The following is a 144,179-nucleotide window of genomic DNA, read 5'->3' on the forward strand; positions in this document are numbered from 1 at the left end:
TGGTTTTGTAGTGGATCTGCTTTTGGTAGGTAAAATTTGTTTTGGGTCAGTAATTTCGGGCGGTTTACTAACAGAATGGGCACCTATTGTTGGATGAGTAAGGGCAGCCACATTAGCCACTGCTAAGTTGCTATCAGTAGTAGGGTTGGTAGTTTTTAAAATTGCTCTTTCAGTAGAGGAAGAAATACCCATTGTGTGTGGATCTTTTTGGGACCGTATTACATTCTGGGATCTAGGTGGCCTTTCCAATTGCCCAATAGCTACCAGGTCCATTTCAACCCTCCCCAACCGTGACTCCACTCCCTTTAGTCTGTCAGCTAAAGCTAACATATAGGTTCGCACAATCATTTCAATATTGTCCAATAGATTCTTCGGACAGATTGCCTGCGGGCCTTCTTCCATTGGAGAACAAACAATGTCTGGCAATGTGGTTAGTGGGGAAGGAGGTGTTGTAGGATCTGGCAGAGTTATAACATTTGCCGTTGTGGGCTTGTTGGCTTGTTTTCCCGGGGACGTGGTAGAGGCAAGGCTGGTCTTCTTACCAAAGTCCAGGTAGCTACCCTTGGGCTTACTTGTGTTCATTTTTGTCCGTCTCTTTTTAGGAGGTGGAGGCCCATACACTTTATTAGCCAAAGTCTTCTGAGGTTTCCCACGTACTACCTTTCCCGGCCTGATTGTAGGTGAGATCAAATTTACAGCGGGTTTAGGTGTGCTAGAGGGATCTAAACCCTCATTCTGTGACTCAGCCGGAGATAGCGTTGGTGAACAAGCGGGTGCTAGGCATTCCTTAAGCAATAGGGGCACGCTAGCAGTTGGTGAAACATTATCAATAACAGTATTGTTTATGTCGTTATCCAATGTACCAGAAAAAATGGGCTCGGACAGTGTCCTATTTTTAATGCGTTCGATTGAGCGACGCCTATCCGCCCGCTTCTCAGCAAGTAATAGGTCTTTGTTACCCTCGGGTGCAGCCTTTGGGAAATAGTCCTCCAATGTTCTGTTTAAAGTATTCCCAGATTTCTCCGAGCCAGTAGTGGCAGCGCTAGCAACAGCCGTAGCCATCAAACTAATTAAGGGTATTAGCGAGTATAAGAGTAGTTGTACTTACTCAGGAATTTGGCCAGGACTTCGGGCCCAGCCCAGCCTATTCCGGCCTTTGAGGGCCTTTGAGGGCCCGCCCTTTGCCCGGGCTTCGCCCGGCGTCCCGCTTGCGTCCCGCAAGACGGTCTCTCCAATGAAGTTATAGGATGGACGTGTGGGGCGGGGCACGCAGGGGTGCGCTGACCGGATGTCTCGTGGTCAAGCAGGGACTCCTGGGATAGTGAGTCCCTGCTGCGCTACCCCTGCAGCCTCCTCTGCTCTTCCTTTCCCCTCGGCGGCGGCGGCCAAACAGGTAAATCAGCGTTGGTGGGTCAGGGATGTCCACCCACACGAAGCGGCTCCCGCGCAGCGGGAGCGGCGAGCCGTAGTTTTCTTTGGCAGAGTTTCTTCCGCAAAGCGGCAAGCAGGAAAGGGTGCTCTCAGCGTCTCCCGCGTCTCCTCCCAGATTAGGGTCACACAGAGCAATGCAACTGCTCGCAATTTGTTCGGTCTGCCGGTGGGGCGGGGCACGCAGGGGTGCGCTGACCAGATGTCTCGTGGTCAAGCAGGGACTCCTGGGATAGTGAGTCCCTGCTGCGCTACCCCTGCAGCCTCCTCTGCTCTTCCTTTCCCCTCGGCGGCGGCGGCCAAACAGGTAAATCAGCGTTGGTGGGTCAGGGATGTCCACCCACACGAAGCGGCTCCCGCGCAGCGGGAGCGGCGAGCCGTAGTTTTCTTTGGCAGAGTTTCTTCCGCAAAGCGGCAAGCAGGAAAGGGTGCTCTCAGCGTCTCCCGCGTCTCCTCCCAGATTAGGGTCACTATCATCTCTATGCAGACGACACTCAACTCTACCTCATGGTTGCCTCCACTCATGATCTCTCCTTCCTAAGCTCTACTCTGGACTCCATCCAAAACTGGATGTCAACTCATCAACAGATTCTGAATCCCTCCAAAACGGAATTCCTCCTCTTCTCCTCCTCACTCTCTCCTCCCGGTTCAATCGTGGATGGATCAGATGAATTTACTAAACAATAAACCCATCATTGTCGACAGCGCAAAATCCCTTGGAGTTATTCTAGACAAAAAACTCAGTCTAACTCCCCACATTAATTCTATTGCAAAGTCTGCTCGTTGCCAACTGCGCCTTCTTTGGGGAATCCGACGCTTCTTCCCGGAGCAGGACCTTATAACCCTGGTGCAATCGCTGGTCCTCTCCAGACTAGACTACTGCAATTCTCTTCTTACTGGCCTCCCCAAATCTCACCTGTCCCCACTTAAGTCTGTTTTCCATTCTGCAGCTCGTTTCATTTATGGGGCCAAAAGAAGCGATCACATCACACCGATGTTATCCACCCTCCGCTGGCTTCCCTTGGAGGCTAGAGCTATCTACAAGACCGCTTGTATCACCCACAAAGCCTTGCACTCCTCCTCTCCTCGCTACGAATAAACTGAAACTCTCCGGAGACTCTAGACCTTCACGCAATGCGGAGAATCTTCTACTTGAACCTCCCACATTCAAGAAGGAAAGATCGATGGCCCAATCCTTTTCAGGCAACGCAGTGAGAATCTGGAACTCCTTTCCACCTCAGCTCCGGACCACCACCTCCTCCCAGGCCTTCAAAAGGGACCTCAAAGTTCTCCTCCTCCAGAGACACCTCCAAAAGTAACTCACGTCCTCTTGCTATTTGTGAGGAAGACTTCCCACTACTGATAATTTCTACTTTCCATGACCATGGAAGTGCCTTCCCAGTGTATGCCTGTGATTGGAGGGTCTGCCTTTTTGCAGTATTTTCCATGTACTGGTGCTCGGTGCCCTTTTGTAACATGCACACACCACTCTGCCCTTGCAACACACGGCTGCTACCTCTCACATGTCTTTGCCTTTGATACTTGCACAAGTGCCACCTTGCCCACGTAACGCTTGTTCCTGAGCCTGAGTGTCTAGCACCTATTGCAGGACTATACCTCTAATTATACTCTGTTTTCTCTTATAACTGCACACTTGTCACTTTCATTTCCTCTTGTGCACTTTTGACTACCTCATGTATTTTGGTTGCTCACAAATTTTTACTCAAGTATTTTGTTTGCTCACGATTGTCACTATTACCTTTACTACCTCATGTATTTTTGGTTGCTCACAATTTTTACTCAAGTATTTTGTTTGCTCACGATTGTCACTATTACCTTTACTACCTCATGTATTTTTGGTTTCTCACAGTTTTTACTACCTCATGTATTTTGTTTGCTCACAATTGTCACTATTACCTTATGTAAGTAACGTATGTTTTTGCAATCTGTTCTTTTGTAATGTTTCTCATTATGTGTCATTTCTGTTCCTATTGTGAAGCGCTCTGACGCCTTCGGGTAAAGTCCGCGCTATATAAAAATGCATAAATAAAATAAATAATAAATAAATAATGACATGCTTATCTGCTTTCATACCTCCCCCCACCTCGCATGGCACCTCCCCCACCCCGAGCCCTCCATCTCCCTCCCCTCTGTATGAGGGGGCTCCCCTCTGTATGAGGGGGGCCCCCTCCTCCCCACCAGCCACGATCCTGTGCTTAACTCTATGGCTGGGCTGACCCCAGTGTCCTGCTGGCCGTCCCCCCCCGCCCTCACGCCCCCCGCCCCCGCCCTCACGCCCCCCCCCCCCGCCCGCTCCAGGCCGGGTCTGCTGGGGGGAGGGGGGCTCCAGTTAGGCGCTCGGTCCAGCCACACCCCCCTCCCTTGGGGGAGGGGCGCGAACCAAGGGGCATAACAGACAGTCATTAACATCAATTATCCGTCGGGTGGGGGGGACCAGAGGGTGTTTTGGGACTGCCCCCCTCTGACCACTCCCCCTGGATGACGCACTTCTGACGTCACTGTTAATGGCGGGGTGACCACATAAGTCCTGGATGCCAGACTCTGGCAGGCGAGTTACTTTCAGCCCCAGAGGCGCTGTGTGATCTGCGGCAGGTGACGCCGTGTGATCTCTACAAGTGAGCGCGCCGTGTGATCTGCTGCAGGTGTGTTGTGTGAACGAGCCCTGTGATCTGCTGCAGGTGTGTTGTGGGGGGTGGGGGGGCAGACACAGACACTCAGATTCTGTTCACCGGGGGGGCTGTGCTTGTACTTGGTGCAGTTTTCAGCCTCGTGTTCCAGCCGGAGTGTGATGTTTTTAGTAATAGACGCGGGTCCATGAAGCCTGTTCTAATTGTAGTTGAACAGACGGTCCGTCCTGGAGCGAGGCTTGCTTTTTATAACCCTCCTGTCCTGGCCTTGTGTCTGATCCGGTGCTTGTAGCGCCTCGAGCCCTGTGAGCTCAGTTCAAGAGTATTATTGAACAGTAACATTCCCAATCTCCCTCGGGTGTCTAGAAACAATTTGTTAAAAAATATCACCCCTCAGACTGCCACTCCTGTTGGGTACTAGGGTTGAAATGGAAAAGTGACCCCCAGAGCCCCCAAAGAGTGTGGCCCCTGGTACAGCGCGTGATGAAGTTGCGGTCAGTGACATTGGTGTGTTTACATAGACCTTAGCTTAGAAATGCGCAGCACCTATAGAAATACAGCGCAGTGAAAGTACAGTAAAAATAAAGGTACATTGGATTGTTCGATGTTAAATGTTTGACACCATGGCTGTAATGTTGGGGTTGGTTTTGTCATTAAGCATCAGAGCAGCGTTCATTTGATAATCAAGCGACTCGCGTGACTGTCAGAGCGCTTAACACTGTAGGTTGTGAGAGACCTGAGGGTGATGGACGACCCTACTCCCGCTCGGAGTACCTTACTCCCACTCGGAGCACATATCGGTGTACCCTACTCCCACTCGGAGCACATATTGGATGTACCCTACTCCCACTCGGAGCACATATTAGTGTACCCTACTCCCACTCGGAGCACATATCGGTGTACCCTACTCCCACTCGGAGCACATATTGGATGTACCCTACTCCCACTCGGAGCAGATATTGGGTGTACCCTACTCCCACTCGGAGTACATATTGGTGTACCCTACTCCCACTCGGAGCAGATATTGGATGTACCCTACTCCCACTCGGAGCACATATCGGTGTACCCTACTCCCACTCGGAGCACATATCGGTGTACCCTACTCCCACTCGGAGCACATATTAGTGTACCCTACTCCCACTCTGAGCACATATCGGTGTACCCTACTCCCACTCGGAGCACATATTGGATGTACCCTACTACCACTCGGAGCACATATTAGTGTACCCTACTCCCACTCAGAGCGTATATTGGATGGACCCTACTCCCACTCGGAGTACATATTGGGTGTACCCTACTACCACTCGGAGTACATATTGGATGTACCCTACTCCCACTCGGAGCACATATTGGGTGTACCCTACTCCCACTCGGAGCACATATTGGGTGTACCCTACTCCCACTCAGAGCGTATATTGGATGGACCCTACTCCCACTCGGAGTACATATTGGGTGTACCCTATTCCCACTCAGAGCGTATATTGGATGTACCCTACTCCCACTCAGAGCACATATTGGATGTACCCTACTCCCACTCGGAGCACATATTAGTGTACCCTACTCCCACTCGGAGCACATATCGGTGTACCCTACTCCCACTCGGAGCACATATTGGATGTACCCTACTCCCACTCGGAGCACATATTGGATGTACCCTACTCCCACTCGGAGCACATATTAGTGTACCCTACTCCCACTCGGAGCACATATCGGTGTACCCTACTCCCACTCGGAGCACATATTGGATGTACCCTACTCCCACTCGGAGCACATATTGGATGTATCCTACTCCCACTCGGAGCACATATCGGTGTACCCTACTCCCACTCGGAGCACATATTGGTGTACCCTACTCCCACTCGGAGCAGATATTGGATGTACCCTACTCCCACTCGGAGCACATATCGGTGTACCCTACTCCCACTCGGAGTACATATTGGTGTACCCTACTCCCACTCGGAGCAGATATTGGATGTACCCTACTCCCACTCGGAGCACATATCGGTGTACCCTACTCCCACTCGGAGCACATATTAGTGTACCCTACTCCCACTCTGAGCACATATCGGTGTACCCTACTCCCACACGGAGCACATATCGGTGTACCCTACTCCCACTCGGAGCACATATTAGTGTACCCTACTCCCACTCTGAGCACATATCGGTGTACCTTACTCCCACTCTGAGCACATATCAGTGTACCCTACTCCTACTCTGAGCACATATCAGTGTACCCTACTCCCACTCGGAGCACATATTAGTGTACCCTACTCCCACTCTGAGCACATATCGGTGTACCTTACTCCCACTCGGAGCACATATTGGATGTACCCTACTACCACTCGGAGTACATATTGGATGTACCCTACTCCCACTCGGAGCACATATTGGGTGTACCCTACTCCCACTCGGAGCACATATTGGGTGTACCCTACTCCCACTCAGAGCGTATATTGGATGGACCCTACTCCCACTCGGAGTACATATTGGGTGTACCCTATTCCCACTCAGAGCGTATATTGGATGTACCCTACTCCCACTCAGAGCACATATTGGATGTACCCTACTCCCACTCGGAGCACATATTAGTGTACCCTACTCCCACTCGGAGCACATATCGGTGTACCCTACTCCCACTCGGAGCACATATTGGATGTACCCTACTCCCACTCGGAGCACATATTGGATGTATCCTACTCCCACTCGGAGCACATATCGGTGTACCCTACTCCCACTCGGAGCACATATTGGTGTACCCTACTCCCACTCGGAGTACATATTGGTGTACCCTACTCCCACTCGGAGCAGATATTGGATGTACCCTACTCCCACTCGGAGCACATATCGGTGTACCCTACTCCCACTCTGAGCACATATTAGTGTACCCTACTCCCACTCTGAGCACATATCGGTGTACCCTACTCCCACTCGGAGCACATATCGGTGTACCCTACTCCCACTCGGAGCACATATTAGTGTACCCTACTCCCACTCTGAGCACATATCGGTGTACCTTACTCCCACTCTGAGCACATATCAGTGTACCCTACTCCTACTCTGAGCACATATCAGTGTACCCTACTCCCACTCTGAGCACATATCGGTGTACCCTACTCCCACTCTGAGCACATATCGGTGTACCTTACTCCCACTCTGAGCACATATTAGTGTACTCTACTCCCACTCGGAGTACATATTGGATGTTCCCTACTCCCACTCGGAGTACATATTGGATATACCCTGCTCCCGCTCATAGTACCTTTTTTTATTTTTTTTAGTTTTATATAGCGCGAACTAGACCAGAGACATCGGGTATCAGCGAACTTTACATGAGCACCAGTTTTGTCACAGAAAGACATATTCATTTTTTGGTAGGCATGGGGAGATTAAGTAATTTGCCCAGGATGTGGAGCGTCGTTGCCGAGACTCGAACTCGGTTCCCCAACTTCTAGGTCTACCGCACCAGCCGTAAGGCTACATGCTCTCCCCATATTGGGTGCACCCTACTCCCACTCGGAGCACATATTGGGTGCACCCTACTCCCACTCCGAGCCCATATTGGGTGCAACTTACTCCCACTCGGAGCGCACATTTTTTTAGAGTTTTATATAGCGCGAACTAGATCAGAGACATTGGGTATCAGAGAACTTTACATGAGCATCCGTTTTGTTACAGAAGGACACATTAAATTTTTTTTTTGTAGCCATGGGGATATTAAGTGATTTGCCCAGCATCACAGGATGTGGAACGTCGTTGTTGAGACTCGAACCTGGTTCCCCAACTTCGAGGTAGACCGCACTAGCCGTAAGGCTACATGCTCTCCCCATATTGGGTGCACCCTACTCCCACTCGAAGCACATATTGGATGTATCCTACTCCCACTCTGAGCACATATTGGGTGTACCCTAATCCCACTCAGAGCGTATATTGGATGTACCCTACTCCCACTCGGAGTACATATTGGATGTATCCTACTCCCACTCGGAGCACATATTGGGTGTACCCTACTCCCACTCAGAGCGTATATTGGATGTACCCTACTCCCACTCAGAGCACATATTGGATGTACCCTACTCCCACTCGGAGCACATATTGGATGTATCCTACTCCCACTCTGAGCAGATATTGGATGTACCCTACTCCCACTCGGAGCACATATCGGTGTACCCTACTCCCACTCGGAGCACATATTGGATGTACCCTACTCCCGCTCAGTGTACCTTACTCCCGCTCAGTGTACCTTACTCCCACTCGGAGCGCATATTGGATGAACCCTACTCCCACTCGGAGCACATATTGGATGTACCCTACTCCCAATCGGAGCACATATCGGTGTACCCTACTCCCACTCGGAGCACATATTAGTGTACTCTACTACCACTCGGAGCACATATCGGTGTACCCTACTCCCACTCGGAGCACATATCGGTGTACCCTGCTCCCACTCGGAGAACTCATTGGGTGAACCCTACTCCCACTTGGAGCACATATTGGGTGCACCCTACTCCCACTCGGAGCACATATCGGTGTACCCTGCTCCCACTCAGAGCACATATTGGATGTACCCTACTCCCACTCAGAGCACATATTGGATGTACCCTACTCCCACTCGGAGCACATATTGGATGTACCCTACTCCCACTCGGAGCACATATTGGATGTATCCTACTCCCACTCGGAGCACATATCGGTGTACCCTACTCCCACTCGGAGCACAGATCGGTGTACCCTACTCCCACTCGGAGCACATATTAGTGTACCCTACTCCCACTCTGAGCACATATCGGTGTACCTTACTCCCACTCTGAGCACATATTAGTGTACCCTACTCCTACTCTGAGCACATATCGGTGTACCTTACTCCCACTCTGAGCACATATTAGTGTACTCTACTCCCACTCGGAGTACATATTGGATGTTCCCTACTCCCACTCGGGGTACATATTAGATATACCCTGCTCCCGCTCATAGTACCTTTTTTTTTTTTTAGTTTTATATAGCGCGAACTAGACCAGAGACATCGGGTATCAGCGAACTTTACATGAGCACCAGTTTTGTCACAGAAAGACATATTCATTTTTTGGTAGGCATGGGGAGATTAAGTAATTTGCCCAGGATGTGGAGCGTCGTTGCCGAGACTCGAACCCGGTTCCCCAACTCCTAGGTCTACCGCACCAGCCGTAAGGCTACATGCTCTCCCCATATTGGGTGCACCCTACTCCCACTCGGAGCACATATTGGGTGCACCCTACTCCCACTCCAAGCCCATATTGGGCGCAACTTACTCCCTCTCGGAGCGTACATTTTTTTAGAGTTTTATATAGCGCGAACTAGATCAGAGACATTGGGTATCAGAGAACTTTACATGAGCATCCGTTTTGTTACAGAAGGACACATTAATTTTTTTTTTTTGTAGCCATCTGGATATTAAGTGATTTGCCCAGCATCACAGGATGTGGAACGTCGTTGTTGAGACTCGAACCTGGTTCCCCAACTTCGAGGTAGACCGCACTAGCCGTAAGGCTACATGCTCTTCCCATATTGGGTGCACCCTACTCCCACTCGAAGCACATATTGGATGTATCCTACTCCCACTCGGAGCACATATTGGGTGTACCCTACTCCCACTCAGAGCGTATATTGGATGTACCCTACTCCCACTCGGAGTACATATTGGATGTATCCTACTCCCACTCGGAGCACATATTGGGTGTACCCTACTCCCACTCAGAGCGTATATTGGATGTACCCTACTCCCACTCAGAGCACATATTGGATGTACCCTACTCCCACTCGGAGCACATATTAGTGTACCCTACTCCCACTCGGAGCACATATCGGTGTACCCTACTCCCACTCGGAGCACATATCCGTGTACCCTACTCCCACTCGGAGCACATATCGGTGTACCCTACTCCCACTCGGAGCACATATTGGATGTACCCTACTCCCACTCGGAGCACATATTGGATGAACCCTACTCCCACTCGGAGCACATATTGGATGTACCCTACTCCCAATCGGAGCACATATCGGTGTACCCTACTCCCACTCGGAGCACATATTAGTGTACTCTACTACCACTCGGAGCACATATCGGTGTACCCTACTCCCACTCGGAGAACTCATTGGGTGAACCCTACTCCCACTTGGAGCACATATTGGGTGCACCCTACTCCCACTCGGAGCACATATCGGTGTACCCTGCTCCCACTCAGAGCACATATTGGATGTACCCTACTCCCACTCGGAGCACATATTGGATGTACCCTACTCCCACTCGGAGCACATATTGGGTGTACCCTACTCCCACTCAGAGCGTATATTGGATGTACCCTACTCCCACTCGGAGCACATATTGGGTGTACCCTACTCCCACTCGGAGTACATATTGGTGTACCCTACTCCCACTCAGAGCGTATATTGGATGTACCCTACTCCCACTCGGAGCACATATTGGATGTACCCTACTCCCACTCGGAGCACATATTGGTGTACCCTACTCCCACTCGGAGCAGATATTGGATGTACCCTACTCCCACTCGGAGCACATATCGGTGTACCCTACTCCCACTCGGAGTACATATTGGTGTACCCTACTCCCACTCGGAGCAGATATTGGATGTACCCTACTCCCACTCGGAGCACATATCGGTGTACCCTACTCCCACTCGGAGCACATATTAGTGTACCCTACTCCCACTCTGAGCACATATCGGTGTACCCTACTCCCACACGGAGCACATATCGGTGTACCCTACTCCCACTCGGAGCACATATTAGTGTACCCTACTCCCACTCTGAGCACATATCGGTGTACCTTACTCCCACTCGGAGCACATATTGGATGTACCCTACTACCACTCGGAGTACATATTGGATGTACCCTACTCCCACTCGGAGCACATATTGGGTGTACCCTACTCCCACTCGGAGCACATATTGGGTGTACCCTACTCCCACTCAGAGCGTATATTGGATGGACCCTACTCTCACTCGGAGTACATATTGGGTGTACCCTATTCCCACTCAGAGCGTATATTGGATGTACCCTACTCCCACTCAGAGCACATATTGGATGTACCCTACTCCCACTCGGAGCACATATTAGTGTACCCTACTCCCACTCGGAGCACATATCGGTGTACCCTACTCCCACTCGGAGCACATATTGGATGTACCCTATTCCCACTCGGAGCACATATTGGATGTACCCTACTCCCACTCGGAGCACATATTAGTGTACCCTACTCCCACTCGGAGCACATATCGGTGTACCCTACTCCCACTCGGAGCACATATTGGATGTACCCTACTCCCACTCGGAGCACATATTGGATGTATCCTACTCCCACTCGGAGCACATATCGGTGTACCCTACTCCCACTCGGAGCACATATTGGTGTACCCTACTCCCACTCGGAGCAGATATTGGATGTACCCTACTCCCACTCGGAGCACATATCGGTGTACCCTACTCCCACTCGGAGTACATATTGGTGTACCCTACTCCCACTCGGAGCACATATCGGTGTACCTTACTCCCACTCTGAGCACATATCAGTGTACCCTACTCCTACTCTGAGCACATATCAGTGTACCCTACTCCCACTCGGAGCACATATTAGTGTACCCTACTCCCACTCTGAGCACATATCGGTGTACCTTACTCCCACTCGGAGCACATATTGGATGTACCCTACTACCACTCGGAGTACATATTGGATGTACCCTACTCCCACTCGGAGCACATATTGGGTGTACCCTACTCCCACTCAGAGCACATATTGGGTGTACCCTACTCCCACTCAGAGCGTATATTGGATGGACCCTACTCCCACTCGGAGTACATATTGGGTGTACCCTATTCCCACTCAGAGCGTATATTGGATGTACCCTACTCCCACTCAGAGCACATATTGGATGTACCCTACTCCCACTCGGAGCACATATTAGTGTACCCTACTCCCACTCGGAGCACATATCGGTGTACCCTACTCCCACTCGGAGCACATATTGGATGTACCCTACTCCCACTCGGAGCACATATTGGATGTATCCTACTCCCACTCGTAGCACATATCGGTGTACCCTACTCCCACTCGGAGCACATATTGGTGTACCCTACTCCCACTCGGAGTACATATTGGTGTACCCTACTCCCACTCGGAGCAGATATTGGATGTACCCTACTCCCACTCGGAGCACATATCGGTGTACCCTACTCCCACTCGGAGCACATATTAGTGTACCCTACTCCCACTCTGAGCACATATCGGTGTACCCTACTCCCACTCGGAGCACATATCGCTGTACCCTACTCCCACTCGGAGCACATATTAGTGTACCCTACTCCCACTCTGAGCACATATCGGTGTACCTTACTCCCACTCTGAGCACATATCAGTGTACCCTACTCCTACTCTGAGCACATATCAGTGTACCCTACTCCCACTCTGAGCACATATCAGTGTACCCTACTCCCACTCTGAGCACATATCGGTGTACCCTACTCCCACTCTGAGCACATATCGGTGTACCTTACTCCCACTCTGAGCACATATTAGTGTACTCTACTCCCACTCGGAGTACATATTGGATGTTCCCTACTCCCACTCGGAGTACATATTGGATATACCCTGCTCCCGCTCATAGTACCTTTTTTTTTTTTTTTTAGTTTTATATAGCGCGAACTAGACCAGAGACATCGGGTATCAGCGAACTTTACATGAGCACCAGTTTTGTCACAGAAAGACATATTCATTTTTTGGTAGGCATGGGGAGATTAAGTAATTTGCCCAGGATGTGGAGCGTCGTTGCCGAGACTCGAACTCGGTTCCCCAGCTTCTAGGTCTACCGCACCAGCCGTAAGGCTACATGCTCTCCCCATATTGGGTGCACCCTACTCCCACTCGGAGCACATATTGGGTGCACCCTACTCCCACTCCGAGCCCATATTGGGTGCAACTTACTCCCACTCGGAGCGCACATTTTTTTAGAGTTTTATATAGCGCGAACTAGATCAGAGACATTGGGTATCAGAGAACTTTACATGAGCATCCGTTTTGTTACAGAAGGACACATTAATTTTTTTTTTTGTAGCCATGGGGATATTAAGTGATTTGCCCAGCATCACAGGATGTGGAACGTCGTTGTTGAGACTCAAACCTGGTTCCCCAACTTCGAGGTAGACCGCACTAGCCGTAAGGCTACATGCTCTCCCCATATTGGGTGCACCCTACTCCCACTCGAAGCACATATTGGATGTATCCTACTCCCACTCGGAGCACATATTGGGTGTACCCTACTCCCACTCAGAGCGTATATTGGATGTACCCTACTCCCACTCGGAGTACATATTGGATGTATCCTACTCCCACTCGGAGCACATATTGGGTGTACCCTACTCCCACTCAGAGCGTATATTGGATGTACCCTACTCCCACTCAGAGCACATATTGGATGTACCCTACTCCCACTCGGAGCACATATTAGTGTACCCTACTCCCACTCGGAGCACATATCGGTGTACCCTACTCCCACTCGGAGCACATATCCGTGTACCCTACTCCCACTCGGAGCACGTATCGGTGTACCCTACTCCCACTCGGAGCGTATATTGGATGTACCCTACTCCCACTCAGAGCACATATTGGATGTACCCTACTCCCACTCGGAGCACATATTAGTGTACCCTACTCCCACTCGGAGCACATATCGGTGTACCCTACTCCCACTCGGAGCACATATCCGTGTACCCTACTCCCACTCGGAGCACATATCGGTGTACCCTACTCCCACTCGGAGCGCATATTGGATGTACCCTACTCCCACTCAGAGCACATATTGGATGTACCCTACTCCCACTCTGAGCACATATTAGTGTACCCTACTCCCACTCGGAGCACATATCGGTGTACCCTACTCCCACTCGGAGCACATATTGGATGTACCCTACTCCCACTCGGAGCACATATCGGTGTACCCTACTCCCACTCAGAGCACATATTGGATGTACCCTACTCCCACTCGGAGCACATATTGGATGTACCCTACTCCCACTCGGAGCACATATTGGATGTACCCTACTCCCACTCGGAGCACATATCGGTGTACCCTACTCCCACTCGGAGCACATATTGGATGTACCCTACTCCCGCTCAGTGTACCTTACTCCCGCTCAGTGTACCTTACTCCCACTCGGAGCGCATATTGGATGAACCCTACTCCCACTCGGAGCACATATTGGATGTACCCTACTCCCAATCGGAGCACATATCGGTGTACCCTACTCCCACTCGGAGCACATATTAGTGTACTCTACTACCACTCGGAGCACATATCGGTGTACCCTACTCCCACTCGGAGCACATATCGGTGTACCCTGCTCCCACTCGGAGAACTCATTGGGTGAACCCTACTCCCACTTGGAGCACATATTGGGTGCACCCTACTCCCACTCGGAGCACATATCGGTGTACCCTGCTCCCACTCAGAGCACATATTGGATGTACCCTACTCCCACTCAGAGCACATATTGGATGTACCCTACTCCCACTCGGAGCACATATTGGATGTACCCTACTCCCACTCGGAGCACATATTGGATGTACCCTACTCCCACTCGGAGCACATATTGGTGTACCCTACTCCCACTCGGAGCAGATATTGGATGTACCCTACTCCCACTCGGAGCACATATCGGTGTACCCTACTCCCACTCGGAGTACATATTGGTGTACCCTACTCCCACTCGGAGCAGATATTGGATGTACCCTACTCCCACTCGGAGCACATATCGGTGTACCCTACTCCCACTCGGAGCACATATTAGTGTACCCTACTCCCACTCTGAGCACATATCGGTGTACCCTACTCCCACACGGAGCACATATCGGTGTACCCTACTCCCACTCGGAGCACATATTAGTGTACCCTACTCCCACTCTGAGCACATATCGGTGTACCTTACTCCCACTCGGAGCACATATTGGATGTACCCTACTACCACTCGGAGTACATATTGGATGTACCCTACTCCCACTCGGAGCACATATTGGGTGTACCCTACTCCCACTCGGAGCACATATTGGGTGTACCCTACTCCCACTCAGAGCGTATATTGGATGGACCCTACTCCCACTCGGAGTACATATTGGGTGTACCCTATTCCCACTCAGAGCGTATATTGGATGTACCCTACTCCCACTCAGAGCACATATTGGATGTACCCTACTCCCACTCGGAGCACATATTAGTGTACCCTACTCCCACTCGGAGCACATATCGGTGTACCCTACTCCCACTCGGAGCACATATTGGATGTACCCTACTCCCACTCGGAGCACATATTGGATGTACCCTACTCCCACTCGGAGCACATATTAGTGTACCCTACTCCCACTCGGAGCACATATCGGTGTACCCTACTCCCACTCGGAGCACATATTGGATGTACCCTACTCCCACTCGGAGCACATATTGGATGTATCCTACTCCCACTCGGAGCACATATCGGTGTACCCTACTCCCACTCGGAGCACATATTGGTGTACCCTACTCCCACTCGGAGCAGATATTGGATGTACCCTACTCCCACTCGGAGCACATATCGGTGTACCCTACTCCCACTCGGAGTACATATTGGTGTACCCTACTCCCACTCGGAGCACATATCGGTGTACCTTACTCCCACTCTGAGCACATATCAGTGTACCCTACTCCTACTCTGAGCACATATCAGTGTACCCTACTCCCACTCGGAGCACATATTAGTGTACCCTACTCCCACTCTGAGCACATATCGGTGTACCTTACTCCCACTCGGAGCACATATTGGATGTACCCTACTACCACTCGGAGTACATATTGGATGTACCCTACTCCCACTCGGAGCACATATTGGGTGTACCCTACTCCCACTCGGAGCACATATTGGGTGTACCCTACTCCCACTCAGAGCGTATATTGGATGGACCCTACTCCCACTCGGAGTACATATTGGGTGTACCCTATTCCCACTCAGAGCGTATATTGGATGTACCCTACTCCCACTCAGAGCACATATTGGATGTACCCTACTCCGACTCGGAGCACATATTAGTGTACCCTACTCCCACTCGGAGCACATATCGGTGTACCCTACTCCCACTCGGAGCACATATTGGATGTACCCTACTCCCACTCGGAGCACATATTGGATGTATCCTACTCCCACTCGTAGCACATATCGGTGTACCCTACTCCCACTCGGAGCACATATTGGTGTACCCTACTCCCACTCGGAGTACATATTGGTGTACCCTACTCCCACTCGGAGCAGATATTGGATGTACCCTACTCCCACTCGGAGCACATATTGGTGTACCCTACTCCCACTCGGAGCACATATTAGTGTACCCTACTCCCACTCTGAGCACATATCGGTGTACCCTACTCCCACTCGGAGCACATATCGGTGTACCCTACTCCCACTCGGAGCACATATTAGTGTACCCTACTCCCACTCTGAGCACATATCGGTGTACCTTACTCCCACTCTGAGCACATATCAGTGTACCCTACTCCTACTCTGAGCACATATCAGTGTACCCTACTCCCACTCTGAGCACATATCAGTGTACCCTACTCCCACTCTGAGCACATATCGGTGTACCCTACTCCCACTCGGAGCACATATCGGTGTACCCTACTCCCACTCGGAGTACATATTGGTGTACCCTACTCCCACTCGGAGCAGATATTGGATGTACCCTACTCCCACTCGGAGCACATATCGGTGTACCCTACTCCCACTCGGAGCACATATTAGTGTACCCTACTCCCACTCTGAGCACATATCGGTGTACCCTACTCCCACACGGAGCACATATCGGTGTACCCTACTCCCACTCGGAGCACATATTAGTGTACCCTACTCCCACTCTGAGCACATATCGGTGTACCTTACTCCCACTCGGAGCACATATTGGATGTACCCTACTACCACTCGGAGTACATATTGGATGTACCCTACTCCCACTCGGAGCACATATTGGGTGTACCCTACTCCCACTCGGAGCACATATTGGGTGTACCCTACTCCCACTCAGAGCGTATATTGGATGGACCCTACTCCCACTCGGAGTACATATTGGGTGTACCCTATTCCCACTCAGAGCGTATATTGGATGTACCCTACTCCCACTCGGAGCACATATTAGTGTACCCTACTCCCTTCTCGGAGCACATATCGGTGTACCCTACTCCCACTCGGAGCACATATTGGATGTACCCTACTCCCACTCGGAGCACATATTGGATGTACCCTACTCCCACTCGGAGCACATATTAGTGTACCCTACTCCCACTCGGAGCACATATCGGTGTACCCTACTCCCACTCGGAGCACATATTGGATGTACCCTACTCCCACTCGGAGCACATATTGGATGTATCCTACTCCCACTCGGAGCACATATCGGTGTACCCTACTCCCACTCGGAGCACATATTGGTGTACCCTACTCCCACTCGGAGCAGATATTGGATGTACCCTACTCCCACTCGGAGCACATATCGGTGTACCCTACTCCCACTCGGAGTACATATTGGTGTACCCTACTCCCACTCGGAGCACATATCGGTGTACCTTACTCCCACTCTGAGCACATATCAGTGTACCCTACTCCTACTCTGAGCACATATCAATGTACCCTACTCCCACTCGGAGCACATATTAGTGTACCCTACTCCCACTCTGAGCACATATCGGTGTACCTTACTCCCACTCGGAGCACATATTGGATGTACCCTACTACCACTCGGAGTACATATTGGATGTACCCTACTCCCACTCGGAGCACATATTGGGTGTACCCTACTCCCACTCGGAGCACATATTGGGTGTACCCTACTCCCACTCAGAGCGTATATTGGATGGACCCTACTCCCACTCGGAGTACATATTGGGTGTACCCTATTCCCACTCAGAGCGTATATTGGATGTACCCTACTCCCACTCAGAGCACATATTGGATGTACCCTACTCCGACTCGGAGCACATATTAGTGTACCCTACTCCCACTCGGAGCACATATCGGTGTACCCTACTCCCACTCGGAGCACATATTGGATGTACCCTACTCCCACTCGGAGCACATATTGGATGTATCCTACTCCCACTCGTAGCACATATCGGTGTACCCTACTCCCACTCGGAGCACATATTGGTGTACCCTACTCCCACTCGGAGTACATATTGGTGTACCCTACTCCCACTCGGAGCAGATATTGGATGTACCCTACTCCCACTCGGAGCACATATCGGTGTACCCTACTCCCACTCGGAGCACATATTAGTGTACCCTACTCCCACTCTGAGCACATATCGGTGTACCCTACTCCCACTCGGAGCACATATCGGTGTACCCTACTCCCACTCGGAGCACATATTAGTGTACCCTACTCCCACTCTGAGCACATATCGGTGTACCTTACTCCCACTCTGAGCACATATCAGTGTACCCTACTCCTACTCTGAGCACATATCAGTGTACCCTACTCCCACTCTGAGCACATATCAGTGTACCCTACTCCCACTCTGAGCACATATCGGTGTACCCTACTCCCACTCTGAGCACATATCGGTGTACCTTACTCCCACTCTGAGCACATATTAGTGTACTCTACTCCCACTCGGAGTACATATTGGATGTTCCCTACTCCCACTCGGAGTACATATTGGATATACCCTGCTCCCGCTCATAGTACCTTTTTTTTTTTTTTTTAGTTTTATATAGCGCGAACTAGACCAGAGACATCGGGTATCAGCGAACTTTACATGAGCACCAGTTTTGTCACAGAAAGACATATTCATTTTTTGGTAGGCATGGGGAGATTAAGTAATTTGCCCAGGATGTGGAGCGTCGTTGCCGAGACTCGAACTCGGTTCCCCAGCTTCTAGGTCTACCGCACCAGCCGTAAGGCTACATGCTCTCCCCATATTGGGTGCACCCTACTCCCACTCGGAGCACATATTGGGTGCACCCTACTCCCACTCCGAGCCCATATTGGGTGCAACTTACTCCCACTCGGAGCGCACATTTTTTTAGAGTTTTATATAGCGCGAACTAGATCAGAGACATTGGGTATCAGAGAACTTTACATGAGCATCCGTTTTGTTACAGAAGGACACATTAATTTTTTTTTTTGTAGCCATGGGGATATTAAGTGATTTGCCCAGCATCACAGGATGTGGAACGTCGTTGTTGAGACTCGAACCTGGTTCCCCAACTTCGAGGTAGACCGCACTAGCCGTAAGGCTACATGCTCTCCCCATATTGGGTGCACCCTACTCCCACTCGAAGCACATATTGGATGTATCCTACTCCCACTCGGAGCACATATTGGGTGTACCCTACTCCCACTCGGAGCACATATTGGGTGTACCCTACTCCCACTCAGAGCGTATATTGGATGTACCCTACTCCCACTCAGAGCACATATTGGATGTACCCTACTCCCACTCGGAGCACATATTAGTGTACCCTACTCCCACTCGGAGCACATATCGGTGTACCCTACTCCCACTCGGAGCACATATCCGTGTACCCTACTCCCACTCGGAGCACGTATCGGTGTACCCTACTCCCACTCGGAGCGTATATTGGATGTACCCTACTCCCACTCAGAGCACATATTGGATGTACCCTACTCCCACTCGGAGCACATATTAGTGTACCCTAGTCCCACTCGGAGCACATATCGGTGTACCCTACTCCCACTCGGAGCACATATCCGTGTACCCTACTCCCACTCGGAGCACATATCGGTGTACCCTACTCCCACTCGGAGCACATATTGGATGTACCCTACTCCCACTCAGAGCACATATTGGATGTACCCTACTCCCACTCGGAGCACATATTAGTGTACCCTACTCCCACTCGGAGCACATATCGGTGTACCCTACTCCCACTCGGAGCACATATCGGTGTACCCTACTCCCACTCGGAGCACATATTGGATGTACCCTACTCCCACTCGGAGCACATATTGGTGTACCCTACTCCCACTCTGAGCAGATATTGGATGTACCCTACTCCCACTCGGAGCACATATCGGTGTACCCTACTCCCACTCGGAGCACATATTGGATGTACCCTACTCCCGCTCAGTGTACCTTACTCCCGCTCAGTGTACCTTACTCCCACTCGGAGCGCATATTGGATGAACCCTACTCCCACTCGGAGCACATATTGGATGTACCCTACTCCCAATCGGAGCACATATCGGTGTACCCTACTCCCACTCGGAGCACATATTAGTGTACTCTACTACCACTCGGAGCACATATCGGTGTACCCTACTCCCACTCGGAGCACATATCGGTGTACCCTGCTCCCACTCGGAGAACTCATTGGGTGAACCCTACTCCCACTTGGAGCACATATTGGGTGCACCCTACTCCCACTCGGAGCACATATCGGTGTACCCTGCTCCCACTCAGAGCACATATTGGATGTACCCTACTCCCACTCAGAGCACATATTGGATGTACCCTACTCCCACTCGGAGCACATATTGGATGTACCCTACTCCCACTCGGAGCACATATTGGATGTATCCTACTCCCACTCGGAGCACATATCGGTGTACCCTACTCCCACTCGGAGCACATATTGGATGTACCCTACTTCCACTCGGAGCACATATTAGTGTACCCTACTCCCACTCTGAGCACATATCTGTGTACCCTACTCCCACTCGGAGCACAGATCAGTGTACCCTACTCCCACTCGGAGCACATATTAGTGTACCCTACTCCCACTCTGAGCACATATCGGTGTACCTTACTCCCACTCTGAGCACATATTAGTGTACCCTACTCCTACTCTGAGCACATATCGGTGTACCTTACTCCCACTCTGAGCACATATTAGTGTACTCTACTCCCACTCGGAGTACATATTGGATGTTCCCTACTCCCACTCGGGGTACATATTGGATATACCCTGCTCCCGCTCATAGTACCTTTTTTTTTTTTTAGTTTTATATAGCGCGAACTAGACCAGAGACATCGGGTATCAGCGAACTTTACATGAGCACCAGTTTTGTCACAGAAAGACATATTCATTTTTTGGTAGGCATGGGGAGATTAAGTAATTTGCCCAGGATGTGGAGCGTCGTTGCCGAGACTCGAACCCGGTTCCCCAACTTCTAGGTCTACCGCACCAGCCGTAAGGCTACATGCTCTCCCCATATTGGGTGCACCCTACTCCCACTCGGAGCACATATTGGGTGCACCCTACTCCCACTCCAAGCCCATATTGGGCGCAACTTACTCCCTCTCGGAGCGTACATTTTTTTAGAGTTTTATATAGCGCGAACTAGATCAGAGACATTGGGTATCAGAGAACTTTACATGAGCATCCGTTTTGTTACAGAAGGACACATTAATTTTTTTTTTTTGTAGCCATGGGGATATTAAGTGATTTGCCCAGCATCACAGGATGTGGAACGTCGTTGTTGAGACTCGAACCTGGTTCCCCAACTTCGAGGTAGACCGCACTAGCCGTAAGGCTACATGCTCTTCCCATATTGGGTGCACCCTACTCCCACTCGAAGCACATATTGGATGTATCCTACTCCCACTCGGAGCACATATTGGGTGTACCCTACTCCCACTCAGAGCGTATATTGGATGTACCCTACTCCCACTCGGAGTACATATTGGATGTATCCTACTCCCACTCGGAGCACATATTGGGTGTACCCTACTCCCACTCAGAGCGTATATTGGATGTACCCTACTCCCACTCAGAGCACATATTGGATGTACCCTACTCCCACTCGGAGCACATATTAGTGTACCCTACTCCCACTCGGAGCACATATCGGTGTACCCTACTCCCACTCGGAGCACATATCCGTGTACCCTACTCCCACTCGGAGCACATATCGGTGTACCCTACTCCCACTCGGAGCACATATTGGATGTACCCTACTCCCACTCGGAGCACATATTGGATGAACCCTACTCCCACTCGGAGCACATATTGGATGTACCCTACTCCCAATCGGAGCACATATCGGTGTACCCTACTCCCACTCGGAGCACATATTAGTGTACTCTACTACCACTCGGAGCACATATCGGTGTACCCTACTCCCACTCGGAGCACATATCGGTGTACCCTGCTCCCACTCGGAGAACTCATTGGGTGAACCCTACTCCCACTTGGAGCACATATTGGGTGCACCCTACTCCCACTCGGAGCACATATCGGTGTACCCTGCTCCCACTCAGAGCACATATTGGATGTACCCTACTCCCACTCAGAGCACATATTGGATGTACCCTACTCCCACTCGGAGCACATATTGGATGTACCCTACTCCCACTCGGAGCACATATTGGTGTACCCTACTCCCACTCGGAGCACATATTGGGTGTACCCTACTCCCACTCGGAGCACATATTGGATGTACCTTACTCCCACTCGGAGCACATATTGGTGTACCCTACTCCCACTCGGAGCACATATTGGTGTACCCTACTCCCACTCGGAGCAGATATTGGATGTACCCTACTCCCACTCGGAGCACATATCGGTGTACCCTACTCCCACTCGGAGTACATATTGGTGTACCCTACTCCCACTCGGAGCAGATATTGGATGTACCCTACTCCCACTCGGAGCACATATCGGTGTACCCTACTCCCACTCGGAGCACATATTAGTGTACCCTACTCCCACTCTGAGCACATATCGGTGTACCCTACTCCCACACGGAGCACATATCGGTGTACCCTACTCCCACTCGGAGCACATATTAGTGTACCCTACTCCCACTCTGAGCACATATCGGTGTACCTTACTCCCACTCTGAGCACATATCAGTGTACCCTACTCCTACTCTGAGCACATATCAGTGTACCCTACTCCCACTCGGAGCACATATTAGTGTACCCTACTCCCACTCTGAGCACATATCGGTGTACCTTACTCCCACTCGGAGCACATATTGGATGTACCCTACTACCACTCGGAGTACATATTGGATGTACCCTACTCCCACACGGAGCACATATTGGGTGTACCCTACTCCCACTCGGAGCACATATTGGGTGTACCCTACTCCCACTCAGAGCGTATATTGGATGGACCCTACTCCCACTCGGAGTACATATTGGGTGTACCCTATTCCCACTCAGAGCGTATATTGGATGTACCCTACTCCCACTCAGAGCACATATTGGATGTACCCTACTCCCACTCGGAGCACATATTAGTGTACCCTACTCCCACTCGGAGCACATATCGGTGTACCCTACTCCCACTCGGAGCACATATTGGATGTACCCTACTCCCACTCGGAGCACATATTGGATGTATCCTACTCCCACTCGGAGCACATATCGGTGTACCCTACTCCCACTCGGAGCACATATTGGTGTACCCTACTCCCACTCGGAGTACATATTGGTGTACCCTACTCCCACTCGGAGCAGATATTGGATGTACCCTACTCCCACTCGGAGCACATATCAGTGTACCCTACTCCCACTCGGAGCACATATTAGTGTACCCTACTCCCACTCTGAGCACATATCGGTGTACCCTACTCCCACTCGGAGCACATATCGGTGTACCCTACTCCCACTCGGAGCACATATTAGTGTACCCTACTCCCACTCTGAGCACATATCGGTGTACCTTACTCCCACTCTGAGCACATATCAGTGTACCCTACTCCTACTCTGAGCACATATCAGTGTACCCTACTCCCACTCTGAGCACATATCAGTGTACCCTACTCCCACTCTGAGCACATATCGGTGTACCCTACTCCCACTCTGAGCACATATCGGTGTACCTTACTCCCACTCTGAGCACATATTAGTGTACTCTACTCCCACTCGGAGTACATATTGGATGTTCCCTACTCCCACTCGGAGTACATATTGGATATACCCTGCTCCCGCTCATAGTACCTTTTTTTTTTTTTTTTTAGTTTTATATAGCGCGAACTAGACCAGAGACATCGGGTATCAGCGAACTTTACATGAGCACCAGTTTTGTCACAGAAAGACATATTCATTTTTTGGTAGGCATGGGGAGATTAAGTAATTTGCCCAGGATGTGGAGCGTCGTTGCCGAGACTCGAACTCGGTTCCCCAACTTCTAGGTCTACCGCACCAGCCGTAAGGCTACATGCTCTCCCCATATTGGGTGCACCCTACTCCCACTCGGAGCACATATTGGGTGCACCCTACTCCCACTCCGAGCCCATATTGGGTGCAACTTACTCCCACTCGGAGCGCACATTTTTTTAGAGTTTTATATAGCGCGAACTAGATCAGAGACATTGGGTATCAGAGAACTTTACATGAGCATCCGTTTTGTTACAGAAGGACACATTAATTTTTTTTTTTGTAGCCATGGGGATATTAAGTGATTTGCCCAGCATCACAGGATGTGGAACGTCGTTCTTGAGACTCGAACCTGGTTCCCCAACTTCGAGGTAGACCGCACTAGCCGTAAGGCTACATGCTCTCCCCATATTGGGTGCACCCTACTCCCACTCGAAGCACATATTGGATGTATCCTACTCCCACTCGGAGCACATATTGGGTGTACCCTACTCCCACTCAGAGCGTATATTGGATGTACCCTACTCCCACTCGGAGTACATATTGGATGTATCCTACTCCCACTCGGAGCACATATTGGGCGTACCCTACTCCCACTCAGAGCGTATATTGGATGTACCCTACTCCCACTCAGAGCACATATTGGATGTACCCTACTCCCACTCGGAGCACATATTAGTGTACCCTACTCCCACTCGGAGCACATATCGGTGTACCCTACTCCCACTCGGAGCACATATCCGTGTACCCTACTCCCACTCGGAGCACATATCGGTGTACCCTACTCCCACTCGGAGCGTATATTGGATGTACCCTACTCCCACTCAGAGCACATATTGGATGTACCCTACTCCCACTCGGAGCACATATTAGTGTACCCTACTCCCACTCGGAGCACATATCGGTGTACCCTACTCCCACTCGGAGCACATATCCGTGTACCCTACTCCCACTCGGAGCACATATCGGTGTACCCTACTCCCACTCGGAGCACATATTGGATATACCCTACTCCCACTCAGAGCACATATTGGATGTACCCTACTCCCACTCGGAGCACATATTAGTGTACCCTACTCCCACTCGGAGCACATATCGGTGTACCCTACTCCCACTCGGAGCACATATTGGATGTACCCTACTCCCACTCGGAGCACATATCGGTGTACCCTACTCCCACTCGGAGCACATATTGGATGTACCCTACTCCCACTCGGAGCACATATTGGTGTACCCTACTCCCACTCTGAGCAGATATTGGATGTACCCTACTCCCACTCGGAGCACATATCGGTGTACCCTACTCCCACTCGGAGCACATATTGGATGTACCCTACTCCCGCTCAGTGTACCTTACTCCCGCTCAGTGTACCTTACTCCCACTCGGAGCGCATATTGGATGAACCCTACTCCCACTCGGAGCACATATTGGATGTACCCTACTCCCAATCGGAGCACATATCGGTGTACCCTACTCCCACTCGGAGCACATATTAGTGTACTCTACTACCACTCGGAGCACATATCGGTGTACCCTACTCCCACTCGGAGCACATATCGGTGTACCCTGCTCCCACTCGGAGAACTCATTGGGTGAACCCTACTCCCACTTGGAGCACATATTGGGTGCACCCTACTCCCACTCGGAGCACATATCGGTGTACCCTGCTCCCACTCAGAGCACATATTGGATGTACCCTACTCCCACTCAGAGCACATATTGGATGTACCCTACTCCCACTCGGAGCACATATTGGATGTACCCTACTCCCACTCGGAGCACATATTGGATGTATCCTACTCCCACTCGGAGCACATATCGGTGTACCCTACTCCCACTCGGAGCACATATTGGATGTACCCTACTTCCACTCGGAGCACATATTAGTGTACCCTACTCCCACTCTGAGCACATATCTGTGTACCCTACTCCCACTCTGAGCACATATCTGTGTACCCTACTCCCACTCGGAGCACAGATCGGTGTACCCTACTCCCACTCGGAGCACATATTAGTGTACCCTACTCCCACTCTGAGCACATATCGGTGTACCTTACTCCCACTCTGAGCACATATTAGTGTACCCTACTCCTACTCTGAGCACATATCGGTGTACCTTACTCCCACTCTGAGCACATATTAGTGTACTCTACTCCCACTAGGAGTACATATTGGATGTTCCCTACTCCCACTCGGGGTACATATTGGATATACCCTGCTCCCGCTCATAGTACCTTTTTTTTTTTTTAGTTTTATATAGCGCGAACTAGACCAGAGACATCGGGTATCAGCGAACTTTACATGAGCACCAGTTTTGTCACAGAAAGACATATTCATTTTTTGGTAGGCATGGGGAGATTAAGTAATTTGCCCAGGATGTGGAGCGTCGTTGCCGAGACTCGAACCCGGTTCCCCAACTTCCAGGTCTACCGCACCAGCCGTAAGGCTACATGCTCTCCCCATATTGGGTGCACCCTACTCCCACTCGGAGCACATATTGGGTGCACCCTACTCCCACTCCAAGCCCATATTGGGCGCAACTTACTCCCTCTCGCAGCGTACATTTTTTTAGAGTTTTATATAGCGCGAACTAGATCAGAGACATTGGGTATCAGAGAACTTTACATGAGCATCCGTTTTGTTACAGAAGGACACATTAATTTTTTTTTTTTGTAGCCATGGGGATATTATTATTATTTTTTTTTTTTCTATATTTTTATTTTTCCCCTTTTTCTTGTTAACTTGCACATTAGATTACAAAACAAAACAAAACTGAACATTTTTACATTTTACAGAGTATCACTGGTTTGACGCTTTTCAAATCATAAACCAAAATACATTTATAACACCAAATCATATAGCAGAAGAACCGAACCTTAAATCTCCATCACTTACTATACCATCCTCCCTTTCCATATGTTTATTGGTTCCCAAATTTTCAACCCCAATCTCCTTCCCCACTTCCCCTTCCGAGCATATATAGCTCTCTCAAGATTATAGCTAGCTAGCAGATTTGATAGCCATACCTGTAAGTCAGGGGGTACCTTGTCCAACCATACTCTTGCAATTATTAATCTCAGTACTGCCATTGCCACAAACATGAATTCCTTATGAACCAATCCAACTTGATTATCTACTCCAAACAGAATCATCCTAGGCGTTAATTTAATTCTTATATCAAGAGTGTTATTAATAAAATCTTCTATACATTGGATCAAGGTATATAACTGAGGGCAAGTAGCAAACATATGGATAATGTCGGCAGCTACTGCATTACACCGTGGACAAGTAACTCCAGTGGACCCTCCCCACTTAGCTAGCCTCGCTGGGGTATAGTACAGTGAGTATAGCGTCTTATAATGTTGCGATTGCAAGGGTCCAGAGCGCAGGATGGTACATCCCAAGTTTAAAGAATCTTGAAAGCTTCCTGCATCCTCTCCCAACTTTCCAACCCACTTAGTGCTAACTTTCTCCAGATCATCCAACTTCCCTTTGGTTAGTATTGCATAGAAAGATCTAATTGTGCAATCCCCTCCTGCTTTTATCTTTTCCAAGAGTTCATTTTTATTAAACCCCTCCCTGCCGCCTTGCTTGTGCAATAAAAAACTCCGTACCTGCAGGTATTTGAAGAAGTCCTTTCTCTCAATCCCATATTTAGCACAAAGATCTATGAACTGGATTACCCCATCCCCATCTATTATATCCCCAATCTGTTCTATCCCTTTCTGCATCCATCCCAACATTGTTGAGTCACCAAAAATTTCCATCGGAAAGGAACAGTTTTTGTAAAGCCTTACATACCTATTGTATCTGCCCATTCCCATTCTCTTAAGAAATGTATTCCATATTCTAGTTGCCGCCATCATGGTGTACCCTACTCCCACTCGGAGCACATATTAGTGTACCCTACTCCCACTCTGAGCACATATCGGTGTACCCTACTCCCACTCGGAGCACATATCGGTGTACCCTACTCCCACTCGGAGCACATATTAGTGTACCCTACTCCCACTCTGAGCACATATCGGTGTACCTTACTCCCACTCTGAGCACATATCAGTGTACCCTACTCCTACTCTGAGCACATATCAGTGTACCCTACTCCCACTCTGAGCACATATCAGTGTACCCTACTCCCACTCTGAGCACATATCGGTGTACCCTACTCCCACTCTGAGCACATATCGGTGTACCTTACTCCCACTCTGAGCACATATTAGTGTACTCTACTCCCACTCGGAGTACATATTGGATGTTCCCTACTCCCACTCGGAGTACATATTGGATATACCCTGCTCCCGCTCATAGTACCTTTTTTTTTTTTTTTTTAGTTTTATATAGCGCGAACTAGACCAGAGACATCGGGTATCAGCGAACTTTACATGAGCACCAGTTTTGTCACAGAAAGACATATTCATTTTTTGGTAGGCATGGGGAGATTAAGTAATTTGCCCAGGATGTGGAGCGTCGTTGCCGAGACTCGAACTCGGTTCCCCAACTTCTAGGTCTACCGCACCAGCCGTAAGGCTACATGCTCTCCCCATATTGGGTGCACCCTACTCCCACTCGGAGCACATATTGGGTGCACCCTACTCCCACTCCGAGCCCATATTGGGTGCAACTTACTCCCACTCGGAGCGCACATTTTTTTAGAGTTTTATATAGCGCGAACTAGATCAGAGACATTGGGTATCAGAGAACTTTACATGAGCATCCGTTTTGTTACAGAAGGACACATTAATTTTTTTTTTTGTAGCCATGGGGATATTAAGTGATTTGCCCAGCATCACAGGATGTGGAACGTCGTTGTTGAGACTCGAACCTGGTTCCCCAACTTCGAGGTAGACCGCACTAGCCGTAAGGCTACATGCTCTTCCCATATTGGGTGCACCCTACTCCCACTCGAAGCACATATTGGATGTATCCTACTCCCACTCGGAGCACATATTGGGTGTACCCTACTCCCACTCAGAGCGTATATTGGATGTACCCTACTCCCACTCGGAGCACATATCGGTGTACCCTACTCCCACTCGGAGCACATATTAGTGTACTCTACTACCACTCGGAGCACATATCGGTGTACCCTACTCCCACTCGGAGCACATATCGGTGTACCCTGCTCCCACTCGGAGAACTCATTGGGTGAACCCTACTCCCACTTGGAGCACATATTGGGTGCACCCTACTCCCACTCGGAGCACATATCGGTGTACCCTGCTCCCACTCAGAGCACATATTGGATGTACCCTACTCCCACTCAGAGCACATATTGGATGTACCCTACTCCCACTCGGAGCACATATTGGATGTACCCTACTCCCACTCGGAGCACATATTGGTGTACCCTACTCCCACTCGGAGCACATATTGGGTGTACCCTACTCCCACTCGGAGCACATATTGGATGTACCTTACTCCCACTCGGAGCACATATTGGTGTACCCTACTCCCACTCAGAGCACATATTGGATGTACCCTACTCCCACTCAGAGCACATATTGGATGTACCTTACTCCCACTCGGAGCACATATTGGGTGTACCCTACTCCCACTCAGAGCACATATTGGATGTACCCTACTGCCACTCGGAGTACATATTGGATGTATCCTACTCCCACTCGGAGCACATATTGGGTGTACCCTACTCCCACTCGGAGCACATATTGGGTGTACCCTATTCCCACTCAGAGCGTATATTGGATGTACCCTACTCCCACTCAGAGCACATATTGGATGTACCCTACTCCCACTCGGAGCACATATTAGTGTACCCTACTCCCACTCGGAGCACATATCGGTGTACCCTACTCCCACTCGGAGCACATATTGGATGTACCCTACTCCCACTCGGAGCACATATTGGATGTATCCTACTCCCACTCGGAGCACATATCGGTGTACCCTACTCCCACTCGGAGCACATATTGGATGTACCCTACTCCCACTCGGAGCACATATTGGTGTACCCTACTCCCACTCGGAGCAGATATTGGATGTACCCTACTCCCACTCGGAGCACATATCGATGTACCCTACTCCCACTCGGAGTACATATTGGTGTACCCTACTCCCACTCAGAGCAGATATTGGTTGTACCCTACTCCCACTCGGAGCACATATCGGTGTACCCTACTCCCACTCGGAGCACATGTTAGTGTACCCTACTCCCACTCTGAGCACATATCTGTGTACCCTACTCCCACTCGGAGCACAGATCGGTGTACCCTACTCCCACTCGGAGCACATATTAGTGTACCCTACTCCCACTCTGAGCACATATCGGTGTACCTTACTCCCACTCTGAGCACATATCAGTGTACCCTACTCCTACTCTGAGCACATATCAGTGTACCCTACTCCCACTCTGAGCACATATCAGTGTGCCCTACTCCCACTCTGAGCACATATCAGTGTACCTGTGAGAAGTTGGCCTGATAGGTGATGTTTCCAATTCTGGAACCACCGATTATCAGACCAAACAATCCCTTATGGTGTCTGGTTGTAAGTCAACCTTATTAGACAAGCTATCCTAGGGGTAGCATGGACTAAGCAGCCTAAAGGCTTAACTTAAGAGGTCGTGTTAAGCGAGCTGTTTTACCACATACAATCCTGTAATATCAAATGAAAGGACACCACACAAGTATATATTATAAAAATATGTGTTTATTACTAAAAACAATCCCCAGTATTCTTTATGAATAAAGGGGCACAAGCGTTAAATCAAAAGCACTGTTTAAACATACAAAGTTGCACGATTATGGATGAGGGCGGGGGCCACTCAAACCATATACTAAACAAGTGGTATAAGAGATACCAATCGAACAGTGGTTAGGCCTAGGGCCTAGGGAATCGCTGGGAGCAGTCAGGACAAGCAATGCTGAAGTCGGGAATGGCCCACGGGATTCGGGTGCAGTGCGGAAAGCGCACGCGTGCACCAATGTTAACCAATGGTGCGTAAAAGTTGTAGAGTTAAAGTTTAAGGACACTTCCGCTGAACCTAGAGGAACAAAACTTAAGACACAGACCCTAGAGGTGTGTACCAGTGTGGGAACACCGGCGGAGCAAAGTTACCTCACCCACAGGAAGCGGGTGCACAGGGTCGAAGTTGAGTCGGGTTTCGTCACGCAGGCTCTTGGTGCTTGAAGCTGAAAGGGCTGCAGACGGGGTGAAAGAGAAGTGTCCGGTGGAGTCCAAGGGTGGACTCAAGTCGAAAAGTACCTAAAAGCAGAGGGGACAGAGTCTGGGTCACTCAGCAGTGACCAGGGTGGAACCAGGACGGAACCAGGCAATGTCGGGCGCAATCAGGTGATCGTCGAGGAGCTTCTCTCCGCTGTCATGTGGGCTCTGGGGCATCTGCGACGTCCAGGAGCAGGTCACGATCTGTCCCACGCAGGCTCTTGCCGTCGGCGCTGTCGGCTTCAAGATTGGAGCAAACAACACTTGGCAAAAGCAATCCACGTGGAACCGGGAGATTGCTTCTCACTCGAACCAGGAGGGTCAGAGTGGGGGCTCCTTTTCAGGAAAGGTGGTGCAGATCTGGAGCAACCAGATTCACAAGTCGTATTCGTAGTTTCGTCGGCACAGGGACCACTAGCCGGCTGGCAAGTGACCGGGCCAACGCGTTGAGCCAAATGGAGCAGAAGGGCCCCACGCAGCACTCGTCGAGTGTGGAGGGCTGAACTTCGTTGCAAGAGTGGCTCAGGGTTGGGGCTTCTCAAACCCCGGTGTACAGCTTCGAGGGTCACTCGTGGGCTGCACGGTCAGCGTCTCGTGGTCAATTCAAGATGGCGTGCCCCACGCTTCCGGTCGCCTCCACGGGTCTCAGCTCTGCAGGGACTGTGGATCGGGCTGTTGGAAGGCAGGCAAGCTTGATCTCGTCGATCTCTGTCGCTCGAGTTCCGGCGGGAACTGCGACAAAGCAGACGTCGATGGCTGGATGGTGCCTGTTTGCACAGGGTGGTCACTCCTTGACCACAAGGGAGATTCTTCGGGCTTCCACGTTGAGTAGGAGGTCGAAGGGTCCAGAGTTTCGTTTCTTATGTTTCGTCAGGAAAATCTAAAGTGCATTGGCACTGCTCCCACTCTTATTCGAATCTGGGGGGCGTGATTACCTGCTAGGTCCCCCCCTATGGGTGGGACCCAGGAAGTGGGTGGATACACCCCCTTCCTTTGATCCAGGCCGCCCTGGCACGAGGGCTGGAGTGCCCCAGAACCGGTTTGGCCGGATTATGCAAGGGGCAGCCTTGTGCGCCCCGAGCAGTGTCTGGTTTCTTTCAGACCTCCCTGCTACAATCCACTATCTCCTGTCTGGAGGGTGGTAAAACCCCCCTGCGACAGGAAACCCTTTGTCCAGGCCCCATTTGGCTGAGTTTCGGTCTGCTGCAGGGCGCCAGACCCGTGTCTGTGGCAGAGGCATCCATTTTGTGGATCTAAGGCCGTTTTAGAAATTAACCGCATTTAAGTAAAGTAACATGTCTTACCCCTCTAGAGGGGTGGAATGCTATCCCCGTCACCAGAACTGGCGAGGGGATAGTATTCCAAATCGTATGACACCTTACACGACATGTTTTGATAAAGCCAAACCAAAGATGCTATATAACCGCGAGGATTATAAGGCACTTAAGAGTATATGGTATGGCGTTACCCTGAAACAGCTTAGGGAGTTGTTCCCGACAGCTGCAGACAGGCTCAGCTCATGCTAGAGCTCCATCTCACATTAAACCACGCACTCTGCCTCCAGGATTGATGAGGCCTTCCATAGGAGTGGCTCACAGGTTTATATGTGTCCAGATATAGGTTTAGACATAGGTATACTATATCTAAGTAAGGGGTGCTTACACCACCTTACCCCAGCTGAGTGATCAGCCAGTTGTGTCAATTTAAGAACCAGCCAGGGGTGGCAAAAGATATGCTGCAGCCCCTGGTAGGCCTTGGTGGCCCCTATGCCCTGGGCACCTATAGTGCATTATACAGGGGCTGACAAGGAGTCCATTTCCAATTGTGGTATGTACCTAGGGTACATGGAATCCATTTTACAGAGAGAGCAGATGGCCTGGGGCCCTGATTAGCAGGGAACCAGGTCAACTAAGTCAAAAAACCAGCTAAACACAGGCAAAAAATCTGGGGTAACCATAGTCAGGTAGCCACCTTCCTACAGTACCCTACTCCCACTCTGAGCACATATCGGTGTACCCTACTCCCACTCTGAGCACATATCGGTGTACCTTACTCCCACTCTGAGCACATATTAGTGTACTCTACTCCCACTCGGAGTACATATTGGATGTTCCCTACTCCCGCTCATAGTACCTTTTTTTTTTTTTTAGTTTTATATAGCGCGAACTAGACCAGAGACATCGGGTATCAGCGAACTTTACATGAGCACCAGTTTTGTCACAGAAAGACTTATTCATTTTTTGGTAGTGTTGGACTTTGGCCCTTAGGGCAGGTTCACCCCGAGACTTTTTGCTTGAAATGGTGACCTGGAGATGGTGATTTTTGGATTCTGCGCACTTTCACTGTGTCCCAGTGGAAAGTGCGTGCGCACACCTGAGTGCATGTGCTGAGCTAGGCCTGCCCGCCCATAGGAATGCATGGGGAATGTATGTGTCCCTGGTAGTTCCTGATGCGTGAGGTGTACAGGCTTGAGTCTGGTATGTGTGAACTCGTGTGAGTGAATGCTGCGCAACGGTGTATGCAGCATGTATGTGTCTAGTAGCGAAGCGCCATTTCTAGACATGGCTGTACGTGTGCTGTGAGGGTGCTGGCGTGTGATTGGCTGGAGCTGGCTGGCATGCCAGGCTCCAGGAAGTCTGGATGGGTCTGCCCGGTGGTGAGTGGGAGATTAGCATGAGTGATGTGTGGGAGGAGTGTACCTGTGTCCTGGATGGGCTGGGTTTTCCCCACACAATGCTGGCTCCGCCCCCCTGTGGTGTGTCTAATGACCCAAGCCCTGCCAGTGAATAGAGAGGGTGGTTGAGGTAAACAGAGTACTCAAGAACCAGCTGCGACTGGTTCCGCTCCCACTCTGCACCCTTGAACAAAGGAATGCACTGTATAAAAATGGGGCTGTGTCCCCACTGAAGTTGTTCTCTTCCAGGATCCTGAGGGGGCTGTTGCTGCTGCTGGGCCAGAGGACCGCCACTTGGGGTGTCTCCCTGCCTGGAGACCCAGTGAGCTGGCTCTGGGCCCAGCCTTGCCCCCCCCTGCCTGCCCAAGGACTGCTGGGACTCTGCCCTGCTTGCTGAGGGCACCTGGGAGCGCTTTATTTCACTTATAGCGCTTAAAAGCGCTTTCTTTGGCTTGTAGCGCTTGGGAGCGCTGTGCCTTCACCCTAGCGCTGAGAGCGCTTTACTTTTCCTTTTTGCGGCTGCCCACGCCGAGTTTGCAGTCCCCTGGCAGGTGCCCACCCTGCCAAGGATCTTGCGCTGTACACTGCCACTAGCGCTGTGGGAGCGCTTCATTTATCTCTAAGGCCGGTGCCCACCCGGCATTACCGCGGAGATTGTCCCCGTGGCCGCCCGGCCGCGACCAGGAAGTCAGGCAGGCCGGGGGCGGTACTCCGGGACACTCGTCATTCCCCGGGCCGCGCTCTGATTGGCTGCCGGCCCGGGACAGGAAGGAGGAAGCCAGAAGCTGCCGGGAGCCGATCCGGGGAACAGGAGAGAGAGAAGCCGGCGTCTTCCCTTGTCCCCCCCCCCCGGGCTCCCAAAGCGAGGGAGAGCCCAGGAGAGGGAGGACAGAAGTCTGCAGAGAGCCCCGAGAGGCGGGAGCTCTCTTGAAGCAGCCGCCTGCCAGACCGGTGAGTGGGGCTTTGAGTGAGGCGGTTGGGGGGTGTGTCGGGCACGCTTTCGGTGCCGCCCCCGTGACCTGGGCCCCCTTCTCCCTTCAATTTGTTTGTTGGAGCCTGCGAGGCTCCGGGGGCATAATTGAGTATTTGAGCCCTGAGAGGCTCCAAGTGCCCACCTTGTGTTGCGAGCCCAGAGAGGCTCGTGGGGGCATTTCGTCGTGCAGAGCCCTGAGGCTCAGTGGCAGCCCACAGTGTTCTGTTGAGAGCCCTGTGAGAGGCTCAGGGGCCATTTATTTACGAGAAGCTCCTGAGGGCCCGGTCAATCCTTTGAGAGCCCAGCGAGGCTCCTCCATCTACATTGGCCCCATCATTGTGCTATCCAGTTGCCCAGCACTTTGTGGGCGACTGCTCCGTTTAGGACACTGGACACAGGGCGTCCTAGCCCCAGAGAGGCCAGAGGGCCTAGGGACAGTCACAGGTGGTGACTTACGTGAGTTTCGCGCAATTGTACTTTCTATGCACCTCTGAATGTATTGTTTATGCGTCATGTGCCTTTTACACCTCTGAATGAATGTCATGCATTGCATCATGTGTTTTCCTCTTACACCCCTACAGGTATTGTAATACATAGGTGGTTGTTTTCTCCCTAGTACAGGTGGTGCTAGTGAGATCCTGGTTACCAGTAATTACTGGTTGTGCGCTCTATTGTTATATTGTGTGCTATTTTGTGCTAAAGTAATTTTACTTTCTGAAAGTGCTACTTCTGATTCCTGACAGTGGTCCAGGTGGCCCTGTCTTGTACATATCCCCTGTAAATTCTGCCCGTGCCTCTGGCACATTGTAAAGTGTGTGTTTTATCTAATGTGTTTTGGTGTAATACAAAGGCTATTTTTATATAACCTTGTGTGGAGTTTCCTTTGTGGTGGGCCTTTGGTTGTTGTTGCTGGGGTGCGTGCGCAAATACTTAGCCTACATCGCCTCCAAGTTTAGCCTTGCTGCTCGCGCCACGTTACCTAGAGGGTGAGCAGGGGTTATCTTGGCGTGTAACTCCCTTGCCCTGACTTGGGTGTGGTGGTCTCTGACTGACTTTGGCGAAAGCCTTGGCCAGCCGGAGATCCCATTTCCAACATTGGCGGCAAGCGGTGGGATAAGGATTTGTGTTTGCCTTGTACCTTAGTAGCGGCTGGCTGCACCACAAAGCTCTGCATTTTTAGATGACCACATTTTAAGGGGATTGTTTTTTTTGGAAGTTTCATATTTTCTTCTCCTGAAGGTATCATTGTGCAATTGTGTCCAGTGCATTTGTTCCCCTGCCCCGCGCCCAGAGTCTGGTACCTGTGTCACTTGTGGTCAGGTTGAGAAGTCAGGGGTGGTAGAAACTGCCTTACCGATCCGAGGGGAGGGTGTGTGTGGATGAATGGTGTGTTTTCCTGGACGCATGAGTATGAGTTCTCTTTGATAAGGAGATTGTTGAAGTTTTGGAATTGTGTCCTCTTACTTCAGATTGTTCAGTCCCCTGTGTTGCACGTGTCTGTGATCATCTTGCCAAGATGGAGTCTGCTTTTAATGTCTGGGGTCTGTTTTTGCATGAACTGAGAGAGTTTTGCGAGGAGAGAGACATTGCAGTGAATGAGTCAGACACCCAGTCCCAACTTAGGGGTAACCTAATCCAATGGCAGAAGGAGGACTGGGAGCGTGAGCACAGTGAGGAGAGGGCCCGGGTCTCACACCATGAGGGTGGTGGGTCAGAGGGGAGCCCTGAAGAGTCTGAGGAGGAGGAAGAAGATGATAGCACAGGGACGCCAGCAGATAGTGAGGACCCCATAGGTAGGGAGTCCCTTGCTGGGTCCAGCGTAGGAGGCAGCGCCTCATCCCTTTCCCTGTCCCCAGAGGAGCTGGAAGATAGGAGGAGAGAAAGGGAGCACCAGCTGGCTTTAGAGAGGCTCAGGTTGGAGCATGCCCAGGCTATGGCACAGCTGGGCATTAGAAAGCAACAGCTGGAGGTTAAGAAGCAACAGCTAGAGACCGAGAGGGTCTTAGCGCAGGAAAGGATAGAGGAGGCTGAGAGGGTCTCCACCAGAGGCGAAGTAGCTCTGGAGGGTAGACTATCCCCTGCGCGCAGTGTTGAGTTTCTGGATCCCCCAGGGAGGGTTGGGTCCAGTGGTGGCAGCTATTTAAATCTCAGTCTAGAAAGTCCCAGTTCCCAGAGTATGGTTCCTGTTTCCCCAGAGGAGGAGAATAGGTTAAGGTTTAGGAACCTTAGGAAACTGTCTCACCAGTCTTGGGTAGATTTTGAGGATGAATGTTGTAATACACTGTGGGCTTGGGTAGAGGTTCACACTGACTCTGATTTTGAAGTCTTGTTTGATCTTATAGTCAAAGAGCAGGTGCTCAGTGGTTGTTCGCCAGAGTTGCGCCAACACCTGTTGCAAGTTGGATTTACTGATACAGAGTTACTGGCAAGGGAAGCCGACCGCTGGGAAAGGGCCAGAGGTTCTCTAGAGTCATTAGGGAGTGAGTCCAAAAGAAGTGGTTCAGGTATCTTCCAGCCCAGCGTGGTGGAAGAGGCTCAGTGTAGCCCAGCTAGGTCCCAGGATAGCGAGGAGGGTGTAGGGGCTCACTGCCTGGCTCAGTGGAGCAGGAGTGAGGGGGAGACCGAGGTTCCCCAGACGCCCGAAGCCCTGCCTCAGGACTTGGATGGTTTCTTGAGGGAACACCAGGTTGGGGACCTAGGCTGTCCTGTTAGTCCACTTGAGGAAGATCTCCTAGTGAGTAGAGGACCTGGAGCGTCTGTAACCAGAGCTCCTGTGGTTCTAGAGTCTGGCAGTACCGCTCCGGTAGGGAGGGTACAGGAGTCCAGAGTGAGGAGTGATTGGGGGAGTTCCCCAGTGGAAGGACCAGTGGGTCAGGGACTACCCAGTTGGGCTAGGTTCCCGTGTAGTGACCATGGTAACAACACTTCTGGTCTGGGGGATCGTCACGCACTGTCAGGTGGACAGAGGGCGGGAGATCTGCGCCAGACAGACAGTCACACAACAGATGTGACATTTGTTAGCCTCAGGGGGATGGAGTGTAAGTCCCCAGAAGTCCTGGAGTGCCAGGCAATTGTTCCACCGAAGGTTTTAGACCAGAGGTTGGAAGGCCAGGTTCAGGGTCAGCCTGACCTGAAGGGTAGGACGACTGTAACCAGTGTCCTGACCGGTTATTCTTCCAGAGGAACTTCTCCAGGTGGGAGAGGGCAGACCTCTGGAAGGGGGTGCAGAGGGTGGGAGAGCCCACCTCTGACCCCGGTGCAACCTGAGTGGATAAGCCCTGGGTTGGAATGGCGTTCTAGGGGTACCCCTCGCAGAGGGAGGAGGAACCCTAGGAGAAGAGGTAGGGGGAGGAGAGCCTTCCCTGAGACTCCTGGTCCGCCTGAGGTTGTAGGCCCTAGGCTGGAGTACCAGTGGCAGTCTAGTCCTGTCTTGCAGACAGGAAGAGTGGAGAATGGCTCCTATTTGCCAGGGGTTACTACCCCCCGCTCTGCGAATTGGCATGGACCAGTGGCACCTGGGTGGCCCAGGGCCTGGTCCTGGCCGCGGACAACTTGGGAGTACCAGTGGGGTAGCCCAGTTGGTCCAGACAGTGTGTTTAGAGGGAATCCCATGGGTTCACCGTGGCGTAGAACAGGAGGGTGTCCCTGCAGTTGCGGGCCTGCGTCCGTGTTCTATCGCCCCAAGCAGGGAAGTCCATCACGGTGGTGATTGGTCTCCCCTGCGTTTTGGCTGGAAGGGGGTTATGTTGGACTTTGGCCCTTAGGGCAGGTTCACCCCGAGACTTTTTGCTTGAAATGGTGACCTGGAGATGGTGATTTTTGGATTCTGCGCACTTTCACTGTGTCCCAGTGGAAAGTGCGTGCGCACTCTGAGTGCATGTGCTGAGCTAGGCCTGCCCGCCCATAGGAATGCATGGGGAATGTATGTGTCCCTGGTAGTTCCTGATGCGTGGGGTGTACAGGCTTGAGTCTGGTATGTGTGAACTCGTGTGAGTGAATGCTGCGCAACGGTGTATGCAGCATGTATGTGTCTAGTAGCGAAGCGCCATTTCTAGACATGGCTGTACGTGTGCTGTGAGGGTGCTGGCGTGTGATTGGCTGGAGCTGGCTGGCATGCCAGGCTCCAGGAAGTCTGGATGGGTCTGCCCGGTGGTGAGTGGGAGATTAGCATGAGTGATGTGTGGGAGGAGTGTACCTGTGTCCTGGATGGGCTGGGTTTTCCCCACACAATGCTGGCTCCGCCCCCCTGTGGTGTGTCTAATGACCCAAGCCCTGCCAGTGAATAGAGAGGGTGGTTGAGGTAAACAGAGTACTCAAGAACCAGCTGCGACTGGTTCCGCTCCCACTCTGCACCCTTGAACAAAGGAATGCACTGTATAAAAATGGGGCTGTGTCCCCACTGAAGTTGTTCTCTTCCAGGATCCTGAGGGGGCTGTTGCTGCTGCTGGGCCAGAGGACCGCCACTTGGGGTGTCTCCCTGCCTGGAGACCCAGTGAGCTGGCTCTGGGCCCAGCCTTGCCCCCCCCCTGCCTGCCCAAGGACTGCTGGGACTCTGCCCTGCTTGCTGAGGGCACCTGGGAGCGCTTTATTTCACTTATAGCGCTTAAAAGCGCTTTCTTTGGCTTGTAGCACTTGGGAGCGCTGTGCCTTCACCCTAGCGCTGAGAGCGCTTTACTTTTCCTTTTTGCGGCTGCCCACGCCGAGTTTGCAGTCCCCTGGCAGGTGCCCACCCTGCCAAGGATCTTGCGCTGTACACTGCCACTAGCGCTGTGGGAGCGCTTCATTTATCTCTAAGGCCGGTGCCCACCCGGCATTACCGCGGAGATTGTCCCCGTGGCCGCCCGGCCGCGACCAGGAAGTCAGGCAGGCCGGGGGCGGTACTCCGGGACACTCGTCATTCCCCGGGCCGCGCTCTGATTGGCTGCCGGCCCGGGACAGGAAGGAGGAAGCCAGAAGCTGCCGGGAGCCGACCCCGGGATCCGGGGAACAGGAGAGAGAGAAGCCGGCGTCTTCCCTTGTCCCCCCCCCGGGCTCCCAAAGCGAGGGAGAGCCCAGGAGAGGGAGGACAGAAGTCTGCAGAGAGCCCCGAGAGGCGGGAGCTCTCTTGAAGCAGCCGCCTGCCAGACCGGTGAGTGGGGCTTTGAGTGAGGCGGTTGGGGGGTGTGTCGGGCACGCTTTCGGTGCCGCCCCCGTGACCTGGGCCCCCTTCTCCCTTCAATTTGTTTGTTGGAGCCTGCGAGGCTCCGGGGGCATAATTGAGTATTTGAGCCCTGAGAGGCTCCAAGTGCCCACCTTGTGTTGCGAGCCCAGAGAGGCTCGTGGGGGCATTTCGTCGTGCAGAGCCCTGAGGCTCAGTGGCAGCCCACAGTGTTCTGTTGAGAGCCCTGTGAGAGGCTCAGGGGCCATTTATTTATGAGAAGCTCCTGAGGGCCCGGTCAATCCTTTGAGAGCCCAGCGAGGCTCCTCCATCTACATTGGCCCCATCATTGTGCTATCCAGTTGCCCAGCACTTTGTGGGCGACTGCTCCGTTTAGGACACTGGACACAGGGCGTCCTAGCCCCAGAGAGGCCAGAGGGCCTAGGGACAGTCACAGGTGGTGACTTACGTGAGTTTCGCGCAATTGTACTTTCTATGCACCTCTGAATGTATTGTTTATGCGTCATGTGCCTTTTACACCTCTGAATGAATGTCATGCATTGCATCATGTGTTTTCCTCTTACACCCCTACAGGTATTGTAATACATAGGTGGTTGTTTTCTCCCTAGTACAGGTGGTGCTAGTGAGATCCTGGTTACCAGTAATTACTGGTTGTGCGCTCTATTGTTATATTGTGTGCTATTTTGTGCTAAAGTAATTTTACTTTCTGAAAGTGCTACTTCTGATTCCTGACAGTGGTCCAGGTGGCCCTGTCTTGTACATATCCCCTGTAAATTCTGCCCGTGCCTCTGGCACATTGTAAAGTGTGTGTTTTATCTAATGTGTTTTGGTGTAATACAAAGGCTATTTTTATATAACCTTGTGTGGAGTTTCCTTTGTGGTGGGCCTTTGGTTGTTGTTGCTGGGGTGCGTGCGCAAATACTTAGCCTACATCGCCTCCAAGTTTAGCCTTGCTGCTCGCGCCACGTTACCTAGAGGGTGAGCAGGGGTTATCTTGGCGTGTAACTCCCTTGCCCTGACTTGGGTGTGGTGGTCTCTGACTGACTTTGGCGAAAGCCTTGGCCAGCCGGAGATCCCATTTCCAACAGGTAGGCATGGGGAGATTAAGTAATTTGCCCAGGATGTGGAGCGTCGTTGCCGAGACTCGAACCCGGTTCCCCAACTTCTAGGTCTACCGCACCAGCCGTAAGGCTACATGCTCTCCCCATATTGGGTGCACCCTACTCCCACTCGGAGCACATATTGGGTGCACCCTACTCCCACTCCGAGCCCATATTGGGTGCAACTTACTCCCACTCGGTGCGCACATTTTTTTAGAGTTTTATATAGCGCGAACTAGATCAGAGACATTGGGTATCAGAGAACTTTACATGAGCATCCGTTTTGTTACAGAAGGACACATTAATTTTTTTTTTTGTAGCCATGGGGATATTAAGTGATTTGCCCAGCATCACAGGATGTGGAACGTCGTTGTTGAGACTCGAACCTGGTTCCCCAACTTCGAGGTAGACCGCACTAGCCGTAAGGCTACATGCTCTCCCCATATTGGGTGCACCCTACTCCCACTCGAAGCACATATTGGATGTATCCTACTCCCACTCGGAGCACATATTGGGTGTACCCTACTCCCACTCAGAGCGTATATTGGATGTACCCTACTCCCACTCGGAGTACATATTGGATGTATCCTACTCCCACTCGGAGCACATATTGGGTGTACCCTACTCCCACTCAGAGCGTATATTGGATGTACCCTACTCCCACTCAGAGCACATATTGGATGTACCCTACTCCCACTCGGAGCACATATCGGTGTACCCTACTCCCACTCGGAGCACATATTAGATGTACCCTACTCCCACTCGGAGCACATATTGGATGTATCCTACTCCCACTCGGAGCACATATCGGTGTACCCTACTCCCACTCGGAGCACATATTGGATGTACCCTACTCCCACTCGGAGCAGATATTGGATGTACCCTACTCCCACTCGGAGCACATATCGGTGTACCCTACTCCCACTCGGAGTACATATTGGTGTACCCTACTCCCACTCGGAGCAGATATTGGATGTACCCTACTCCCACTCAGAGCACATATCGGTGTACCCTACTCCCACTCGGAGCACATATTAGTGTACCCTACTCCCACTCTGAGCACATATCGGTGTACCCTACTCCCACTCGGAGCACATATTGGATGTACCCTACTCCCACTCGGAGCACATATCGGTGTACCCTACTCCCACTCGGAGCACATATCGGTGTACCCTACTCCCACTCTGAGCACATATCGGTGTACCCTACTCCCACTCGGAGCACATATTGGATGTACCCTACTCCCACTCGGAGCACATATTGGTGTACCCTACTCCCACTCTGAGCAGATATTGGATGTACCCTACTCCCACTTGGAGCAGATATCGGTGTACCCTACTCCCACTCGGAGTACATATTGGTGTACCCTACTCCCACTCGGAGCAGATATTGGATGTACCCTACTCCCACTCTGAGCACATATCAGTGTACCCTACTCCCACTCTGAGCACATATCAGTGTACCCTACTCCCACTCTGAGCACATATCGGTGTACCCTACTCCCACTCTGAGCACATATCGGTGTACCTTACTCCCACTCTGAGCACATATTAGTGTACTCTACTCCCATTCGGAGTACATATTGGATGTTCCCTACTCCCACTCGGAGTACATATTGGATATACCCTGCTCCCGCTCATAGTACCTTTTTTTTTTTTTTTTTAGTTTTATATAGCGCGAACTAGACCAGAGACACCGGGTATCAGCAAACTTTACATGAGCACCAGTTTTATTACAGAAAGACATATTCATTTTTTGGTAGGCATGGGGAAATTAAGTAATTTGCCCAGGATGTGGAGCGTCGTTGCCGAGACTCGAACCCGGTTCCCCAACTTCTAGGTCTACCGCACCAGCCGTAAGGCTACATGCTCTCCCCATATTGGGTGCACCCTACTCCCACTCGGAGCACATATTGGGTGCACCCTACTCCCACTCCGAACCCATATTGGGTGCAACTTACTCCCACTCGGAGCGCACATTTTTTTAGAGTTTTATATAGCGCGAACTAGATCAGAGACATTGGGTATCAGAGAACTTTACATGAGCATCTGTTTTGTTACAGAAGGACACATTAATTTTTTTTTTTTGTAGCCATGGGGATATTAAGTGATTTGCCCAGCATCACAGGATGTGGAACGTCGTTGTCGAGACTCGAACCTGGTTCCCCAACTTCGAGGTAGACCGCACTAGCCGTAAGGCTACATGCTCTCCCCATATTGGGTGCACCCTACTCCCACTCGAAGCACATATTGGGTGCACCCTACTCCCACTCGGAGCACATATTGGGTGCACCCTACTCCCACTCAGAGCACATATTGGGTGTACCCTACTCCCACTCGGAGCACATATTGGGTGCACCCTACTCCGACTCGGAGCACATATTGGGTGCACCCTACTCCCACTCGGAGCACATATTGGGTGCACCCTACTCCCACTCGGAGCACATATTGGATGTATCCTACTCCCACTCGGAGCACATATCGGTGTACCCTACTCCCACTCGGAGCACATATTGGATGCACCCTACTCCCACTCAGAGCACATATTGGTGTACCCTACTCCCACTCGGAGCAGATATTGGATGTACCCTACTCCCACTCGGAGCACATATCGGTGTACCCTACTCCCACTCGGAGTACATATTGGTGTACCCTACTCCCACTCGGAGCAGATATTGGATGTACCCTACTCCCACTCGGAGTACATATTGGTGTACCCTACTCCCACTCGGAGCAGATATTGTTGTACCCTCCTCCCACTCGGAGCACATATTAGTGTACCCTACTCCCACTCTGAGCACATATCGGTGTACCTTACTCCCACTCGGAGCACATATCGGTGTACCCTACTCCCACTCGGAGCACATATTAGTGTACCCTACTCCCACTCTGAGCACATATCGGTGTACCTTACTCCCACTCTGAGCACATATTAGTGTACTCTAATCCCACTCGGAGTACATATTGGATGTTCCCTACTCCCACTCGGAGTACATATTGGATATACCCTGTTCCGCTCATAGTACCTTTTTTTTTTTTTTAGTTTTATATAGCGCGAACTAGACCAGAGACATCGGGTCTCTGGTCTAGTTCGCGCGCTGCTGTGCATACTAGCTTAAAATAAAGTAAAATAAAGCGCTAAGACCCGCCCACAGTGGAGTATGTTACAGCGCTTTGTTTTTGTTTGCGACATCCTGCGTTGCTGTGCACAAATAAAGATTGACAAAGCCAAATTGCGTATGGGGGAGGAGCTGCAACACAACGAACAGTCTCGTAGCCATGACGGTCCTATACAGAGAGGGAGGTTTGTAGAAGTATAGACGGGCATCCTTCCGTTGTCTCGATTAAAACCATTCATTTCAGAAGGGTGCGCTTGCGATGCCTTCGTGTCCGGTGTCCAACACTCTGCCCTTGGCCAAAGATGAGAATTAAAAGTGAGGGTGTGACGCTGGTGCTGGGAAAACCGCTTCAATTTTCGGCGTCGGCTTAACATCCCGTGATTCTGTGCAAAAGCCCTTAATCGACCCTTGCATTACAAACCCGTAACATGACCTTGTGTACTGCAGCAGTTGCTTCAGTAAAAGCTCTCCAAGGCCGTCGGGGCGATTGGTGGGAGGTGTTCGCTTGTCCTAGTTGGCTTTCCCAGAAATATTCCCATCCGTGTGAGAAAACCATCTGACATGATTGATATGTTAACGAAGCGTAAATGTTCACGAGCAGTCTGCTGGTGATTCTACAGCATTCTACCATCGCTTCACACCGACAGAGTGCTAAAGTACAACTAGAGTACTGACCTTCTGTTTCATGGCAAGCGTGGGACCTGTCTGGATGCCTCGTTGCTAGGATACCAACTTTTAATTTTAATGTACTTCCTTTGAAGTGCAGTGTATGACTATAAGATTTATTGTTAATACCAGTGATTCATTTGAGCTGGTTGTCCAGTGCTCGGCACCGGCACTTAATTGTCAGCACCAGCACTTAATTCTTAACACCTGCACTTATGACAGCTGCCATATGATGGCGCTGTTTGGGTAATGTAGTGGTGACAATACAGCAGTTGTTTATTCATTTAGCCTTGGGGACCTCAAACAATCTTTATTGTCACGCTTGTAAGTATGTGATGGTGAGTAGTTGTGTTGTTATTGTCTTTGGCTGCAGGAGCGGGTGGTGTAAGCTGCAGTGGCCTCCTGACAGGGCCCTGGCACTTATTTATGTTTTTAACAAAGTAAGTTAGCACTGGAATGCAGAGTTGTAACCAAATGTTAAAGAAATTACAGAACAAAGCGATTTTAGTGATATTTGGCACAAGTTTTAAGACACTAAAATTGTTTCCATTATTTTCTTTATTTCGTTTTCATACCACATATGAATTACAAGTAAGGCTTTATATAGGTATATTAATACCAAACCAGACTGCAACGTATAAAACGCTTGATACAAAAAAGGGTGTTCAAGAATAGCCAGAAACAACAAGTGATGCACATAGGCTGTCAGCTCTCCTCTCTAGCGGGATCACTCAAGAAAGCTGAACTTCAGTGATGGTTTGGGCATGTCTAGGCCCTAAAACTGAGAGAAGGGAATCTGCTTGACCCAGAACGGATACATCAGCTAGGGCACACTGTCACAGTGAAAAGCTTAAGAATGGCTTAGGCCAAACTTTCAAAAGAGAAAAGTTGGAAAAATATAAGCATAGGAATAGAAGCATAATGCAAATGGTAAATCTATCAATCAAACAGGTGGCCATGCTACAAACCAACCATGGTAAGCTGGCATTAAACATGGCTAGCTAACCACCGTATACCCAGTTACTTTTTATCTTATTTGCAGCCTTGGCTGGCTCTGTGTGTGTGTGTGTGCGGCTGGCTCTCTGTGTGTGTGTGTGCGGCTGGCTCTCTGTGTGTGTGCGGCTAGCTCTCTGTGTGTGTGTGCGGTTGGCTCTGTGTGTGCGGCTGGCTCTGTGTGTGCGGCTGGCTCTCTGTGTGTGTGTGTGTGTGTGTGTGCGGCTGGCTCTGTGTGTGTGCGTGCGGCTGGCTCTGTGTGTGTGCGTCTGGCTCTGTGTGTGTGTGCGTGCGTGTGTGTGCGACTGGCTGGCTGTGTGTGTGTGTGTGCGGCTGGCTATGTGTGTGTGTGCGGCTGGCTGTGTGTGTGTGTGTGTGTTCGGCTGGCTCTGTGTGTGCGGCTGGCTCTGTGTGTATGTGTGGATGCAAATGCAATAGGTCTCACATTTGTGAGAGATTAAGCTAATGGCAATGTAAATGACAATGCCATTTATTTATCTGTTTTCAAAACCAACACATAAATACAAATTTTGTCATTTACAATGCCAATAGCTCTAACTTTTCCAAAGGCGAAACCATTGCATTGTAAATGCTTGTTTAAACTTTTGTGGCATCTTTTTAATGAATAATGTGAGATCTTAAGTATTAACAATCAGTTGTTTTTCACTTGTAGCCAAAATGTTAAGTAGCTGTTTATATGATGTCTGGTAACGGCAAGATATATTCATGTTGTCGTATAGCAACTCAAGCGGTGCAGTAAGGAAAGGTGTTTCAATAAGTGCATCCTTATCAGCTATTGAAGAAGAATTTCCAGGGGACAAAGATCTGAAGAAAGAGAGAGGGATTTGTCAAGTCTCACTTTATTTAGGCGGCAGCGGCATTTCTGTCCAGCGACCGCCCTTTCATATTCTCTACTGTATGTTGCTGGGGGCTCTGTGACGTCTCAGCTGAAATCTAATACATTATTACCGTAGAGTAGATCTGTTGTTTTCTTATTGCGGTTGGCCACAATTAGACAGTAATAACTTATTACAGTTGAGTTGTGACATGATGTCTGCTGCCAGAGCCAAAGGCAAATGTGAAAGGCAGGTGAAAGAGCCCCATTGCAGGTGCAGTTTAAACAAAGAAAAGGAGAACTGCCTTTTTAGGTCGAGCTTGGGCTGCACATGCGCTGCTCTGCGAGGCAGGCTGTATTCGAGAATAGACGCGAAACCCTGCCCACTGTCTGCCCATATTTGTCATTGGCTTGTGTCAATGTTCTTCGTAAATGCTGACTTCTGATTCATTAACAGGCTTGTTTGTGCCTCCTTAGTAATGCTTTGTCTTCGTTTGTAACCTCCCATAAGGACTTACCCTTTTACTTCTGTTGTAACATTGTATGCCTAATTTAGTCTGTAAACACTACTTTCTTTAATGAGTTTCTCATACTGCAGGCACGACATGCTTTCCTGCAACATTCAGCCCACCATGCGCTCTTTCACTTTCCAAGCAGCCCGGGATAATGGCAGCCGCTTCTTTGAAATAAACTAGGTCTCCCATTTACAAGAGTTTGAGCTATTGGTTTTTTAAATGACAATGTATTTTATTTATGTGTTAATTATCAAAACAGATAAATAAAAGGCACTGTCATTTACAATTCTAATAGCTTAAACTCTCGCGAATGCGTTACCAATTGCATTGGGTTGTACGACGGTACAACGCTGGTAAATACATTGCATGCATTTTCCTCCCAATATTTTACCGCGATTATGCATTTTCCTCGCATTCCAATACCACTCATTGGTTTTATATTTAAAAACAATGTATTTGTGGGGGGAGACCCCCACCCACCCAACTTACCTTAAATTTGTGGTATTGGTATACGATGTAAATGTATAATCACAGTAAAAAATGTGTGCTAAAAATGCGAGGCAAATGCATGCAATGTATTTACCTCGTTGTAAATGCTGTTTCCCATTGCATTGTAAAAGCTTGTTTAATTTGAGCAGCACTGCCGCTTCAGCTGGGATAACGGCAGAGTTGTGCAAACCCGATGAGCGCTAGGTGTGCAGTTTCAAGACCGAGCATGAGTAAACATTGAATGAGTCTCGGCCAGAGAGCAACAGCAGGGAAGGAATCTTGTGAGTAAACATTGAATGAGTCTCGGCCAGAGAGCAACAGCAAGGAAGGAACCTTGTGAGTAAACATTGAATGCGTCTCGGCCAGAGAGCTACAGCAGGGAAGGAACCTTGTGAGTAAACATTGAATGAGTCTCGGCCAGAGAGCAACAGCAGGGAAGGAACCTTTTGAGTAAACATTGAATGAGTCTCTGCAGAGAGCTACAGCAAAGAAGGAACCTTGTGAGTAAACATTGACTGCGTCTCGGCCAGAGAGCTACAGCAAAGAAGGAACCTTGTGAGTAAACATTGAATGAGTCTCGGCCAGAGAGCTACGGCAGGGAAGGAACCTTGTGAGTAAACATTGAATGAGTCTCAGCCAGAGAGGTACAGCAGGGAAGGAACCTTGGGAGTAAACATTGAATGAGTCTCGGCCAGAGAGCAACAGCAAGGAAGGAACCTTGTGAGTAAACATTGAATGAGTCTCGGCCAGAGAGCTACGGCAGGGAAGGAACCTTGTGAGTAAACATTGAATGAGTCTCGGCCAGAGAGGTTCAGCAGGGAAGGAACCTTGGGAGTAAACATTGAATGAGTCTCGGCCAGAGAGTAACAGCAAGGAAGGAACCTTGTGAGTAAACTTTGAATAAGTCTCGGCAAGAGAGCAACAGCAGGGAAGGAACCTTGTGAGTAAACATTGAATGAGTCGCGGCTAAAGAGCTACAGCAGGGAAGGAACCTTGTGAGCAAACATTGAATGAGTCTCGGCCAGAGAGCAACAGCAGGGAAGGAACCTTGTGAGTAAACATTGAATGAGTCTCGGCCAGAGCTACCGCATGGATGAACCGAATTGTAATGTTGGGCCTCAGGCCCGCATGACGCTCAATCACTGACACGGACAAATGGATATATGGTGTAGTAACTGCCCCGAGCACGTGCACCCGGGCCCTTTTATTAGCGGGGTCACGTCACTCGTGACACCCGTGATGGATGGGCGTGGGGGTGCAGTGTGCCCAGCCCTCGAGGGAGTGGCTGGCATGACAACTTCCTGCGGGACACTAGAACGTGTCACGCAGGATACTACATTCCTCCCCAACTTTATTGAGGAACAAATGAAAATGCTAGTCCAACCTGTGGGGATAAAACAAACAGTTAACTAGTTACCACAGGGTTCATCAGTCTCTAGAGTCAGGTGGCAGGACGACAGCAGACCTGGATTGGTGACTTGGCTTGCAGCAGAATCTTCTCGGCGGGCACTCGTAGTTTAACCTGAGGGCCTCAGGACACCACCGCTGGCTGGGAGACGTCTTCTGCATGCCGACAGTTCGTTGACGGTGATATGTCTTGCTGCCTTGCCTGGTTTCCACTTCGCTGACGTCCATGATGGCCCATAGTGGGTTCTAACAGTTCATTGTAGTGGGCTGCGTCATAAAGATGGATGGAGTCCTACAGGAGAGTTCACAGAGGTGTGGCTGGGCCGACTCTCCTTGTTGAACGGCTGGGCTGTGACTGGAAACCTGTCGGTGGAGCACTCTACTCGCTCTCCCGTTGTCGGGGTTGCTCCAGGACTGTAGGAGGGCTGCGCTGGGGACGACTGAGCTGGAGTGTCTGTGGCGGCTTGACACGTAGAGTGAGGGGATCCTCTCTTGCCTGGCTTGGGGCCACTGCCGACTCCATCTTGAGGCGGCGTGAGGACGGACACTTTATGCTGATCTTCACCCTTGGCATCTGCGGACAGGAGCAGGGATGCGCTTAACTTAGACTGCCGCCACTCAGGGACGGACAGTCGCCTGGGGAAGCGTTATGATGAGAGGCGGTTGGCGCTTGCTGCGGCTTACGTTCGGTTCACCATGAGGCTGTATCCAGGGACGTCGGTCCACCTTGGTGGCTGTCTGGGTTGTCAGGGTGTGCTCTTAGCTGGCTGTAAGTCCTCGGTCTTCCCACTTTGTTGGCTTGTTCAGCCTACCTCTGCTCATCTAGTCTTCAGGGTGACAGGGCTGTCACTCTTCGTCTTTTCTTCGAGAGCGTTGCGTTTGGACCTTGAGGCGGCGCTGTCATGGCGCCGGATTCTGCCTCGGCTCTAGCATGCTTGTCTGGACTAGTCACTTGGTGACGTGCTCCTTGCTTGCTGGGCGACGTGATGTCCGGTCTTGTGTCGCTGTTTGTTGGAGCGCCCGGTGCTGTGGCAGGCTGCCACGTGGGGTATGCGGCTCCTCTCTTGCCGATCTTGGGTCGCGGCCGACTCCGTCTTGTGGCAGTGTGAGGGAGGACACCATGGGTGGTTTTCGGCCTACTGCAGGGCTTTACTGGGGCGGTGGAGACGTGGGTGCTCTCCTACCTGCGTTCAGCAGTGCTTCTTTGTGGAAAGGTCTCCTGGGTGCTGACTGTGCAGTCAGGTTCACTGGCGTTGCTTTCTGTGCACTTCTGGCTTTGCATATTCTTTGCGTGCTTGGTCTTGTTCGTGGACGCTTTCTTCTGGCACTTGGGTGCCTGTGGTGTGGTTGGTGGTTGTACCTGTTCACCGGCAGGGGCGAGTGATGTGACCGTATCACTGGCGGTGGCTTTGGGCGGCCACTTGTAGTGCGTGCTCTGCACTAGTTTTTCTTGTGCCATTGTTGGGGGTAGCTTCTCTTGAGCCGTCGCAGTCCTAGCTGGTTTTCCATTCTTGCTAGTGGGGCAGTCCGTGTGTAGCTCTGAGTTTCCTGTAGCTCCTTGCGGGGTTTGTCCACCTCTCCCCCGGACTTTGCAGAGGTGGCAGGTGGTGCTCTTGCCTATATGAGGCTGGTGCGGCTGGGGGCACCTTGGGGCTCTTGGGTGTGGTGGCTACCTGTAGACTTTGCTGTCTTCGAAGGCGTCCTGGCTGTTCTCCCTTGTAGGGTATAGAGGGCCACTCTGTGAGCGTTCTTCTCTGAGGGCACGTTTTGCTGGGCCTGGTGCAGTCTGTCTTTGCAACTGGGTGTGAGCAAGCAGTCTTCTTTGCCGTGGCGGTGCACATTCTGGGATCTGTTTGCTGTCGCCGGTTGATTAGCTGGACGCTGTGCTGTACTGTGGTACTGCTGATGTCGGTCGCAGTGAGCAGTTGGGTGTTGGACCGCTGCTTGGATGCGCCGGTGTGGATCCTCTTTTGCTAGGATCATTTAGCAACCTCCTGTTACTGGTCTAGCCACTTCCAACAGGGTCGTGGGGCGTCAGGGCCTCCCTTCCGGTCTACAGTGCTGTCTGGGCTGACGTCGTGGGGCACAGCTGGCTATGCGCTCTGGCTCTGCAAAATGTCTGTCCCTCCAGGTGGCACTGCGGTCGTCTTGGTGGCCTGTTTTGGTTGCTGCAGATTTTGGGCTTCCTGGGAGCCTTTGGACTTCTTGAGGTCTTTAGCTGTGTCGTGTGGGTGTACCCGGATTCCTGGCCGCTCTGCCCTCGTGACATCTGTGAGTTTCATGTGGCCATCAGAAGGGATCTGTATCTTTCTTGTGTCGACGTGGGGGGCGCACTCTATTCCCTTGGAGCTCCTTACAGATAGTGGTTCTGGGGAGATGGGTGGGAGGCCAGTACGTCCGTGGACTGGCATCTGCACAGGTCTCCTGTTACTGTGCTTACTCCAGGTCGTGGCAAGGTTTGATCAGTAGTGGCTCCCAGCCAGGTATCAGTGCTGTGGTACTGTGTGGAGCACTGTGGGCTTGTGGCTGGTGTCAGACAGCGGGGCTGGCCTTACTTCGTAGAGAGGGTACTCTATTGCAGACTGTGAGGTGTCTTTGAAGGCGGTACTGCAGGTTAACACCAGGTGGCGCTGTGGGTTCTCTTGTAGGCGCTCTTCCCTCCCACGGCAGCAGTCTTTCTCATGCCGGCTGGCTTTGGAGGTTTGCAGGTGTGACCGTGGTCACCTGTTACAGGCAGTTTGGTGCTAGTGGCAGCCTTTTGTCCTGTTGTGGCGCTGTGTGTGGCCACTAGATGGCGCAGATCCTTTATACTGGGGCATTGGCAGTCTTTCTCCGGTTGTATGATGAGTCGCCCCTGCGCGTGTCGTGAGGCGGGCGTGGTGATATGTCATGCAGGGATCCTCTGATGGCAAGGTAGGTGCTCCCTTATGTTTTTTTCTGGGATAGGCAGGAGTGGGCAGCCTGCCGGAGGGTTGCAGACAGGGCGAGACACGTCCAGGCACCGATCCCTTACAGACGCCGGGTTGCAAGGCGTGCAGTCTCTGCCGGGGGTGCTGCTCTTGCTGCGCGTGTACAGCTGCACTGAGGCTGTGCGTGGAGCGCTCCTGTTCCTCTGGGCTGCGGCGCCGTGTCAGTCTGATGATCTTGGCTGCATAGACACTGGGGGGGCTGAGACTGGAGCAGTGGGGCGGGCGGTCCGTGGCTGCTTCTGAGCTTCCTTTGATGTGATAACCTGGCTTTGGCCTCATGCTAGAGCCAGGCTTTGGATTTGACCTTACAACCTATGCTGATGACACCCAAATTTTGGTGTCTCTTTTACCTAGGCAGGAACATGGGACGGAGAGGCATTTTCAGGACTGCATGGAAGTAGTAGGCAAATGGATGGGGACAACTGTTTAAAGTTGAACTCTGATAAGACAGAGGTGATTGTATTTGGAAATGACCATCATTTTTGGACGCCCAATTGGTGGCCACCATCGCTGGGCTCCCTCCCTACACCCAAGAAGAAGGCCAAGAATTTGGGTGTAATTATGGACGACAAACTCAACTTTGGTGATCAAGTCAACGCAGTCTCATCTAAGACAGCCTGTTATTAAAACAATAAAAAAAAATGCCCTGTCTGCCATTAGGTAGTCAACAGACCGTAGTTACGGCTCTGTTTCTATCTAAACTTGACTACTGCAACTGCCTTTATCTAAACATTCAGGAACGCTTTATGAATAGGCTCCAGATGCTGCAAAATGCTGCAGCTAGGCTGTTCACTGGTATACCAAGGTTTGCCTCTATTTCCGGAAGTATAAAAAATGTACATTGGCTTACCGTGAGAAATAGGGTTCGTTTCAAGGCACTGCGTACGGTCTATAAGGCTCTTCATGGTATCGGACCAAAATTCCTAATACAACAACTGACATGGTATGCACCTATAAGGAATCTCCGTGCTTTGGGAGCCAAGTTGGCTACCGTGCCAGTGATCAAAAAGGACAATTGGGGAGGAAAAAGCTTCATCCTAGGGGCCACAAAGGCTTGGAATGACCTTCCCCCTTATCTCAGACAGTCCATTGACTTAACATCTTTCAGGAAGGGCCTGAAGACTTGGCTGTTTGAAAAATAGTTGGCGCAGACTTTCACACTTCCTCGCTTTAGTCACGCCCTCTGTTGTGACCTGTATATTGGAAAGGTAACAAGCGCCAGGACACCTCCGGGTAATCGCGAGCTATATTAGTTATCATAACATAACATTACATGATGCTGTTGTTGGGGCTGGGAGCACAGTCGCGACGCGTCTTCTTCCTCTTTGGCAGGCAATGCCCCATCGGTGTACGGGATGGCTTGAAGGGTGCAGGCTGTCCTGCCGCCGCGGGCTGCCTGCTACGCTGCTTGCTGTGCCAGTCGCGGGAGCAGACTCGGGCTCTGGCTTGCCCCTTGTGTACCTTCCCTTTGGGCGGCGTCGCTGGATCCTCCACCTTCGGGTCCTTGTCGGTGCTCTCCCAGGCACTTCTTTGGCGGGAGACTCGACGACCGGGGGGATAGACGCCGCGCTTACTCTGGGTCGCCTGTTCACCCTCCTCCACCTCAGACATCCGGGAAGGGGGGGGGAGGGCACGGCTAGATTTGGACGCTGGTCTGGGATTGCGAGGAATGGTGTTGCACCAGAGCAGCACTGCAGTCACTGGTGGCCGTGAACATCGCCGTGGGGTGCCACCTCTCAGGCACGTTCCGTTTTCTTCTCCCAAGTGTGATGAGTGAGTGTTAAGCTGCAGGCATGCGGGTTCAACTACCCGCCTCGTCGCCAGTGTAATGTTGGGCCTCAGGCCCGCATGACGCTCAATCACTGACACGAGCAAATGGATATATGGTGTAGTAACTGCCTTGAGCAAGTGCACCCGGGCCCTTTTATTAGCGGGGTCACGTCACTCGTGACACCCGTGATGGTTGGATGTGGGGGTGGAGTGTGCCCAGCCCTCGAGGGAGGGGATGGCATGACAACTTCCTGCGGGACACTAGAACGTGTCTCGCAGGATACTACACCAATGAGTAAACATTGAATGAGTCTCAGCCAGAGAGCTATGGCAGGGACGGAGAGACGTCTAGACATCAGCTGCTGCTGCAGGACCGATGGACAGCAGGTGAGTATACTGTGCGCGGTTTGTCTGCCTGCACTGACTTACCACTGGGCTCGTCTGGCTGCAGTTTGGGGGCCAGGGCTCCAGGCACATGGTCCCCTCTCCATTCCCAGCCCATCAAAGGCTGGCATGTGCTCGCATCCCCCTCCCCTGAGTCATGCAATTATCTGGAGGCCATGAACGGCTGTTAAAAGCCTGACTGGCTGGGGCAGTCAAGTGTGAAAATACCAAGCGCTGTTCCTAAAAAAAAATCATTTTCCCTCCACATAAAATGCACAGGAGAAATGGCGAGATTGAACCGCAAATAAATGCAGGGTGGCATCGAAACACAATCCCTGTGTTTTTTTGCTTAATTTGTAAAACCTTGGGGACTTTTTAAAAATGGTCCCCTTTTGGATGCACGCACAGATGTGGCTTTTTCTATTGCAGAAAAAAAACCTCCGCACAACATCTGTGTTTGAGTTTACAGACCATTTTCTGCATGTTCTTGCGCTTTTAAAAATGTTCCATTACCTCACGTTGTGTGATTACGCCCTTACTCATTCCTTAATCTGTCCCTCCGAGAATAAAAAACAAACATGACATCTATAATTCTCAGTCATATGAGGAACGTACATTCTCCCACAAGCATCAAAATTCTCATGAAATCTTTATTTTAGGGCACAGACGTCTGTGGATTTAGCTAATGTGAATTATGGTTAGCTAAAGGATAACAGATGCTGAGTTTACTCACATCTATATTGTATAATGTGCATAGAGTGTGATTATCTTTTGTAAAATAAGTGTTATTTTCAAACAGTTGAATTCTTATTTTACACTTTGAATTGACAACGCTCCTAGACTGAGGAATTCAGAATAGTGGTAAACCTGTGCTATTTATAAGTTATCCCGTTCATACATCCAAATATCTCTCTAGTGTTGTAATATTACATCCAATAAATACTCACATTTCTTTTGGTATGAAGGAAGCATTTCTCCTCTGCTTTTAAGATTTTTTTGGAGTTACCACTAGGGTTGTTGGAGAGAGGCATTGGCTGCACTCTTGTGACGCAGACGCTAGCTTCCTGTGCGGTCTCCCCATTACTGAATGTTGATACCGGAATGAATATAACCGGTGGTATCACCAAACCCAGGGGATAGTACTCCACCTGACGTGAGTAAGACATCGCACCGGCAAGGACGCATGCAGGCTGAAACATGTTGACAAAGTGATGTGAAGGACACATTGCACATCCCATATTTCACATCCACCGTTTTTAATCTTACCCTCTAATTGTTTAGAATAAATTGCTCCACATGATAAAGAGGTAATTTAAAATTTTCTATCCTGCACAAACTAAATCCGAACCAGTTTTTGAGGATCTCCTCCTGGTGGAAGCCAACAAAAGACCTGATGATGCTAACAGCCAAGATTACACCAATGGCAAGAAACATACCAATGGTGGATAATGGCTTTTGAGGGTCTTCTATATATTTGTGCCAGATCCTTCGAGGCCTCTTGGCTCCACCCCTTTTTGATTTAGTGATATATATCCGGAAGCTGAGTAGGGCCCCCAGAACGCTACTACTTCCCCCCCGTTTGATATATAAGCAGTATTATCACAGCCACATTTGCACAACCTTTAAAACGAGGGTCTTAGTCGGCCCCACTGGTGTTCGAACCTTCTGACCTCTGAAGTATGCTCCGTTCTCTGAAGTGGGCTCTTATACCTCACTGGTTTGTTAAAAACTCAACTTTGTAAAATGAACTCTCTGTAGAGTTGTCATACGTTAAATCCCTTCCAGTTACAGGAGTCGGGTACTTCTCTATTAGTGGCGAGCCATGTGTGACACTTGAGGAGGAAGGAATAACCAGCACTCTTGGCAGGCAGCTTGCCTTCTCAAAATGCTTGTATTTTTAATAAGACAGTAATCTAGTCATTCAATACATAAGATGGCACGCAAGCTTCCCCGAGCTGGACCTGGCAAGCTTCATAAACACACACTCAACACACTGGGCCCCATTCACCCATCCGCACCAGTCCGGTTCGGCGATCCAAATACTTGCCCTTACGTTCCTATCATATATTTCCCTTGAGGTTTTACCAAACCTCAAGCCCTGGATCCTGGCGTTGAAGTGGCTGGTAGATAAGGATTTACTCACTTCTTACTCTGTCTAATTAGCTGCCTAGAATAACCCCACCTGTAGGAGGTTTGAACAATCTTTATATAAGAATTTTGCATAAGGTAAATACAAAGAAAGAAATATTCTCTATAAACCCTACAAAGTCACAGATTGCAATAGAAAACAGGCGCTTAAATGATTGCAGAAAATAACGCCTGAAATGTAAAGCATACCATAGCAAAGGTATAGAAGTGTGCAACATCTAATAAACCCCAGGTACCCATGTGCTCATAATTACCTAAAAGTTTGGATAGTGACATGCAATGTCACACCAGACAGGACTTCCCTCTCTGGACCAGGAATGGAACGGGACTCAGGATAATGACTCCGGACAACCCACGGGACCTCGGGTGGACTCCCCTCTCTGGATGGACTTCGGGACCTCGGACTCTGCTCTGCAAGCTTCTCTAACTTCGGTATCAGCTTCCTCCCCTCGACTCCTCTGCTTACTCGATCGACCCACTGGACCTCCCGACAGCAATTCTGATGGATGTAGTATCACCTGACATAGATTCAGGCTGACAGCTCTCTATCTGCTTCTCTTCCCACTGCAATTCTGACCGACAACATCGATGGCTACTGACGGACCAACTGAACTCCTACGACAGGCCTCTGCCCTATTATTTACTTTCTACACCTTGGGAACAATTCAAAATGTTTCAATACCTTGGGTTCTCTGTCTCTGATTGGACGGGGAAATGGGATGAGCACATCTCGAGTACCTTTCTGAACAGTTATTGTTTTAACATTCCCTCGATGTTTCAAAGCTTTATTCCCACCCATTGTACAAAAATGCAAATAACAATTTGATACAACATTTTGAGCAAAGCTTTCTCGTGGCAGCTTCTTCCCACAGTTCACAGTGTGGTGACCTTGGCCTCCGGAGGACTCTTAGGATGTAATATGGCGTTTTTCTCCCCCATGGGCACATGCGTGCCAACGATAGCAGCTCCAACTCATCAACCCCAACCAGTGACAAAAGCGAAACTTATAAATCAGAAAGAAACACATGTTAACATCCAGAAATAAAGAATGATACAAATCGGAATGTTTCAACGTTCCCACCAACTAATGTTACTATCCCTATTGCGTTTGGCATTAATAACATTAAATGACTCTTTAAAATCACAATTTAAGCTTGACCCGTCCACACACTATATTAGCGGCCAAGTTAAAACACTACTGCGCAGCTGCAAAAGATTCCCACCAAGAATGTGACATCATGCCTTACGCGCATGCGCAAATAAGGAAACCCATTAAAACAGCCATATTTAATTCACAACATAAACGACAATGTTAATCAGTGCAAGCTTCGTGGGGATAACCATAAATTCTGAATTCTTCCCAAAAATTTCACTCAAATTCACACGGTTAGTGCTGTTAACTGTTACTCTGGAGGGGGGAGGCTTTCTCAACCAGGGTTCCTTTCGAAACTCTGCTCCATCAATCCCCTCTCTGATGACATTTACTGTTATCACCAAACACACATGCGCACACGCCTGTGCGTGCGCATGGAATCAATTGCCAGAGCCCTCATTTATCTCTGTTTGCCTTTCTGTCTTTTCAACTTGATTTTTGTGGTGGCGGCCTTTCATTCTTTTATACAAACTACATTTTTCTTCTAAATCAGTTCCATCTGTTTTTCTCTTCTGTCCTTTTCCATTTTCTTGTACACATTTTCGCAAGCAACATTTATAACATTTTATCATCAAAAAGGTACCTGTAAATAATGCTACAGGTATTAATACTTTACCAAGGACACTACTGCCTAAATTAGAAAACCAATGTCCTGCAGCATGCACATCATTGGCCCGTTGTTTCCAGTCATCCTCCAGTGGTTCCAATTCAGTTTTCAAATGAGTAATATTATGCACTTCTTCCTCAATTTTACCACTTTGGTCAGGAATGTAAGTGCAACAATGATTTGTTCCCAACATTCTACAGACCCCACCCTGTTTTGCCAATATTGTATCAAGCGCTGTAAATAACCTACGGAGCTATATTTACTAATAGCCCCGCCCCACAATACCAATTACCAATAATCAGTCAGTTGGCAGTGAAGAAGTTTCAATCGTTTATTCTAAATGGACTCTGCGCAGAGGAGCCTCCCCGTCCACACCCAGTCAGTGTGACAAGAAGACTGCTGGCTTACAGTCAAAACCAGACAGATATACTTTCAGTAAGACGCATGAAGTCACCGTACATGGAAAAATACAAGTTGGTTCAGGGTGCTTGAAGGAAGGACCATATATGGCGCACATGATTAGTTCAAAACTTAGCTATTCATTACTGGGCAGGTCAGGAAGGGTGACTCCCTTTCGTCTTGGATCTTTAGGAGGGTACGCACGGCGCCTCCAGGAATCTGCTCATCAACTCTGAAACCAGATGCAACCTTGGGCATCAGAACAGTGGGAGAGTAACAGGAATTCAGCTGTCCATGTAACTCAGCTAACGGGGCCTTGCTTGACTGCTGAAGGACAGCACGTTACTGCTGCCTGAATCTCAGACATGTACACCAAAATGGCGTCAGTTTGGTTCTCTGTTTGAAGACAAAGAATACTACTCAAGGGTGGGGAAGGAGTTCCCTGTAATAATATAACTGATCATTCTAAACTATGATAAACGTGAAATAGATTAGGTATATAGATAGATACATCATGCTAACAAATATATATATATAACTAGGTCTAATGTTGCAGAAAGGGGGGGAATCGAATTCTCATTCCTTCAGTCCACCCTTTTTATCAGGATGTATCTAACTAACTAGGGATCAGTCTTCAAAAATGCCTTCATCAATCTTCATCATGTTATGTTATGTTATGTTATTATTGTCTTCTATAGCGCACGGCTACTCAACAAGAGTGTCCCGGCGCTTTATTGACAGCCTAAGAAGGACAAACACAACATAGAGACACAGACGGGAACCGTTAAAAAAAGGGAGTCTAAAGGGCAAAGAGCCAGGTTTTCAGGCCCTTCCTGAAGGCCAGCAAGTTCGGGGTGCTACGTAGGGCCAGAGGCATAGTGTTCCAAAGCTGTGGGGCCCGCAGCCTAAAGGAACGTCCTCCAGTACGGGCCGCCTTCACACGAGGGACCAAGGCAAGACACAGCGATTCTGATCTCAAAGATCGTGCCGGATGGTAAAAGGGGAGCCTCCTTTGCAAATACTTAGCCCCAGATGCGTGAAGAGCCTTATGGGCCAGGGTCAGGGTCTTAAAAACTATCCGCTTCCGGATAGGCAGCCAGTGGAGAGACTGCAAAAGGCCAGAGGCTCTAGCTCACCTGTGAAGGCCAAATATGGCTCGCGCGGCCGTATTCTGGACCACCTGCAGCCGTTGCAAGAGTAACTCCGGCAGACCAAGGTAAAGGACGTTGGCATTGCCCAATCTAGAACCAATTAGGGCCTGTACCGTCGTCCTCCTGTGATCCTCAGAAAGCAGAGGAAGAAACTTCCGAAGCATCCTGATGAGGGCAAAGCAGGTGCCAGTAAGGGCAAGGATCTGAGATCTTAAGATTAGACCATTGTCTATCTTGATCCCTAGGTTCTTAGCCAACTGGGACGAACGAGCTGGAGGAGACATATCGGCAGGCCACCATTCCTGCCAGTCTGGATCAGATTGACAACCGAAGAAGAGTACCTCCGATTTGTCTGAGTTGCACATGAGGCTGTTCATCTGGAACCATTATAAAAACAGCCCCAAGGCACTCCCGGATACTCTCTCCATCAAAATCCTCTCCTTTCCCGCAGGTGAAGAGGAGCTGGGTATCGTCGGCATAAGATACGATCTGGGCCCCCAAAGATTCAGCCAATGCCGCGAGAGGGGTCATAAAGATGTTAAATAGAGTCGGGCTCAGCACCGAGCCATGCGGGACTCCGACTCCCAAAGGCGGCATCTCAGCCGAACTGGATGAGGCCCAGACCGTTTGTCGACGGCCTGCTAGAAACGATCTAAACCAGCTATGCACCGTCCCCCTCAGACCAAACTCATGGAGTCTGTCATTTATCTCTTGCTGAATCATTGGAATTTTTTACAGCTGAAGGGGACGGAACCATTGCAAAGGAAGGTGTAGTGTCATAATAGGAACGACAAGCTGATACACACTGTATACAAAAACAGCAGGTGACGATGACACCAACTATAACTGCAAGGATCATTAACAGCTTCCAACCCCAGGTGGATAAGGGTTCCCAAAACCTCCCAGTCAGGGACCAGGTGCCATGGCGACAGGGCTGGAGAGGAGACGTGAAAGGAGAGGCAACAGGCCAGGAGAGGTGACGGGGCAGGAGAGGTGACGGGGCAGGAGAGGTGACGGGGCAGGGGAGGTGACGGGGCAGGGGAGGTGACGGGGCAGGGGAGGTGACGGGGCAGGGAAGGTGACGGGGCAGGGGAGGTGACGGGGCAGGGAAGGTGACGGGGCAGGGGAGGTGACGGGGCAGGGGAGGTGACTGGGCAGGGGAGGTGACGGGGCAGGGGAGGTGGCTGGGCAGGAGAGGTGATGCGGCATGAGCTAGAGCAGTAACCGGCCGTGAGCGGTGAAAGGACAGGATCGGTCAAAGGACAGGAGCGGTGAACGGGGCAGGAGCGGTGAACGGGGCAGGAGCGGTGAACGGGGCAGGAGCGGTGAACGGGGCAGGAGCGGTGAACGAGGCAGGAGCAGTGAACGGGGCAGGAGCAGTGAACGGGGCAGGAGCAGTGAACGGGGCAGGAGCAGTGAACGGGGCAGGAGCAGTGAACGGGGCAGGAGCAGTGAACGGGGCAGGAGCAGTGAACGGGGCAGGAGCAGTGACGGGGCAGGAGAGATGACGGGGCAGGAGAGATGACGGGGCAGGAGAGGTGACGGGCAGGAGAGGTGACGGGCAGGAGAGGTGACGGGGCATTAGCTAGAGCAGTAACCTGGCGTGAGCTGTGAAAGGACAGGAGCGGTTGAAGGACAGGAGCGGTTGAAGGACAGGAGCGGTGAAAGGACAGGAGCGGTGAATGGGGCAGGAGCGATGAACAGGACAGGACAGGAGCAGTGAACGGGGCAGGAGCAGTGAACAGGGCAGGAGCGGTGAACAGGGCAGGAGCGGTGAACAGGGCAGGAGCGGTGAACAGGGCAGGAGCGGTGAACAGGGCAGGAGCAGTGAACAGGGCAGGAGCAGTGAACAGGGCCGAAGCAGTGAACAGGGCAGAAGCAGTGACGGGAAGGAGAAGTGACGGGCCAGGGGAATTGACGAAGCAGAAGTGTTGATCGAGCATGAGCAGGAGAACTGACTGGACAGGAGCAGTGAAAGGGCAGGAGCAGGCGTTTCCCAGGGCGACTGGAAGGGTAGAGGGCCACTTTAGTTTGGGGGGACCGGTTTTGTACAAGTGCAGGAGTTTTAAAAACACTGCAAAGTTCTTTGTATATTCAGCAGGTTTCGGTCAAGATAACTTTGGTGATCAATGTACCTGCTGGAGAGAGATTTGAGCATGTTTTGTCTAGTGGCTGTTTTTACTCATCTAAGGTAGCGCAGAGGGGTAATATGCCTGCTGTAAAGAACATGTACCATGCATATCAAAGAGCAATATGTTATGTGCATAGTTCAGTGGGTACGGCTTTGTGTTCACTTCCTGAATGAAAGGACACTTGAATACATATGGCCTGGCAGTTTGGGCTGGACTGTTCACATTGGGATTTTGGAAAAAGGGGGTGGTGATGGACAGAGTTTCTGAATGATGCAGAATACTCTTACCAAGTCAAGAGATCATGGTTTTAATCCATCGCCGTTTTTTAGCTCACTGCACCATCCCAGCTCAGAACCTGGCTATATGCAAATTAGTCTGTTCCTGTCCCAGTGCATGATGGGAACAGGGCAAACCAAACTACCAAGCCAATTCTTATACTGGGAAGGAAACAAGCTTCCGGGTACCGGTTTCTGGCATCACAGCCTTCTTCGGCCCGGCTTGCTTGAATCCTGATGGTGCAATGAGCAAGGGACTCACGTCTGAGTATACCCTCCCACACATAGTGTGGATAAAATCGATTTTGGAAAAAGGGGGTGGTGATGGACAGAGTTTCTGAATGATGCAGAATACTCTTACCAAGTCAAGAGATCATGGTTTTAATCCATCACCGTTTCTTAGCTCACTGCACCATCCCAGCTCAGAACCTGGCTATATGCAAATTAGTCTGTTCCTGTCCCAGTGCATGATGGGAACAGGGCAAACCAAACTACAAAGCCAATTCTTATACTGGGAAGGAAACAAGCTTCCGGGGACCGGTTTCTGGCATCACAGCCTTTTTCGGCCAGAAACCGGTCCCCGGAAGCTTGTTTCCTTCCCAGTATAAGAATTGGCTTGGTAGTTTGGTTTGCCCTGTTCCCATCATGCACTGGGACAGGAACAGTCTAATTTGCATATAGCCAGGTTCTGAGCTGGGATGGTGCAGTGAGCTAAAAACGGTGATGGATTAAAACCATGATCTCTTGACTTGGTAAGAGTATTCTGCATCATTCAGAAACTCTGTCCATCACCACCCCCTTTTTCCAAAATCGAATTTATCCACACTATGTGTGGGAGGGTATACTCAGACGTGAGTCCCTTGCTCATTGCACCATCAGGATTCAAGCAAGCCGGGCCGAAGAAGGCTGTGATGCCAGAAACCGGTCCCCGGAAGCTTGTTTCCTTCCCAGTATAAGAATTGGCTTGGTAGTTTGGTTTGCCCTGTTCCCATCATGCACTGGGACAGGAACAGACTAATTTGCATATAGCCAGGTTCTGAGCTGGGATGGTGCAGTGAGCTAAAAAACGGTGATGGATTAAAACCATGATCTCTTGACTTGGTAAGAGTATTCTGCATCATTCAGAAACTCTGTCCATCACCACCCCCTTTTTCCAAAATCGATTTTATCCACACTATGTGTGGGAGGGTATACTCAGACGTGAGTCCCTTGCTCATTGCACCATCAGGATTCAAGCAAGCCGGGCCGAAGAAGGCTGTGATGCCAGAAACCGGTCTCCGGAAGCTTGTTTCCTTCCCAGTATAAGAATTGGCTTGGTAGTTTGGTTTGCCCTGTTCCCATCATGCACTGGGACAGGAACAGACTAATTTGCATATAGCCAGGTTCTGAGCTGGGATAGTGCAGTGAGCTAAAAAACGGTGATGGATTAAAACCATGATCTCTTGACTTGGTAAGAGTATTCTGCATCATTCAGAAACTCTGTCCATCACCACCCCCTTTTTCCAAAATCGATTTTATCCACACTATGTGTGGGAGGGTATACTCAGACGTGAGTCCCTTGCTCATTGCACCATCAGGATTCAAGCAAGCCGTGCCGAAGAAGGCTGTGATGCCAGAAACCGGTCCCCGGAAGCTTGTTTCCTTCCCAGTATAAGAATTGGCTTGGTAGTTTGGTTTGCCCTGTTCCCATCATGCACTGGGACAGGAACAGACTAATTTACATATAGCCAGGTTCTGAGCTGGGATGGTGCAGTGAGCTAAAAAACGGTGATGGATTAAAACCATGATCTCTTGACTTGGTAAGAGTATTCTGCATCATTCAGAAACTCTGTCCATCACCACCCCCTTTTTCCAAAATCGATTTTATCCACACTATGTGTGGGAGGGTATACTCAGACGTGAGTCCCTTGCTCATTGCACCATCAGGATTCAAGCAAGCCGGGCCGAAGAAGGCTGTGATGCCAGAAACCGGTCTCCGGAAGCTTGTTTCCTTCCCAGTATAAGAATTGGCTTGGTAGTTTGGTTTGCCCTGTTCCCATCATGCACTGGGACAGGAACAGACTAATTTGCATATAGCCAGGTTCTGAGCTGGGATAGTGCAGTGAGCTAAAAAACGGTGATGGATTAAAACCATGATCTCTTGACTTGGTAAGAGTATTCTGCATCATTCAGAAACTCTGTCCATCACCACCCCCTTTTTCCAAAATCGATTTTATCCACACTATGTGTGGGAGGGTATACTCAGACGTGAGTCCCTTGCTCATTGCACCATCAGGATTCAAGCAAGCCGTGCCGAAGAAGGCTGTGATGCCAGAAACCGGTCCCCGGAAGCTTGTTTCCTTCCCAGTATAAGAATTGGCTTGGTAGTTTGGTTTGCCCTGTTCCCATCATGCACTGGGACAGGAACAGACTAATTTACATATAGCCAGGTTCTGAGCTGGGATGGTGCAGTGAGCTAAAAAACGGTGATGGATTAAAACCATGATCTCTTGACTTGGTAAGAGTATTCTGCATCATTCAGAAACTCTGTCCATCACCACCCCCTTTTTCCAAAATTGATTTTATCCACACTATGTGTGGGAGGGTATACTCAGACGTGAGTCCCTTGCTTATTGCACCATCAGGATTCCAGCAAGCCGGGCCGGAGAAGGCTGTGATGCCAGAAACCGGTCCCCGGAAGCTTGTTTCCTTCCCAGTATAAGAATTGGCTTGGTAGTTTGGTTTGCCCTGTTCCCATCATGCACGGGGACAGGAACAGACTAATTTGCATATAGCCAGGTTCTGAGCTGGGATGGTGCAGTGAGCTAAAAAACGGTGATGGATTAAAACCATGATCTCTTGACTTGGTAAGAGTATTCTGCATCATTCAGAAACTCTGTCCATCACCACCCCCTTTTTCCAAAATCGATTTTATCCACACTATGTGTGGGAGGGTATACTCAGACGTGAGTCCCTTGCTCATTGCACCATCAGGATTCAAGCAAGCCGTGCCGAAGAAGGCTGTGATGCCAGAAACCGGTCCCCGGAAGCTTGTTTCCTTCCCAGTATAAGAATTGGCTTGGTAGTTTGGTTTGCCCTGTTCCCATCATGCACTGGGACAGGAACAGACTAATTTACATATAGCCAGGTTCTGAGCTGGGATGGTGCAGTGAGCTAAAAAACGGTGATGGATTAAAACCATGATCTCTTGACTTGGTAAGAGTATTCTGCATCATTCAGAAACTCTGTCCATCACCACCCCCTTTTTCCAAAATCGATTTTATCCACACTATGGGGTCGATTAGGATGGCGGTTTTTCCGCATCCTCCGGGCCGGCGGAAGTGTCCGCTGGCCTGGAGGATGCGGAAAAACCGCTGCGGAGCCTCCAAAGACCCACCGCCAAATTAGGATGGCTGGTGGGTCTGGAATTCCGTCCGCCGCTTTTCCGCCGCGGTCGGCTTCCGACCGTGGCGGAAAAGCTATAACATGGCAGGCGGTGTCTATGAGACACCGTCCGCCATATTAGGATGTTCGTGAATACATGCTTTTCCACGGCGGCTTTTCCGCCATGGAAAAGCATACGGACATTCACTTTGGGGGCCCGTTGCGGGCCCCCTGGGTGAAAGGGGGGTGGGGGGTGCACATGGGGGGTACCTATGGTACCCCCCTGCATTTGCGTGCACAAAGCAGCAGGCACCGTGCGGTGCCAGCCGCTTTGTGCATGTAAATGTAAAACATGCTTTTTTAACATTGCGGCGGGTGTAGCTTGAAGCTGCACCCGCCGCAATGTTAAATATAGAGGATGTGACCGCCACCCTGGCGGTCACATCCTAATCAGCACGGAGGGAACGCCGCAGCCCCTGCGGACGTTCCCTCCTCCTCAAGGGTGGCGGACGGACGCAAGTCCGTCCGCCATCCTAATCGACCCCTAAGTGTGGGAGGGTATACTCAGACGTGAGTCCCTTGCTCATTGCACCATCAGGATTCAAGCAAGCCGGGCCGAAGAAGGCTGTGATGCCAGAAACCGGTCCCCGGAAGCTTGTTTCCTTCCCAGTATAAGAATTGGCTTGGTAGTTTGGTTTGCCCTGTTCCCATCATGCACGGGGACAGGAACAGACTAATTTGCATATAGCCAGGTTCTGAGCTGGGATGGTGCAGTGAGCTAAAAAACGGTGATGGATTAAAACCATGATCTCTTGACTTGGTAAGAGTATTCTGCATCATTCAGATACTCTGTCCATCACCACCCCCTTTTTCCAAAATCGATTTTATCCACACTATGTGTGGGAGGGTATACTCAGACGTGAGTCCCTTGCTCATTGCACCATCAGGATTCAAGCAAGCCGGGCTTTTTTTGTAAATTGTGATGATATATTGTGCTTTTAACTATGAGCAACATTAAGTTTTATATTTAGAGTGTAACCCGAAGGGAGGAATTAAATAAATATTATTCTTTTTTTTATGAAATTGACTATGATGCTTAGTAACTAGTGACACTTGCCCTAATGTTCTGAGTCTTTAATACTTTGTGAAGCAGTGAAAGTACCCACGTATTATAGGTAGTTCTTTCCACTAGATCGATCAGACCTTTCCGTTGAAATACTACGGGGTTTACCTTTGTTTGTCATTTACCCCCTTCCCTGTCAATAAGCACAGGGGTATCTTCCTACTTTTTGAACGCACTTGAACAATACACCAACAATAATAAAAGGGCTGCAGGAAGATATAAAACCGATTTTCCCTAATCCAAATTATGCAACATCAGTTTCTAATAAGGACTGTGAATTTATTTACACAGACTAGCTAATAAAGAATTAGCAATGTCACCTAAGATTTGTAGAACAAAACTATCCACAACTATTTCCCCTTAAAGATCAAAATAAAACATGAGAAAAGGGGAGAGCAACATACATATTACCTAGCCTTAATTTGTAAGGGAGCTAACCTCCGCCTCCTTCCTCCAGTTTGACAGGAGGAAATCTGAAACCGGTTTCAATTCTGTCAACACTATCAATCCCTGTGTGTAGCAACTGGGCATAAGCAAAATTACAGGAGGTACATAGCACTTTTGAGAGGGCTAGAAATCCTTTTAGCAAATGTACAAATTTCATTGCCTCAGCTTATAAGCATTAGTGCCGTATAAATATGGCAAAGCTTATCTGTTAATCAAAGTTCACATATACAACTATAAGCAGTGTGAAATATACTTATTTCATAATATAGAAATCAGCTATTTGTATTATACCCAAATGTATGTATTTACTGAAACCTAAGGCAGATTAAAACTGCTCTGAATGCACAGTTTGTTGTTGTAAATTAATGAATTTTTGCCCAATTTCTACTTTGCTATTTGGGACCCTTAAAAAGAAATATCCTATACATTGTTTACATATTAAACATCCTCAGAATGTTTTCTACAAACTGCAGAGATTGGTCATTAGACATCTCTCATGTAAATGCCTAGAAAAATTCATTTTGTACACATGCGCTGAGTGAAATTCCATAGGCAAATGTCCTCATTATACGGTACAACACCACTGAAATTAAATGTTAATGCTAGGAAGTCATAATATGAGTATTTAGCTTCCTAAATATTAAAAAACGAATTTAAAAGCACTTATTAATTTTAATAATTTTCATAATTAATAATTTGTCTTTTAATAAAACCAACCAACAGTTTTTCGACAATTCCACCTATAAAAGCAAGCTGAATCCGTTACCTATCATATTTAGACGCCTCCATTCATAAGCCTAAGCACAGAAGCCTAACTTGAAACATGACAAATTTTTGCGCCACCTTTATTATTTAGCAACAGCTTATAAAAACTTTTAAGAAGGGAAATCCCCACCTCAACCTTTTTCCTCATATGTAAAATAATGAACCTCCTCAAACTTTTTCCTCATATCTAAAATAATGAACCTTATTTGTATAACCCCTTTACAGTATTCTAAAATGCAGAGTTTCTACCGTGTTTTAATTTGTCGAAGTCCTGGCTGAGGGAACGTTCCTGTCTATTCGTGGCCTACAAACGACAGCTGTTTGCTTATCGGTGGTAGTCTATTTTGAAACTAAAACAGTCCCAAGTTTTAAAATGCGTGTGCAGTACAGCGAAATCCAAGTATTCAGATAATGCGTTTTGCCTATTAATATCTAATACAATATATGTAAGGAAAATTCTTTATAATTGTTTATTTTATTATAGAACACGCAAATTCGTTTTTGAGGCCTTTTATCCCTTTTAAGGAATGCGGAAAAGGAAGCCTGGTTTCCTTTAAGGAACAAAGGCATTCCATACACTACCTAGGAAGCAGAGCAGGATTAGCTAAGGCAATATCAGAAAAGTTCAGGTCACCTTTAGCAAGAGCCACAAATTTATAGTTGTTCCTTAATGTCCAATCAGGAAACATTTGAGCAAGGGCTGCCTGTCCCTAAGGGAAAGGGCAGTCATGGCTAACTGCAGGTGACACATATTTTAGTCTTGCATAACTTTTATTTTTCTTCAATACCATTATAGCCAAATAGACATACACTGCTGAAGTGTTGTCTGTCATGTTCACTGCATGAAATGTCATATCTGTGAAATGTAGAAATCAGAACAAGTCCAACCAATTGCTGTGTAGCGATGGGCATCATCATGACCACCCCCTCACAACACCGGGGAACTCGCACTAGTATCAAAAGTAGAACTGTCAAAATGATACAATAACAAAAACATACATAAAATAAAAACACACATTCCAAGCCATCAGGTATACTTGCTGTATACCAAGCACAGAAAGCATAGACAAATCACAATAACACATGCAAATGAGCAGTGACGCACACCACTATGTCACACACTTTATGCACAGTGAACCTGCAGCCCAAAAGCCAATATTCTGGCCTGCTTAATTTGTCAGGCTTAAAATAAACAGTTTCTTCACTTTTCTCTCTCATCAGACTGCACGTCACCTTTGTGATGATCGGCTGCATCCTTCTTTTACCCTTATTTTCTACCTATAACTATTCAGGGCGCACACTTCACCTTTTTCCTCTTACAACTATGACATTTTATTTTGTTTGTCAATCCAACTCACGTGTCTTGCTTGTCAGCCTTAAAACCACCCAGAACAATCCATGAATGATCTGTGGGCAGAAACAAAACTACACAACAAACAAAAATATCAACTGTAACTTTTAATCAGGAGACAAAGCATAATGCACATTTACAAAACACAAAAAATTAAATTCTATTACTTAACTGTAATCATCTTGTCAGTCAGCTTGCAACATTAAACCTTAATTTTAACTTCCTAAAAGTAGAATTGTTTCACAGACACTCTGTGTTAGCTTTGCGCGACAAATTTCCTATGAAAAATAAATTTGAATTTGCTAATCGTTTTAACCTAGGCATGTAGCCCACAAAATTCTAAGAAAGAGCTTCATCTTATTTTCTACCTAAGACTAATACAACATTTTATTTTCTGTTAAATGAAGGCAACTACGTGGACATTATTTTTCAACAGCAGAATTATGAATGTATTATTTTCTACACAGCACATAGCATGGTGTTGGGATCTTCAAAGAAAAACCCTTCATCATAAATTTTCCATTTGGGTGGGGGCCCAGTTTTAGCCAGGCCGTTCAGGAATGCACTTCTCGGAGACAAGGCCCTAATTTATGAGGCTGCAGATGTCGACTCCCACAGTCTTCAAAGAGCTAAGAATAACACCTCAGCGCAGAACTTTTCTGGGCTGCTAGCCAGCCCCTGCCAGCCTTCCTGGCCCCCACCACTTTCCAAGGTTCCTTCATTGTGCAAGCATTACAAGTCTCTATCAGAGACGCTTTCTAAGCAGTGATTTCTCCCTTAGTTTTCACTCGCTCCTAACCCCCACCTCACAGACCTCAAGGTCAAAATCTGCCTCGCGCTCAGCGCTCCTCAGCCCCCTCTTTCTCCTCACTCTGAAGCTGTAAAAGACAAAAAGCCTTCCTAATTCTTTCTAACCTTTAATAATTAACCCTATTTAAAAATACATTTTTGTATACGGTTTCTTTTCAGGGGGCCATAATTTTATTTCTATTCTCAGATTCAATTAAAACACTCACTGTGAATAATTCACAGCACCAAAAAATATAACAAACCAGCATAGAACAGATATTGGTTATTACTCCAAGCAATGGTACTCATTTTATCAACCTCTAATGGATGAATGTCTCAGTAGGTCCAGCTAGAATCAGAACCTACAACCATGATGTTAACCACAAACCTCTGGATCAAGCACATTGGCTCACTGAGCCACCAAGAACACAAACCCACATGGGAACAACTTACAAATTCCAAATGCACACTTTTTTTTTCAAACTGAATTTTTAATCTGTCCCTATTTACTTTCCATTAGTACTTTTTGTACATTAAGGGTGTCATCAAATCACAGGGGTTGCTCTTTTTCTAGCTACACCCCTGTTCAATTTCCTTTTGCGACGCATTGATGGCGATGAGACCAGATTGAACTTACTCCTTAACTTTCACTTCTCAGAATTCTTTCACATATTCACAGTCATCCAATCACACGCTCTTCCGGCGCCAGCAACATACAGAACACAATTTACTAAAACACAACATGTTTATCAATTCAATAACTCATACCGTTTCAACTAGACTTATTCACAAGGACGCGTCCATCTATCACATACTCATTTGCTCTTGAATCATACAATCTCACTCGCCCTTTTCGCACATAAACTTCATAATTTTCGATCGATAGATGCAATTCAATCACAGTTCTCAATATCCGATAATAATTTCCAAAATACTTCATGACATGTCTTTTACTCGAACAGAGCCCGTCGACTCCTGTTCGGGGAATCGATCGCGCCGGATTCCAGACCAACAATATTCACAAAAGAGACAGTCCAAAGACTGTCCTGAGATCATCAGACAGGCAAACCACGGACCCTCTTACAGGCCATCCCATAGTTCTGTGCTGGTTGGGCCGGGCAGCTGGGCACGCAGCTCCAGTACCCAATCAATCAATCAATCAATCAATCAATCATGGCATTTATATAGCGCACTACTCACCCGGAGTGTCTCAAGGTGCTGGGGGAGGGGGGTCCGCTACTGCTCGAACATCCAGGTCTTGAGTTGCTTCCTGAAGGCGAGGTGGTCCTGGGTCAGGCGGAGGTGGGTCGGGAGGGAGTTCCAAGTCTTGGCGGCGAGGTAGGAGAAGGTCCGTCCTCCTGTGGTGGCTCTTCGGATGCGGGGGACGGCGGCGAGGGCGTGGCTGGTCGATCGAAGCTGGCGTTTGGGAGCGTAGAAGTTGAGGCGGCTGTTGAGGTATCCTGGGCCTTGGTTGTGTAGGGCTTTGTGTGCGTGGGTGAGGAGACGGAAGGTGATTCTCTTGTTGACCGGGAGCCAGTGCAGGTCTCTCAGGTGTCCGGAGATGTGGCTGCGATGGGGGATGTCCAGGATGAGTTGTGCTGAGGCGTTCTGGATCCGCTGGAGTCTTTTCTGGAGTTTGGCGGTGGTTCCGGCGTAGAGGGAGTTGCCGTAGTCCAGGCTTACCCAGTTGCTCCTAGGGCTTTCCCGAAGAAGATTCGCCCAAGTGAGCACCCCGTGCAACACTAGGGCGTCCAATGTTGTCTCAATTAATCACCAAACAAGTCTGTGGGGCATCTGCCCGTGCAGTCACTCCTCTGCCACGCCAGACCCCTAGATTCCTTGTGGTTCACTAACCACTACATTCCAATACAGTTAACTGTTAAGCCACTTCTCTTAAGTTCTTATTTACAGGCCACTTCTCTTAAGTGCCTATTTCCATGACGTCGAAATACAAACAATACAATTCACTCACCTGGTGCACTCAGGTCTGATTGCGCGTTCCCCACTGCCAGCCCCTGAAGACCAACACGGTCAGCTCCTGCGTTACAACTCATAGGATCCCGGCGAGGGGTCAATACCAATAACAGCTAGGGCTCCTTGATCGCGAGAGCGGAGTTCCACCAGAATCTTTAGTCAGTCCACCCCCTCGACCAGAGCACCCCTTCATTTGTCCTTTCTCACCCCGTGTTACGGGAGGACGACCCCAATGCGGAATCCCAGACGAGCCCCCAAACTGTTGTACCAAAAATAAATAAGCTCTGGAGCTATACTTACCAATAGCCCCCCCCCCATACCAATTACCAATAATCAGTCAGTTGGCAGTGAAGAAGTTTCAATTGTTTATTCTAAATGGACTCTGCGCAGAGGAGCCTCCCCTCCACACCCAGTCAGTGTGACAAGAAGACTGCTGGCTTACAGTCAAAACCAGACAGATATACGGTGAAGTCACCGTACATGGACAAATACAAGTTGGTTCAGGGTGCTTGAAGGAAGGACCATATATGGCACACATGATTAGTTCAAAGCTTAGCTATTCATTACTGGGCAGGTCAGGAAGGGTGACTCCCTTTCGTCTTGGAGCTTTAGGAGGGTACGCACGGCGCCTCCAGGAATCTGCCCATCAACTCTGAAACCAGATGCAACCTTGGGCCTCAGAACAGTGGGAGAGTAACAGGAATTCAGCTGTCCATGTAACTCCGCTAACGGGGCCTTGCTTGACTGCTGAAGGACAGCACGTTACTGCTGCCTGAATCTCCGACATGTACACCAAAATGGCGTCAGTTTGGTTCTCTGTTTGAAGACAAAGAATACTACTCAAGGGTGGGGAAGGAGTTCCCTGTAATAATATAACTGATCATTCTAAACTATGATAAACGTGAAATAGATTAGGTATATAGATAGATACACCATGCTAACAAATATATATATATAACTATGTCTAATGTTGCAGAAAGGGGGAATCGAATTCTCATTCCTTCAGGGCAAGTCGATTTTGTAAAACCATTGACCTGATCGCAACTAATTCTGTATATACTAGTTAAAATCCGTTAGCGGTGTCTGTTGCCAGCTTATCAACCACTGTGGATAATTTGCATATTTTCTCTGAATTCAAAATCTCTCCCACTGAAGGAATCAATGCACTGAATAAATCTCCTAAAACCTCCATAAAACTAGCTCTTTTTACACGTGCTAGTTCCCCTACATGGTTGTTGATTCTAGAGAGCTTGTCAACATGGTATATTTTAGGAAAAACAATTCCAAAATAACAGCTTCCATACCGTCTATCAGGAAGTCTGAAATACGCCTTGTTACCGCATATACAATAAATTCCTGGAAATATTGAATCATTTCCGTATTTGAATCCCCAGCCCCCAATCCCCTCCAATGTATGCTCACAAACACTAGAACCAACGAAAATATTATTATAATCATTAGCAACTCTTTTGAGACAGATTTTCCCTTTCTTTTCAGCGTACAGAGTCATTGCAGCATGAGCCTTTTCAGCAGATGATCATACCATATTGTCGCCCCATTTTGGAACGTCAGCCTTATTACTAAAGGCCTTTAGTTGATACTCCTTTCAACGATTTCAAGAAAAATCTTCTCTTCCCTATGCAATTTACATGTCAAATTTCATTTATATGCATCTTCTATATCTTTTCCCTATCTAAAAAATATTCGCCCATAAATCGTGTGTACAAAGGAGTCAAATCTGGGTTAAGGTTTCTACGTACAGGAATTTCTGAAAATATCACATCCTCATCTGAATAAAAATACTGTAAACTACCTATCTTATAAAATCAACTAGTCAAAACACTACAGGAGGTGGCATAGGTCAGTGGTAAATAATAATAAGTAAGCCCTTCCTCTACTGATGAAGGGAGCCTAGCACACACATAACACTTACTCACTCTCATGGTATCAACATATTGTACTAAAAGCTTAGAAAAATATTGGCAGAAGTATCATTTACTAATGTGGTGTGATGAAAATCTAACTCAACTGGTGCATCTACGGCTAACTTAATATTCCTACCACGAGGAATCTGTACGGGTGGTTTCATAACATTGACATCCCTAAAAGGTATCATATAATGCATAACTATGGCCACTATTAATCCTATAAGCATTCCAACAAATATACTACAAGCAGCTATTCTGCACCATTTCTTTATACAATTTGCCATCTGGAATTCTCAACTAGAGATCTCAACTAGACTCCTTTTTCTGTAAAGTCAATCAAAGGTCACGCTGACCTAGGCTAGGTTAGCTTTCACGTATGCTCGTCTGTTACATCTATTATTTCTGGATCTGACCCACTGCTTATATTGTCTTTGTTTTCATTTATGTCAAAATTTTCAAAATCTTCATGGATGATATATGTCCACTCAGGGCCTTTATACTTGTTATACTGTGCTCTGACCCTTCTACTTCTGCGGATGTGTCGTGATTGTTCGTCTGCACTCTGATCTGCTAAATCTGGCTAATTCTGTTCAGTAATTCTCTTAAACGACACCGGATTATTTTAACAGCACGTGGCCAATTATCACCCTTTCGACCTTCTTTGCTACTACTGCACAGGCACCCTCATCAGGTGGTCTTTTATTTTCGTTCTGTTGTGGCACGATCTGCCTGTTCTCGTCTTCAATTTTCTGATCTAACTGTCCAGGACTTTCTGCTCCTTCTTCTGCCTGGACGTTTCCCTCCTCTCTTATTAATACCTGTTCAGATTGGTTTGACAGTGTGCTATCTTCTTCCTGAACTTGAACTCCTAATTCTAACTTGTCCTGCTCAGGGCTTGTCGAATCTGGATTATCTTCTGCATGAGGCGATCTTCTACGGTCTAACTGTCCCTTCCCAGACTCGTGAACTAACTCGTTCACTTCAGTTTGGGTTGCTTGCTCTTTCCCTAAGGGTTTCTGCACTTGCTCAGATTCCCTACCAGTCGTTCCTACTCTATTCTGAGCAGCTTCTTCTAGACCTGACTGATCCTGACTCTATTCCTCTCTGTTTTATGTGTTCTAACAACCTCTTCAGGAAGATCTTCAAAGGGTTCCCTTATGTTCTGACCTGGGCTCAGTTGCGATAGATCAGCTACTTCAGGATCTAGTGGTTGCGATCCCTCAGCTGCACAGCCTTCAGCTGTCTGAACCCTTTCAGCTTGTTGAGAACTCTCATCAGGAGCTGGGACCCTTTTGGTATGACTGGCATGAATCCAATTTGGCGAACCAGCACACTTCACAGCCGTTGTCGTAACTAATATGACCTGCTAAGGTATACCCCACCTGGGTGCTAGGCACGATTCTCGAGTGTTTTCTTTCACAACCACCCAATCACCGGTGTTCAGGTCATGCACTGGATTCAACTGTCTGGCAACTGCGTCTTCTCCAACCTGGTGAGAGATAGAACGCCCTTGGTCAGCCAGTTCTTTGCAATATTCCAGTACTAAGTCATCAGTTATGGTCAACAACTTATTTCCTGGAACACAGGCCTGCCTCATGGCTCTCCCCATCAGGATCTCATGGGGGCTCAATCCCGTATTCTTGTCTGGGATGCTCCGGAGTCCCATGAGAACCAGGGACAGGGCATTGGGCCATTTAAGATCAGTGGACCTACACACTTTCCCAAGCCTGCATTTAATGGTGCCATTCAGTTGTTCTACCACTCCAGTAGCCTCTGGACGGTATGCACAGTGCAGTTTTTCTCGACATTGAAAGCTTCACAGATGATTTGAATGATTTTGTTATTAAAATGTTTCCCTCTGTCTGACTCAATCTTTACTGGGAAACCGATCCTAGGGATGATTTCTCTCAATAACAGTTTTGGTATAGTGATGCTGTCATTCCTACGTGTAGGGAAAGCCTCTACCCATTTGGAAAACAGGCACACAATGACCAATACATATTTCAACCCTCTGCAGACTGGGAGCTGAATGAAATCAATCTGAAAAAGGGACTACAAGCTTTACCTATTCTTCCTAGGGCTACTATCGTTTTCTTCCGGGATTCATTTGCTGGCAAATCAAACATCTTTGACAGAGGCTCTCTGCTACGGCTCTGAACTTTGGGTTGAACCAAACCTGTCTAAATAATCTTATCATGGCATCTTGTCCCACATGAGTGTCCCCATGATACATTCTGGCCATTTGGGACATCATGGAATCAGGCATAATTGGTCTTCCATCCACATACACCCATACATCATCATTTCCCCTCTGGTGACATCCGGTCCTTTCCCAACCTGCCCTTTCTTCTTCATCGGCTTCATCCTGTAGTTGCCGTACTTCCTCCCAGGTACCTACGCCTGCAAGTAGCATGATCTGGCAATTGCTTCCGTAATCTCCACCATCTGTATTTATGCCAATTTTATAGTGTGCACAATGCTGTGCCACTTGATCAGCATATCTGTTCCCAGCAGTCACCTTATCATTTCCTGACCTGTGAGCAGTGCATTTTACCACTGCCACTCTTTTCGGTAACTGTATTGGTTCTAGCAAGTCTTTTACAAATTTTCCATTTTTGATAGGGGTTCCTGAAGAAGTCACGAAATCTCTTTGCATCCAGAGCTAGCCAAAATCATGCACAACCCCGTAGCCGTAACGGCTGTCAGTGTAAATTGTAATTACTTCATTTTTGGCAAGCCTGCAGGCTTTTGTAAGAGCCACCAATTCAGCTATTTGTGCAGATTTTACACATGGTAAATAGAATGCTACGACTATCCCTTCCAATGTACAAATTGCATATGCAGCGAGGGTCCCTCCCGCTGCATCGCGCTTGCATGACCCGTCAACAAATAGCTCATTGGGTGAGTCTTCAAGAGACTCGTCTTGAATATCAGTACGCGGTTTGGTGCACAACTCTGTATAGTCGATACAGTCATGCCCGATCTCACTGTCCTCCTTTATTTCTTCTACCTTAACATCTGGTAATAATGTCACAGGATTGAGGATGGCGCACCTCACAATAGTCACGCTCTCAGCACCCAAGATCACTCGCTCATATTTAGTTAACCGGCTGGGTGTCAAATGCTGAGTTTTGGTACGAGTCAACAAAATTTCCACAGCATGGGGAACATGTACTTTCACAGGATGTCCCGTAACAATGCCTTTACTTTGCTCAATACTTACACAGGTGGCTGCTACCGCTTTCAGACATCCTGGCAAGGCAGCCGACACTGGATCTAAGGTGGCAGAAAAGTAGGCCACTGGCCTCCACAGGAGCCCGTGCCTTTGGGCTAACACCGAGAGTGCACACCCATTTCTTTCACAGCAAAACAACCCAAAATTCTTTGCATAATCCGGCAACCCTAGTGCAGGGGCCTCACAAAGACTCATATTGAAGAAGGGAGTCTGCCCTATATATTTCAATCTGTGGGCTCGTCTAGAGTCCCAAACTTATCAAAAAGTGCACAGCCTCACAAAGACTCTGCCGCAGGGCCACAAATGCGTCTTTGCTTTCTTCGTCCCACTCTAGAGGGTCTTTTTCTCGCTTCTTGGTCAATTGAATCAGAGGTTTTGCTAACATAGAAAACCCTAAAATCCACTGCCTACAATAACCCACGACACCCAGGAACATTCTTACCTCTTTCTGGGTTCTCGGGGGTTTAATTTCTTTGATGATTTTTACTCTATCCACTGTGACCTGCCTTTTTCCTGGTCGAATTAAATGACCTATGTACTTCACCTCTTCCAAACAGAACTGCAATTTTTCTGGAGATACTTTATGTCCTTTATCTGCTAGGTGATTTAACAGTGCAATTGAATCAACCACACAGTCATTTCGGTTCAACAATGCTAACAATAGGTCATCGATGTATTGCACCAACACTGAGCGTCAGGGCAACATCAATGACTCAAAACATTTCTTAAGGATCTGACTGAATATAGAAGGACTTTCCGTGTAGCCTTGTGGAATCCGATTCCACATGAACACACGATCCTCGAACTTAAAAGAAAACAAATATTTGCTGTCAGGGTGCAATGGTATGGAAAAGAAAGCATGACACAAATCTATTACTGTGAACCATTTGGCTCGTGATGGTATCTGATACAGAATAACTGCTGGATTCGGAACTACTGGACAACAAGGAACCACAATTTTATTAATTTTTCGCAAATCCTGTACAATTCTATATTTCCCATTTGGCTTTTTAATTACCATTATCAGTGAATTACATGGGCTGCCCATCACTTCAGCTAATATACCTTGTTCAAGCATTCTCTCAATTTCTTCCATCACTCCTGCCTTTACCTCCGGACTCATTTTGTACTGGCGTGTATTGGGGAATACCACTCCTTCCTTTACAGTTACCTGTATTGGGTCAACATCTGCTATCAATCCTTCTTCTTTCCCTGTAAAATCCCATACTTTAGGATTTACTGCAGTCTGTATTTCCTTAGGCAAATCACTTTGGGACATTAACGTGAACGCTCGAGCGTCTTGTTCGGCCATCAGGAATTTGTATACTCCATCTTCGTCAGGTGTCCTTATTGCAACCCCATCTGGTGTGCAAAAAATGGTACAACTCATTTTACACAAAAGATCCCTACCTTGCAAATTAACGGGGCTGGAATCACAAACTACAAATTTATGCATCTGCTTAAACTTCCCTATTCTCACTTCCATTGGATCTGTGAGCGGTGTCTCAATGTATTGTTGGCTACGCCTACTACCTGGATAGTTTCACCCGAGAGGGAAAGATTAGGAATATCTGCCGATCTCACAGTGGACCTACTTGCGCCAGTATCCAAGAGGAAGGTGATATCATTCCCCTCCACTTGACCCTCAATAAAAGGACCTGACTGATCCACTGCTAAGGAGGCACCCAGCACGCACCCCCTTTCTTTCCCTCTCAGGCCCTGTCAATCATCGAGGTCTGAGAGGAAAGTATCCTGCAAAAGATATTGAGTCGTTAAATAATTCCTCTTACCCCCTTCTCCTTGGCGTCCGTCGTCTGCACTATGTCTGGACTGGGGTGAGTGATTTTGCATAGGAGCAACTGGTAACTGATTCTGCGGTCCCCCTCCCTGCTGATTTGGGTTCCTTAACTCCTCATTCTCCGCCTGTAAATTAGAGTTCAGACCTTTATTAGTTTGCACATTCTTACACTCGTTTTGCCAATGCCCCAATTTTCCACACACATGACACGGGAACTTCTTCTTTAAATCCTCTATATTAATTTTTCCCTTAAACCTTCCTCCTCTGCCTTCCCCTGTGGTCTGCCCTTTCCCTGTTCTTTCCTCCTATTGCTTGAGCAACAGTTGGTTTGCTGTTCCACCAGTTTCACCTGTGCCCGCATAACCTTTTTTCTCTAACTGTTTTCTCTTATTGTCGATTTCGTCTCCACAATATTTTGCATATTTGAGTATATCATCTATGGGTTTTATTTGCCAACACAACATATGCTGTTTGATCATATCTCCGATTTCAGGTTTCAATCCCGTCACAAATCAATACACAAACTGTTCCATGACTTTGCTAGTGATATTATCTATTCCACTATACTGTTTGAATACTTGCAGTAATCGTTCATAATATGCATTTATCGATTAATTTTTCTCTTGTGTAGTACGGTCAATTCTTACACAATCAGTTTCTTTAGGGGGGGGTTTCCCCTTCAAATAGGTAACTACCTGACCGTATTTTCTCATCACGTTTGGCGATGGGGCTCCTGTTTTGGGGTCTCTGGGATACTCGTCATTTGGCCAATCTACAGTGATTTTACATTCTGTCCGCACATCCGGGGGCACTACTATTTCAAACAGTCCATCAAAGTCCTTTAATAATACCTTTGACACTTTTACAAATCGGTCTACCTGCCGGTACCATTCAACAGGATTATCTCTAAGTTTGGTGAAGTCCTTCGTAAAGGATAGTATATCCTGTCTTGTCCATGGAACATGCACATACCCACCTTCGGGTACTTCTCTTATTGGAAAAAACCCTTCTACTTTGTCTTTTTCTTGTAACACATATCTGGAAGCAGTCTTGCTTCCCTGGACTTGATCCCTTTTCTTTGTCCACCTGTTCCTCTATTTTTCCAAGTCACCCCATTTCTGAAGAGTCGTCAACAATTCTTTAATCTGTAATTTCCTTCCTGATACATTCATGTGTTCCAGATCCTTTTCACTAACTTCTGCCCTGTTGTTTCGTTGCAATGCTTTAGACCTCCCAATATCAATGTCTAATGCCAATGTCAAATCACTTAATTTTTCATGATATATTTTAACATTTCGAGTGATGCTTTTACACATAAACAACAATTTAGCATCACTATAGGTGTTTAATCGGTCTAAACCCACATTTCCTGCTATCAATTCCTCTAATTCTACTCTTAATTTATATACGTCTAGGACTTCCGGTAACTGATTTGGTCTTTCTCTTTCTCGAGACCATCTCTCTATTTCTTCAGGAGTAACGCTTGATCCACTCTAAGTGCTCGAGCCAGGATCTAGCCTTACCTCTTTTCGAGCTCGAGGAATGGTTCTTCTCGGGGTATCATCTAATTTACCCCCTATGGGCAAATCCATTAAGGATATTATTGATTCACATTCACTCATTTGATCATCATTGACTATTGTTTCCTGTCGTATTTCAGGTACAGACGTGTTTGTTAAACTTTGTACTACAGGATTCAAAGTGGTAGGTGTGCTTAATGCTACAGGATTCGGGCCAACGGATTGGGTCCCGTATAGTGGTACCACTGTCCCCATAGTTACTGGAATCGTTAAAGCTTCCGGATGAGCACCTAATTGAGTTGTTTTCTGGATTAATTCTTCCCTGTTTTTACTAATGGCAGCTCTTTCCTTATCATGCAAGCCTCTTTCTTCTGTTGGTTTATGCACTACTTGCGGAACTAGCGTTATAGGTAAGCTTGGTGTGGGGGCCCTTGGAGAGGGATGCCGCTCCTGGTAAGGAGGCGGTCTTTTCATCAATATATCATCTAAATAATCATCCTCATGTCATACTACTCATAGGATTCAAACGATTTTTCTTTTCAGTACATTTTCCGCCAGTAAACTCCTCCCCTTCTCTCATGGGGAACATTCCTTCGATCATGGTTGCTCCTATCCAACCCTTCATTACAGTTTCTCGGTTATCCTTTGGTAAACTTGGATAAAGTTCCTTCAGACCCTTCGAGCCCTTCTTATTTATTTGATCGAGAGCCTCTAGTTCCCATTCTTCTAACGCCTAATATTGCGCCATCCTAGGTCGGGGCACAAGCTTATTCATTCTCCTTCTCAAATTATGTAATCCTTCTCTATTAAAGCAACCATGTTCCGGGAATGCTAATACTCCATCTTTCGTATACTCTGCCCAATTTTCTACCCATATACAAGTATGGTAACCCCTCTCAAATGCCATGTGCAATACGGGTGTTCCAGGAGGAGCGATAAGAATGCCCTCCCTCGTTCCTATCCGTTTGTTGGGTTTGAACAAGTTTTTCAATTTTCCCATAAGTGTCAATTTCTTGTTTGGGCTGTACATATTTGCTACTCTTTCGCTTAAAAATCATCTTCCTGCATATCCTAAAGGTTGTCCACTAGGATGCAAAACCTTCCTTGGAGTGTAGTAGAACGGCATAGGGTTTGTCTAACACTCCTTCAAACACAATGCTTGATACAATCCCTGCGGTGAACCACCCTGGATTTTTCCTTTATTTATTTGCCAACCCATACTGTTGCTGCGTTTGAGCTACGTCAGTTCTACTTCCCACGGGTTTGACCCTTTCTTCACAATTTCCCTTACACGCCCGCTGGTTACTCCAATCCCAGCGCGGTCTGTCGTGATGTCAGCACTTTCCCACAACTGATTCTTTCCCTCGCGTTTCTTGCGCTTTTATTCAGAACAACATAAAAACATTTGCTACTATGTTTGATCTTCTAAACTAAAATCCGCACATACTTACGAATAAAATCTTCTTCTATTTTACTCTCCACATCCGTCTTATCCTTCACGCACTGCGAGCAGAACCTACTTTCCAGTTTGCCCTTCACTTAAGTATCGGCACTCCTACTATTCTCCTGATGCTACCCTTACTAGGTAATATAGGACCAAGATTTCGCTAGCGAGCCCTTTACTGTCATAAACTCTTGATTCCCTAACTTTGTGCCTAGAGTCCTGCGTAACTCTTCAGCACTGACCAAACAAGTAACCTCAACTGCAGTGTAACTACCAGTTGCTACCTGCTTCCAATATTCCTATGAATTTCCGGACAACATGTCACAGGTACCACATTTACATGTAACATAGAGAGGTTAGTTAACACATATGACACATATATTTTCGGATCCTTTCCACGTCTTTTACTCACCTCAGTACTTCGCCTAAGTTTTGTTCATTTACTTACCTTACCTAGCCACTTATACCCTAACCATCCCTCTGCTACCACGCTTTACTGATGGCGCGCAAGCTTCCCCGAGCCAGACCTGACAAGCTTCACAAACACACACTGGGCCCCATTCACCCATCCGCACCAGTCCGGTTCGGCGATCCAAATACTTACCCTTACGTTCCTGTCATATATTTCCCTTGAGGTCTTACCACACCTCAAGCCCTGGATCCTGGCGTTGAAGTGGCTGGTAGATAAGGATTTACTCACTTTTTAGTCGGTCTAATTAGCTGTCTTGAATAACCACACCTGTAGGAGGTTTGAACAATCTTTACATAAGAATTTTGCATAAGGTAAATACAAAGAGAAATATTCTCTATAAACCCTACAAAGTCACAGATTGCAATAGAAAACAGGCGCTTAAATCATTGCAGAAAATAACACCTGAAATGAAAAGCATACCATAGCAAAGGTATAGAAGTGTGCAACATCTAATAAACCCCAGGTACCTGTGTGCTCATAATTACCTAAAAGTTTGGATAGTGACATGCAATGTCACACTGGACAGAACTCCCCTCTCTGGACCAGGAATTGAGCGGGACTCAGGATAACAACTCCGGACAACCCACGGGACCTCGGGTGAACTCCCCACTCTGGATGGACTTCGGGACCTCTGACTCTTCTCTGCAGGCTTCTCTAACTTCGGTATCAGCTTCCTCCCCTCGACTCCTCTGGTCACTCGATCGACCCACTGGACCTCCCGACAGCAACTCTGATGGATGTGGTATCACCTGACATAGATTCAGGCTGACAGCTCTTTATCTGCTTCTCTTCCCACTGCAATTCTGACCGACAGCATCGATGGCTACTGACGGACCAACTGAACTCTTATGACAGGACTCCGCCCTATTATATACTTTCTACACCTTGGAAACAATTCTAAATGTTTCAATACCTTGGGTTCTCAGTCTCTGATTGGATGGGGAAATGGGATGAGCACATCTCATTAAGTCACACGAGTACCTTTCTGAACAGTTATTGTTTTACCATTCCCATTCCCTCGATGTTTCAAAGCTTTATTCCCACCCATTGTACACAAATGCAAATAACAATTTGATACAACAACATTTTGAGCAAAGCTTTCTCGTGGCAGCTTCTTCCCACAGTTCACAGTGTGGTGACCTTGGCCTCCGGAGGACTCTTAGGATATCATTTGGTGGTTTTCTCCCCCATGGGCACATGCGTGCCAACGATAGCAGCTCCAACTCATCAACCCCAACCAGTGACAATAGCAAAACTAATAAATCAGAAAGAAACATTTGTTAACATCCAGAAATAAAGAATTATACAAATAGAAATGTTTCAACATTCCCACCAACTACTGTTGCTATCCCTATTGCGTTTGGCACTAATAACATTAAATGACACTTTAAAATCACAATTTAAGCTTGACCCGTCCACACACTATATTAGCGGCCAAGTTAAAACACTACTGCGCAGCTGCAAAAGATTCCCACCAAGAATGTGACATCATGCATTACGCGCCTGTGCAAAAAAGGAAACCCATTAAAACAGCCATATTTAATTCACAACATAAACGACAATGTTAATCAGTGCAAGCTTCGTGGGGATAACCATGAATTCTTCCCACAAATTTCACTCAAATTCACACGGTTAGTGCTGTTAACTGTTACGCTGGGGGGGCTTTCTTGACCAGGGTTCCTTTCGAAACTCTGCACCATCACATATCAATAACACATGCCTTCCTAGCTAGAGCATTGGTTTTTTTTTAATAAAAGTGAGTTTAATTTTGGGTATGATTATTAGCATCAAAAAGATGCCTGCTCTTCTTGTGGAAGCATTGTGATAATGCTTTCTAATTGTTTATAAATTAGGGTCACCCAACGCAGGTTGACGAGGGCCAGAATACACACCCATTCTGGTTCCCATTTTCATTAACGCATGTAAATAGGATTCAGGTGGATATTGTGAAAACCTGACATGGCTCCACCCTCAAAGGCTTTACTGACTAGGTAGGTTTACATGATGACTCCATGTCATTGAGAATGCGATTCACCAGCACTGGGTTTTTCTTTTACAATCTCCTTTGAAGCAATCCCCACTGCCCCTTCTCCTCTGAGCACTTTCTTTGTCTCCTTCACCTAAAGCACTCTGCTTGCCTACCATTTTCCTCCTCTCAGGCACTAGCCCTTGCCCCCTCTCCTAGGCCCACCAGGCGCTCTATGCACCCCTACCACCTAGGGTGACCAATTATCATAGGTGTAAATTTAGGACGATGAGAGTAAAAATTCAGGACTCTTCTTTGCTACCTCCTAATGGGTTCACGCAGAGATACATCACTTCGGTTTTTCCGCAGCTGTATGTGCTCACTGTATCCCTGCCTCCCTGCACTATGCTAGCTCTCACCAGTCCTCGTCGCTCCCACTGTGTATCCATTGCTTGCACCCCAAGTCTCTGTGCCTTGACCGGTGTTCATCCTCCTCTTCTTACCTTATGCCTGGTTGATACCCTGTGCTTAATTGTGTGTCCCCCCAAATGCACCCCCTTTGGTTTATGTTTGTATCGCTGCATTCATAACCTGTAATTCCTGTGTCTGCTTCAGCTCACATTGTCTCACTGTAGCCCTGCTCATCGTGTCTCTGTTCCCCATGCCTTTGCATCCATTGCTTCCCCAGTCTGTCTCCATTCTCAGTCTATCATTACAACCTCCGGCTAGGTTTGATTAGTCTGTGCACACACCTACTAGTTACAACCTGGAATTTTCTCTTTATTCTGCTTGTTGAGGGGCCCTAGGGATAATCACACCAGATTCATAGCAGCCACCCAACAGGGTGTTTAAAACAGGTAAAATTAGCACCATCATACTGCTTAACGTTATTAAATACCCACAAATAAAATAATCAGGTGACTCTTATTCTCTTGGGTTCAATATTTCCATACCCGGCATTTTCCTTTATGTAATAAAGCATTCTCGTTGTGTCTTTAATAACTGCATAGTATTCATTTGCTAAAACAAATCCAGGATTGCTTTAAACTGTATCCCAGTAAGCCCCATACACCAGAAACACAACACAAACCCTACGCTTGATTATAAATTGATTGTAAAACACACAATTGCCATCACATCCATCCACTACTAAACGCATAAGTAAAAAATATTTATATTTACACTAATAGCTCCAACTCTAAAAAATGCGAGACCTATTGCTTTGCAAATGCTTGTTCTTTCTTGGTGTTGTGCAGCATTGGCAAAGCCTATATGTCTAAAAGGTGAGACTTCTTGACTTTGCCAATGTGTGTTTATTATGGTTGTAAACCTCCTGTTCCTTGTGTAGATCTGGTCAGAGCCTCATCTGTGGAGTTACACTATGTGAAAGATGCTCAGATTATTGTCCGGGTCCCATCACGGGCTCTCTGATAGTATACAGGACTCCCTTGCAACAATTAATGACATTTTCTGCCGTTAATGTGATGCTCTTTGTTGTGTGGTCCAGTCACTTGAAAAGGCTCTGTTAGACCTGACAGCCATAGGGTGGTCTTTCCCTAATTATTTACCTGCCTCCCTCCATTTTCTGTGCTAGTTTTTGCTGACTTTAGGACTCTGCACCCGCTACCAATGCCAATCAGTGATAAAGTGTTGATCTCTCCCCTAAACATGGTAACATGAGCTCACACTCACTTGGCATATTTAATTTGCTTATAAGCCCCTAGTAAAGTGCACTACAGGTGCCCAGAGCCTGCTAATTATTTGCTACTAGTGGGCTGCAGCACTGACCGTGCCATCCACATATGCAGCCTGAAACCATGTCTCAGGCCTGGCACTGCCGTGCCTGTGTGTGAAGTTTACTGCCACTTCGACTTGGCATTTAAAGCTACTTGCCAAGCCTAAAACTCCCCTTTTGTTACATATAAGTCACCCCTAAGGAAGGCCCTTGGTAACCCAAAGTGCGAGACGCTATGTGAGTAAAAGGCAGAACATATACTTCTATGTTTTTTCATGTCCTGGTAGTGACAAACAGCTAAATTACTTTTTCACTGCTGTAAGGCCTACTCCCCTCATTGGCTAGAACTGGGAATTCCTTAGAATACCTTTAATCTGTAATTCCTGATTGGAAAGGAGTAGCGGTTTCATGTTTTATATCTTTGCAATGGTAATGATAAATCCTCTTCACTGGTAAAGTCTGATTTAACATTACTATTTTAGAAAAGCTACTTTTAGAAAGTGGACTTTTCTCTGCTTGTACTTCTTTATGTGCCTTACACCCTGTCTCTAATACACGTCAGGCCTAGGCGACCGACCCCTTTGTGTATTCCTTCTAGAGAGCTACAGACACTGCAAGGGTTGGGTGTGATTTTGCACTTATCTGCATCCATCTGCATCCCAATGGATTTTTCTGGGCAGATGGGAGGAAGGGGCCCACTCTTACCTTTCACAGGGTAGTAGATGGAACCCATACAAAGGAATGATAACTCCCTTTGGTAGTCTGGAGTGAGTGCTGGGATTGGAAGAGATACTGGTGCACTTCAGAACCACTCTTTGAAGTTTCCCTCACATCAAAGGCACATTTGGATGTAAATGCGGAGTCTCTGGCCCCATCAAATCCACTTATGGATCTACACAGAACCGCTGACAAAAGACTCAACTGGAGTCTTGGTTTCTCCTTGAGTCTACACTCTGCGATAGGAGGGCGTCAAGGAAGGATCGTATTCCCTTGCTCTGCCTATTGCATCTTTACATTTATTTATTTATTTATTTATTCAAAGTTTTATATAGCGCGAACAAGATCCTTACAGATATCAGAGCGCTTCACAAAGACAGGGTAGGGGCAGTAGGAGTGAACAGAGATAATGGGAGCAGTATAGTAGTCGCTAACATGGTGGGGTAATAGTAACATATATAAAACATATCAAAATACAGTCAGGTAAACAAGTAATATAAGACGGCACAAGTCATTGATCCCACTACAGGGGTGTTCAGGTGCTCCTTGGGTGTGTGGATGGCTTATACCAAAGTCTTAGTGTAGCGAGAACACTGAGTGGGGGCATCTGGAGAGTGAATCAACGTGTATCAAATATTGGTAGTGACAACATCAAGTTAGAGGTATAGTGCCAGAGGACAAGGTGAACAGTGATACTAAGCAATGCAGAGTCTCTGATCCAGCACCAATCATGTTCAGGAGATCTTGGCCAGAAGGATGGTTTTCACCTCTTTCTTGAAGAGTACAGTGGAGGAGATCCGCCTAGTTTCAGGCGGGAGCACGTTCCAAATCCTGGGTGCCATTCCAGAGAAGGAACGCTTGTATGTTTTCTCTTTCCGGAATCTACAAGGTTTCAAGAGTAGGTTTTTTGTGCTTCTATTGGACCTCGAACCTCCTGAGATAGACAACTTTTGAGCGAGGTAGTTGGGTGCATTGTGGTGCACGGCCGCGTGTGTCATAACTGCAATTTTTAGCTGTATTCTGGCTTCCAAAGGCAGCCATTTTAGAGACTTTAAGTCTGGGGATATATGCAAATGTTTTCTTGAGCCAGTAATGAGTCTTGCTGCAGCGTTCAGGGAGGCTCTTAAGGGTGCAGTTGTGGCTAGCGGGAGTCCGCTGAGGGCCACAATTCCGTAGTCTATTCGAGGGATGACTAGAGCTTGTACAGCAGTTTGGAAGTCTTCGGCAGGGAGGAAAGGTTTAATTTTCCTCAATGTGTTGATTTGGAAATTAGCTGCTTTTGTGGCTTTGCTGACGTGCTGCTGCATGTTGAGCTTGGCGTCGAGTGTGATGCCTAGGGATTTCGCCGAGTCCACGATGGTAGGTTGGACATTAAGTGCTGTTAGGTTATTGAGCCATGTTTGGGTGGTGGAAGTTTTCGCCGGGGGTGAGATGAGTAGGAACTCGGTTTTCAGAGCATTTAGTTTGAGGTGATTATCTGCCAGCCAAGATTGAGTGTTAATAAGCGTGGAATTCAGATGTTTGATATCTTCCGGAGATTGTAGCTTTAGGTAGAGTTGTGTGTCATCGGCGTACATATGGAATTGGACATTGAAAGCTTGGAGTAAGGTGGCGAGCGGTTCCATGACGAGGTTGAACAGTGTGGGGGAGAGGGAGGATCCTTGTGGAACACCCAGATCTGCAGGCACAGGTGTGGATAGCACATTGTCGATCTTGAACTTCTGTGACCGATTGTGAAGGAAGGACGAAAAACATTTGAGAACAGTTCCCGATAGACCCATTCTAGTGCTTAGCAGCTCCAGCAAGTTCTCATGTTTGACCGTGTCAAATGCTGACGAGAGGTCAAGAAGGATGAGGAGGCAGGACTCATTGCGATCTAGAATTTGGAGGGCGTCATCATTTATGTGTGTCATAGCTGTTTCCGTGCTATGTTTCGCTCGGAAGCCTGATTGATGAGGGTTGAGGAGGTCAAATTGGTCAATGTGTTTAGTTAGTTGTAGTTGGACACATTTTTCCAGCAGTTTGGCCAGGGTGGGGATATTGGTGATGGGCCGGTAATTGTTTAGGTCAGACGGATCAGCTGTAGGTTTCTTGAGTATAGGCGTGACTTGCCCACCTTGAGGGAGTCCGGAATGATGCCTTGTTGCAGGGAGCTGTTGATGATTTTGGTCCAGAGAGGGAGGAGCAAGGGGATGAAGTCTTTTACAGCATTAGCAGGTAGGGGGTCTGTGAGGTGATTAGAGGGCTTCAAGGTGCCGAGCAGTTTGCGTATTGCTTCTTCCGAGTAGGTATCAAAGTACAGCCAAGATGCCTTGTTTTTAGGTTGAGTGTAAGACATTCTGGTGTTGTTGGGGAATCGACTTACATCCATGATGAGGTCATTTCTTATGTTGTCAGTCTTTAGCTTAAAGAAAGCAGAGAAGGCTTCACAGTGTGGGGTGTCGCTTGTTGTGCTGTTTGATTGTAGGGGTTGAGTCTTTGTTTGGGTCTTGATTAGTTCGAATAGCTTTCTTGGCCTGTTTTTTGCTTGGTCCAACTGGCGGCTAAAGAAGTCCGCCTTTGTGCACTTTATTTTCCTAAAGTAGGCGTTTCTCTTGTTCTTAAGTCTTTTTAGGTGCAGTGCTGAAGGGTCCGATCTCCAGGTGCGCTCTGCCATTCGCATAGTACGCCTGTCGTCATTGAGTCTATCATCATACCAGGGGTTAGAAGTTTTGGTGGAGACTCTCTTCAGTTGCAGTGGGGCGACTTCATTGACTACTGTGTTCATAGAGTCAAGGTAGTGGTCCATCAGTGATTGAACATCCGAGGCACCTGAAGGGGGGAGGAGGAGATTGCCGATGTGGGGGGGCAGGGTAGAGGGGTTAAGGTTCTTCATGTTCCTTTTCCATGTTTTGGATTTGATTGGTTGAGCTGGGATAGGTTTAACTTTTTCATTGATAAAGAAGGTGATAATGTGGTGATCAGACCAGTCGCAGGGTTGAATCGCCTCCAGTTGTGTTGAGTTCTCTTTGGCAATGATGAGATCGAGTATCGAGCCTTTGTCGTGTGTTGGCCTATCGCATATTTGGGTGAGATCAAGCGCATTAAGGAAAGTTTTGAGACTATTTACCACTGTGTCTTTCTGATCGTTCCAGTGAAGATTGAAGTTACCCAGGAAGACTTGGGTTGTCTGCCGACCGCCATTGGAAGTGATCATGTCCATGAGTTGTTGAGTGAAAATGAGATTGTCACCAGGCGGGTGATAGATGAGATGTAGAGCACAAGCTTGTATGCCCTCGCTGGTGATGTCGAGGCAGAGGAGTTCACTGGAGGAGAGGGGGGGGGGGGGGGTGATTTTAGTAACGGAGAGGTTGCTCCTAAAAATGCATGCAATTCCTCCGCCCGTCTTGCCAGGAGACCTGTCCAGCCTAATGATGTGATAATTGGGGGGGACTAGTATGTCCATAATCGGGGTAGAGGCTTCAGTAAGCCACGTTTCCGTTAGAATAGCTAGGTCCAGATCCCTAGCTGAGACGAGATCAGCGATGTCGGAGGAGTGTCTCTGGGCCGATCTGCAATTGAGTAGGATGCATTTGAGTTTGGGAGAGAGAAGGGTGGTCGAGCTTTCTAGTGTGAGGGGAACTTTTCTGAGGTTGTTAGGGACGGAACCTCTATTGTTGAGTGTTGGGAGCCTCAGAGGGTTTGTAAGAATTGTGGGTATGGGGATGTGTGCGTTGGATATGTGTTTTACCGGACCTGGGCCATAAGAGCGTAGTAGAGAGCCTAATTCACGGTCCGACAATGGGTTGAGGACACGACGGGGGCGGTGGGCGTTAGTGCAAACGGGGATAGTCGGCCATCGCGGGTGTCGTTGGAGGCGAGGGTATGTAGGGAGGGTGCGTCGTTTGTAGGGTAGAGGGATGGTTGGAGGTAGACTGGGCTGTGAGGAGAGAAGCTCTTTGATTGCGTGGACATCTTTTTTGATTTGTAGAATATCCTCTTTGACTTGCTGGAGGGTGGATAAAGTCTGGTCAGGAGGTGTATTGGGGATGGGGTTTGTGGTGAGAGCCATTGGTGACTCGTTGAGTAGTGCGTTGGAAAGCAGGCAGGGTATCGAGGGGGTGGATATGCTGGTGTTGTTGGAGTGTTCTGCAGTGCTAAAGAGTGGGATGGCATTCAAAGTGGGGGCCTTTTTGTGGGCGAGGGGTGTGGGTGAAGTAGGTGAAATGGGCGGTTGTTGAGAGGCATACGTAGTGACGTCAGTGGGAGACGGTGTCGGTGGGTAGAAGAGTGAGTGAAGGCTGAAGACAGTGGGGGAGACAGGGGGTAGTGAGGGCTGAGAATAGGAGGTGGGAGAGAGGGGGATGCTAAGGTAAGGGAGGCGGTGTGTTCTGTATCTTTTGTTGGGAGGGTGAGAGTGTCTTGGGTGAGGGTGGGGAGGGAGCTGGGGAGGGAGAGGTGTCCGCCGTGGGGGGGATGGGAGTGGGGGGTGGATAAACTCCAAATGGTGGTATGTTCAGATGGTGGCTTGTGAGTGAGAGTTATTGTGTCAGGTGTGAGAGACTCGTGGGTGGGAGTGGGGAGTGAGCTGGGGAGGGAGAGGGGTCTGCCGAGGGGAGGAGGGGGTGGATAAGCTCCGGGCGATGGTGTGTTCAGATGGTGGCGTGTTGTGAGTAGGTGTTATGTCAGGGGGGAGAGGGATGGAGGGGGTGTGAGTGGGGGTACGAGTGGGCCTGTTAGACGGGCGGCTAGTATATGAGGTGGGGACATTTGTGACTATTCTTGGGGAGTGTGGGGCGTTAACCGCAGGTGGGTCATATACTGGGGTGCTAGGGGTATAGATGTTGTAGGTGGGGGCTGCGACGTCAGGGGTGGTAGTGCTGGTGGAGTTCTGGGTAGGGGTCCGCAGCTTGGAGAGGTGTTCTATGAACTTGGGGAACAGGTTGTCTAGTAGTTCCAGGTTCTTATCCGTGGATTGAATTAGGACAATCCCGTTATTGTAGATAGTAATGGTGGTCCTGCCAGGGAAGAGGTGGGAAGGTGTGATAGAGAGAGTTAGGCCATGAGTTGTTTTCCTGGTGGTGGAGACGGTGAGTAGAGATAGGAACACTTTTCTCCATTGGGCTCTGCGTGAGGTGTGGAAGATGATATCAGTATTCGGGGCTCCATTGCCCGGTGAGAAGTAGGTGTCGGCAAAGGGTGTTTCAGGGGGCGATCTCAAGAAGTTATGTTTAAAACGTTTAGTGGCTTTTTTGGTGAGTGAGGGAGGGTAGATAATTCTGAAAGTGTGCGTGCCGTTGAGCTCCATTTTAGAAAGGCTGTGATGTTGGGTGTAGGAGATATGGGAAAAACATTGAAAGTGTAATCTAGAATTTCTTCAGTGCACTTGTCTCTGTGGTCAATTAAATGTCTCATTAAATGCCAATAGAGTTTCGTGATGGACCTGCCATTTAAGCTTATCCAGTGTTTTTTTTTTCTTCCAACAGGTGAAATAAATGCAGTAACGAACAAAAAAGGTGAAGGCATTAAATGTGTTTGTTTGTACTTGTAGAGCGCACTGCTACCCAGGGGTCTCGTAGCGCTGTATTCATACCGCTGTGGAACCCTTCCTGGTTTTCATGTGGATTGTCCACTCCTGGGCACCCCCAAGGTGAAGCCAGGCATCCTAGCGCTGTTGGGGCCGTTGTGGAGATTAAGCAAGCTATTGCCCAGAGTTGCAGAGTGGGACCTATGATTAGAAGAGGCACCGAGGCGAGAATTATCAGGTCCCGGGAAATTGAGTCCAAGGGCCGCCAAAGCAGGAATTGAACCCTGGTCCCGGGCCAGACCTCTGCATCAGGGTCTGCCGCTCTAACCATTGAGCCACACTTCTCCATTAAACATCACTTGTGTAGGAAGTGATGTAAAAACAGTGCACCTCGAAAATTCTTCCCTTGAAGGCTAATGCCTCGCCAAAGTCTGTTTCTACAGCAGAAAACCCAAACTGCCCAATGTGGTCTGTACTTGACTCTTAGGGATCACCTGGTTTACATTGACGAAATAACACACTGACATACTGAAGCAAGTCTGATAAGGTTCTCATTACGACTGAAGCGCTATCCTGGATCAGAAAGAACACACAGAAGAGAAACCGTATGAATATCTAGAAAGTGACAACACATTTATTAGGGAGAGAAAGAGCAAGTGCAACATCAGAAAATCATACTGGAGAAGAACCATATTGATTGACTGATTGTGGAAACATTTTTTTTGCAATGAAAGACCTAATGTAGCATCAGAGTGTCCACCAGAAACCATGTATATGTACAGAATGTAATAAAGTGTTCCATAGGAAGAAGAATCTAAGGCAGCATTACAAAATCCACACCGGATAGAAACCATATGAATGTATTGACTGTAATAAAGTGTTCATAAAGAATAAAAACCTAAAGCAGCATCCACAAATGCATACCGGGGAGGGACTGTATAAATGTATAGAATGTGACAAAGCATTTGTAGTAAGTGATCAACTAAAACGACATCACAAAATCCACACTGGGGAGAAACCATATAAATGTATAGAATGTGATAAGGCATTTATAACACTTGGAGAGCTAAACCAACACCAAAAAATCCACACTGGGGAGAAACCATATAAATGTACAGAATGTGACAAAGCATTCATTAGAAAGTCACATCTAATGGATCATCAGAAAATCCACACTGGGGAGAAACCATATAAATGTATAGAATGTGATAAGGCATTTATAACACTTGGAGAGCTAAAACGACATCACAAAATCCACACTGGGGAGAAACCATATAAATGTACAGAATGTGATAAGGCATTTATAACACTTGGAGAGCTAAACTATCACCAGAAAATCCACACTGGGGAGAAACCATATAAATGTGCAGAATGTGACAAAGTATTTATATCAAATGGAATGCTAAAGCAACACCAGAAAATCCACACTGGCGAGAAACCATATAAATGTACAGAATGTGACAAAGCATTTACAAGAAATGGAGATCTAAAGCTACATCACAGAATCCACACTGGGGAGAAACCATATAAATGTACAGAATGTGACAAAGCATTTACACAAAATGTATTTCTAAAACTACATCAGAAAATCCACACTGGGGAACAACCATATAAATGTACAGAATGTGACAAAGTATTTATAGCAAATCGAACGCTAAAGCAACACCAGAAAATCCACACTGGGGAGAACCCATATAAATGTACAGAATGTGACAAAGTATTTATATCAAATGGAAACCTAAAGCAACACCAGAAAATCCACACAGGCGACAAACCATATAAATGTACAGAATGTGACAAAGCATTTACAAGAAATGGAGATCTAAAGCTACATCAGAAAATCCACACTGGGGAAAAACCATATAAATGTACAGACTGTGACAAAGCATTTGTAGAAAATGTAAAGCTAAAGCGACATCAGAAAATCCACACTGGGGAGAAAGCATATAAATGTACAGAATGTGACAAAGCATTTATAGAAAATGTAAAGCTAAAGCGACATCAGAAAATCCACACTGGGGAGAAACCATATGAATGTACAGAATGTGATAAGGCATTTATAACACTTGGAGCGCTAAAGCTACATCAGAAAATCCACACTGGGGAGAGACCATATAAATGTACAGAATGTGACAAAGTATTTATAGCAAAGGGAAACCTAAAGGTACATCAGAAAATCCACACTGGGGAGAAACCATATAAATGTACAGAATGTGACAAAGTATTTATAGCAAATGGAAACCTAAAGCTACATCAGAAAATCCACACTGGGGAGAAACCATATAAATGTACAGAATGTGACAAAGAATTTATAGCAAATGCAAACCTAAAGCGACATCAGAAAATCCACACTGGGGAGAAACCTGACCAATGTACAGAATGTGACCAGGCATTCATCAGAAAGTCACATCTAATGGAACATCAGAAAGTCCACTTTGGGGAGAAACCACATCAATGTACAGAAGGTGACAAAGCATTTATAACAAAGAGAGGGCTAACGCTACTTCAGAAAATCTCCACGGAGGAGAAACTATATGAATGCACTGAATGTGACAAAGCATTTATAACCAATGGAGAGCTGAAGCAACATTAGAAAATCCACACCAGAAATAGACTATTCAACTGCACTTAATGTGAGAAGGCATTTATTAGAAAGTCGCATCTTATGCAGCATCAGATAGTCCACGTAGGAGAGAAACCTTATAAATGTACATAATGCAAAAATACATTTATTACTAGGCAAAGATAAATACTACATCAGAAATTCCACACTGGTGAGAAATGATATGGCTGTACTAAATGTGACTTAGCAGTTATTACAAAGCAAAGTTTAAAAATCTATCAGAATATTCACACATGAAAGAAACCACATAATTGAACAAAATGTAACAAAACATTTATTCCAAATGGAGGGTGACCATTCAACTGCACTGCATGTGACAAGGTATTTATTATAAAGGGAGAGTTAAAGTAATATCAGTGTCCACACTGGGGAGAAACCACATGAATTTACAGAATGTGACAAGAGATTAATTACAAAGCAAAATGTAATACAAGATCAGGAAGTTCACACATGGGAGAAAATATATGTATGTCCTGAATACCACAAAGCATTCATAATAAATGGAAAACTGAAGCAAAATCTGAACATCTACATGGCAAGAAATCCAATGTATGTACAGAGTTTAATAAAGTCTCCCACAGGAAGACTAAGCTAATGCAGCATAAACAAATACACACTAGGGAGAACCCTTATTAATGAAAAGAATGTGACAAGGGATCGATTACAAACAAAATGTAATATATCAGCCCTATTTAACATACAACTCCACGGGCTACGAGAGATTCCTATTAACCAGGTTCAGACTAGACAGCTTTCACCACCTGGTTACCTCTCCTCAAATTAACACCTGGAAAAAACCTCTTCAAGCTTGTCCTTGTGATGACCGCTCCCCCCAATCGACAATCCACATCACACTTTTCTGTAAATTCTATTCAAGAGCTGAGGCACCATTGGCTTCTGCCAATACTCAAGATTTTGGGCCTCCGCAGGTGCCGCCCGGCTTATCTTGCTCTCCAATTCCTAGACGCCGAACCCTTTGCTCGAAGGGTTGCGACCTTCTTAAAGCTAGTTACCAAACACAGGCAGAACCTGAGATGATCTAGGATTGTACCCCATCCCCAACTAGCCACTGTTCACGACTGTTAGTACTGTAACCCTTCATATGGAATCAATTTCTGGAAATTTTTTTACTTGTTTTTAGCTTTTTCTCAAACACGCAAAAATTTCTTATCCTAATCATCCATCGAATAGCTTGTTTTCGGGTGAACCTGTACTTTATACGTAAATGAAATTATTTGATGCACAGCACGAAATTTTAACTTGTAGTGTGTCTACCCTTGCTTTTACTAGCTGTCTTCTTAATGAAAAACAATTTTACGGAAAAATGTTTTTGTAAATGAATTTTATTGTTCTTTTATGGCTGCTCTTCTTACACCCGAATAAAGCTTGATTTGATTTGATTTAATATATCAGAATGTTCACACAGGAGAGAAACTCTATAAATGTATTGAATGTGACCACGCATTCATAAATGGAGAGCTAACTCGACATCAAAAGTCAACCGTGAAGACCGCACTGAATTTAGCAAGGCATGTATTGGCAAGGGAGAATTAAAACCGCATCAGAAAATCCCCACTGAGAAAAATCTATATGAATGTACAGACTCCATCAATAAATGGGTATTAAGCGCAGCAAATCATCAGTGAGGTTTTCAAGGTGCTGCATAAGGAATTTTTGTCCGGAAGGGCCTATCGGTTGAACAGCCAGGTCTTGAGTCCTTTCCAGATTCAGTGATGAGGCAGATCTCAGGTGCAGGGGGGAGTTAATTCCAGGTCTTTGCTGCCAGGTGGGAGTAACCGCGGCCTCCGTGCCAGGTGCTTTAGACTCTCGGAGTTTCAGCTAGGAAGAGGGAGGCGAACTGCAGGTGTCTGGTGGAGAGCCATCTAAAGATCATGTTGATTTGCTTCTTCAAAGAGAGCTTGTTGTCCAGGACAATGCTGGAGTCACCGGGCATGGTCGGTAGGGGAGGGGAAGAAGCCAGATTTTACTTACCCCGATGCGTTGCTTCAAGGAGATACGTGGTTACTGAAGATGAGGACTTCTGTCTTGTCCGTGTTCAGTTTTAGGCAGTTGTGCTTCATCCAGTCGGTGATGTTGGCCGGTCACCTATGTAAGTTGTCTCTGGAGGTAGTGAGGTGGGTCTAGTCGGTGTTGAAGATGACCTTCAGCCCGTGCAAACTAACAATGTTGGATAGGGGTGTCATGTAAGTGTAGAAGAAGGGGGGGCTAACTGAGGATCCTTGTGGGGTGCTGCAGATGATGTCCTTGGGTTCAGAAGTTGGGCGGGAGTAGAATGCGATCCATTTGAGGGCATTTCCTTGGATTCTGATCTGGTGTGCTTGTCGATCAGGATCTGGTGGGAGACCATGTTGAAGGCAGCTGACAGGTCAAGGAAGATGAGGGCTGCAGTCTCGTGGAGGGCTCTGATGTCATCTATGGCTGCTGTCTGTGCTTTGCAGCCGAACTGGGAGGAGTCAAGGAGGTTGTGCTCCTGGTGTCTGGTCACCTGCCTTTTGATCGACCTGTCGAAGACTTTGGCCGGGAACGAGAGCAGGAGTATCAGTCGCGAGTTCTTCAGCTGCTCTAGGTCTGCTGAAGGTTTTTTCAGGAGGGGTTTCACTTCTGCGTGTTACCACTCTTCCGGGAAGGAGTCCATGGCTATGGATCTGTTCAGTGGTTTTGTGAGCTGTAAGCTGATAACCTTGCTCATGAGATTAAAGATAAGGTGGGGGCATGGATCAGTGGGTACCCCAGAGTACTTCATTATAGAGGGTGTCTTGTGCAATGCACAAGACACCAGTCTTGGTGGGTGAGAGGAAGTCGAGGCTGTCACTCGCGGAGAGCTGAGATTCAAAGTCCCTGTAGATGACTGCAATCTTCTAATGGAAGTAGTCAGCAAGCATGTCCCACAGATCCCAGAAGGGAGTTATGATATTCTCAGTGGACGCAGGGTTGCTGAATTCCCTAACGATGGCGAAGAGCTCATTGTTGTGGTTTGAGCTGATCTCTATGCAACATGTGAGAGCACTCTTTTTCGCTTCTTTAAGGAAGAGGTGGTAGTGGTTGATCACTGTTCTGAAGGTGGTGTAGTATACTGTATCCTTACTGGTACTCCATATTCTTTCTAGCCAACAATAGTCTCATTGAGAGGTCTGAAGTTCCCGGGTAAAGAAGTTGGCACACTTTGCAGATTCTCTGATCTTGCTCGGCGGGGGTGACATAGTCGGTGATCCAGTCTGTGAAGTTCTTGATGGCCTGTTTAAGGTCTGGATCCGGGTGGTCAGTTGGCAAGGAGAGTGTTGTTCCAGTTCGCATCTGAGACAGTTTTCAAGTTGCGCTGAGGTGTGCTGGGTGGTTTGGTTTTGGTTTCTGTAGTGTTGTGCCCTGTGATGGTGAAGTGGACAATGGAGTGGTTGGTCCAGGTGAGGTCTGTGTCATGGTGGTCCTTGATTGTTTTGCTGAATACGAAGATGGAGTCAAGCATGTGCCCTACGTTGTGCTTTGTGTCGATGATGAGTTGGATGAGGCCGATGCTCATGCTTTCTATTAGGTTGTCAGTGCTGGCATCGCTATGGTCTTCCATGTGGAAGTTGAGATCTGCTATGGATATGTAGTGTTCGAAGACAATGGTGAGTTGGGTGATGAAGCAAGGGATGGCTTTGCAAAACTCGGGGCGAGTTCCTGGAGAATGTGACAAAGTGTTCTTAATGAAGTAACTGTATGAATGTACAGAAAGTGACAAGGCATTTATTAGAAGGTTACCGCACAGCCAATGTACCATAGGAAAGCCCACCCTGAGGAGGAACCATGTAAAGGGCCAAGGGTATGCCCAGAGGTGGGTCCCGGGTTCACTGTGCACTGGATTCAAGCTGACTGCTGAGGGGTGATACCCCTAAACCGGTCCCAGGATGCTTGTTTCTGGGCCAGGGAGGACCTGACTTTGCAGTTCGAGCTGGACTGTTCCCATGAGGAGCAGGGCCATTGGTTTGGATATGGCAGGGTCTAAACTGGCGTGACATGGTGAGCAAAAGAACAATGGATGTAAACAAGATCTCTTGACGGGGGTGAATGTTTGATTTATTCTGAATCCCGTCTATCATTTGTGCTTCTTTTGGTTACATATATAAGCACCGTACAAATTTTGAACAAGCAACAAAACGCAAGAGACGTATCAATTAATATCAACTCTATGCCCGCATACTTAGATTGAGGTGGTGTGCGATATCACTGCTGGTTGTGGTGACGGGATAACACATCGAGTGATGTGTCCTGTTTACAATGCCGACTCATGGTCACTAAGCAGCTTGATAAAGCCCTTTTCCTGTCCCAGAGTCTACTATAATAAATTGCCATGACAAAGGCAATAGCGCTATACCACGCTCCTCTCCGACTGTGCTACCACCAAGTAACAAGGATAACAAACATAATACTACTGAACTGCATGGGCCCATTTGGTGACTGAAGAGCCACAGTGGGAAGAATACAAAAATAAACCCTCAGTACTTGAATGGACAGAAGGGGCAATTGATAGGTCAGTGTTTCACCATCCTGAAGACAACAATACTTGGATAGAGGCTATAAAAAAAACTGGTCGCTTCGCTTTACTTGTTTATGAAAGGCTAACTGTTAATTCCACTGCGATCAAGGCTTCAATCGAGCAGGAATTATAAAGCCCCGCTAATCCCCCGCAGTGTCTCCCTCCACAAACACGCGGGGCAGACCCGCCTCGTTGCCAATGTGGTGTAGTGCCTCAGCCCCACATTATGCAAATGATGGACACAGACACCTGGTGACTATAGTGTAGTAACTGGCCACAAGCACATGCACTCCGGCCCTTTTATTGGCGGCCCACGTCACTCGTGACACCCGTGATGGATGGGTGTGGGAGTGCATATGTGTACAGCCTTCAAGGGAGTGGCTGGGAGAACAGCTTCCTGCTGAACACTAGAACGTGTCCAACAGGACACTACACCAAGTATGCCCGCCCTCAGTGCAGCCTCTCTACCTCATGCGGTTCAAAAAGGGGGGTGGTGATGGACAGAATATCTGAATTAAGCAGAACACTCCTACCCAGTCAAAAGATCAGGGCTTGATCCATCACCGTTTTTTAGCTCACTGCACCATCCCAGTTCAGAACCTGGCTATATGCAAACTAGTCTGTCCCTGGCCCAGTGCATCATGGGAACAGGGCAGACCAAACTACCAAGCCAATTCTTTACTGGAAAGGAAACAAGCTTCCGGGGACCGGTTTCAGGCATTGCAGCCGTCTTCGGCCCGGCTTGCTTGAATCCTGATGGTGCAGTGAGCAAGGGACTCACATCTGAGCATACCCTTCCACACTTGTGGTGGCTAAAACGGTTCAAAAAGGGGGGTGGTGATGGACAGAGTATCTGAATTAAGCAGAACACTCCTACCCAGTCAAAAGATCAGGGCTTGATCCAGCACCGTTTTTTTAGCTCACTGCACCATCCCAGTTCAGAACCTGGCTATATGCAAACTAGTCTGTCCCTGGCCAAGTGCATCATGGGAACAGGGCAGACCAAACTACCAAGCCAATTCTTTACTGGAAAGGAAACAAGCTTCCGGGGACCGGTTTCTGGCATTGCAGCCGTCTTCGGCCCGGCTTGCTTGAATCCTGATGGTGCAGTGAGCAAGGGACTCACATCTGAGCATACCCTTCCACACTTGTGGTGGCTAAAACGGTTCAAAAAGGGGGGTGGTGATGGACAGAGTATCTGAATTAAGCAGAACACTCCTACCCAGTCAAAAGATCAGGGCTTGATCTATCACCGTTTTTTAGCTCACTGCACCATCCCAGTTCAGAACCTGGCTATATGCAAACTAGTCTGTCCCTGGCCCAGTGCATCATGGGAACAGGGCAGACCAAACTACCAAGCCAATTCTTTACTGGAAAGGAAACAAGCTTCCGGGGACCGGTTACTGGCATTGCAGCCGTCTTCGGCCCGGCTTGCTTGAATCCTGATTGTGCAGTGAGCAAGGGACTCACATCTGAGCATACCCTTCCACACTTGTGGTGGCTAAAACGGTTCAAAAAGGGGGGTGGTGATGGACAGAGTATCTGAATTAAGCAGAACACTCCTACCCAGTCAAAAGATCAGGGCTTGATCCATCACTGTTTTTTAGCTCACTGCACCATCCCAGTTCAGAACCTGGCTATATGCAAACTAGTCTGTCCCTGGCCCAGTGCATCATGGGAACAGGGCAGACCAAACTACCAAGCCAATTATTTACTGGAAAGGAAACAAGCTTCCGGGGACCGGTTTCTGGCATTGCAGCCGTCTTCGGCCCGGCTTGCTTGAATCCTGATGGTGCAGTGAGCAAGGGACTCACATCTGAGCATACCCTTCCACACTTGTGGTGGCTAAAACGGTTCAAAAAGGGGGGTGGTGATGGACAGAGTATCTGAATTAAGCAGAACACTCCTACCCAGTCAAAAGATCAGGGCTTGATCCATCACCGTTTTTTAGCTCACTGCACCATCCCAGTTCAGAACCTGGCTATATGCAAACTAGTCTGTCCCTGGCCCAGTGCATCCTGGGAACAGGGCAGACCAAACTACCAAGCCAATTCTTTACTGGAAAGGAAACAAGCTTCCGGGGACCGGTTTCTGCCATTGCAGCCGTCTTCGGCCCGGCTTGCTTGAATCCTGATGGTGCAGTGAGCAAGAGACTCACATCTGAGCATACCCTTCCACACCTGTGGTGGCTAAAACGGTTCAAAAAGGGGGATGGTGATGGACAGAGTATCTGAATTAAGCAGAACACTCCTACCCAGTCAAAAGATCAGGGCTTGATCCATCACCGTTTTTAGCTCACTGCACCATCCCAGTTCAGAACCTGGCTATATGCAAACTAGTCTGTCCCTGGCCCAGTGCATCATGGGAACAGGGCAGACCAAACTACCAAGCCAATTCTTTACTGGAAAGGAAACAAGCTTCCGGGGAACGTTGTCTGGCATTGCAGCCGTCTTCGGCCCGGCTTGCTTGAATCCTGATGGTGCAGTGAGCAAGGGACTCACATCTGAGCATACCCTTCCACACTTGTGGTGGCTAAAACGGTTCAAAAAGGGGGGTGGTGATGGACAGAGTATCTGAATTAAGCAGAACACTCCTACCCAGTCAAAAGATCGGGGCTTGATCCATCACCGTTTTTTAGCTCACTGCACCATCCCAGTTCAGAACCTGGCTATATGCAAACTAGTCTGTCCCTGGCCCAGTGCATCATGGGAACAGGGCAGACCAAACTACCAAGCCAATTCTTTACTGGAAAGGAAACAAGCTTCCGGGGACCGGTTTCTGGCATTGCCGCCGTCTTCGGCCCGGCTTGCTTGAATCCTGATGGTGCAGTGAGCAAGGGACTCACATCTGAGCATACCCTTCCTCACTTGTGGTGGCTAAAACGGTTCAAAAAGGGGGGTGGTGATGGACAGAGTATCTGAATTAAGCAGAACACTCCTACCCCGTCAAAAGATCAGGGCTTGATCCATCACCGTTTTTTAGCTCACTGCACCATCCCAGTTCAGAACCTGGCTATATGCAAACTAGTCTGTCCCTGGCCCAGTGCATCATGGGAACAGGGCAGACCAAACTACCAAGCCAATTCTTTACTGGAAAGGAAACAAGCTTCCTTTTTGAATCGTTTTAGCCACCACAAGTGTGGAAGGGTATGCTCAGACATGAATTCCTTGCTCACTGCACCATCAGGATTCAAGCAAGCCGGGCCGACGACGGCTGAAATGCCAGAAACCGGTCCCCGGAAGCTTGTTTCCTTTCCAGTAAAGAATTGGCTTGGTAGTTTGGTCTGCCCTGTTCCCATGATGCACTGGGCAAGGGCCAGACTAATTTGCATGTAGTCAGGTTCTGAACTGGGATGGTGTAGTGAGCTAAAAAACGGTGATGGATCAAGCCCTGATCTTTTGACTGGGTAGGAGTGTTTTGCTTAACTCAGATACTCTGTCCATCACCACCCCCCTTTTTGAATCGTTTTAGCCACCACAAGTGTGGAAGGGTATGCTCAGACATGAGTCCCTTGCTCACTGCACCCTCAGGATTCAAGCAAGCCGGGCTGACGACGGCTGAAATGCCAGAAACCGGTCCCCGGAAGCTTGTTTCCTTTCCAGTAAAGAATTGGCTTGGTAGTCTGGTCTACCCTGTTCCCATGATGCACTGGGCCAGGGCCAGACTAATTTGCATGTAGCCAGGTTCTGAACTGGGATGGTGTAGTGAGCTAAAAAACGGTGATGGATCAAGCCCTGATCTTTTGACTGGGTAGGAGTGTTCTGCTTAACTCAGATACTCTGTCCATCACCACCCCCCTTTTTGAATCGTTTTAGCCACCACAAGTGTGGAAGGGTATGCTCAGACATGAGTCCCTTGCTCACTGCACCATCAGGATTCAAGCAAGCCGGGCTGACGACGGCTGAAATGCCAGAAACCGGTCCCCGGAAGCTTGTTTCCTTTCCAGTAAAGAATTGGCTTGGTAGTTTGGTCTGCCCTGTTCCCATGATGCACTGGGCCAGGGCCAGACTAATTTGCATGTAGCCAGGTTCTGAACTGGGATGGTGTAGTGAGCTAAAAAACGGTGATGGATCAAGCCCTGATCTTTTGACTGGGTAGGAGTGTTCTGCTTAACTCAGATACTCGGTCCATCACCACCCCCCTTTTTGAATCTCTACCTCATGCAACACCAGGAGGTCACAGTCCCAAATGGGTAAATTAGGAGGGAGGCTGCTTAAATCAGACAATGGCCCCCCAGCGCTGAGATAGCAAAGCAAGATCTGGAGCACTAGGTAGAACACATTATTGTTGTAATTGTCCATTTCAATCTTTTTTTAACTAAAACATATCTCCTCCAACTTCTCCGTGAATCACGGGGACAGCATTGTCAGGAAGGTTTTTGTATTTGTATTTATAAGCGCAACCTTCCTCAGGGAGGATATAACGGTGCTAGAAAGCCTAAGACCTGAATGAGGGTGCCTTTTAGAGCCTGAGGAACAGATATGTTTTCAGCTTCCTTCTAAATGACATATAGTCATCGGTAAGACAAAGTTCTAGAGGTAGTTCATTCCAGTGGGTTGCCGACAAATGAAAGAGTGGCCTCCTGCCCTAGCTTTCTTAATGCATCTTGTTATTGTCCATGCCTGGTAGCATGACCCTCAAATTCCGTGTAGGGGCATAGAATTCGATGTTATCTTGTAGGAGTCTGGGGCCGTGTTGGTGTAGGGCTTTGTCTGCATGGCGTAGGAGCTTGAATTTGGCGCTTTGGCGCACAGGCAGCCAATGGAGCTCCCTCAGGCATTCCGATGACGGGCTGTATTTGCTTTAGTTACCCACCAGCTGGGCAGCTGCGTTCTGGACTCCCTGCAGATGGGAGAAGCGGTAGTCTGCCATGCCCACATAGAGCGCATTCCCGTAATCCAATTTGCTTGTGAGTAAAGCCTGAGTGGTGGTTTTCCTGCAATCCAGCCGGATCCATACGAAGAGTCTTTTTAATAGTTTTAGTGTAGTGAAGCGTTTCCTACACAGTGATCAGACTTGGTCCTGTATGGTTAGTGCATTATAGATGAATATGCCCAGGTTTTTTATGACCTGTTTGGACTCAGGGGCAGATCCTAATGATAGGGGCCACCAGGTTGCATCCCAGATTAGGTGGGCTCCTCCATAGAGTAAGATCTCTGAGTTCTCTGCGTTCAGTTCCAGACAATGGTCTGACGTCCAAGTCGCCATTTCTGAAAGGCAGTTATTCCTGGTTCCTTGTGCCTTTCTTCAATGGCTATCAGCAATTGCGTGTCGTCTGCACAGGAGCAGATGTTAAAGCCCCATTTCTTGCTGATTTTGGCCAAAGAAATTACATCAGCATTGAAGAGGGTGGGGCTCAATGAACCTCCCTGCGGGACACTATAATTGATCGTTTTTAAGTTGAGGGTGAAAGGGCCCATTTGCACTGTTTGTGTTCGGTTGCTTAAAAAGGAGCTGAACCATTGAAGGGCTTTGGAATGTTTACCCTTTTCATGTAAGGTACTCAGCAGGAGGCTGTGAGAGACAGTATCGAAGGCTGCCGACAAGTCCAGAAGGATCAGGGTGGCGGCTTTGCTCTGGGCAATTTGGGATCTGTTATTATCTAAGACCACCAATAAGGTGGCTTCTGTGATGTTAGTGGCTCTAAGACAGTCTGAGATGGGCCCAGGAGCTCATTGGTTTCTAGGTAGTCGGACAGTTGTTTGTTAACCAGCTTCTCCTATACTTTAGACTGGTATGGAAGCTGGGAGATTGACCGTTAGTTTGCGCGGTTGTGGACGTCGGAGTCCGCTTTCTTTAGTAATGGAAATACGATGGCTTTTTTCCAGATTTCCGGGAACACAGCAGAGTCTAGGGATTAATTGAATATGCGAGTTACATGAGAGCATACGATACTGTGAATAATTGCAGGAAGTCTATAATAGCCTCCAGGCCATCTATATGTGGTCAGATACCTCTCCAGAGCTGGGTGCCACAGCATGAAATGCCCCACTCCCTATGCAGCATCACGTTCAGTTGGAGCTTGACTGTCTTGAGTCACACGCAAGTGCGTCAAGTGAGCTGGACTATGTACCTAAGGCACACACATTAGGCGGAGGGGTTCCGGTGGGACCCACAATAATGGGGACTGCATCAGAACATGAAACTTCAACTTTAGAGTCGACAAAAGGTCCCCACAGCACTCATACTGTTACCAGTTAATCAGGCCTTGGAAGAGGATCAGATGAACAGCAGGGGTTCAACTGCACTCTGGAATTTCCTTTAGGGAATCAATGGACAGATTGGAATTCTACAGACATACATTCCTCAAGGCTACACATTTAGAAGCGCCAGAAGCTGGCCAGGCACGTAGCTTGGTGAGGACGGTCACAAACATATAATAGTGTGTTGTGTCCATTCTAGCAAGACATTTTCACACCCTTGCTACTAACGGGAGCTTCTATGTAGTATACAGTAAGTGGTGTTTGCATGAGTGCCGAGGATATGAGGGCTAAAGAGCATTTCAGGCTCCCCATGGCTTTTAGCCAAAAGACAGGAGGACGACGGGTGATTACGAAGGGCAGAGGCTGGGTGATGGCAATGGCAACGCTAGACTGCCAGCTTGCTGAGTAAAATGTATCGTATCACCAAGTAGAGGGGTATTAGGAGGCAAACCAGTGAACAGGTAGGCCTTTCATTCTGGTCGAGGGCAATCAATTCCGTGGATAAACCTATTGTACTAGGTCCAATTCTTTGACTGGGCTCACTCAGCAGTAAAGAAAGCAAAAGATTTAGCACAGTTCTAAAACAAATCTAGGTGCTCACTTGTAGACGCACAAGAGACAAACATTCACTGAAACCAGATTTAACACCATTAACTTGTTCGCCATAGTTTACCAATAAGACTGTCTGTGCAAATGTCTGGTCAATTCAGCAACGAATGTGCATTCCGTAAACAAAGGCACGCTTCAGATTGCACAGTCATAGCAGTTCATACCACACCACAGAGGGGTGCTTCAGTTAAGATAGAATTTGCCCGCCTCACCGCCACTGCAGCTAGGCGGGTTGTTAAAGTTATCATCTAACAAGTGTGCTGTGGTTCCAAAAGTTGGGGAAGCACCGGGTTAGAGCACAAAAAGGCTACAAGGTAGTAAAAAACATTGGCATTCCCATTATTCGATGAGGGCAGGGAACTGTACGTATGGTTCTCCTCCTGTTCCCACCCACTTGCCTGCTCCTTGGTGTACATTAGCAGAAGTTTGGATTTGGAGGACTTACGCCAGGGCGGGGCCATCAGCATGGCGACAGCACCCAAATAGCAGTCAGACGGTGAGGGGCTTGCATGCAATAGGGGCGTGGAATAAGCAGAATACTGGGGGCGCAGCCCCTCCTCGCATTAGATGGTAGGGCAGTGGGACCCTCAATGCTATAGGCATTACGCTTGCCCCTATATGAGCAGAAGGGTACATTGGCAGGAACCTGCAATAGAGTGGGTTTTAAATAGGTTTTTCTTTTGGCCATTACTAGTAAGGATGTGCACTCTGTAAATGTGAGCATATGGCTCACAGGATCCTGCATTTAAGGAAGCCTGGTGGGCTGCTTTGCTTATCACTCCAAACAATGTGCTGTGACTCCAATAGTGTGGAGAAATATGGGTTCAGAGCAGAAATGGTGACAATTAACGGAACTGAACGCATCTTGCATTCATATTCAAGAAGGTGCAGGTATAATTGGTCATATGTTATTCCATGCCCTCACAAATCCAAAAGCATTGGCAGTGGCATCTGTTTTGGCACCCTGGTAGGCCTTTAGCAAAACCTGGCTTAGGGCTACATACACTAGGGTGGGGAAACCAGCACGGCGACACAGCATCGGAAGACATGGTTTTGCGGGCAGTAATGACTTGAAATGTGGCAGGATTTAGGAGTATCCGTAGGGGACCTCAGGCCCAATGCCCCCACCCTCTGGCGTTCAGATCTACCTTTGCCTTGTATTAGGTGGGGAGGCTCACCATGCATCCTCGAAGGGATATGAAACAGGTTAGAATCGATGCATGTCACATGAATCCATGGGGAGTTGCCGCTAGCTGCTCTTAAGCTTTTAACCACTTGCACTTTATTTTTAACAATTGTTGTCCTAATATTTCATTGCTGCTCCTACCTGTCTTCATTGCTGCATCCTCCCCGAAGCCCTGGTCCGACACGGCTTGCGCCGATTGTTCGGAGGGCTGACCCGGGAGCTTTCTGCACCACTTCCGGCAGATGCCGGAGTTAGCGCTCCAGTCTCTGGTGTTACCTAGAGTACATAGGGCACAGAGCAAGCGCAAGCGCAGCGGACGCGGCACATGCGCGCCTAAGGCAAGCCCGTCTGCGCCCATCCGCGCCTGGACCGGGCCCAGGGCCATACCCCCTGGTGCAAACAAGTCAGCCGTCAGGCGCTGCTATTCCAGCACGGCCCTACTTAACCTACGTTCCTCAGCTAGATGTCCAGGTACTCACTTTACCTTTTACGGAACCTCCCACCTTCCTAAAGTCTGTTTGCTCTGCCTCTTTAAAATACACATCGACCCAAGTTCAAATATCACCTCCCTATCGCCTTCTATCAACAAAAAAAGGACCAACCTTCTAGCAGCCCTCATTAAGGCCAGGTCTCTGGGCAAACATAAAGAGGAAATAGCTGAATTAATTACCCTCCACAAACTAGATTTTCTTTTTATCACGGAAACCTGGACCAATCTCTCATCGGAGCCAGACTTACAAGTGACTGTCCCAGAAGGCTACAACATCTTAAAACAGGACAGAGCCATGAAAATAGGGGGTGGAATTGCCATAATCTACCGCAGCCATCTTAAAACCTCCATAAACCTAGTCCCACTCACCACATGTGAGGCCACACACTTTTCCATTGCCCTGGGTCCCTCTCAACGCCTCAAGGGCATTCTATTAAATTGCCCACCTGGTAGTAAGACACAATTTTTAACCACTTTTATTGAAATGGTGGAATCCCTAGCCACCGATAACTCCACCACCATCTTAGGCGACTTTAACTCTCCCTTAGAAAACTCGGCAGACAAAGATACCAACTGTCTTATATCAGAATTAGAGTCCTTGGGTCTCACACAATTGGTCCCCAAAAGTACCCACGAAGCAGTCCACACTTTAGATGGGTTGTTTTCCAATGTTAAAAACATCAAGATAAAAGAGGTTTTACCTCTTGCCTGGTCAGATCATCATGCAGTGATGTCCGAAATCCCCCTTGACTCTCCATCACACTCAACTACCATGACACACGCTTCCATCTCGTTTAAATCATGGAAAGATCTTGATAATCAACAGCTTAAGGAATTCCTGCCTACCTCACAACCTGAGATCTCTTACGATCCAAATATAGCTGCCAAAGAATACACCCACTGGCTAACCACTGTCATGAACAAACTAGTGCCTATAAAATCCCTCTCTTAAAACCGCAACCCCCCCTCGGCCCCTTGGTTTACCAGTGCACTCAGAGAGCAAAAACAGAAATGTAGAAACCGAGAAAGACACTGGAGAAAGACTTATTCCACCGATGAGAAACTGCTTTACAAAAACGAACTTACTAAATATAAAGCTATGAATGATTCTCAAAGAAAACAGCTTATACTATTCCACTCAGATGGAACAAGCTAGAAATTCCAACAAACGACTTTTCCAGGTCGTATCCAAACTCTCACAATTACCCTCACAAACCGTTCCTGCTCCCTCGCAAGCTTTTTGCAATAACCTTGCAAACTACTTTTATGACCAAGTTAACAACATATACACCTACTTCTTGGATCAAATTAAAGAACCTCCACTTTCTCAACACATAGACGACTCCCAGCCCACCTTTAGGCAGTTTCAAAAGATCAATGTCACCCACGTAATTAATGCCATGACCACCATCAAATCAGGCTCTGCAAATGATCCTTGTCCACCGGCAATACTCCTCCCAGTTGCTGACATTATAGCCCCCCAACTCACAGAAATATTTAATTCAATGTTTTGCATGGGTATCTATCCTACCATTTGGAGAGACACCCTTCTCAAACCTCTCCTGAAAAAACCCTACCTAGATTCTGAAGACACTAAAAATTACAGACCCATTGCTAGTCTGCCTTTTGCGGCCAAACTCGTAGAAAAATTAATGAACACACAAATCTCCCAGTACATTGAAGATCATTACATACTGGAGGATACCCAGTTTGGCTTTCGCAAGAATCATAGCACTGAGACAGCACTCATTAAAGCATCTGATGAAATAAGAACCATTCTTGACCAAGGAGGGACGGCAGTGCTCATTCTACTTGATTTATCTGCTGCCTTTGACACGGTCGATCACAACATCTTGATCGACCGTGTCAACACCATAGGCATCCAGGATAAAGCCAGAGACCTTCTCGCCTCATTCCTTTCCAACCTCACCCAGACGGTCCAGTTGGCCAATTTCAGCTCTGCTCAGATGACATTACCATGTGGCGTCCCACAGGGCTCATCCCTAAGTCCAACGCTATTTAATGTCTATGTAGCGGACTTAGCGAGAGTCATCGAGTCTTATGGGATGAGCCTAACATCTTACGCGGACGACACTCAGTTGGTTTTGACTATAAAAAACAACGGAGAGAAAATAGCGGCCAACTTTCAGCACGGCATGCTGGCCATCAGTAATTGGATGGCCACCAACTGCCTTAAATTAAATTCAGAAAAAACGGAAGTAATGATATTTGGCAAGCTTTGCCCGACTTGGCCCAGTTCCTGGTGGCCCACAGAGTTAGGTCCTCCGCCCAACCCTGTCACTCTTTGATGACAAACTGACATTTTCTGCTCATGCAAATACCATCGTTTCAGCCTCCTTTTACAAACTCAAAACTATCACAAAAATCCACCCATATCTCCCCCCTAACTCAGGTAAAACATTGGTCACAGCTTTTGTAATGTCTTCCTTGGACTACTGCAATGGACTCCTTATCAAAGCCCAGCAAAAAGTCATTCGAAAACTGCAGTCCGTACAAAACGCAGCAGCCAGAATGCTCTCAGGTACTCCAAAGTTTAAACCCATTGCCCAGGTTATTAAAGGCTATCACTGGCTAGCGGTGAAAAACCGAATAAAATTTAAGGCACTGTGCATTGCCAACGAAGCCTCCCACAAGCAAGGACCAGGCTTTCTTCTCAATTCCCTAGCCTTTCATGTCCCCAACAGATCATTACGATCTACTAATGCTCTTTTGATGTCTGTGCCACGGACCAAAACAGCCTCCTGGGGCGATCGCCGATTCACTGTCTCTACAGCCAAACTTTGGAATTCCTTGGATAAGGACTTAGATCCTGCCCTACTCTTATCGCCTTTAGGAGAAAAATAAAAACTTGGCTGTTCAATCAATAAATCCTCTTTTCACTCCTCTTTCTTTTCTGCCACGTTCACAGCGCTGAGACGCCCTTGGGCATTTGTTGCGCTTTATAAGTTTCATAAATAAATAAATGCCTACGGTGCTAGCTCAGGTGGGGGTGCCATTGGTCATTTGGCTCCACCCTGTCCCTGCCCAATGACCCTCTGCAGGGGACGCCATATTTCACTGCTGGGGCGGCACCCGGTTATCAGTCCGAGCCGCCAGAATGTGGGACTAGCCAACTAATGATGGTAAACAGGGATTAGTCAACCCCAAATGTAATGCACCTATTTATACGCAGTGCACAATGGATTATATCAGATAGAACTGTGGTTATGAAGAGAGCAGTAGTTTTAAATTCCCTATGGGTAATTCTTGCTGGCGCTGTACTCCCATACATGTAGAGGTCAGGGGGGAGAGATAAGGGCATGGTGTTGGCCACAAACAGTAACCTGTTAACACATATACTAATGGCTTTGGAGGCGAACTCCACTATGCTTGCCTACGGCTGGTTAAATGAAGCTGTGGTTAAACAGAGAATAGCAATTCCCGACTTCGGAGAGGCCATCAAACTTTCCTACGGCAAGATAAATAAGACATGAACAAGCCCACCAAGCAGGAGGTCTTGGTTGCATTCTAATGAAAAATCAAATAGAAAAAGAAGGGCTTGATAATTAGGTGTGTCATCTTTAGTGCAAACACCCCTTGGTACCCCTGATAGGGTCGGGCACACACCACAGAGGTAGAAATGAGCTGTCCAGTAGAAGGACGTAACCGCAGGTTGCAGGAGAGAGGAGTTGGCCTAATTGCTAGGGCAGTCAATCTCGAATCTGGGGAACCGGGTTCAAGTCTCATCAATGACTCTGAACATTCTGTGATTCTGGGCAAATCACATAATCTCCCCGTGCCTAACAAAAATGAATATGTCCTCATGTAACGCAACTGCTGCTATGCTATGTAGAGCGCTCTGATACCCGATACCAGGTCAAGTTCGCGCTATATTAAAACTCTGTAAAAAAATGGCGCCTGCCAGGACCATGGTTGAAAATGACATCGCCCCGCTAGTCCTTCAGGCGGTTGTAAGCCTGAGCGACCGGGGGCTTCCCTAGCCACGCTCCAACCCTAAAAAGGCATGAGTAAAGTTATGGACTGGTGGCCCATGGTTTTTTTATGGGGATAATCCCCACATAAATGGTAGGACCGATTGGGTTGGCTACGGTGCAGTTGATTCATCAGGCGGGCAGGGCAGTGTAGGTTAGTTTCCGCTGTCTGCCCTTGGATCGCCCGTAAGTTATCCCACTACGTTGGCATAGTTCCTTGTATAAAATAATCCTGCAGCGAGCTGTTTTCCAACAAAATTTGTGAGGACTGATTTTTTACAGGGCACTTAACTGCTAAGCAGTCAGACACCTGTGCCCTTGTCTCCAGTACCCAGCTCCTGTGCCCTCTTCTCCTGTGCCCTCCTCTCCTGCCACCTTCCTTCTGTCCTCATGTACAGCACATAGGACAGCAGCATGTGTGCGGTTCAGTGCTGCACACTCACTGTACAGTGTCTCTTTACACGTCCTTCCTGTGCTTTGGTGGCCCCGCCCATGACCTCCTCTGCCCTTTATCTTCAGGCATACGCAGTCCGATGGACGCCACCTGTTGAAGAAGAAATGGGATTCAGTGGGGAATTCAGGGCTGCGAGTAATCTGCTCTCCACCCAGCCAGAACTGGAAAATAGGTGGAGGGCGACTGCTGTAGAGGAGGCCCTCCACTGGTCGATGTACCCACAGCTAACCCAGCCCCACCAGCCTCTCCTGGATATTGTTCTGTGTGCCTGCCCCGAGGTCCCCTCCCCCTCCTTTCCAGCGCTGCTCTTTTCCCTGCACTGGGACCTGAGAGAGGAGCCTGGACTGCCTCTGAACTCCAGGCTCTTAAATAAACATCAAGTAAGTTGGGAAAATGAAAGAATACCTAGTGCATTTTTTTTTAAATAACAGGAAAATGTGGAACGTCTTATCAGCTGTTTTTCTTATGTTCTTTTTTTAATGTGTACCACTGCTTTGTCTGTGTTCAGGGATGTGGTCTTTTAAAACGCGTGGCACAACCTACCATAACGGTTGCACAGATACATAAGAACGCATTTACTCAGGTAGAGAGGGGCACAAGGGTGGAGCTTTATTTTTCTACCAGTCAATGTGTCCAAATATTGGTACAAAACTTCCCAGCATCCCGGCAAAATTAGATGTCACTTCTGCAGATCAGGAAGCCTGGTCATAGTGTTTCGCACCTGAGCCTCTGCGCTCAAGACAGCTAGTAAAGTGACTGCGCTGTCCCTGCTCAGTTCATGATGATGCCTGCAGCCAGTGGTTAATTTGAGCCAGTGGTTGCAGGGGCAGATATTCGGCAGGGTGGTTCTATGAGTTAAACACTCACCGCTGAGATCTGCGGGCCATTAGTCGGAATCACAGAAAGGCTAACTGAGACCTTGTTCCTTCAGAGGATGGTAAATTAAGTATAATTTCACAGGGTTTTCAGGAACTTCTATTGTTCTTGGAAGCTTGGGTTGAAACTCAACATGAAACAGGTTATTACCCTTAAAATATGGACAATTATAGGACGGGATGTGAGGAAGGCAGACGAGGGACGAAGCCACCTGCCTGTTAACTTCATTTTAAGAGCCACTCATGCCTGACCACCCTGAGGGGGTCCAGTGACACCCACCCCTGAAAGGAACAGTCTTGCCCGTTCTATTGACTCCCCTCCCCCATCCGCTATTACCAACTCAATTCTCAGCAGCCTGGATGCCCTCACAGTCTCAATTAAGAGTCCTTCCTGTGCCTTCCTCCTGTGCCCTCTACTTTTCTCCTGCCCTTTCCTCTCCTGCCCCCTCCTTCTGTCCTCATGTACAGCACATAGGGCAGCAGCACGTGTACAGTTCAGTGTTGCACGCTTACTGCACAGTGTCTCACTCAGTAGTGAAAGTGGGTGGGATCAGAAGGGCACCGTGTGCCCCTACTTCAAAAAATCATTTCAGTCCATTCCCCTACTTCTTTGTTTTTTAAAAAGCGTCCAGCGCGGCAGGAATAGTCCTACTGTTGGACCCGGCCCTTTAGGCAGGTTCACTTCGAGACCTTTTGCTTTTTCCTAGCCTGTTTATGGAACCTGGTGGTGGTTATTTTAGGCCTCTGCGCATTTTTTCACTGTGGTACAGTGTAAAGTGCTTGAGCTCTCTGTGTATGTGTGGTGAGTGACCTGCCCTCCCATAGGAATGAATGGGGAATATGTATGCCCATGGTAGTTCCTGATGTGTGGGGAGTGCAGGGGCGAGTTTGATATGTACGAACTCGTGAGATTGAATGCTGCGAAATGGTATATGCGGCATGACTGTGTCTAGTCTAGAAGTGCCACTTTTAGAAGTTGGCATATTTGTGTAATTTGTGTCTGGCGTGTGATTGGCTGGTGAGCCTGGGTCAGGAGTGCCTGGGCCTGCTTGTGGATTGACTGTCTGGTTTGAGGGTGACAGGGGCTGGAGAGCCCAGGAGGTTGTCTGAGTCAGCCCATAGATGAAAGGCAGCATCTGCTGCCAGGGAAGTGGGAGGAGATGGCACCTGATAGTGAAGGGCTGTGCCTGCCAAACCACAATGCTGGCTCCAGCCCCCCGCTGGGCGACTGTCACCTCTGTCCCTGATACTGACAGGACTTCCCTATAACCAGTTCTAGCTGGTTCTCACACTGCCTACACAAAGACTTCAAAGACTTTTCTGTGTATAAGAAGGGGCTGTGTCCCCTTCCAATTTGTTCTTGTTTCTGACTTGAATCTATCAGGGGCGGGCGCTGCCCAGCCCCTGGATTCCTGGAGGACTTCTGGGGGACCCCTCTGCCTTGCCTGGGCTGATGGGGGACTTTGCTTTGCCCTGGATACCTGATGGACCTATCCTGAACTCTGGAGACCTTTTGCTGGGTCCCCTTTGCTTCCCTTGCTGCTGGACTTTGCTGGTAGCACTGGGAGAGTGCTTTGTTTGAGGCAGAGACCTTCTTTTGGTTGCCTATAGCGCTGGGAGCGCTTTATTTCCCCCTTCTAGTGCTGAGGGCGCTTTTTCGGGACCTTCAGCGCTGGGGAGCGCTGTGAATTGCCTGCAGCGCTTGAGAGTGCTTTATTTTCCTTGCTGGGGAGTACTGTTCAACTCTTACGGCGTCGGGCGCTGTTGTTGCCTATTGCCCGTGTTTTCATTATTTTTATGGATGGGTGCCACCCCATTGATTTAAGTGCCTAACGGGTGCTCACCCTGTTTCTACGTTTATTTTGGTGACCGAGGGTGCCCACCCCTCGTTATGCCCCTTCGTTCACCGCCGCGGCCCGAGCTTTGGTTCATGGCCGCCGAGGGAAGCTGATCTAAGGAGCCGCGAAGCCATTGGCTGGCTGCGGGATGCTCGTCCTGCGAGCCACGTGGTGATTGGGCAGCGTGAGAGGAGCTGCCACGTCAGAGGGAGGCTCGTCCCGAGGGCCGCGCTGCAATTGGGCCCCGGCAGAAGAGGCAACGGCGTCACAAGGGGCTCGTCTCCAAGGCCACGCTGGGATTGGCCCAGCGCTTGTGGAAGGCCCTGGAGGAGAAGAATCATGGCGGCCGGCGACAGGGCTCCCGTGAGCTGAGGGAGTCCTGCCGCAAGAGGAGAGGAAGCCGCGAGTGAAGCGGAGCCCCCCCGGACCAGCCCGGTGAGTGTCGAGGGGCTGGGGGTAGGCGGGGAGCTCCGTGGGCGGCAGTGCCTGAACGAGGCAGTGTTCGAGCGGCCCCGTGGCAGCGGGCCGCTCCTCCCTTCTTGGCGCAATGGGTTTGAGAGCCCCGAGGGGCTCAGGGCACCACCATCATTTCGAGAGCCCTGCAAGGCTCCGACGGCGGGCCATTTTGTGTTTAGAGCCACGGAGGCTCTAGGGGGCACATTGAGGACTTGGAGCTCAGAGGGGCTCACGGCGCCACAGTGGTTTTACAAGCCCGAGAGGCTCAAGGCGCCCTAAGTGTTCCCGGGTCCCCCGTGAGGGATCCCACCGCTTGGTGAGGCTACATTGTTGTTTCAGAGCCTGAGTGGCTCCAACGTTGGGCATGTTTGGCGGCAGCAGTGGGTGCAGTTTGCTCCTGAGGGCTAGTGAGAGCCCTGCCGCAGTTCTGATTCCCAGCTGCCCAGCAATTAGTGGGCAGCTGCACCGTTTAGGCGCAATTTCAGGAGAGAGTCCCTGTGTGGGACAGAGAGGGCACAGTAGTGCCAGGCCTTCACAGCTGCGCAGCACTTAGTGCCAGCTGCTACGTTTAGGCTTTCTTTTTTTGAGACTGGCGCTGCATGGCAGCGCACCCTGACATTGAGACTCAGGGCGTCTTAGCCCCAAGAAGGCTAGTTGGCCTAGGGACTGCCACAGGTGGTGGCTTATGTAATTTCTGCGCAATGTGATTTCTATGTTTTTAATAGTAATTGCCTACTGTGTGTTTTTGCGCTATTGTGTTGTTCTGGCACCTCTGAATGTTTTTAGGCATCATGTGTCTTTCTTTCCCTGCGCTGCACCTCTGAATGTTTTAGGCATCATGTGTCTTCAAGCGCTGCACCCCTGAATGTATTTTATTGCATCATGTGCTTTATTCTTAACACCGCTGAATGTGTAGGTTTATGCATCATGTCTTTCTCTTTATTACTCCTCTGAATGTGTTTCATGCATCATGGGTAATATGTTCTTGTTTATACCCCTAAATGTATTTTATTCTTAGGTGGTTGTTCTTTTAGTACAGGTGGTCCTATTGAGGTCCTGATACCTGTTCCCAGTAGATACTGGTTGTGATTTATAACTGTTGCTTTGTGCTACAGTGATTTTATATCCTTTTATTCTAATTTCTAAAAGTGTTGATTCTGACAGTGGCCCATGTGGCCCTGTCTTGTAAATAATCCCTTATGAATGTTGCCCGTGCCAGTTGGCACAATGTACATGGGTGATTTTTTATCTGATGTGTTTTTACAATACAAAAGTTATTTTATAATAACCTTGTGTGGAGTCTCTTTTGTGGTGTGCCTAGTATGTTGTTGCCGTTGTGTGCTGGCGCAAATGCTTTACACATTGCCTCCGAGTTTAGCCTTACTGCTTGTGCCAAGCTACCAAGGGGGTGAGCAGGGGTTATCTTGGCGTGTGACTTTCTTGCCCTGACTAGAATGGTGGTTCCTGCCTGGCTTTGGCGTCAGCCTTAGCCTACCAGAAATAGCCAGTTCTAACATTGTTGGTCAGCGGTGTGGATTTGGATTTGTGTTTGCGCAGTGCCACAGCGACAACTGGCTACATTACAAAACTCTGCAATTTTTTGCAGATAGTCACATGTTTGGGATTATTGTTTTTGATTTTTGTTTTTCCTCGAGTGTCATTTTCAAATGTGTTTCTGCACTTTATGTTTAGTGGCAGATGAGAGAAAGTGACAGGGCGGGACGCCAGTAGAGGGGGAGGTTCCCATAGCTTAGGAATCCCTTGCTGGGTCCAGTGCCCAATCCCTGTTCCTGTCCCCATGTGTGTGTGTGGGTAGATAGGAGAGAGAAGGGGTGTGGAGGAGAAATGGCTAGCTCAGGAGGGTGGTTGTTCCCTGAGTGTAGTGTGTGTGTCTGGATTCCCCAGTTTGGTAGGATCCAGTGGTGGCAGCTTAATAGTGTCCAGTACATTTGTTCCCCGCCCCGCTCCCAGAGTTTGGTACCTGTGTCACGTGTGGTCAGGTTGAGGAATCAGGGGTGGTAGAAACTGCCTTACCAGTCCGAGGGGGGGGGGGGGTTGTGTGTGAATGAGTGGTGTGTTTAACTGGAGGAGTTGGTGTGAGTTTTTTTTAAGGAGCTTGCACGTGAGGTGTACCTCTGGTGGTGTGCAGGAGGTCCTGCAGAGGAACTGGACAGGAAGGTGGATGTCTGGTGGTGTGCTAGATGTCTTGCAGAGGCATTAGGGAGTGATTCTAAAAAGAGTGGCTTGTGTATCTGATGATCCTGTGAAGGGGAAGAGGTTCATGTGTAACCCAGCTAGGTCTCAGTAGTATGGTAGGGGTGCAGGGGCTCACGCCCTGTCTCAGTGGAGGCGGAGTGAGTGTGGGACGGTGTGTCCCACGTTGGCCTGAAACCCTACCTCAGGGCCTGGAGGGTTCCCTAAGGGAGCGCCAGGTCAGGGGCATAAGCTGTACATAGGTCATTTGAGGAGGATCTTCCTGTGTCTAGAGGACGAGGAGTGTCTGTAACCAGAACTCCGGCGGTCCTAGTGTTGGGCAGTACCACTCCTAAGTGGAGGGTGCAGAAGTCCTGGCTCGCTGAGCATTTGACCGTCTAGAGTGCTTGACCATTTGTGGGGCCTCTGGAGGTCATTCCCTGAGGAGGGGGGAAAGCCGGGTTGGGGTTGGGGCCTGACCTGGAAGGAGTACTGAAGGAAAGCGTGTCACTGATATGCCGCTGGCGTGTGCTCTGTCTAGCCTGGGACATACTGAGAATTACCCTGTGATAGGGAGTACTGGAGGAGAGTGTGTCACTGATACGCCGCTGGCGTGTGCTCTGTCTAGCCTGAGACATACTGGGCCTGTATTCATGGAACTGGAAGGGGGTGCAGAGGGACGGTGTCCTTACTTCTGACCCCGGTGCAACCTGAGGGTTTAGATCTTAGGTTGGGAGATTAGGAAACTTCTAGGTCAAGAGGAATCTCTGCCAAAGTGGATCAGCTGAAGAGACTGAGGGGGCTGCCCTTGCTGTGTGTTCTGGGGCTCACCTGCAGTTTGTTGTTTCCACTAAGGTAGAGGAAAGGGGACTTTGCTGTGTGCTGTGTCCCCCCACCTGCTTCAAGAGAGACTGTGCTGTGTGCTTTGTACCTCAGAAGTGAAATAGTTTCCAGGTGGTAGACCAGTGACGGAGGGAGGTCCTGATCTGGTAGGAGAATTGTGTTCTGGTGAGTGCTTCTCTGTGAGGGTGCGGAAACCCAGAAGTAGAGGTAGGGTGGGGCATTCTTGCCTGTGACCTCTGGTCAGCCTGAGGGTATGGTCCCTAGGCTGAAGGATCAGTGGTAGTTGTAGCTACACTGAGGAAGAGTGGAGAATGGCTATTTTGTGCCAGGGGTTATTGCCCCCCGCTCTGTGGATTGGTTAGGACCTGCGATTTGGATGGTCTTGGCCATGGATGACTAGGGAGTACCAGTGTGGTATCCTAGTTGTGTAAGAGAGTTATTGTTTGGAGGTAACCAGGTGGGTTCAGAGTGGCGTAGAACTGGAAGGTGTCCCTGCTGTGCGGGTCCGTGTCCGTGTTTTGTTCCCAAAGCAAGGAAGCCCATCAGTGGAGTGATTGGTCTACCCTGCGTTTTGGCTGGAAGGGGGTTGTGTTGGACCCGGCCCTTTAGGCAGGTTCACCCCGAGACTTTTTGCTTTTTCCTAGCCTGTTTATGGAACCTGGTGGTGGTTATTTTAGGCCTCTGCGCATTTTTTCACTGTGGTACAGTGTAAAGTGCTTGAGCTCTCTGTGTATGTGTGGTGAGTGACCTGCCCTCCCATAGGAATGAATGGGGAATATGTATGCCCATGGTAGTTCCTGATGTGTGCTGCTGCAGCGATTCACGCCTCATTTAGTGAGGACGCTGCCTGCCTGCTCCCACTGTGACCATTACAATGGTCACATCAGGATGCTTTGGTGGCCCCGCCCTTGACCTCCTCTGCCCTTTGTCTTCAGGCTTACGCAGACCGACGGACGCCACCTGTTAAAGAAGAAAAGGGATTCAGTGGGGAATTAATGGCTGCGAGTAATCTGCTCCCCACCCAGCCAGAACTGGAAAATAGGTGGAGGGTGACTACTGTAGAGAAGGCCCTCCACTGGTCGATGTACCCACAGCTGACCCAGCCCCACCAGCCTCTCCTGGATATTGTTCTGCGTGCCTGCCCCGAGGTCCCCTCCCCCTCCCCCTCCTTCCCAGCGCTGCTCTTTTCCCTGCACTGGGACCTGAGAGAGGAGCCTGGACTGCCTCTGAACTCCACGCTCTTAAATAAACATCAAGTAAGTGGGGAAAATGAAAGAATACCTAGTGCATTTTTTTAAAAAAACAGGAAAATGTGGAACGTCTTATCAGCTGTTTTTCTTATGTTCTTTTTTTATGTGTACCACTGCTTTGTCTGTGTTCAGGGATGTGGTATTTTAAAACGCGTGGCACACCCTACCACAACGGTTGCACAGATACGTAGGAACGCATTTACTCAGGTAGAGAGGGGCACAAGGGTGGAACTTTATTTTTCTACCAGTCAGTGGGTCCAAGTATTGGTACAAAACTTCCCAGCATCCGGGCAAATTTAGATGTCACTTCTGCAGATCACGAGGCCTGGTCCATGGTGTGTCGCACCTGAGCCTCTGCGCTCAAGACAGCCAGTAAAGTGACTGCGCTGTCGCTGCTCAGTTCATGATGACGCCTGCAGCCAGTGCTTAATTTGAGCCGTTGTTTAAGGGGCGTATATTCAGCATGGTGGAGTTAAACATTCACCGCTGAGATCTGCAGCTATTAGTCGGAATCACAGAAAGGCTAACTGAGACCTTGGTCCTTCAGAGGATGGTAAATTAAGTATAATTTCACAGGGTTTTCAGGAACTTCTATTGTTTACAATGCTTGGAAGCGTGGGTTGAAACTCAACATGAAACAGGTTATTACCCTTAAAATATGGACAATTATAGGACGGGATGTGAGGAAGGCAGACGAGGGACGAAGCCACCTGCCTGTTAACTTCATTTTAAGAGTCACTCGTGGCTGACCACCGTGAGGGGGTCCAAAGAGACCCACCCCTGAAAGGAACAGTCTTGCCCGTTCTATTGACCCCCTCCCCATCCGCTATTACCAACTCAATTCTCAGCAGCCTGGATGCCCTCACAGTCTCAATTAAGAGTCCTTCCTATGTGTGAATTGAGCCCTGAATAGTGAAGGGTGGCACATGTGAAAAACAAGGGCCCCCTGAATAAAGGTAACGATTCCTAGGGCAATAAACAAATGTGCAAAACTTCCTAGGCAATCATAATAAGGGAACTAATGCAAGGAAGGACAAAGTAGCCATATCCAGTGAAGGCTCACAGATAGACCCTGTCTCTGTTTTGTAGTAAGTCAATTCCTCTTTCTACCATATATCTGTTCTTTTTAATCTTTAGGAACTATTTAGCTGACATAAATGGATATAGGAACTTGAATATAATGCCATGTATAACTGTCTTTTAAAACTTATGGGATGTTTTAGGCTGACATAAATGGACATAGAAATTTGAATATAATGCCTTGTCAATTATAGTGAATTGTTTGATGCGTCTATTTATAATGTTAGTTTATAATGCTTTATAAGTTATGGAAACTGGGTATGTTTTAAGTGTTGGATTTATCATGGTTTTCCAACTTCACAAACGTCGCTAATATCCGTGTCTTTTTGTATATAATTTTACGCTTGTATCATTAGGGTCTAATAGCTATTATATGGAGGATATATTTTCCTTTTTAATAAATTGTAAATGCACGAATTGATTTTTTTAAATATAATGAATTAGGTTTTGTTATAATTGTATATTTTTCTGTTATGTTGCAGAAATCTGTGTGGCTCCTGAAGAAGGCGTTGTCCTTAACGCCGAAACGCGCGTCGAAAAATAATATTCTGCCACATTTTTTGCTTTTAAATATTAATTGCTGTTTTTTCCTTTAAATGTTGGTGATTGTATCATCATTTTAATTTTTCTTCTAATTGTGTATGTTATTGTGTTGTATAAATTGCAACTTTTTATTATATGTATACAAAAATCTGTTTGGTAAATAAATAATATATGAATGTACGTGCATTTACTTAGCTCTTTGTCCTTCCTTGCATTAGTTCCCTTATTATGATTGCCTAGGAAGTTTTGCACATTCATTTATTTAGTGAAGGGTGGCACGCATAGAAGCAGTGTTCCCTTCTGCTTCCCCATCAGCACTCTTAGCTTATGTTCTCTCTCTCTCGCATACCTACACTTAATTCTCCTCCTCTCCATCAGTGTTTGGAAGTGGCGAAGTCAGCCACAAAGCACATTCCTGCCACCAACTCCATACAGCCCTCTCCTATCCCCTGCAGTGCTCTGAAGCGGCCAGCAGATGACTTGTACTTCTATGAGCTAGTGCATATGATGGCTCTTGAATGCCGTGATGCCACGCCAAGGATCAATTTATTGTTTTATAATACAGAAACTGCACACAAGCAGGTCTCAGAGTGCTGTGCACAAGAGGGTGTTGGAACACAAGACAACTGTGAATTAACTGGTGACACAACAGAGCAGATAAAGTCTACAGTACAGATCTGCTGGGTAGTGAATAATTACTTTAGGCAAGCAATCATAGTATAATCATTCAGCAAAAAACATGAATTGTTTTAAACACACTACACCAATTTTTGACCAAAGTAATGTATATATTTTATTTGTATCAAATGATAGTCATTAAGAGTGGCTGTCATACAGTACAAGAAATAAAGTGATTGAATAGTGACTGTTACATGAAGTGAATATGGAGAGACAATGGAAACAAGAAATGAAAACACTAATAGATGGATAACACAGATTGTTGGCCAGTAAATCTATATCTCTGTTCAAGTGAATAAATACAGTGGTAACCTGTGCCTTCAATTATTTATGGATACCCTGTTATCGGACATAAGAAATGGCACGTCGATGTTTCGACTCAAAATGTCTGTTTCCTGGGGACATCAAGGTGGGTTTTCTTCAGGGCGAAAAGCGCGGGGGGGGGTTTAGACAGCCACGTCATAAGGAAACTAACTCCTCCAAGCCTGAATAGAGTGAGAGTGGGGCGTCTTGTCAGGGCATCTATAAAAACGGGTAGGAGACTTAGTAAATGTGAAGGAGAATAGCAATCCCTTTGAGTGTGGCGTGAGAGTCAACTCACCATCAAAAGGACCATGAGGGAGTGTTCCACTCCGAGAGTCAAAAGTCATAGGTGCTTGCATCTAGATCTTCCTCAGGAGTAGGTTCTTCAAAGAGAATGCCAAACTGCAGAGTTAGGGAAACGGGGGACCGTTCAAGATTCCAATCAGGTCATGAGGTGCATCTCTCAGAACACGGCGTTAGTTACAAATCCTCGGTAAGGCCCTCAATGGTAAAAATATATCACTGTGTGGGCAACTTGAGGCAGGATTGGAAGTGAAGCTTACTCCCGGTGTCGTCTCATCCGAGTAATAACAGAGCAGAGCAGATTGTTGACAATGCAATATCGGCCCTTGATGAGCAGTGGATTTCAGAACAAGGAGGTGACCGCTCAGCCTTCCACAGGGCTTGGTCGCCCCACTCACTGCTGCCGCTCCTGCCTGCCTTTGCCGCCTCCTGCCTGCAGATTCCTTCGCTCGCTGCCCGCTGCTCCTGGGAATTTCCCGCCGCTGCCTCCCTGCGGCCCGCCCCCCTGTGATTCCATTCGCTGCCCCGCTCCCGCCACCCAGCTGCTCCTCCCTCCCGGCTCCTTACTTATGACGCCCCCAGAGCGACCGCGCAGCAGACACGCGCAGTGGGAGCGCCGATTGAGCGCCGAAGGTGCGCCAAAGGTAAGCCCGTCTGCGCCCATCCGCGCCTGGCCCGCGCCCAGCGCCAGGACCCCTGGCCCTCCCCGCCGAGGCAAGACGACCCGACTGACCTACGACGCCGCCACTCTCAACGCACTCAATGCCGGCCGGACCCACGCCTGCTGCCGAGCAACCCAGAGACGCACCCACGGACCCTTCACCTGCTGCACCTGCAAGTTCACCTGCCTCCGAACCTGCCCCGCACCCGCCAAGACAAACACCAGCAGCAACCACCTCAAGTGCATCCTGATCAACACCCGATCCATCCACAGACACGCCGTGGAACTCTGGAACCTCCTCGACGCTACATCATCGGACGTCGCCTTCCTCACAGAAACCTGGATGAACGCCTCCTCTGCACCCGACATCGCCATCGCCATCCCGAACGGGTACAAGATCATCAGGAGGGACCGCATCAACCAGACCGGAGGTGGCATCGCCATCGTCCAGAGGAACACCATCCGCATCACGACCGATGCCAACGACTCCTTCGCCGCAGCCGAACATCTCCACTTCCAGATTCACACCGACCCTAAGACGACCCTCAGAGGCACCCTCGTCTACAGACCCCCGGGACCACGCACACAATTCAGCGAAGACATCACATACTTCATCAGCCCGCACGCCCTCCCCTCCACTGACTACATCCTCCTCGGGGACCTCAACTTCCACCTGGAGAACAACAAGGTCCGCAACACCACCGCCCTGCTGGAAAACCTCGCCAAACTCGGACTCAAGCAACTGGTCAACACCCCCACCCACTACGCCGGCCACACGCTTGATCCCGTCTTCTCTTCCAGCAAGTACATCACCTTCAGCCACGCCACCGGACTCCACTGGACCGACCACAGCTGCGTCCACTTCAGCTTCAAAAGATCCACGACCCACAACCACCCGCAACAGGTACCTCACAGGAATTGGAGCAAGATCACCACAGACCAGCTCACCACCTCCCTCAGCCAGAGCCCACCCGCCAACACAACCGAACCCAAGGAAGCAGCCCGCAACTTCACGGCCTCGCGCCACTAAAGAACCCTCCCAGCAGACCCAGAAGCAAGAAGGCATCCTGGTTCACCGACGACCTCAAGGACTCCAAGTAGACCTGCCGCACCCTCGAGAAAGCCTGGCTCCTCGACCGGACCACCGACAACATGACCGCCCTCAAACACGCTATCCGCAAGCACCACCAGCTCATCCGCACCACCAAGAAGAAATCCCTGAAGGAACGACTGGACAACAACGCCCACGACAGCAAAGAGCTCTTCACTATCGTCAAGGAGTTCTCCAACCCCAGCACCGGCACCAACGACATCACTCCGTCACAAGACCTCTGCGACTCCCTCGCCTCGTTCTTCCACCGCAAGATCGCCGACATCCACAACAGCTTTGGCGCCCCACCCACACACCCAACCGTCGAACCAACGCCCCCCACCGCCACCCTTCGCACCTGGACCACGGTGACCACCGAAGACACAGCCCGCACGATGAACACCATCCACTCCGGATCACCGACCGACCCCTGCCCACACCACGTCTTCAACAAGGCCGACTCCACCATCGCACCCCAACTCCGGAACATCATCAACGCCTCCTTCAACACCGCCACCTTCCCGGAGAGCTGGAAGCACGCCGAGATCAGCGCCCTCCTGAAGAAACCTACAGCGGACCCCACCGATCTCAAAAACTTCCCCCCCATCTCGCTCCTGCCTTTTCCTGCTAAAGTCATCGAGAAGATCATCAACAGACAGCTGACCGCCTTCCTCGAGACGAACGGATCCCTCGACCCCTCGCAGTCCGGCTTCAGAGCCAACCACAGCACCGAGACCGCCCTCATCGCAGCCACCGACGACATCCGGACCCTGCTCGACAAGGGGGAAACAGTGGCCCTCATCCTCCTGGACCTCTCCGCTGCGTTCGACACGGTCTGCCACCGCACCCTAGTCCAGCGCCTCAGCAAAATCGGTATCCAAGAGAAGGCACTGGAGTGGATCATCTTGTTCCTCGCCGGAAGAACACAAAGAGTCCGCCTCCCCCCGTTTCGCTCCGAGGCCACCGAAGTCATCTGCGGCGTCCCGCAAGGATCTTCACTCAGCCCCACCCTCTTCAACATCTACATGAAACCTCTCGCAGCCATCGCACGGCAGCACAACCTCAACATCATCTCTTAAGCCGACGACACCCAGCTGATCCTCTCCCTCACCAGAGACCCCGACACCGCCAGAACCTGCCTACACGAAGGGATGAAAGACGTCGCCGAGTGGATGAAGGACAGCCGCCTGAAACTGAACTCGGACAAGACGGAAGTCCTCATCCTGGGATCTTCGCCCTCCGCCTGGGACGACTCCTGGTGGCCCCCAGCCCTGGGCACCGCACCCAAGCCAACCGATCACGCACGCAACCTGGGCTTCATCCTGGACCCCTCCCTCTCGATGACCAGACAAGTCAACGCCGTCTCCTGATCGTGCTTCAACACCCTGCGTATGCTTCGCAAGATCTTCCGCTGGATCCCGACCGAGACCAGGAAGACTGTCACCCAGGGACTCGTCACCAGCCGACTGGACTATGGAAACGCACTCTACGCCGGAACCACAGCCAAGCTACAGAAAAGACTCCAGCGCATCCAGAACGCCTCCGCCCGACTCATCCTGGATGTCCCCCGACGCAGCCACATGTCCAGCCACCTGAGGAACCTGCACTGGCTCCCTGTCGACAAGAGGATCACGTTCCGGCTCCTCACCCACGCACACAAGTCTCTCCACGACCTGGGCCCCAAGTACCTCAACGACCGCCTGACCTTCTACACGCCCACCCGCCAGCTACAGTCCACCAGCCTCGCCCTCGCAGCCGTACCACGCATCCGAAGAGCCACCGCCGGAGGAGGATCCTTCTCTTACCTGGCTGCCAAGACTTATTATTATTATTATTATATGAAACTTGTAGCGCGCTCAGCTTACCCGGGGGCATCCCGGGGGCATCCCGGCGCGAGACTTGGAACTCCCTCCCCATCCACCTTCGGCTGACCCAGGACCATCTCGCCTTCAGGAAACAACTCAAGACCTGGCTGTTCGAGCAGTAGCATACCCCTCCCCCCAAGCGCCTTGAGACCCTCCCGGGTGAGTAGTGCGCTATACAAATGGCATGATTGATTGATTGATTGATTGATTGTAAAATCCTCTGTGTAGAGGATGCTGTGGTGTAGGGAGGCACACAAACTAGTTTATTTGAACAAACCGACTACACTGAACGGGGTACTTGTGCACCCTAAACTGAAAACACAGTGAATAACACAAGAGATGTGGGATTAGACAGTGCCGCCGAATCTGGGACTAGTAGAAAGGCCATGAAGAGGCAGGACACACAGCTCCTACCCTAAAGAGCTGAGTGATCCTCTGCCTTGACAAAGCACCGTCTGGGTCACACAGCTTCCAATCCACTTATGGCAAGCATGTCTCTGAACCAGCAAGAGGAGAGCTTAGCCTCTGGCACAACACAGGAACCTCTGCCTCAGCAAGGGTTCGGCTGGGAGTTACCCCGGCCTGGACCCAAACCCATCTCTGCAGAATACAACTTCTCTTCAACTCAAAGTCACAGGAGTGCAGATCCGATGACTGCATTCTGCCTTTACTTCTATTCTGTATGGCATGGCCCTAAAACACTTACAAACTTGTCTAGAAGTAAAAAATTAACATCATTATATTGCTTGTTAGAGAGTTTATGTTAAAGGCGTAAACTTTAAATGATCTGCCAAAAAGATTACGCATAGTAAAGTACAGGCAGGAATTGTACAAGAAGGTCAAAAAGGTAAGTGGTCCTGTGTGAGGGTTCTGATGAATAACATTAATGTGCTTTCCTCCTAGGTCTACCCAGAGGCCTTCTTTTGTGCACCAAACATGCTCATGATATCATTCAGGCAGGAGCCCTGGTCAAAGGATATTCAGGAAGAATCTTTGTCTTACACTAACAGTGTTCGTGACGTTTATATCAAATGAGCATACCTATCTGTAGTATTGCATTGAAAAAGGCTTTACAGTAACTAGGCCGGACTGGCCGTTCCAGGCATCAAGCGTTTCCCAGGGCGACTGGAAGGGTAGGGGGTTGGTTTTGTTTGTGGGTTTTGTAGCAGTGCACAAGTTTTAAAAACACTGCAAAGTTCTTTGTATAGCCAGAAGGTTTCGGGCAACAATAAAAGTGCCACGATAACTCTGGTGATCAATGTACCTGCTGGAGAGAGATGGGAGGGGAGTTTTGTCTAATGGCTGTTTTGACTCGTCTAAGGTAGCGCAGAGGGTTAATACGCCTGCTGCAAAGAATGTGTACCGTACATATCAAAGAGCAATATTTTATGTGCATAGCTCAGTGGGTTACTGCTTTTTGTTCACTTCCCGAATGAAAACATAATTTTGCCTTTTACTGTCATTTTATATTAAGAAATGCCTGGGAAAAGGGAGGAGAAGGGCTGATGAAAGAAACTGCATGGCTCGGAGACAAATGGATTATAAGCGTATTTGGGGCATTCTGTGATTGGAAACAAACCCCACGTTGTAAATGTATTTTAATGTAAACAACTTATATATTAAACCTCAAATTAACATGTTTATCTTTTGTTTGAATTAAATAATGATGTAAGCTGTAACTGGTCAAAGAACTGCCAAGCGTACTAAAAATTGGTTTGTTTTGCTATTTCTAGCCACACCTCTGACTCTGCCCACTGATCCAATCCTCGGGTTATTCCCGCACTCGGATTCTCTGTCCACGGTCCCTCTACTTTTTTAGGTCTCGCGTGGGTGGAGCAGCAAAGCTGCCCTGCCCTGCGAGAGATATTGTAAGAAAAAGGATACTGTAAGCCCCTCCCCTACCTTTAATTGGGTAGCGTCAGCGTTTATTGTAAATGCTGGCTTCCCATTGAAAAGGAGGGTTTTTAGTTTCCGCCCTGTCCGTTTTTTGGACAGCCCCTCCGGACACCGTGTCCTGATTTGCGGCCGGCCTTTGTGAATACTTTTCTTATCAGCTTGTCTGATGAGGCTGTCCAGGGAAGGTTCAGGGAGGGTTCAGCTAGCTGAAGCTCAGATCACGTGCCTCTGTTTATCAGGAGAGAGAACAGCACGCAGTCTCGCTTCCCTCCGAGCCGCAGCGGTGAGGTCACCGCCTGCCCCTCCTCCTCCCCCACCCACCCGAGCTCTGCTGCCACCCGGGCTGGAACAGGGGGCAGACAGCAGAGAATTCCGAGCTACGAGCTTCTTTGAGTCTCGGCTCCACCCTCTGGTTGTTTGATCCTGCGCACGTCGTGTTTCTCTCTGTGGCTCAGAGTTTGGATGCGTTTGGTTCCCAATCCATTTCGTACAGTCAGTAAGACAGTTCCCGGGCTTGGGAGCTGCATTCTGTGTATACTAGAGATGAATTCTATTTTTCCTTCCCCTCCCCCCAGCTTCCAACCTCTCCCTGCCCCCTACTCCCCTCTTTCAGCTACTGAAGTCATAGTGTCAAAGATCTTCCCTTCTTTCACCCTCCCCCGCTGTCTCTCGCCTCGCCTGTCTCATTTCTCTTCACCTTCCTTCTCTTCTATCCCTCGCTCTCCCCCTCGATTCCCTCACAGCTCGTCCCTTCTCTCACCGTCCACCACTGTCTCTTGCCTCGGACATCTAATTTTTCTTCCTCTTCCATCTCTTCTCTCCCTCCACATGTTCCTCCCTCTCCCACTCACCCAATCCCGACCCTCCTCTGCGATCCCTTCACTCCGTCCAGCGGATGGATTACAGAAGCTTTTGGATGCTGCCAACGCCGCTGGTAGGCAGCGGTACCGGGGAGCGAGGGGGTGGGGCGGATTATAAAGAATCTTTTATTAGAAGGCTCACAAAGAAGCAGACTGGCCTGTAGGGGTGTCCAGGAGATAAGGCTGGTAGGGCTGGGAAAGGCCATGTCACTTGTTGGTAATACTCGCACAGCTGAGCAAAGAACCTTTCTGGTGATTTTGAAAGACGACGAAGCTCAACGAAGCTAATTATCATGGATGTTGTTCGGAAGGTGGAAAAAAATCCAAGGTAAAAAGTTGGCATGAGTTTTTTCCGGTGCTAATGGGCAAGAATTTTCCTTACCGTAACTACCACATCAGTCACAATAGCAAAACTGTGCTAACTGAATGGAAATCCACTAGCTCACATATACAATCTTTTGCAACTTTCCTGGCCTTCTCTAAAGGTGGGCCACAAATAATGAAGATGGCCTCCCTTCCAGGGCGGGTGGCTCCCAAACTTCAGCATGTGGTGAAGGGTTTGGTCAATCAATCAATCATATAATTTGTAAAGCGCACTACCTACCCGCAAGGGTTTCAAGGCACGGAGGAGTGGGGGGGAAGGGGATGCTGTTGCTACTGGTCGAACAACCAGGTCTTGAGTTGTGTCCTGATGGTTAGAAGATCTTCGGTTTGTCGTAGGATGAGGGAGAGGGTGTTCCAGGTCTTGGCGGCGCGGTGGAGAAGGATTTGCCTCCGACAGTGGTTCTGCGGATGCGTGGGATGGTAGCCAGGGAGAGGTCGGCAAAGCTGAGATTCCTGTTGGGTACGTAGAAGGAGAGTCGACTGTTGAGATAGGCTGGGCCGGTCTTGTGGAGTGCCTTGTGTGCGTGGATCAGGAGCTTGAAGGAGATTCTTTTGTCGACGGGGAGCCAGTGCAGGTTCCTCAGGTGGGGGTGATGTGGTAGCGGCGCTGGACGTCGAGGATCAGGCATGCAGAGGCAATCTGGATTCTTTGCAGTCTGTTGATGAGCTTGGTCGGGGCTCCGGCGTAGAGGGCATTTCCGAGTCTGCTGCTGACTAGGGCCTGGGTGACTGTTTTCCTGTGTCTGTCGGGATCCATCTGTAGATTTTGGGAGCATCCAGAGGGTGTTAAAGCAGGAGGAGGAGACAGCGTTGACTTGTTTGGTCATGGTGAGTTTCGAGTCGAGGATGACTCCCAGGTTGCTTGCGTGGTTGGTGGGTGCGGGGGGTCCCCAGTGATGTGGGCCACCAGGAATTGTCCCACGCTGAGGGGTTGGGCCCGAGGATGAAGATCTCCGTCTTGGCTGCGTTCAGTTTAAGGTGGCCATCCTCCATCCAGTCAGCGACAGCCTTCATTCCCTGGTGTAGGTTGGATTTGGCAGTGAGGGGGTCCTTGGTGAGGGAGTGGATCAGTTGTGTGTCATCGGCGTAGGAGATTATGTTGAGGTTGTGATGTCGAGCGATGTGTGCGAGAGGCACCATGTAAACGTTGAACAGCGTTGGGCTGAGTGAGGATCCCTGTGGGACGCCGCAGATGAACTCGGAGGCTTCGGATTGGAATGGGGGAGGCGGAATTTCTCTGTTCTGCCGGAGAGGAAGGAGGAGGTCCAGTCCAGGGCCTTGCGTCGTGGAGTCGTGTGCGTAGTGTGCGATGGCAGACGGTACCGAAGGCGGGGGAGAGTAGGAGGATGAGGGCCGCCATCTCGCCGTTGCACAGTAGTATCCTGATGTCGTTTTTTGTGGCGATGAGGGCGGTCTTGGTGCTGTGGTTGCTGTGGAAACCTGATTGGGAGGGATCCAGGAACCTATGGTCTTCGAGGTAGCCGGTGAGTTGGTTCTTGACTATCTTCTCGATGACCTTAGCTGGGAACGGAAGGAGGGAGATGGGCCGGAAGTTTTTCAGTTCGCTTGGGTCCGCCTTGGGTTTCTTCAGTAGAGCGTTGATCTCGGCGTGTTTCCAGCTTTCAAGGAAGGTCGCGGTCTCGAAGGAAAGGATGATGATGTTGCGTAGATGGGGTGCGATTGAGCTGCCGGCTTTGTTGAAGATGTGGTGTGGGAAAGGGTCAGACGGCGAGCCAGAGTGGATTGTGCCCATGGTCTTAATTGTGTCTTCAATGCTCACGTTGGCCCAGGTTGTCAGGGGGTCGTTGTCGGTGGGGTGAGGTTGTTCCGGCGTGTTGGGGCCTGTAAGGGACATCCGGGGGTTGAGGCTTTTGTGGATGTCGGTGATCTTGCGGTAGAAGAATAAGGCGAGGAAGTCGCAAAGGGATTGCGATGGTGGGATGTCATTGATGTTGGAGCTGGGGTTGGAGAGTTCCTTCACGACGTTGAAGAGCTCCTCGCGGTTGTGTGCGTTGTTGTCGAGGCGGTCTTTGAAGCAGGTTCTCTTGGCGGTCCTGATGAGGTGGTGGTGGTTGCGGATGACGTCTTTGTGGGCTGTGCGGCGACTTCTCGCTGAGCCATATGTGCTCCAACTTCCGACAGGTAAGCTTTGACGCTAGGAGTTCCGGGGTGAACCAGTTGGCTTTCTTGTTGGTGTCTTTGAGGGTTGTTTTTTTCATCGGGGCTAAGGTGTTAGCGCAGTTATCCACCCATCGTCAGAGGGTTCGTGCACCCTCGTCGGAGTTGGAGGGGTTGGTCGGTGGGTTGAGTGCGAGGTTTGTCTGTAGTTGTACTTCGGTGATTTTGCCCCAGCAGCGACGGGGTGCAGTGAGGTGCGACGGGTTTCCAGAAGGTGAAGTGGATGCAGTGGTGGTCGGTCCAGGTGGGTTCGGAGATGTGGCTGAAGGAAACGTGTGGGCTAGAGGAGAAGATAGCGTTGAGCATGTGTCCGGCGATGTGGGTTGGCGATGTGACGAGCTGTTCCAGTCCGAGGTTGTCTATCAGGGTGGCGGAGTTGCTGTCGTTCCAAAAAACACAACTGCAGCTGACCAGGGCTTCGCACTTAGATTTCAAATATCGGCAAGTCTGTAAGACACTGTGCACAAGAACATCCGGAGCTAGCCGCAGAGAAGCTCCACTGTCAAGACAGATGGAAATTCTTATAGGTAGGGATGGTGCATCACAAGTAGGAGTCCAAGAAAGTTGTAATATTTAAAAAAGAGTTCTTTTATTATTCCAATTCTTTAAAAGGCCTCAGCCAACACGTTTCGTTCCCGTGGGATCTTCGTCAGGGCTAGGTTGTTTTATAGGGAAGTCCCGTATGGAAGCCAAGTTTATTCAACAATCACAGAGTCTCCAAGTTGCTGGTGGATTAAATTTCTTGCAGCCAGTAGAGGAGACGTAATATGTAGGATTGCGTTAACTCTATCGGATCAATTGAAGGCAGAGGTCGTCACACTCCGGACAGGCACGGATAACGTGGAAGATGGGTCAAAAATAAGCCGTTAAGTAAAGCAAAGTAAACGACGTCTCAATCCTTAAATCATCCAATAAAGCTGCAGTTGCCCTGTTTTAGAAGAGTAAAATGTTCAGCCAGAACTGTAGTTATAGGATGCAAAACTGGGGGTAGGAGCTGCAGATAGACAGATGACCAAAGGAACGGGGGCATCTATAACCTCACAACAACGAGTAAATATAATATCCTCCCCGTCTGCATAGGTACTTTCTACCTCCTACAGCTGTCTTGCCGTCAGTATACTCGCACTCGCTGTCGTTGTTGTTCTCCAGGTGGAAGTTCAGGTCTCCGAGGAGGATGTAGTTGGTGGAGGTTAGTGCGTGTGTGCTGATGAAGTCGGCGATGGCGTCGCAGAATTGCGGTCGGGGTCAGGGTGGTCTGTAGATGAGGGTGCCTCTTAGGGTGGTCTTGGGCTCCATGTGGATCTGGAAGTGCATGTGTTCGGCGGTGCTGAGAGTGTCGTCGGTGTTTGTTGAGACCCTGATGGTTTTCCTGTGGACGATGGCGATTCCTCCTCCAACTCCGTTGGTGCAGTCTCTGCGGGCGATCTTACATACGTCGGGGATGGCTATGGCGATGCCTGGGGAGGAGGCTTCGTTCATCCAAGTCTCGGTCAGCAAGGCGACGTCTGGAGATGTGTGTCGAGTAGGTCTCAGATCTCGACGGCATGTTTGCGTGCGGAGCGGATGTTGATCAGGATGCATTGGAGCTGGTTATATTTTGTTGTGGCGGGTGTCTCTGCGTCTTCAATGCAGGAGAAGCAACGGGTGTCGTATCGGAGGCGGTCTTCATGGCTGGTGCGGGGGCCAGGGGTTCTGGCTCTGGGCGCGGATGGGTGCAGACGGGCTTCCCTTAGGCTCGGCCGCACAGCTGGCACCATTTTTAGTGGAGCTGGGAAGGAAGGAGCAGCTGGGAGGCGGGTGGCAGGGGTCAGCAAGTGGGCGCGTGGGGTGGGGCCACAGGGGTAGCAGCTGCGGGAAAGCGATCAGTGGGCAAGGGGGGGCGAGCAAACAGCGCACAGGAATGGGCAGCTGGAAAGGAACAAAGCCAAGGGCACAGGGCACAAAGCGCTGGTGGAGCTGCAGCGGGGGGGAGCGACCTACCTGGAAGGTCAAGGGTGGCTCTCCTCACTGCACAGCGGGAGGCAGGGGTCAGCGAGTGGGCACGGGGGGGCGGGGGCGTAGGGGTGTAGTTAAGGAAACAAAGTACGTGCAACACAGGCACAGTGGGAGCTAGTTCTAATAAAATAACATTTTTTATGTATTGTTTTACATGGTTCTTCTATAGCTACTGCTGTATCACATAGAAGACCTCAACAGAACTCCACACCTTAGTTTGTTATCGCTTAGATGCACTGTAAGTAACTGGGGCTGCTACTAACCAGATTAACAGTGTCAGCCTAGCACTGATGAAAGTCGGAGTCGGCCTTGAAAGAATTTATAGCTGTAATGCACAAACCACACTAGACATCAGCAAGGAAACTTAACTCACTGAGCCATATTGCCAGCGGCTACCCCAAGATCAGCCCAGCTGTACAAAAATGCCAACAGGAGGGCAGCACTGTCAGGCTCGGGACAGGCACAGCGCTGGGAGGCCTTCGGGGGAAACTCCAGACTAGACCATTCTAGACACATCAAGCTCCTTTTTGTTGAAAAGAACGCGACGTGCACATTAAATAAACAATACTTCAGACACAACATGATTGACAGCAGTTATAGAGTGGTGTACTTAAGACGCGCCCTCCTATTACATGACGCGATTCATCAGACTCTGGAGGGTGAATGGTTGAGTGCGTTTTCCAGGCCTGGAACCGGCTTCTGGCGGCCCACTGCAGAGGGTGCTTTTACCAACTAGCTATTTTGGCGGAATAACATATGAACACTGAGGGCCACATGAGCCTGTCCAAGGTCTCGCTCTCCATCCTGCTGTTTTTGGTTCAACAGCTATGACAACTTAAATCCAAAAAACACCACAAAGCGAATCGTCTCTGGGCAACTTAATAGTATTTCTACAATACAGACGTTTATTCATTACATTATTAAAACCCAGTTACTAAAGCAACGTGCCGTTTTCTGTAAAAGCTGTTACTTTTAGCACTGCGACGTCTAAAACGCTGGAATATAGTACTACATAAAACTAGAATAAATAATGCACCACGGACGCTTTTAAAAACAAAAAGATAAAAAAAATGCCATTTACAATACCAACAACTTCAAACTTTGCTAATGCGAGACCTATTGCATTGCAAATGCTTGTTTCCCACTTCGACCACTGGTCTCTCTGCACGTCAGGCTCCTGTGCCCCTCTGTGAACTTGTCTCCAGTAACCACCTCATGTGCCCTTCTCTTGTGCCCTCCCCTCCTGTCCCCCACCCTTCTGCCCGGCTCCTGTACACGCACATGTACAAGTCACATAGTGCCAATATCGGCCCGCACACCAACCCCCCAATAAACATGTTGCACATCAATAAATAAACAGACAAGACAACTTGTTGTTGGGATAAAAGTAGCTGCAGGTTTATTAGCATAACTTATGCCAAACAAGGTGGGTTATCTTACAGATGATCCAAAGGCAAGCTGCCCCTCGCAGCTTGCCACCTGATAGGCCAAGTAGCCCGCGGCCTTGGCCAGACGGTGCTTAGCGGTTGTGGTGAGAGGATAGCCCCTCCCATGTCCGGTGAACCATTGGTCCACCCTCTTGCTCACACCCTCCCCCCTACGAGGGGCGGAGCGTTCAAGCGACCCCCGGTTGTCCAGGTAACCAACCGCCCGTAGGATAACGGGGCGCCGTCGCACCCCAGGGTCCACCGCACAGATCTCCCGGGGATATTGGGCGTCAGCACCCTTTGTGCTTCTGCATAGGGTACTCCTGAGTACCTTTCGCCTCTGGATCATCCTGTAACTCCTCCACAGCCCTGGATGTGGGGACCGTCACAGTCAGGGCCCCCCACCTGAGCTCAACCTTCCTAAACGCAGCCTCCTGAAAGAAGGGCTTCCTGAATGTCCAACAGAAATAAATCCATGCCTACTTTGGAGAGGTGGACTTCTTCCTCGTTAAGGCAACCTAGATTTGGCGTGAAGTTCCCCATGTCTAATGAAGCCAAAGCCCATCAGCTCCACGAATTTACGCATTGCGCAGTTCACTTTCCTTCGCGCCACTTCTATCGCTTGCCCAGAGCGAGCCCCTAGCCAAACCCGGCGTGGTGTGATCTCAGACCATCACAGCTCGCAAGGTCCTAATAAGTTGCTGATCGTGGTAATGTTCACTTTCATGTCCCTCAGGAGGAACCTTTTACCTAGGATAGGCAAGTCATTCCCTCCCAGGTGCAGGATAAGCACGTCTGGGGGGTGAGCGTTCCCTTGTAATTCTTGTGTTAGTAAGCCCAGCACCCCGCTCCAATGCAAGCCAGTAATTCCTCGCCACACAAAATGCTAAACCCATGATTCCACTTCCTGCTTTCCGCCCACAGGGCCAATTTGAAACCCCCCCCGTGGCCCAGCACCCAGACCGTGGTTCCTGGTAAATAAAGAGAAGTGTTGTATGTAACTATTTTATTAAAACATGCAATACAACACACTGGCAAGAACAAACCACACTGCAAAACAGACACAGCAAAACACAGTTCGTGGGACAGGGCCAAGGGTGCCCAAAATTCACAGGTTGCTGCCTATAGTCCGAGAACAAAACGTAACAAATTATCCTGCTCTCTCTGAGCACTACATGCTGCTGTCTGGTCGAATGTACCTTTTGTAACAGTCTGATGTCCATCTCCCTAATTGTTTGATGCCCTCTACTTGTACCCCTTCAGAGGATGCAGTTGTGGCTGCACCTATGCGGAAAGAATGAGTGCTGAACCGTTTGCCTAGAGTAGAGACACCTGCCGAAGACAAGCAAGCGTGCATGACATGTTCCACTTGATATTTAGTGAGCGGCGTGCCATCTGAATGCAAGAGGAGCTATCCCTCACTAAATGAGCGGATGGCAAGGTAAGCAGTCAGAAGGCTCACTGGGCAAAATTTGGGCGAGCCTAGGCTTTGTAACCAAAATTCTATCCCCCTTCCCCGCTGATCAGTTTTGGATTGGCGCAGGGTAATCTTAAGCGTATCACCTAATACCAAAACATCCTGCAGAAACAATGCTACACCTGACGTGTCATTCTTAGATTTGGCAACCAGCTCAGAGATCCTGAAAGCGCCCAAGAAAGCTAAACTGAAAGCAGATGCGAACAAAGCTGTCTCGTAAACAGAGGAAGTAACCTGAGGCAAACACAAGATCATTCTCTGGAGTGTTATGAAATCAATAGGAGATCTGTTGTCGGGCACTTTGGGTTCACCTCTAGCCCACCCTTTTAAAGCTGCCCTGATGACAAAGGTCCTGGTAGGGTCAGCCTGCCCTTTCAACTTGGCCTTGTGGCTAATGGTGAAGGACTGGGCTATTTAAGGCCCAGCGGTGCCAGGGAACAACACCTATAACCTTCGTGGGATACCTGTTTCGGCGCACAAATGACAGAGACACGGGAGACTTCCTTCGGCGTCAAAGATCAGAGTTTATTACTGCAGGGAGGCAAAAGTCACTAGAAGTACAACAGCGTGTAATTTCTACGAGTCTGCTTCGAATTGCATATGTGAGTCGCTCTCTTTTATACAAGATTTTGCCATTGCACAACATGTGAACAAAAGGTTACAACCCAGTTCCCCCAATAAACTTCAAGAAAGGGTCGCTTTCATGCTTTCAGAACCCCGGAACATAATCACAGTAACATTACCGGTTCCCAACTGTAAAAGCACGTCTTCCCATCGTTAGGCACATTCCACTTGAGTTGTAAATGAGCAAGAGAAAAGAGACAAGAACAGCTGCTAGGAAGTCAGGCACACCTAGAGAAAAGAGTGTGGGGGTAATATTGGAAAAATGATCATAGGATCAAAGAGCTTGATCCCAGCACATGCACGGCTGAAACAATAGGCCGGCACGGCAAGATTACCCTCAAGCTGAGCCATTTGCCTCTGCAGTGTCATTCCTCCGGTCATAAAGACGCATGAAAGGAATATGCGTCTTCCGTATGGCCTGGGAACAGAAAGGGTCATGAGGCGAACAGTTGCCTGCTCGCTGACTACGTGAGGGCAAGAAACAAAATGGATGCCGTATCTAAAATGGAACCCGAGGGTTCAGGTAAGAAACACGTAATTTAGGCGAACCGTGTCAAGTAGTGTAGCGAAAACGCGTACACTTACCGAACTCGCCATTTACGGTTCATAGATACCAAACTCGTCCATATTCGGCAATGCCCAAAACACCGTAACGATTTTCACGGAACCTCAGACGCTCCTTTTGCCCTCATGTAGGCAAGCACTAGTCGAAATCAGAGTCAATCTCGATATTCATCAGATCATTCAGGTGTTGCTGGAACATTATTCTATCCATCAATGCCTCTCTGGAAACAGATGGCCTTCTTATACACGTTGTAGCACAAAGGCCACATAAGGCAGGACCACACTGTACACAAAGACAACACGTGAACAGAAACGTCACAACAACCCCTATAATCATCAGAATCTTCCAACCCCAGGTCGACATCAGGCCCCAAAACCATCCTAGAAGCGTCCAATCTCCCTCGTCCACGTGTATGGACTCCGAGATTTTGTGCAACTTGGAGATGGCTTGATAAACCGTTGGAGCGTTATCAGGTATGAATATGCAGCAGCTCGAATGGATGACCTTGCACACACCTCCTCTATCGGCTAGAACAATGTCTAGAACCATACGGTTCTGTAACGTCATAAGCCTATCCGCTTGAAGCTCTGCTGTCAAATTACCAAGGGCACTTGCGGTTATGTTAGCAGTTGACTCTACTACACGAGTTAACTGTCTCAGATTTCTGCTATTGACCATAGGGCCCCAAAACGGTAGGAAACCCTTAAAGAAGTCTCCTGCTTCTTGACCGGCAGTATCTTCTTTGCTAATAACACCTCTCTCAACTCTAGTTCTGTGATAATCTGAGGCAACAGTGAAAGTCGGAGGCAAGCGATTTGCAATATAGCAGGTACCCGAGAAGTCATGAGGTAACCACGTATATGCTCGATCATAACATACAAAATAGGTACCCTTGGCAGTTAGGAAGACAGGGGAAGAGAGCATCGGTAGAACGTAAGTGTCCACACAAGCGCTCTTCCCAAGCTGGGCTCTTGGATTTCGGCCACAACCTTGCAGACAAAAGTGGCCTAGGTGAGGTACAATCCAGATTGGAGATGAGCTTTTAAGCTGCCTATCACCCACTGATATACTATACTCAGCCTCACTAAGGTACTTATAGGCCTGCACTTCCTCCTCTGGGATAAGTGAAGTATCGAAAATGTCTCTATCTAGATCAGCAATCGCTGTCGCCAGAGACTTATGGTATGGGCCAGGACCAAAGCCTGCTGAGCGTGGCTCTCGGTGGGGGTAGGAATCTAGTGCACTATGGAACATGATTTGGAATGCCCAAGCCGACCCTTGGGGGCTGTACGGAAGAACAAAATACGGGATACCCCTATCCATGGTATGTGGCATTAGCCCACACACCCAACAATTTGTAGTATTTACCACCAACTGATGCTGATGCAAAAGTTGCACAAAAGAATTGTTTCTAAATTCCGCACGTCTGACTTGCTCATGTTGGGGCAGTATGTGAAAAGAATGTGGAGAAACAGTAGAGACGAAATTTAGATCAAGAGAAGGAGAGGTAGGTAAGGCAGAAGGCAGTAATGATTGAAAACCAAAATATACTCCACGCACCAGCAGCATAGAAACAGTTAGGAACAACATGAAAACCTGTAGCAAGAAACATTTTGTACGCAACACCTTATCTAATGCAAATCTTTGCGCCGTCATTTTCTCTCTTTTCGACAGCTTAGAAAATTCCATCCTCTAACGACCGTCCGCGACGTCCTTGACGCACTCCGTTCTGTGTAGCGATTATCAATTCCCAGGAGTTCCCAGAAATTGACAAAAGAAACCGACCTAGTGTCGATAACTGCTAAACAGAAGAAAGTACCCGCACGGCCCTACGGCCAACCCGGATGATAGGTTCTAGATAAATTGAACATTCAATTTACTATAAGGTTCTTGGCTGCACGGAAAAGGGAAAAGAAAGGAAGAAAATAAAAAGGTACACCATATAAAATGTCCACAATGTTCAGGGTAAATGTGCTGGGATCCAAAAATAACAAAAAATTATTTTATTAGTCTTTTGTGCGTGGGCGAAGAAAGTATCGGCTGCTCCCAGGGCGAGTCTGATCTTCAAATAGTGAATTGGATGGCAAATGAGTGTTCGATTGTTCAGACAATTGTTCAGCACTCGAATTTTTCAAGGTTAATGGTACGGAAATTGTTTGAGGGGAATCAACAAGGGTGTCAGATATGGGCTGAGCTTCGCTGAACAGAACAAAACGTTGTGGAGCGTCGGTCTCGGACGGGGAAAAACCCTTTCTTATACAAGTATCCGCCGGCAAGGGAAGCGGGACTTTCTTGGTGTGGGTGGCATGCACCCAATGCTTCCGTCCCTCCAGCCGAACCGCCGTCCTTGTTGCCAGTAGCACCTGGAAGGGTCCCACAAACCTCGGCTCAAGGTTTCGTTTTCGTCCGAAGTTACGGGTGAGGACCCAGTCCCCTGGTTGCAGCCGATGACCAGGACCCTCTGTTTGTGACGGCAGAGCCTCAAAGACCTGTTGATGAATCAAACTCAATTTAGCAGTCAGATCATGGAGATAATCAATCAGCATGGGATATTCAATTCTATCAAATTCTTTAGGCCTCGGTACTCCCCAAATATTAGCAGGACGGCCGAACACAATCTCATATGGGCTAAGCCCTACTCGAGAGTGCACAGTTGCCCTGGTCGATAAGAGAGCTAGAGGCAAAGCATCTGGCCATGATAAACCAGTTGTTGCCTGAATTTTAGCAAGTTTCAGTTTCAGGGTGCCATTGTATCCTTCCACCAAACCCGCTGACTGAGGATGATTAGCACTATGAAATTTCTGTACTATACCTAAACCACGACACACACTCTTCATCACACTTCCCAAAAACTCACTTCCGTTGTCCGACCATACAATCCGAGGCATGCCGTATCTGGGGAAATACTCTTTGAGCAGAATTTTTGCTGTGGATAGGGCAGTATTATCCTTAAGGGGGTAAGCCTCAATCCATCTGGAGAAAGCACATACTACAACCAAAACATACTTCAAATTGTTGCATCTCTCCATATAGATGAAGTCCAACTGGATAACTTCGAAAGGGCATGTAGGAGGGGCAAAATGACCAAGTGGCGTGGGAGTGCCCTTACCGGGATTATACATCAAACACACCATACAATTCTTAACCACTCTCTCTGCACACTTAGTAATACCATCATTCTTCCATACAGGAGACAACAACTTGCATATGCCTTTTGCGCTTATGTGTGCTGTACCATGAGCCATTGTAACAACAGCGAGCACATATGCATCCGGTAACATCCATCTCTGTTTTTCTGACAAATCAACCCAACATCCATTCTAATCCAACTTCCCCGTACTCTCTTTCCATTTAGTCTTTTCCGTCTCAGTGGCCTCATTCTGTATTCCCTTCACACTCTCAACTGTGTCTTCACACATACTAGTCTCTGTTGGCCATCTCACTGAACTCGTAACATACATTCGATTTGTCAGATCTTTAGCTGTCTCCTTAGCAATCTCATCTGCAAACGCATTACCACGACCAACATCATCCGTCACTTTCCGATGCGCACTACATTTGATTATGGCCACCTGCTTAGGCAATGTAAGTGCATCTAGAAGGTCGTTCACAAGCTGTCCATGCTGAATCTTCGTGCCATGCGACATTAAGAATCCTCTTTCTCTCCACAATCGCCCAAAACTGTGCGCCACACCAAAAGCATACTGGCTGTCGGTAAACACATTCACCCGTTTTCCTCTGGACAACACACACGCTCTCGTCAAGGCGATCAGCTCAGCAGCCTGAGCCGAATTCTGACTCAATCTTGCAGTTTCTACAACCGTACTCAATGTCACTACAGCATACGCGGTCGTCACATCACCATTCGGCAACTTAAAACAGGAACCATCCACATACAAAGTACCATCGGGATCTACCAATGGAGTATCTTTCAGGTCAATACGACCCTTTGTTTCCTCCTCAGTTCTCAGATAACAGTCATGTGGTGCTTCACCACTTGACTCCATGTTGATCGGTAACAATATTGCTGGGTTCAACACATTACATTGTTTTATGCGTATGTGACTAGCCAGTAACGTCAACTCATACCCAGACAACCTTGCGCTCGTCAAATGTTGAGTTTTCGTTCGGTTCAAGAGAGTGTCAACTGCATGCGGAACCATCACCGTAAGCATATTTTCCATGACCAGACCTGCGGACTGTCGAATGGACGCCGCGGCTGCCGCTGTTGCTCTTAAACAACTCAGCAAAGCTCTAGCTACTGGGTCTAAGGTCGAAGAAAAATATGCGCATGGGCGCTGTTTGTCACCGAATTGTTGCGCCAGAACACTCAACGCACAACCATCCCTCTCGTGAACGTACAGTGTAAACGGCTTACTGTAATCAGGAGTACCTAACACAGGAGCCGAACACAACGCATCACGTAATTCAGAGAAACTTTTCTGACACTCTTCAGTCCATGGCAAAGGAGTCGGAACATCCTTGCACGTGAGAGCTAACAATGGTTTCGCCAATAGTGAAAAATTTGGGATCCATTGTCTGCAGTATGACGTAATACCTAGAAAGGCACGTACATCTCTCTGAGTTTTTGGCACAGTCATTCGAGAAATCGCTGCAATTCTCTCTGGGGTCAACCTTCTCCCTTCTTTTGACAATAAGTGACCTAAGTAGGTTACTTCTTGGCAACAATATTGCAGCTTGGAAGGTGACACCTTGTGATGTAAGTCATGTAGATAGCGCAATAGTGATACTGTAGCCGTTTTTCAAATAGCCTCCGTATCAGCTGCCACTAATAGGTCGTCAACGTATTGAATCAAAGCCGCATCCGTCGGTAACACAAATGCATCCAGTAGACTTTTAAGTGCTTGGCTATAGATCGACGGACTTTCACAATAGCCTTGTGGTGCGCGTTTTAGTCTGAAACTGCGACCACCTAATGAAAATCCGAATAGGTCTCTGCTTTCCTCAGCGATCGGGATGCTAAAGAAAGCATTCTTTAGGTCGATCACCGTGAACCAGGAGGCAGAAGCTGGAATCAGGGTCAACAAAGCCGTTATATCAGGGACCACGGGAAACTGTGGGATCACGATTTTATTCACTTCTCTTAAATCAATTATGAAACGATACACAGGAGGTTTAGATGGATCAGTGTGTTTTAAAATTGGTAGTACAGGACTATTACACACATTTCCTCGAGTTTCTTCAACGACATCCTTTTTGATCAGGTCGTGTACAATCGCTAATAGCGCCCGTTCTCCCTCAATGGAGATACGATACTGTGGTATACGTGGCAGTCGCACTTTTGGTTTCAGCTTGATCATATAAGGTGGGATGTCCAAGAGACCCACGTCATTGGGACCTGTGGCCCATAGAGACGCAGGAAGGGAGCTCAATTCCGGTGGAAATTTATCAATCGACAAGTACATAGGAGAGATTACTCTCCGACCTAATGTAAGCTCCACTCCTTCAGGGGAGCAATACAAAGTCGCATATAACCGTTTTAACAAATCCAAGCCCAAAAGATTCTCACCACAACCAGTAGATAGAATCAATGGAGCCTCCAGCTCACGAGGGCCAATCGTAAGTGGCAAAGGGCTGGAAACAGGATTGCTAACAGGGGCGCCAGAGAATCCAACGGAAACATTTGTTAAGCCAGACAAAGGTGCGCCAGGGAGTTTCGAATGCATGATGGAACTTTTCGTCGCACCAGTGTCTAACAGAAAAGGCTCAACTACGCCAGAAGTAGCTACTGCGACGTAAGGCCCACTCTGATCAACCGGAACTGATACTACTCCCTCTCTTTGTCGGTGGCTGTCCTAGTAATGATCGTTTGCAACAGTCTCATGTTCAACGTAGTAATCGTCCACATGATATTGTGTAGATCTAACTGACCCCGCATTTCGCTGGTCAAAACAATTATTCGTATCTGATGAATTCTGAGGGCGATCATTCTGATTGTGAATGGTACCGCGGCCTCTACCTCGAGATGCCTGCTGAGGACCACCACGGCTTCCTCGTGACGATACACCATTAAGACGGTCACGCAAAGCGGGACAGTCGTATTTTATGTGACCCTCTCTTCTACAATACGCACACTGATTATACCCAAGTGTAGATCTATAGTCAGAGGAGTCAGAACATGACTGTGTTCTGGAGGACTGTGATTGTGGTCTATATTGCTGTTGCGAATCATTTTGATTCGAACGTGGAGAATACGCTTGCTGCAACAAAACCTTCGTTTTGAGCTCTTTCGTTTTCTT

General features: G+C 48.6%; 1 protein-coding gene across 2 annotated transcripts; it reads left to right on the forward strand.

Moving 5' to 3' along the window:
• Positions 1 to 3,976: 3,976 nt before the first annotated feature.
• Positions 3,977 to 96,464, forward strand: LOC144764099 (uncharacterized). 2 transcript variants are annotated; one of them, XM_078650264.1, is made up of 2 exons: positions 3,977 to 4,091; positions 92,401 to 96,464. In XM_078650264.1, exon 2 carries the CDS (start codon positions 93,358 to 93,360, stop codon positions 95,032 to 95,034), a length of 1,677 nt encoding a protein of 558 aa, XP_078506390.1. In that variant the 5' UTR covers positions 3,977 to 4,091; positions 92,401 to 93,357; the 3' UTR covers positions 95,035 to 96,464. The 2 variants fall into 2 exon arrangements, with proteins under 2 accessions (XP_078506390.1, XP_078506391.1); XM_078650265.1 differs by having other exon boundaries at positions 4,026 to 4,041.
• Positions 96,465 to 144,179: the final 47,715 nt, after the last annotated feature.

The sequence above is a fragment of the Lissotriton helveticus genome, chromosome 6 (assembly GCF_964261635.1).
Source record: "Lissotriton helveticus chromosome 6, aLisHel1.1, whole genome shotgun sequence".
Classification (NCBI taxonomy): Eukaryota; Metazoa; Chordata; class Amphibia; order Caudata; family Salamandridae; genus Lissotriton; species Lissotriton helveticus.

Coding starts and splice junctions, on each gene's coding strand:
- LOC144764099 (XM_078650264.1), top strand. CDS start 93,358: ATGCATACCGGGGAGGGACTGTATAAATGTATAGAATGTGACAAAGCA.